The sequence below is a fragment of the Eschscholzia californica genome, unplaced genomic scaffold (genome assembly GCF_041429995.1).
Source record: "Eschscholzia californica isolate CP2 unplaced genomic scaffold, dmEscCali1.0.p SCAF_3, whole genome shotgun sequence".
Classification (NCBI taxonomy): domain Eukaryota; kingdom Viridiplantae; phylum Streptophyta; class Magnoliopsida; order Ranunculales; family Papaveraceae; genus Eschscholzia; species Eschscholzia californica.
This window is the reverse complement of record NW_028238420.1, coordinates 8,726,382-8,848,277: the sequence shown is the minus strand read 5'-3', so window position 1 is coordinate 8,848,277 and position 121,896 is coordinate 8,726,382. Positions and strand designations below refer to the sequence as shown.

The window sequence follows — 121,896 nt, the reverse complement described above, 5'->3', positions numbered from 1 at the left end:
GAAAATTGTAACCAATAGACCTAGTAGAAAGTTTTTACTCCATCACAAAAGTGGCAACAATAGATTGTAGTGCCTAATAAGAAAAATAGAGTTGTAAGAGATATATTAGTTGTGTATCTCTTTAGTGTTATTGTTGGTTACTTCATGTTTGTTATGAAACGAAACTGAAATGTTTTCTTGCTCTTTCACTTTAATATCTCAGATATTCTTAACTAATTCTTAACCTGTAGTTGATAAACATATTGTATGATCTTCCACAAGTTTCATGAAAGTATTTATAGTTTATTTCCACATGCTGCATTATGTATGATTGTCCACAAGTTTCACTGAATAAGCATTTGAACTTAGAGCTCGAATGATAACTAAGACATATGTTTTTTTCTTTCTAATGTTGTACTTTTTTCCTTATTCACCAACACCTCTTACTATTTTGTATGGATTTATCAATTATAGTAATTTAAGGTTCATAACGTTTGTTTTCTTATACATCGAATGCTCATTAGGGAGTTAGCCCACATTCTTCCCTATAACGTATCGATTTCTTGTTTAGCTAGACCTGATAACTAGTACTTCATCGATTTCGATTATTGTTGTTTGAATTGTTTGTAGTATATACTTGTGTTGGTTAAGTTAACGTTTGTTATCTAACACATCGAATGCTCATTAGGTAGTTAATGCACACTCTTCTCCAGAACGTATTCATTTCTTGTTTGACTTGACCTGATAACTAGTGCTTTATCAACTTCAATTATTGTTGTTTGGATTCTTTGTAGTATATACTGGTGTTGGTTAGGTTCTTGCATGTTAGGTCATATTATACTCTTTGAAACTCTAAACCCTTTGGTCGACTTTGATGTTGAATGTATTAATATGTAAAGCAAATATTCATGTACAATCTTTCATTTATTTTTATTTCTTATGTTTTTTTGTTTTAGTGCGGGAATCAAGCTGCTATATGAAGAGAATGTCAGAGACTGTCATTTGGCTCTGAAGATTTTAAGCGAAAACAACTACGAATCTAGTTTTGGTATATAGTATATGTTTTGTTAAGTAATATTATGGTTATGCATATGAAAACTTGAAGTATTTAGAATACTTTTCTATTTAGTATATTAGAAAGTTAGGTTTTAGTTCAAACATTGTTTGATTGATTCATTTTAGTAAAATACAAGTTTTTTTTTATTGTTGTCAGAGTTTATGTGGAATGGGTGAACTTATTTGTCTCTATCTAGCAGGGAATAATAATAGGCAGAACTGCCAGGACCAATAACAAATGTGAAGCAGATTTTCAAAATTTTAAAATGTATTAGTGACGGTATATAAGCTTAAAAATTTCTATGAACGGTTTCTCGAAGTGTCCCAATACAGATTTCGTCCCAAACAAGTAGCAGGGGATCCGCCCCCAATAACTTTTAATGACAGCTACATATGTCCCTACTAGCTGTAGTCGTCCCGAAAATTAATAGGGACAGATAAAAACCGTAGCATGATTCGTCCTTACAGAAGTCTGTGACGCCAATAGTAACCACCCAGGCAGGATCGTCCCTGATACTTATAGAGACGATTTGACGACATTTAGGGGCAGTTTTAGGCCGTCCCAAATAGGCCTTTTTTTGTAGTGAACTTTGTGATCCTATATAAGTGTCAAATGTCTTAAGGAAAGAAAAATACCTCGCCTCGATTAAAATATATTTTTTTTTAATCCTCCGATGTTTATCTTATTTCTAAATCAAAGACATTCTGGTTTTTCGAGCCAAGAAGTATATTGATTTTAAAGGAATAAATCAAAAAACACAGAAGGAAAACAATTCATCTTTTCAATCTTAAACCGATAGTGAGATTTGACTACGAATCATTTGTCTTGGACAAAGGATATTATTGGTTAAAAGTACGAAAAAATATTGTTCTCTTCCTTAGTCTTTCTCAATTAATTTTGAACAAAAATGTTTTCGATTGATTTACCTACAAAATTAAATAAAGAACCAATTTCACCAATGACTCGGTTAAGAGACTTGCTAAGTAATCTTGTTGATTTGGTACACTGAAATCAACAACTTGTGTGGGGGAGAGAGAGAGATAGAGAAGCTTCAACAAAAAGTTTTGATGGATTTGTTTCTTGTTAAAGCTTTTGAAAAGATCGAGAGATGGGGATGGTGGGCGATAATGGTGGTTAGACTAAGGTGGCGGAAGAATAAGAGGGGATGAAGAAGAAAGAAACCTGTTCTTTTTTTAGTGAAACTATAGTTGCAGACTGAACGTCTCCAGTGTCTTATTTTTAATCAGTAGAGAAAAAAAAGAAAATGATGATAAAGTCAAAGAAAAATAAGAAACAAATTATTGACGATTAACATGACCATAGTTTTGTGGGGTCAAATTAGAACTTTGAAAATTTATGTAGAACAAAATTTTCGATTGATCACACACATTGGAGGTCAAATTGGATAAGTAATGACTAGTTAAGCTCAATTAACCGGCTCCCTGTGCATTATCTATAGAGAGGATAAATCTAAGACCCAAAAAATGAGCCCAAATATGAAATCCAACCCAATAGGGAATAATATCTAAAAAAAAAAACCAAAAGGTGATGTTACCTTACTATCCCCCCAAAAGAAATACTTACCTCTTATGTCCCTCACACATTTCCCTCCCAAACGTACCTTTGTCTGTCATTGCGTCAGTCACCACATGCCACAACATCTCTCTCTTTCTCTCTCTAGTCTGAGTTGATTAGACTACTTTCCCTAAAAACGATCTCTCTCTATCTCTCTCTCTCTGTTTCTACAATTGATTAAACACTAAAACCCTAAATATCTCTCTTCATTCCAAACGTTTTTGGGCGTCTCTGTCTCTATCTCTCTCTCTCTCTCTCTCTATCTCGCTCACCGGCTATTAGATCTCTCAACCGAAGCGTTTCCGGCTACTGTCTCTCTCTATTAAACCTTCAAAAGCAACTTCATCTTCTCATCTCTCTCTCTCTATTTCGCTCTCTTTCAAGAAATCGGCTTCTTCTCTCTCTTCTTCGAGCACCATCAAACCCTATTTCTGTTCGTCAGCGTTTAACAAAGGTACGACTCTGTTCTTAGTCAAAATCTTCTTCCTATCTCTGTTCTTGGTCAAGTTTTAGGGTTTTTGGTGGTGAAATGATGAGTTTGTTTTAACATTTTGGGTTATTTTCAAAAAATTAGGGTTTCATTTCACACATTTAATACTTTGATCTTGATTTTTGGGGTTTAACTTGCTCTTAAGTTGTTGTTCTTCGTAATCGTTGTCGACATTTTGGTTTGTGATAAACCATTTATGGATTTTGTTTTTGATTTCGGAAGCATGCATCTTCACAGAAGGTAATTTTGGGGTTTGTGGTTCTTTATCAAGTTTTTAGGTTAGGTTTGCTGATGAAATTATGGGTTTGTTGTAACATTTTGTGTTATTTTCAAAAAATTAGGGTTTCGTTTCACACATTTAGTACTTTGATCTTGATTTTTGGGGTTTAACTTGCTATTAAGTTGTTGTTCTTCGTGATTGTTGTCGACATTTTGGTTTGTGATAAAACATTTATAGATTTTGTTTTTAATTTCGGAAGCATGCATCTTCACAGAAGGTAATTTTGGAGTTTATGGTTCTTCATCAAGTTTTTAGGTTAGGTTTGCTGATGAAATTATGGGTTTGTTGTAACATTTTGTGTTATTTTCAAAAAATTAGGGTTTCGTTTCACACATTTAGTACTTTGAGCTAGCCCTAGAAAGAGGGCTAGTGAAGAGCCAACCACAGCTGGGCCTAGCAAAAAAGACAAGAAAATGATGAATGTGACTTGATCACAGACAAAGGTATGATATTCTATACACATCTGTGAGAATGTCCTTTCATTATTGTTTGTGGTCTCGCATTTCGTATAATGTATTGGCATCATTTCTAGTGTGTTGCCATTCTGTAAAATGTTGCTTAACTTGTTCCTACCCTTATTCCTAGGGTTATGTGAAAAGTTATGAAAACCATTAGCATCAGCTTATTGTCTGTACATATTGCAAGATGATCCGCCATTTTTGGCATTGTTTTAGCATTTAGAGTAGTGTTCGAACATTTTGATGAATGCTTTAACACACAGATACGACTATGTTCTTCCTCAAAATCTTCTTCCCATCTCTGATCTTGGTCAAGTTTTAGGATTTTTGGTGGTGAAATTATGAGTTTGTTTTGACATTTTGGGTTGTTTTAAAAAAAATTAGGGTTTCGTTTCAGACCTTTAGTACTTTGATTCTGATTTTTGGGGTTTAACTTGCTCTTAAGTTGTTGTTCTTCGTGATTATTGAAAACATTTTAGTTTGTGATAAAACATTTATGGATTTTGTTTTTGATTTCGGAATCATGCATCTTCACAGAAGGTAATTTTGGGGTTTATGGTTCTTCATCAAGTTTTTAGGTTAGGTTTGTTGATGAAATTATGAGTTTGTTGTTACAGGTTGGGTTGTGATTAGCAAATTAGGTTTCTGTGGAGACATTTAGTACTTTGTTTTCGATTTTTGGTTGTTTGTCTTTGTTGATGAAATGAATGGTTTGTTTTAGAATTCTAGGTTCTGTTAAAGAAATTAGGGTTATGTTGAGACATTTTGGGTTCTGTTCTTGGTAAATATTGGAGACATTTTATTTTTTTATAAAAAATTTGGTTGGGTGTTGATGCATTTGGTGGTTTTTACCCATGAAACTTGATATGATGTAACATTTTGGGTTGTGTAGAAATATTTTTGGTTTGTTTCAAACATGTGAGGGTATCTTACAAACATTTCAATTTGTGCAGAAAACATATAAAAGGTAGTGAAGAGCCAACCACCGCTGGACCTAGTAAAAAAGGCAAGAAAATGATGAATGTGACATTATCACAGACAAAGGTAATATATTCTTTAAATATTTCAAACCATTTTTAAGCATTTTACATAATTTCGAGACATTTTGGAGTTTGTCCTCTCAGTATTGTTTGTGGTCTCGCATTTCGTATAATGTTTTGGCATAATTGCTAGTGTGTTGTCATTCTGTAAAATATTGCTTCACTTATTCCTACTCTTATTCCTAGGGTTTTGTGAAAAGTTCTGAAAACCATTGGCATCAGCTTACAATGTTGTAGCATTTGTAGTCGTGTTGGAACATTTTTCTGAATGATCTAGCATATCTATTACTGTGTGTTTGAAGCATCGATCTGCGACATCCAAATCGAAAGAGCAGATGGTGGAGGCTCAACGTACAGAGTCAAGGGAGAAAAAGAAGAAAAATTATTTAAATTACAAATGTAATTTGAAAGCAGTTCACAAGGTAGCAAGGGACAATTTGGAAGCATTTGTAGTCCAGTTTTTGTTCTCTGGAATGTTGATGAAATGAATGGGTTGTTTTAATAATTTGGGTTGTGTTCCAGAAATTGGGGTTATGTTATGTTGAGACATTTAGTACTTTGTTTATGATTTTTGAGAGTTTTACTTGATTATTACAGTGATGTTATTGGTCAATGAGGCAGACAATTTGGTTTATGTTTTAACATTTAGTGGGGTGTTGATGGATTTTGTGGTTATTAATGAGTAAAAATTGATATGTTTTTGATATTTTGAGTTGTGTAGAAATATTTTGTGCAAAACATTTAAAAAAGATAAGCAGCGGCAGCAAGATAATAGGTTGTACAAAGAGCTAGCTCTAGAAAGAGGGCTAGTGAAGAGACAACAACTGCAGGGCCTAGTAAAAAAAGGCAAAAAATATTAAAGGTGACTGAATCACAGACCAAGGCAAGATGCATTCCTAAACATTTTGCATAATGTTTAAGAATGCATACGAAATGACATAAGGTTCTGTGAAAAAAGATAAAATTTGGGGAAAACAGTGGCATCAGATTTTTGAAATGTCCTCTCATTATTGATTGTGATCTCGCATTGTTGACAGTGTTCTAGCATTGTAAATAATGTGAAAACAATGATCTCGACAATTGCAGAAATTGTTCCTCGAGCATTATGTATAATGTAGCATGCAAGTTACCTAATCTTCATCCATTTCAGAATATATTCGGAAATGTTACACAACGACGGAGTATGTCCATTTCAAAATCAAAAGTTCTCTCATCAGCGAAGAAGTGTAGGTATTTTAAATTGAATTCTGCTTTGCAATTTAACAAATGTTTGGACACTGCTTAAAATGCTTAGAAAACGTTACACTGATCTGAACATCTTTAATACAAAATTGTGGTGAACATTTTTCAAAATGTTCACACATCCTTTAAAATGTTAATACAAATTGTAAAGTGTTTTTAATAAAACGAGAACCAGTTGCTACTGTTAACATAACTGTACGGAATAGTGTTAACACATCCCGTAAAATGTTTAGACAAACTGTAAAGTGTTGCTTACAAAACGAGAAGTGGTTGCTAATATTAACAAATCTGTACGGAACAACGATGAAAACACCATGAAAATACCCTAAAACTAAGAACAACCTCACCAATGGAGCTTCAAATAAGTAGATCTACAAATCTATATATTTAACTCTCTACAAAACTATGAAAACACCATGAAAACATCTCTCTAAAACCAGATTTGAAGTTTTTTTTAACCTCCATTAAAGAAGATGATGATTGAAGATAAAAGATGATGAAGGTTGCTCAAACGAAGAAGATGATGAAGGTCGCTCAAACGAAAAAGATGATGATTGAACATGATTGAAAATAAAGGAAGATAATGAATGTTCTTGAAGAGGGTTTAGGTTATTGTAGAGAGAGAAATCTGGAAAAAAAATTTAGAGAGAGAAAGAGGTAATGAAGAGGGTTGAAGAATGATAACTGTAGAGAGATGAAGATGATGATTGAAGAAGATGATGACTGTAGAGAGATGAAGATGATGATTGAAGAAGATGATGGTCGGTGAGGTTCGGTTTTAATATGGTAGAGAGAGAAAGTGAAAACAAATTATGGAGAGAGAAAGATATTTGATTTCTGGAAGAGAGATATTTTGGAGAGAGAAAGATATGATTTCTTATAAAGGGGGAGAGTTGTTGGATATATATAGGAGGGCAAATGAGGGATTAGAAGAAAATATTAGGTCTTAGAGATACGAGTTGGGTCCGGATTGAGCATAGGGATGTGTATTTGGATTTGATTTGAGATATTAGTTGATTTTTGGGTGGGTTAATAATCCCTATTGGGTTTTTTTTTGTATTTGGGCCCAAAATTTGGGCCTTTCATCAAAAAATTCTTATCTATATACATCAAAAGTGGCGTTTCAAGAGTGTACCAAGGAAATATTACTTGGTGGATTACATATATTTTCTTTTTTTTCTCCCGGAAAACACGGTAGTTTGGAATTGAAGTTGGGAACTTTTATAGGCGCCTCATTCCTTCACAAACTTCCCATCAAATTTAGTACGAGGGAAGTGTCTTTTAACTCTTGAGAGTATTTAAAACTACCCATTAGTTTTATTAGTACTACTATAGCTTCTCTTTCCCTAAAAAAAAATCTTTGTATTATGTGCCTTCAATATTCCCCATATTACTGCATGTGGAATAAACAGTTTTTATTTATTTATTGTAATACGTGAATAATAGATCAAGAAGATGAAGAGGAAGAAAAGGGTGAAATCACATCTAAAAGGTTGCACCTCACTGGAATCGGCTAGATTGAACAAAAACAACTCACAAATCGGCTGTCGATTAATACAAGAGTTGGAATTAAGCATGGCTTGGTTGACGAAGAAAAAACTTGAATTATAAAATAAAGCGTGGCTTGAGCTGATATTTTGCATCTCTAATACTATTTTATGTAGTACAAGAAGAAGATGGTAGCTGTGATAAATCCTTGAGGAGTGATCGAAGAATACTGTAAGAAAAGAGAAATTGTATTGATTTCCTAGCTATTACATAAGTTCTTTATAAAGAGTTACAGAAGAGAGAAGTTTTATCAATTTGACAATGTGGGACTAACTATTCTAACATTCCCCCTCAAACGAATGATTTTTGCTAGTGAAAAATTCATGAGTTTGCTAAAAGTTTGTAGATGTTGACTTGGTATTGATATGGAGACATCATTGTGAGGTTACTATGTTGTTGTTGTTTGTTGATGTTGTTGTTGTTGTTTGTTGTTGATGTTGTTGTTTGTTGTTGTTGTTGTTGTTGTTGTTGTTGTTGTTGTTGTTGTTGTTGTTGTTGTTGTTGTTGTTGTTGTTGTTCTTGTTTGTCGTTGTTGTCGTTTTCTTTTCTCCATTTGAAGAAAAGTTGGTACCATTACCAGGTGTTGTTTATCTATTCTCTATTGGAAGACCATCTGAAGAAAAGTTGACGCCATTGCCAGATATTTTCTCTATTTAAAGATAATTGTGTTCTCTATTTAAAGAGAAAGCGGACAATTATAACCCATTGTCCGGTTGTGGGCGGAGATATACTCCTTGCTTTCAAAAGCTCGAACATGATTATTACTCCATATAAAATGCAAACCCTTGATCTTATGAGTTTATCCTTTTTCCAACCACTAGCAATCATCATTCCTGATCTTTCCCACTTTAATTCTTTTCTATATTCTTTTCTCTTATCTCCTCTGATGGGCCTAGAAAGGTTACCCTAAATAGGTCTACACCTGCAAGTGCACGGGTGTCAAGTTGTAATAAATTCCGGTAAGACCGGTTCGTTCCTCAGAGACTTAGTCAAACTTTAATTCTAACTTGGTTTTGATGGGTAATATGATTCAAATAATAATAAAAAAAATAGCAATTCAAATTTAAATAACACTTAAGTTGATATTCAGAAAAGGAGAACCTAGGGTTTTCGAATCCATCCTTATAATCAATTCTAAGTATGAGGTATTTGCATTAGTTAATCAATTTTCCATTTAACTCGGGTTTTATAACATTAATGGTATAAAATCCGGAATATATCATCGTTTAAAAGCAATTAAGAATTTAAAATATAGGAAATTTATTCTAAAAACTGATTAACTTACATATAAATCATGTTGATAAAACTAATTTAGACTTCATCTAAACCCTAGATAGACAAGATTTAGCTAATCATGTTGGAAGAGATAAACATTTAAATTTATATAAGTAAAAGAGTAAGAAAACCTAACTTTTTCGCTATTTCCAAACCAAACAGGGCCTTAGGGAAATGATTTCCTTCTGTTTTTCCCAGAATTCCGCCAAACGCACCCTCAGGGAAAGCGATTTTCTCGTCTTCCCGGAAATGGATTCCCTGTGGAAAATTATTTTGTCACCTTCTCCAATTCTCTTTCTCTCTCTAACTTTCTGATTTTCTCTCTCTTTCTTCTATAACTCTCTGTAATTTCTTTCTCTTTATGTATTCTATCTCTCTCTCACCAAGAGAACAGAAACAAAAAAAGAAAATAGAAAAACAAAGTGAAATGAATTTTTATAAAACCGAGCTCTGTAATCTCTCTCTCTCTACAATCTCTCTGTTTCCTTTATCACTCTTTCTGTAATCCCTCTCTTTCTCACTAAGAGAATTAATACAAATCAAAGTAAAATAAAAGATCACTCAACACTGATAATCTTCTCTGTTTTTCTCTAAGTCTGTTTTTTTCTTTCTTAGCCGTGGACAGATACCTCCTTCCTACTCTAAACCTTCTGTTATAAAGAGAAGAAAATCAATCCCAAATCCTTCTTTTCTTTCTTTCCTTTTCAAATTCTCGGTTTAAATTTCTTTCCTTCTCCCTTTATTCTTTCCTTCTCGGTTTGCTTTCTTTCTTAACTTCCCATATCTTTCCTTCTCGGTTTGCTTTCTTTCTCTCTTTATGAATTAGAGATATTAGGAGATAGAGACGAGAGGGAGAGAGAAAAGATTGAATTTACTTCATGTAGCTGGTGATGTCTCACGGTTTCATGGTGGGAGCTTCAATGGCCGTCGGATTTTCTAAAGTACGGATCTGGATATTATACAGACTCGGGAGTACGCGATAAAGTAACGTTGCGATGCATCGAATCTAAAGCCAAAGTACATCCCGATTTCTGTACCGCGCGACCCCGATAAGATCCCGCGTCATTCTCTTCTGCCTCACGGCTATCCGCCACATGTCTCTGATGCTCCTGGTTGACTTCTAGTCAACTTGTTTTGACCATGACTTGACCTGCCCTAGTTTGCTCACCCGGACTCCGATTTGACTTCCGTTTTCGCCGATAGATTCGTATTGGACTCTTCTTTCACACGAGCACTAATATTGACCAGAATACCTTTGTCATTAAAATGACCAAAATGCCCCTCAAGTATGTCTTCATCACGATGTTTTCGCATCGAACTCCGTAAATGAGACCTGAGAAAGAAAATCAAACAAATAATCAGAGTAACCGCTCGAACTGGACTAACTAACCCGAGTTAAGAGATTCAAATGAGACATTTTCATGTCTCATCATCCTCTTCATTTGATCTTATGAAAACTAATGGAACCAAGTAGATTACTAAAGGAACAAACATTTGAGAGTTCTCATCTTGGATATAATAAGTATGAGCAAATCAACTAAGAGGATGAATTTGCTTGCCATTAACGAACTCACCGTAGTCAAACTTTGAAAAAACCTTGTCTTTTAGTGAATTCCACGTCATATGGACATTTTACTGGTCACGGAACTGGGCACTCTACCATTTCCCCAAATATGTTGACAAAAACATCAAAGAAACCCCTCTATGAGAATAAGCTTCATTTCTTTCACACATTCTATCAAATATGTGGTGTGCATCATTTAGTAGATCAAAATTTTGGACAACTATAAGTATAGTTTCAAGATAAACATGGGATAAATAACTAGGTTAAGAAAAGCCCATGATATTTTTCCACCTCTCTAATAGCTTTCTAATTTCTCACATCTCAAATAGACCTTCATTTAAATGACCATTGATCCACATAGATTTCATGTTGTGGAGAACTTGAGGCATTTGAAATGCTTGAGATCTTTTGATTTCTTCAACAAATCACTCTTGTTTTGATTTTTTGTTCTTATTAATCTTCATCATTTTCAAATACTATTGAGAAAAGTATTGAATAATGACTAGATTTGAACAATAGAAGAGAACTACTCTTATTGAAAAAAAACTAAACTTGAAGCAAAAAAACTAAAAATCGGTGAAAGTCCGGCGGACGGTAGCCATTAATGGGAATACCGCCGCCGGCAAAGCGGAAGACTATAAACGATTAACTATTACCCAAGAAAGAAATCTAGAAGCTCTTATACCATGTAAGAAAAGAGCAATTGTATTGATTTCCTAGTTATTATATAAGTTCTTTATAAAGAGTTACATAAGGGAGAAGTTTTATCAATTTGACAATGTGGGACTAACTAATCTAACAAATATAATTTGCACCGAGGTGTTTTGAAATCACTTTCAGGCAATGGAGTGGACTTCATGCTATGACAGTTGACACAACAAACTTGTTTACTATTTTTTTTCTCCTAATTTGTAGTTTTTCATTGATATAACTACTATACTTCTATCAGAGTTCGTTGTTTAAACCAACTTAAAAGAAGTACTGTGTTTTTAACAGTCGAACTATATAAATTAAACTCAGAACATTCAGAGACAAATAAGTCAGCCCTAGACGAATCTGATTCGGACAACCAAAACAAAAATAAATAAACAATACCATAATTTAGAAACAAAATAAAATCCCATTTTCCCAATATTTTACTATCCACTTGTTATTTATTTACCTTTTTGCACTAATTCATGCATATAAATGAGAGAGTTTCTAAGACAAAAAATCTTGTCCTTTGCACGCTTTGAGTTTTATAAAAGAAAGTGGTTAGAAATTTTGATTAGGAAATCATTTTCAGGAAAAGAGGAACAGTAAAAAGAAGATTACATTCTAACTTTTATATTAGAAACTTCTACCAAAAGTCTCAATTTTAAACCAAAGTTGGTGCCTAAACCATTCTTTAATTATTGTCTTTATGGTGGGTAAAAAGTAATTTGATTGATAATTTTTCCACCAACAAGAAAAATAAAAGAACAAAAATAAGATTGTTGCCCACTTTTTAGGGCATAAAATATGAAATGTTTTATTCCTGCTAAGGTTACATGTCCATTCTCGAGAAAAGCACCCATAATTATGGTAAATTTTGTTCTAATTTGTCCTTCAATCTAACCTTATATTAAATTATATTCTGTAAATCAAATGTCATTGTTTTTTTTGTTTTCTCTATATTTCTTTTGTTGTTTAGCTACTGATTTCTTTGTAGCTTGGTCTGATATAAATCTTAATAACATATTTTTTTTTTTTTTTTGTTGAACTACAATAGAATTAATGAAGCAAAGAGTTCTTACAGTACATAAAAACTAAAAAGTAAGGGATCATATGCCACACTTTACTCTGACTATGCTTCCTAGACCATTTCGCCAGTTTATCAGCATGGGAGTTAGCTGCTCTCTTAACGTGGTGAAACTGGATTGCATTGAACGAACTACATCTTTCTTTGATTTTCTTGATGTGGATCTTTGATTGCCAGTGGATAGAGTGACGACTGTTACGGATATGCTGTATCAGGTTAGCGTTGTCACTTTCAATTATAATTGATCTATAGTTCTTGGCTGCTGCCCATTCCATACCAAGGAGGATAGCCTTAGCTTCACCTTCTTCACTATTCCTGGCTCTAGTTGATTGAATCTGAGCTTCAATGAATTTAGCCTCACTGTCATGAGCTATCATACTGATACCGACCGTGGAAGTAATGTTGATAAAGGATGCATCGACATTAATTTTGATGAAGTTATTCACCGGAGGCTGCCATTTATCACATCTTTTTTCTTTATTCGGTTCATGAGTTTTGCCTGTATTCGGGTAATGTTGAATCATGTTAATAATTTTCGTGAGGTCGTTAATTTCATGCTGAAAGCAGTGGTCACATCGCATTTTCCATAAGATCCACAGGATAGTAGCAAAGTGAATGTTGTTGCTCGTGTAACAAAGATCAGGCTGTTTTTCCCACGAGAATATCCAATCTTCGATGGAGAGAATGTTCTCAGTTTTAATGTTATAGTGGAACCATATATTTCTCGCTATAGCACAGTGTAAAAGAGCATGTTCAATGGATTCAACAGTGCTACAGTTCGGACAGGTCTCGATCAGACCAATATATTTCCCTATTCTAGCTCTGACCGGAAGAGCCCTATGACAAGTTTTCCAAATGAAGAACTGTATACGGGGTACCACCGGTAGAGACCATATGAATGTCCAGTTTTTGGAATTGGAGCTATGCAAACTATTCCTGGAGCTTAAATACTGATACATCGAAGATACTGTAAATTTACCTGATTTGGAGAGTTGCCACTTAAGTTGATCTTGGCCTTCTGAGTCGACTGGAATAGCCTTGATGAGGTTCTGGGTGTTAGCATCAAAGTTATCGTTAAGGACATCTAAGTCCCACTGATTGTTGCTAATGAGCTGCGAAACTTTGGTCAAATTAGAGTTATTGTTATTCATCACATTAGTTTCTATATCTGGAATCCATTTATCTGTCCAGATGTTTATATCCTGACCTGAGTGAACTTCCCAAACTGCAAGATCGTCAACGACGCCGCAGTGTTTTCTTATGTTTTTCCATGTCCAGGAGTTATGAGCTTTGGCAGGGCTCGGGGTGTCTTTGTTTGGATAATATTTGCTTTTGAGAAGTTTAGCCCAAATGGCTTCTGGATTATTCTTTAGTCTCCAAGCCATTTTCGTGAGGAGCGCTGTGTTGTCGAGTTCTGGCAAGTGGATGCCCAGACCCCCCACCTTCTTAGAAGTGCAAATATCGGACCAAGCCTTAGTACGAATACCTTTAGACTTACCCCACCAGAAGTCCCGCTGAACGGTCTGGATGCTTTTGCAAATCCCCTTGGGGATGGCAAAGCATTGCATCTGATATCGGGGTACAGCCGCCGCAATGGTTGAGATAACAACCGTGCGACCAGCTAGAGATAAGAAACTGTGATTCCATTTATTGAGCTTCTTTTTAATTTTATCCAGAATATCTTTAAATACCGTGGTTTTTTTAGCTCCAATGAAAAGCTGCAAACCCAGATATTTTTCTGACGCTGAGGCATATTTCACCCTAACAAGATAATATTTTTTAGGGGAGTTTTATAAGGGCCTCCCATAAGTGTTATAGGCGCCCCATTCCTTCACAAACTCCCTATCAAATTTGCCTTGAGGGAGGCGCCTATAACACTTATAGGACGGTGCCTTTACAACTGCCCTTTGTATCATAGGTACATAATACTAACACCGAGAAATGGGCGTTTGACACTCAATTTAGTGTGAAAGCTTAGGTAAGAGAAATTGCAATTATGAAGGTTTAGTCGACGGCAAGTTCAATAGATCCGCTCCAACTTATTGCAAGAGATGCCCCTTTACAGGCAAACTTTGTGGGTGATTCATGTGTAGAAGAGACGGCTATGGTCGAGCGACTTTGAAGTTAACCAATTGTATATCTAAATTGTATACATAATTAGTTTACAAGGACTTAATTCTAGTTGGTTCATAATGCACCAAAATCTTACAATAAAGAGTAGGTTAATGATATAAAACTTCTACATAAATAAAAACTAGCGCACATTTTCATAAAATTAAATACAACCAACTAATTTCTGATATAACTAGTACAAACTTTCTTGACAAATAAAACATGCACGCGACACTCGACAGTACTGGTTGTGCAGATTATGCCTAGTAAGTTATAAGTAAAAAAGAAGAGTTTACATGATGGAACATGCATTAGGGTTATCATCACTAAAAAGAGTAGTCAATTTCTCATCAGAGTTGTTAGAAGAAGGGAGTGCTTGAATCACATTTTTGACATAACCAGCCGGTGCTCTCTTGTCATAGGCTTGAGCTGCATAAGGATATGTTACTAAATTATATGGAACATAAGGCCAAAATTCTGCATTCTTCCCTGTGCTCTTCACTTTCTTTAAAACCTTGTTCGGCTCCACGTATCCACTAACCGTCACCTTGCTTTGCTTTCTGTTTACTTCGACCGATTTCACTCCTGAAATCAAATCGACAAATAAAATTACTTTGTGTGCAAAGTTCCAATTATTAAGACTTCCCTTGGTATATTAATATAGTACAAGCCTACTATGAAGTTTGAAGGCATTAATTCTTCTATCACTTTCTTTTTTGCTTTTCACTTATTTGGAGTCAAATAGGACAAAACATGCTTGTGACTTGTGAGTGATCAAGAAGGCAAAAAACCTAACCTGCACTCTGTTGGATAAAAGGACAAAAAGGAAAGAGAACCCATTTTCAGAAATTATTGGTTTTAACAATTCTTTTTTATCATCTCCTCTCTTTTATTTTTCTTTTTTTATTGATCCATCATGAGAAAGAAAAAAAATGAGTAGAATGCTAAAAAGTAAATTTCTAATAATTATTCCTAACATTTGATGATAACTATATGATGTGAACCATTGTTACTCTTTGTAGCCATAAACTTGGCTTGTATTTCTTTTTCTCAGAAGAAGCAAAATAGTTCATTAAGAAACAGAGTAATGGTAGTCGAGAATTGAGACCTTTAATCGTTAGGAATCCAATTCTAATTACTGATACAAATTGAATTTTGACTTGTTGAAGGTGAACAAAAGTTATGTTCTTTCACACGTTACCTAAAAAGACCCTTTTACTATACTCAAAGATGCTAAACGGCACGAAAAAATGGGTCAACTATAGGCCGAAAGTCCACGTGGCTGGCTCTCATTAGACCGGTCAGTTTCTCTCTCTCGCCTGGGGCTGTGCAATGGGAGCCAGCCACTATGGCTTCCAGCTTGTGGTTAGCCTATTTTTTCGGGCCGTCTAGCATTTTTCTTCACTAATCTTTCATGGAGAATATTAATAGGGTCTTACTGATCACTGTACTAATGTACTTAAAGAGAAAAAGAGAGAACCTCTCATATTGGAAACAGAATTTTTAACTCTCCTTTCACAGCCATCACAGTCCATTTTCACTTTAATCTCAACTGTCTGCACATAAAACATTAAAAGAAAACAAGCTTTAAATTGTATAAGATGCCCTGCTAAGTTATATAAACAAGAACAAATGAAGAGAAAGAAATAAAGATGTGATGATCTATTTTCACTACAAAGAAAAAGCAAAAGAAGAAGAAGAAGATTAGAGATGTGGGTGGTTTAGGAATGAGGAAGTAGTATGTAGTTATTAGTACCTGCATTGGTTTTCTTTTGCTCTTGGTAGTGCTAACTGTCCAAAAGTCTGAGAGAAAGTCAAGAGCACCCATTTTTTTGTTTCTGATTTGATCCTCACTAATAATAATATACTGCAAAAGAGTTAAAAGGAGAAGAACAAGAGAAACAATAAGAGAGAAACAAGTTCACAAGAGATAGATAGAGAGTGGTAAAAGGGGGGGGGGGGGGGGGGGGGGGGGGGGGGGAGGGGACAGACAGGGAGATGGGTAGATAGACGTGTGTTATATATAAGGGATAAAAGTCTCTTTTTGCAATAATTTGTGCACCCCAATTTTCCAATAGTTTAATACTAGTAGTTTCAAGATGTATATTTGGGTCCAAATATCTACTAAAAATACTATTTGGTCCAAAATTAGGAGCTGATCACATGCCGAAGACTGATGTGGGCGGTTCTCGTTGATCAGAACATTTCTTTCTCAAAGTGATCCTACCAGTGTGAACCAGCCACAAAGCTTTCAACCAGTGGTCAACTCCCAATTTTAGATTTAATAACGTTTTTGAACTTTAATTTATTTAACCTGGAGCCAACTCTCACAAACTTTAGCCTAAAAAAGTTTTTGAAGAAATGCTGGGAATTTGTTTTGAAAAAACAAATAAAACCTCTGTACTACAAATAATTCAAAGGTCTCATCTAAAAGTGGTGTCTTATTGCAATGTGATGAGTAGTGGGAAAATGGGAAGTGGAGAAACTAAACTTTTGGGCTTCTAATTGTTTATTTGTTGGCTTGATGGGGAACTATTGTTAAAGTGCTTTACTTTTATTTAATCAGGGTTGATGCTACGGCCAATATCCCGACGGAATTCTGGCAGGAGTACTTGGCCGGTTCAGATCTAGTGAGAAAGTTTTTCACTTTCTCTCACTAGATCATGCCCGTCCAAGTACCTCGACCAGGATATTGGTTGGGCATTGCACCATTTTTGTTATTTAATTTCCTATAACTATATCATGTGCAGTTCATCTTCGGATTATAGCATAAGTATGAAATTTGCCGGTATCTCCAATTCAAAACTAATGCAACAAATATACTAATTCCATCTACTATCTTTCGCTCTCGCACTCTAACTCTCTCTCCCTCTCACTTTTGATGTCCACAAATTAGATTGGATATGTCTTGAAATTATATATGTTGTCCAGATCATATAAACTAAAGGAAAAGTGATAATAGAAAAAAGAAATAGTAGAGGAGAATGCAAGAAAATAGAATATGGGAAAGAGAGACAGAATAGCATAAAGAAGATACAAGAAAGGGAGAGGAGGATAGTGGGGAAGGGAGAATGAGAGCGAGAGAAAATCGTTCTCAGAGAGCCAGATTCCGCAATGTCGACGAGTTTAAATTGTCTGATAAAAGAAATCGGTCTGAGGGGGACAAAAGGTCTTCAATTAGTGCAACTCTAGGCGTGCTCTCTCTCTCTCTCTCTCTGTCTTTCTTCTTTAAAAATCTAAACCCTCCAAATCGAAGAAAAGCCTTAAAGGGCAAAAAGAAAAACTTATTGACATAAAATTAACTCAGGGGCTGTTAGTATGGGGGGTTAAAACGACATTGGTCAAAAAAATGAGAGCCAAAAATTGATTAGATGATAGTATATGAATCAAATAAGAATTAACCCAAACATTTATAGAAAGTTTACAAACAATAACTCATGGTATGAAGGTTGACGTCCTGAAGCAGGACTGAAGTCACACTTAAAAGATCTTTACACCAAAACTGGTTTAAAATGATGCACGCAAAGTCATACATAAATATCTCTTTACATCATAGAGGTCTAGATGATGATGATATATGCAGCAACTCTTGTCTTAAAAGTGTTCTCTAGGAATCTCAATAAATTGTCCAAACATATATTAGTGCACCAATCACCTCCATATCTAGATATTCCTTTCCTTTTGTTATGTCAAAACCATTTAATTTTAAAAAAAGAGACCAGTGTTCTGATCTTACTGTATCTAGAGAGAGAAGTAATTGAAAAAATAAAATTATGAGAAAAAGAGAAAGAAAATTCATTTCTAATCACAGTGCCAAGGTGATAGAATTTTAGAAACCGGGAAACAAATGATTTAGAAGGTAGTGTGAGGACGGACGGGCACTCGGGCAAGGATGATCCTCTTGTCGCGAAGATCATAACTTGTATAAATAAGCTTATTCGGAAAAATTTCACCTTCAGGGGTTTTGTTCTATTGAACGTTTAAGTAGCGGAATAAACCCTAAACACCGCTACTTCCTACATTGATGACAGAATATGAACATTTTACTTGAGTACAAATTATTGAGATCTTCACGAAAAATGTAATGAAAATATTTAGTCAGAAAGATGTTTTTTTTCGAGAAAGGTCACAAAGATGTTGCAAGTCAAACTCTGAAAAGACACGAAGGAAAATAAGTATTTCTCAAGAAACTTATCTAGATTGCACAAAATCTAGCTCTAATGTTAGATATTATAATAATTAATCAAAAGAAAAGAAACAAAACCTTCATGAACAAATGCCATGGAGCCCATTTTTCTTGCATTATTGAAAAAAAAAGAATAAGTAAAAGGGGAGATTGAAGGTTGGGAGCCATATAGCTTGAACCCACATTCTTTCTCTTAATAAAAAATTCAAAAATCTTTATTTCTCTTTTGGTTTTTAACTCATTTATTAAATAAAGTTCAACAAAGAAAAAAACTCATTTATTAAAGAGACAGGGTCTTATCATTTAGATGAAGCTTTACCCACAAGCTCCAACTCCATCATTTCACATAAATTGGTTCTCCAGCCTCATTCCTACTCGAGGTAAGACAACATATAACATATGAAACTATAAGGATAATTACAATGACAATTTATCGTTGGGGTACCTCAATAGGCGCCCCACGATAATTTCTCGTTAGGGTACCTCAATAGGCGCCCCACTTTTTAGCTGTTGGCGTCTCTTTACTGTCGAAATTTTAGGGTGTTTGATGTGTAAAAAGAGCGCCGACAACAATAATGTGAGCGACTTTAGATGTTTCCTTCTTTTTACAAGGGGTTTGAAAGGAGGTATTCGGCCCAATTTCCTGTTACTATAATAACCATCTTTCTACTAGAGTTGCGGTCGTTTTAGTTTCTCTTTGTAACTGTGTTTCCTTTTAACGCTTTAAACGAAAAACTCTATCTTTACCTAATCGCGACATCTACGAATCTTTGACTTTGGGGGGCAGGAGATCCCCAATAATCTATGAGTTTCCTGGATTACTGTGAGTGGCACAATAACCATAAAGTTGGAGCTCCTATAGATGAGGAAATAATAATAATAATAATAATAAACTTCAATAAACACAAAGGGTGGGCAGTGAATTTAACCAAGACTCTTCTCAGCACCACAATATCTCTAACTACAAACTTACCTATGCACAAATTACTATCAACAATAGCAGAGTCAACAATATCTTTGCACAATTTATTCGCCCAAACATGATCTTGTTAAGAGTCAATTTCTGTTTTTTCGAGGAATTTTTTAGCTAATGATTTCAGTTTTATACAATAACATCATGTAAGTAGTTGGGGTCAATGTTACTTTGTACGCTCCAGTACGCGGTATGGTTATCAGTAACACGATACGATATCATGTAAGTATGTTACACTAAGGAGTATACTTTTTCGGCACACTATGTTCTAGTGATATACATTTTTAGATTTGATGTGTACCTAATAGATACACCTACTCTCTGGCATTATATGTATATAAAACTTGTAACCTTACCTAGTTAACTAAAAAAAGATTATAACTAATCGAGTTTATAAGTTTTTGCAAAGAAATTGGGGTGATCTAGACTGAAGATTATGGTACTCAAATTTGGAATACTGGATGCAAACTCACCCATAGATGGTATGGGCAATCGTATACGCAAAGGGTAGTAAAGTATCTGGTAAAGTTGGTTGGGCTCGGACTACCCCAGAAGAAAATAATTGGCGAGTAACTCGATGATCCCAAGTTCCCAACTACAAATTTAAGCGTTATTAAAATTTTATGTAAACAATTATAAGATTAGTGGACTTTTGCTAGGTCAAGTAACATTAAAATGGTCAAAATCTATAACATATTTAAGATTCTTACCCAACTAACTACCATAGACTATGATGATCATTTAGATTTAATATTCTGATTCATCAATAATCGAAAGACTAGATATAAATTGTCAGACATAAATAAAAGTCAGTGGTTCAATCCACGTACCTGGAGGATACCATGTTACAAGTAGAACCAAGCAGGATTGGTGCCCTCATTCGGAATTCTTAGCATATCACTATTCGAGAAATCTCATGAAGAACCAAAAAGAAAAGTTAAACTCAAATGTTAACAAAGAAGAGATGCGAGTCTTCCGAACTTATGTTCCTCGACAAAGGGCCTTCAATCAAAGTATGTGAATCCTAGAATTAAGAAAGTAATCAAGATATATCATCTCATTTGAAATGAAAGAATACAGTTAGGTAGTTTTTTTTTTCAAAGTTAGATCTGAAATCTGACTCGAAGTCTAAATTGACTTTAGTCAGATTTCATAACCTTCGTTTTTGTTTGACTCTGTGATGGTTGACTCGTTGAAAGGCGGAATCAGGCTGATTTTGAGGTATATGTCAGTCAGACAATTCATATTAAGACAATGAGGAAAAAGCACCACCTTAGTATCTGCCAAGAGTATGTTTGTGGTCCACTTGGAGAGCTGCAGGAAGAAATCAACCGGCTAAGATACTCCTGCAACAATGTTTAACAATATAATGGAGATGTTAGATAAATAAGATAGATCTAAGAGAGCTAAAACAACTCATTGTGGTTGAAGAATAAAACCACCATTTTGCTACAAATAGGCAACCATGACCTGCAAAAGCGGTGCTTTACATGGAAATCCAGTCAGATCTGACCCAGCACAGAGCTAACTCTGTTTATGCGACATTGGGTTAAGAGATGGAGCTCTGAATATGCCAGACGCCTCTGCAACTTTTTAACAGTTAAAGTTTTCAGACCATCATCAAATATCTACTTCGTAGCAATAAAGAACATAGGTTAACGGAATCTCACAAAAGCTGGTAAAACTTTAACCAACTATTTCAAGAAACACAAGAAGTTGCAACAAGTTATTATACAAGCGGCTAGCACGCTTTATACAATATATTACAAGAACTTTTCAGAGACGGGGCCAAGTTGAGACACATATTACAATTTACAACAACATTTTGATTATGGATCATGTATTGGTTCATCCCAGTTCTCTAGAACTCCAAATACAAACTTCCATCTTAAGTTGCCCAAAACCACGATAAAAATCACAAGGAACGAGAAGAAAATCCTCCGAACGCGACGGGTCCTTCTCTCTTTTGACATTCTTTGTGAAAGACTGTAATCTCAAAGAGCTCCCTCCTCTTCTTGAGATAAGATCATACGAGAACCCTCCCATCATAGAACTCGGCCCAATGCAAGTTACTGATAGTGCATTTCCAATAGGTTCAATATGATTATTCAGAAGAAATAGACGACCATCATCTTCCCCTTGGAAGACAAGAACAGACTCATCCTTGCCAAAGGAAATTGAGAAAGGGCAATTATACCGGAAACGAATAGCAGAAGCCCAGTGTTTGTTGCTGAAGTGAATATACAATTGCTCAGATGATCCAACAAACATACAATCAGAAACTGGGCATGAGCAAGGTGCATACACGCATGTTTCTTCATGGGTAATTTTCTGTTTGTAGCCGAGTGTTTCTTTGCAGCCATATAAGGCATATCGGCAAGATACTTTGATTGACTCAATAACCTTTTCGATGGCCCGGCAACGGTTGTACCCAATGGGCCACGAGCAAGACGGGCATTTATTCCCGAGCTTAGTGCAGCACGATGAACACGCTATGTGTCCATTCTCACACTGAAATCAAAACAATATGTAAGAGAACGCAAAAAGAACTGATTTTAAATTTCAATCTAGAATAGTTCAAAGATTGATTTCAAATTTCAACCTCCATTCTTTTTGCTTAAATGAGTTCGGTCGAACGGACCATCCGAACTCAGTCGAGTCAAACCAAACTGGACCGAATGAAGTCGTTTGACGGTTTGATCGGTTCGGCTCCGGCCGATGATTTAGCCTAATCGTTATTGATTGGTTTGGCTTTGGCCTTACCCTAAATGGTCGGCAACCGACCATTTCTCACCCCCTACATAAACTGGCAAGCTCGGCTAAGTCAAAATCCATCTTAACTCTAACTACAACCGAAACAAGATCCTAGTCTCAGATACCACAAAGCTATGTAATTTCCTTTGTGCAGACTAGACTCCCTTTCTTTAGCCTTTCAACTACAAATCAGTTCTTATTTTGTGCGTCTCGGAGTGGGCAATTTGTGGCTCTGCTACTTTACCGACCTATCTGGGACTATTTCTACTTGTAATATACTTCTCTAAGAAAAGGGAATTGAGGATAGTAAAACATTTCTCAGAATTCCCAAGTTAGTAGTTTCAAAGATTTTCTTTTCATAGAAAATTTTGTGAGGATAAATCAAGTAAAACAACTAAGAGGAAACCATTTACTTTAAAGCCTCAAAAGACCCAGTCCCTAATTGTCAAAACCTAATCCAATTATCCAAACCCAAATCAATGGCAAACAATTAAGAGGGCATTGAAAATTAACTCTGTTCCTAAAATTTCAAAAAATTAATACAAACCTAATTTGAAATGGAACAAAATAGGAAACAACTATGAACTAAGTAAAGAGGAGAAATTGGTAAGTACCTGAAAGATGGGTGGAGTCAAGGGTTCCATGCAAATAGAGCAGTCAAGAACTTCTGGGTCGATTAGGGTTACAGAAATGCTATTACAATTACCCCCATCTTTCTCTGATCTCACCGAATTCTGATTACCATCATCTATGGGTACATGCTCTTCTTGATCTCTATTGGTTGATGATGACTTCCGTTTTTTGTTGGTTGGGCAGTTGATGTTGCTTGGCCCTGCTTCATTATCTTCTTCTTCTTCTTCATCTTTCTCAACTGAAAATTTCACCATCTTCTTCAATCAATTGTTCATCAATTATTAACTCCAACTTCCTTTTTTTCCAGTTATGATGGGTATATTGTATTGATTGATGTCCCTGTTTGTTTGTTCAAAGAGTCGTAACGGGCTCTCCCTCCGATTTACCATAGTACCCTTTCGGAAAATTTACGGAAACCTTGATGCATTAGATGCTTGGGAAGTTTTACAGGCAATGCCGAAATTTGAGGGTGTTTGCACCCATTTCCTTGTTCTTCTTCGAATATATATATTTCTCCGTGAATATATATTTTTTTCCGTATTTCTTTAAGTAGAACCAACATTTTTTCTATATCTTATATATTTCTTTTCTTTGTTTTAAGAAAAATATGTTATGTGACAGGAAATCACAAGTTGAATATTAAATCGAGCGCACTAAAGTTACAATATTTATACAGTGGTTACATAACTGCAACAAGAAGCAAGTGGCCGACACTGATAATTTAAGAAATCATAATATGTTATGTGACAGGAAACCACAAGTTAGATATTAAATCGAGTGCACTAAAGCTACAATAGATATACAGTGGCTACATAACTGCAACAAGGAGCAAGTGGCCGACACTCATAATTTAAGAAATCATAATATGTTATATGACAGTAAATCACAAGTTGGATATTAAATCGAGCGCATTACAACTATAACATATACATCGTGGCTACATAACTGCGACAAGGTTGCAAGTGGGCAGACAATCGTAATTTAAAAAATCATAATATGTTATGTGACAGGAAACTACAAGTTGGATATTAAATTGAGTCAACTAAAACTATAACATATACATGGTGGCTACATAACTGCAACAAAGTGCAAGTGGGTCGACACTTGTAATTTAAGAAATCGTAATATGTTATGTGGGAGGAAACCACTTGGATATTAAATCTAGCGCACTAAATCTATAATATATACATGGTGACTACATAACTGCTACAAGCTGCCAGTGGGCCGACACTCTTAATTTAAGAAATTATCTAGAAGGAAACCATAAGTTGGATATTAAATCGAGCGCACTAAAGTTGTAACATATACACGGTGGCTACATAACTGCAACAAGGAGGAAGTGAGTTTACCCCTTCACTACTTATTTGTTATTGATTTTACTTCCTCCATAATTAGTAATTGAGTTTACCCCCTAGATATATTACTTTTGTTATGAACACTAAGACAATATTTGGTTTTAGGAAAAAGAATATCACTACTAAACTTAATGATCGCGTAATGTGATTTTGATAATTGTAATACCTTACATTGGCGTCAGATTTAGTAAAAAATGTGATTCTTCAAGATTTATTTTGTCCGTAAATTATTTAATTTAAATTTTAAATTTTTTTACATTAAATATGAATCCAATATTTTACTTAAAATAATAACGAGGTAAACCCAATTACCAATCATTCAGGAGTAAACTTAATAATTGCCCGTTGGTGTTAGAGGGGTTAAAGTCATTTCAGACTCTGACAAGTCACATCACAAAAACAAGATGGTCTTGATCTTACATCTTACTATTGTCAAAGCAATTTCATCATATAATTCTCTAACTCCCAATAATATTACTTTTAGGATAATTTATGTTTTGAACACTTTCTACTAATCTTTTTATATATCAAATAATTATATCTGAATTCAACTTCAGCATTATAGTACATGAAAGTTTTCAGACAATTCCCATAAGACTTGCTAGGTGAATGGGTGATACAGTTCATTGACCTTTTTCATAAACCACCTCTCTAAAATTCCACTGTGTAACTAGCTATCAGAAGCACAGAGCACCAAAATGATGAAAATAGCCACGAACACTTCCAACCATAAAGTTGAAAAATGGAACTGAAGTTGAATCACCCACCCGCTATCAAAGCCCTTGGAGAACTTATGTAAATCACCCATTGATATGTGCCTTATAAGCCGTTGAAATGACATAATTTTGATCCTAGAGGTCTGTCATGCCCTGGAGAAACACAAAGCTGATTCAAATTTAAACTCAGACTTGTTTTCTTCGTACTAGTGGTGTCAGTCTGCATCACCGAGACCATCACTTCCATCTCCTCTCTTGGAAATGGGTGCATATTGAGAGCCTGGTCTCTTGGTCTGAGCAGCAACTTCAGCATTCTTCCTCAGAACAGCACCAGGAGATGGATACGGACGTTGCTGAAAAAGAGGTCCCTGAAATTTTGCATATAACAGTACGAAAATTACTTCAACAATTCAACCTGGAATATATGGTTTCTATTTACATCTTCTTGGATCACTGGGTTTTGTCAATACCGTGCAAAACGCTTCTTTTCTTACTATTTTTTTTTTCCGATGACCTTAATTTCCGTCCTCAGTCTATCTGGGGAGAATAACTGTACCAACAAACCCCAGATAGAGCTAAGCAATGAAGGGGACAATAACCTCCCTAATGGAGGACAAGTTCCTAACTAGGGAATTCTTACTCCCATTCGGTTTGGAAGACAAAGTTAGAGAGTAGCATTTTCTTCTAACTTACTTCAACTGTTTGTTACCAGTAATCTCATGAACTCTAATATAGAAATTCAGTTTGGGAGGATAAAGCTTCATCTTGATACTCTTTTCTGTGATTATTTCAATATTTTCGTCGAGATGGGTAATTGAGTTTATAAACTCGGTAAGATAATAATACTAGAAATTAGGAAGACAATTAGCACAAATACAGGAACATGTATTACATACCGTAGCGGTTGTATCTGCTGCTCGTGGCTGTACTCCCTTCAGCCCAACTACCCTGCAAAATCAACAAAAATGATTGGTGATTTTGACGTAAAATAAGTTTGACCACTCTCACATTCATCGCCAACCACACGACTATGACCCTATGACAGTGAAGGAATTAGCGTGCTCCAAAACAATTGAATACTTGAGGAGTTCACAATATATGGGTAATTGGTGTACAAAACCAACAGGAAGCTCTATGCAAAAAAATACCAACAAGAAGCATTAGGTATAAGTTCTAGAAAGCAGGAAGTATGAGATATACATGAAATCCAGGATGCAAGTTGTACATTTCATAGGCTATTAACGTTTCAACTCGGACCAAAACACAGACGAACTAATTTTGGAATGATGTTTAACAATGAAAGAGACATAAATGACATACCAGCCACCACGTGGAGCATCAGAATAAGAGCTTGGATCCATAGGATCCAATTCTTCATCTTCACTGTTGCTTCGCTTCTTGTTGAAACTTTTACCTCCTCTCCCAATAGGAGGCTTTGAGCAGGACCTAAACATTCCAAATTAAACTCAATCAAATTAATTGATTTAGGTTTTGTTGTAATTTATTTTCTACTGCCAAAAGAAAAGGAGTACATGTCAATAGAACCCATTTCACACATTCCAGATGGACCCAAGTAAGTTTTGGCAGGGAAAATATATTCAGACAATTGTAATTTGGACATTTGTCTACTTTTGGCTGTAAGGGTTTAAAAGGCAGGAGATCTAATAAAAGCTGGTCTAAAAGTTGGTTCTTTTCCAAATGACAACGTCAGGCGAGAGATCCTCCTTTTGTGCTAATTTGAGATATCTGATTAGAGCACGAGAAATGATTTTAACATGGATGACTCTTAGAAGCACTACAAAGGCCAAATCTTAAACCACTTGGCAGAAATCTGATATAAGCTCAATCAGTCTTAAATGGACACCAAATCCCCAAACAGACTTAGAACATCTATGTGATGGTGTTCAGGAAATATAGTGAGTGCCCTGTTAAGGAGTACAGTCAACAATGTGAAAAATATCCGAGAAAAGAAATCTTAGTTCAAGATTTTAGAGTCATAATAGGCAACTTGTTTGTGCTTCAAGTTGAACATCGGAGAGTAAGAGTGTACAGCCGACTTGCTAACTTCCATTTAAATCAAGTTACTGGATAAGGTAAATATTTTTTATTGATCTCATACTGTCTTCAACATGGTAGAAAGACGTGTTTTTAATGTCCTGGTTGTACAACCATATAACCCTCGTGCAGGTTTATGCTTTTAATAAGAGTTACCTATTATTATTGGGCAGCACCCTGCTTGAATCTTCTCTGCTGTGTGGAGCACTGCTGATCTCGTGCCTGTTATTTAAATTTGGGAACTGCTGCTGATAAGGAAGGTTGAGAACCCTGTAATTACAAAACTAAAAAATTGAGATTTTGCACCATTAGAATACATGTTACCAGGAAAAACACGATACAAAGTTCCAATCTATGCGAGAAAAGGTGGATCTACTCCATCACACATAGTTTTAGAAAAAAGAACGCAGTATACAAATTTTCCATCTGTGTAAGAATGAGGGGCTAATAACAAAATTGCTAATATTTAAGTTCGTATTCTATAATCTTCATCTGCTACTCTTAAAGTATTGAATCCTCGACCACCATAATAAATATTTCTCCATAGTAATTGATAACAAAATTGCCAAGAAAAAATAAAGTGAAGTTTTTTTTATAATAAGAGAATTACGTGTAAATCAACTTTATATGCATCTTTTGCAAATCAATTTCAGATGTCTTTAGGCCTTGAACTGTCTAAAATGCATGGAGAAATTTCACAAAACATAGTTAATTGTACCGTGTGCAATGATTGCAGTAACCCCATTGTTGGACGAGGTCCAGCCCCCATCCGCCACATCCCATGCACTTTTTTCGCATGAGTGGTTGATTGTCCCCATTTATGTTAGCATTGTTTTTGTGACGCATTATGTCAATGTGTTGAGAAGAACCCTTCTTTAAGGACTCTGGGCACTCCCATTGAGACACATGTGTCCTCGTATTGAAGTAATACTTATGACCTGCACAGAAATATGTATACTTTAGCAAGATAGATGAATTTCCTTTAAGTTGAAACTTTTATTTAGCCAAACAAGTTACATTAGTTACAAAATTCCTTGTTTATTTGTGTTATAGGATTCTTTTTGCAAGTTCAAGAGTTTACAGGGTGCTTGATCATAATCAATTATGAGACTTCTAAAACAACATAAAGAACAGATTTAGTAGTTCATTTAGTTCCATACCAATCTCAGGTACCTGTTTTCTACAGTTTTAGCACGTCTGAAATATATTTCATTGAAGTTTTTCTTTTGCCGCGGCACTATGAATTACTAGTTTGCCATATCAATGCTGTTGAAATAAATGGAACCAACCTGTTGTTTCATCTAATGTCTCAATCCACTCTTGTTGTAGAGGTAAAGATGGTGGAGGGTGCAAAGCAATAGCATTCTCACAAGGAATCTCCCATTGGCTTCTCCCCGTATTTTCATTATAGTAATACGAAGAACCGGTTGAAGGATCCTTTGCTTCAACCTGCACGATCAAGGAAAAGAAAAGTTTATTTAAAATCAGGAAAATATACCACCATATAAAAATGAAGGAAGAAAAAAAATACATAGAGGAAAAAGTTAACAATGAAAAACAAAATATAGAAAACAAGAAAATAAAATTAACTCTTCTAACGAATAAAAGCCGCATCTAGATCACCATAACAAAAATAGTATGAGATAAAACATCGACAATGAACTAAAACATCCAGAAAACTGAAAACATACTACTTTCTTGAAGCAAAATAACATTTTTGAAGCATTGAAGAGTAAGTATGAGGCTGGAACAAAAAACTGACCCATCCAGAAGGCAACCTTGAAGTAATAGTAATCTGCGCTTGAGCCTCCAACTTCTGAAGTCAAAATTTTAGATTAATTACTAATGAGGTAGTCACACAACAGAAGAAACAAGAAACTTGAACTAAATGGCAGTACGTTTGCTTCAAAAAATGTTCAGATATAGTATACATTAACAACACGAGTAATAAGAGAATTTAGTTTATGAATTCGTACAGGCAAGTTATCGTGGGCATGCGAATATAAGTTATATACTGAATTATATACTCGAGCTATGACTAGTTGTAATACTAGTCATTTCGTTGGAATCCAATATGGATGCAAACAGTATATTTCTGAATTCTGAACCTTTCTTAGAAATGTTTCTATCAACTGTAGGTCAAACCGTCAAAGAAATAGCTACAGTTTCATAGTATCAAAGTTAATTTGTTACGGTTGTTATTTTTGGGGGGGCGAAGAGAGAACATTGGTCAAAGAGATATTATTTTGAAATGGGACTCTACATTTATATCGATGTATATATTTAGTCTAACAGATTGGGAAGGACATACACTACTTGTATGTTCATACTTCAACTACTTTCTTTGTTAAGCTGCAGGACGTCGCAGAACTAGCAGCCCCAGCTAGTTCTTGTTTTGTTATAAGGTGCATATTTCATCATTCAATGAGAATCCAGTGGAACTGAAGTACTGAACCATGAATATGTTTGATGATTAGCAACTATAAACCACCAAAGGCAGTTTCCAAGAAAATTAAAATAAACCAACATAGGGGTGAGCTAACGATAGGTTTTGATCTCTCTAGGCAAACTTATGTTAAGAATGTTGAGAAAAGAACAAACTAAGCAAAATGGGCATAACTTACTCTTGGATATGTTTCAGAACCCCCATTTGACGTATCTGCTTTAAGTATACCCCTGGCTTTTAACTTCTGTTTCAAATATTCAGGCAACTCTCTAGTTGAAACCTTCGACTCCATTTCCTTCTTATCCTCACTAATTTCCTTGCCTATTACACGACTTTCATCTCCAGATTTTTCTGAAACATTGAAAGATTGGAAGTACATATACGGACCTAATATGAAGGAAGTCATGGAAGTAAGGAAACAGAGTATTGAAGCATACCAGCTGCTGTAGTAGAAGGCCTCGAAGAACCATACTCAGCACTTCCACCTGGTGTACCATAGCCATTTCCAATCTCGATGTTGCCTAACAGAATAGAAGAGATGAATAAAATTAAAGCGTTCATAAACAGACCAAATAAAACATTGCAGGAATGTCGGGTTTAAAATTGTAAAACGAAACAATGTGCTTCTAAGTGATACCATTTTTCCCATCCCATTTATTCATTTCCACAAAGTTCTCTATCCATACTTGGCTATTTGAAGCTTTTTATGTTGAAAAGGTAATTTAAGATCGTCAATGGAAAAACATTATATTTCAATTCTAGGCTAGTCGAAAACGTGATGTAATGCTGAATTATAACAAAATGACAACAAACCTTTTTCGGGTAAAGTGGACTTCCCACGTTTTGAAGCCATTTCTGCACGATGATCGGTGGTCATTTTCAACAAAACCCCCTAAAAGAAAGTTGAAACAAAACATGTAAATACACCAAAGAAATGGAAGTGAAGTAGAATCACCAAAATGTCAATCATCTAAAGAGAAAACCTTTAAAGCAGTTGGGTCACATCGTCCTGCGAGAATATCCCTATCCGCCTCTACAGGTTCAACTGCACCTCTCACTTCTCTATATTCAAACAGTAAATACTTAACATTATCATGCATTTTGGAGTTCAAACTTCAGGTTTCAAGTAGAAAGTTATTGAAATGAAACCCTAAACTCTAATAAACTCACCTTTGATTATGTATGATTTGTTGAGTTGCCAGCTCCTGGTGATTAAACCAAACGAGTAATCTTATCACACCAAACCCAGAAATCAAAATAGAAAAGTAAACCAGAAATTCAATATCAAAACACATACTTGTTCACGCAGTACAGCATCCTGAGCAGCAGTTTCAATTGCATAGTCATGTTGACCATGAAACCCTAAATAACTCGAAGGAGTAGTGAAAACATCTGCTGAATTGTGACCATTATTAGGTTTTAGGGCTTCCGGAATTGAATTCCTTTCGTCAATTGAAGTGGCTTCAATTCTCTGCCTCTTCTTCTGTTGATCGGTTTCTTCGTCTAATAGGGTTTTTGTGTTTTCTGATTCTGGACCCATGATAATACCAGAGAATTTCTTTATTGCCTTTGATATCTTATATCGGCATTAAATTAATATGAAGGTTGAATGAATAGTCAGTTAGTAGAAGGGATTACAATGGTTATAGACTTATTGCCCTAATTTGCGTTTGGTGCTTCCAATATGAATCTGGTTCTAGTCACAGTTTAATTGGAAGAGCTGGATTAAACTTCGTCCGGTGAAGACAAGATTTGGTTAACTGAAGTGGAGAAAAGGGACCATGGATTTTACTAGGGGGTAAAGCCGTAGTAGGTCTGGTGACACTTATGATAAGGTAGATGTTTTTGGATTCTGAGTACAAACTTTTGGATGGAAACAAATAATTTTGTAATTTTTTGTACCCTCCAAACACTAACGAGCGTTAATATTTTATTCACTTTCTTCTTCCTCCATCTCGGGCACTAATTCCGACCACCACCGCCCGCCCTCATTTCCAACCACCACAATCATCATTTTTTCGTTTCTCTCTGATCTCTCTCCGATCTATCTCCTTCTCTCGGATTAATCTCTTTCTCTCTTTGAAATTTCTCTCGAATCTCTCTCATCTTTTTCTCAGATATTTCTCCCCCTCTCTTCTCTCTTTTTCTTCTGATCTCTCTTTCCCTTGAATTTTTCTCAGATCTTTCCCCCCACAAGTTCTTATTACACTTCAAATTCTTGATTCTTTTAGGGGTCTAAAATCTAAGTAGAAAGTGGCAAGAATCAAAATTGGGTTATTTTGTCAATTGGATTTTGTGGGTTCATCTGTTAAAAGGGTGAAAGTCGGATTGAGCCAAAAAAAAATATTTACTTTGAAGAGGAAGAAAATGAAGAACACTGTGAAGAAATCCAAGTTGGAGATTGTTGAGGCTAGGGTTGGGAATCGGTCTGGTCGGGGCTACCCGCGTTTTTATTTCATCGGGCTCGGGCGGTTCGGGCCTAAAAACATCATGGTCGATCGGAATTCTGGTTCGGTTTGGGTCGGGCAAAATCTAAAAGTCACTTGCCCAAAGCCCGCGCGAAGCCCGTTTTTTTCTTCGGGTAACCCGGGTATCGATCTGGGCCGGTTCGGGTAGAACATAAATTACTGGTTCATGATCTCTCTTTGGATTAAGGGTATCTGGATCTGGTTCATATTTTCTCTTTAGGAATTTAGGGTTTAGGGGTTCATCTTAAGAAGAATAACAAATCTAAAAATATAGATTTAGGGTTTAGGGGTCCGATTTAGGGAATCTGGTACAACTGAAACCCTAGTTGGAGAATAACAAGTGTCCATCTTAAAAAGAATAACAAATTAAAAAAAACAGATCTTAAAAAGAATAACAAGAGTTCCCTCTTTAGGAGTTTATCTTAAGAAGAATATCAAATCTTAAAAAAAACAGATCTTACAAAAATAAAAAGTCTCCATTTATTTTTTCCTCTTGTTCTTATTCGTTCTTCTTCAACTTCGTTGTTTCATTTTGGTATACCTAGGGATAAAACCCTAGTTGAATTTGTCTGTTTCGTCTTGATTTCCTATGGAAAACACCTAGATAATAAAGTTGAGAGAGTCTAGAAGATGAGATACATAGACGAGAGACAGAGAAACAGAAGAGGCTGACGTCCATTCCAAGAGATGAGAGGGAGTCAAAGATCTCCCATTATTCTCTTCATATGTCGGAGAAAATAGGAGTTTAGGAGATGAATGATGAGAGGGAGAGCATGTAGGTTAAATGAACTTGTCCTCGTAAGAAAAACTATTTATACATAAGGGTACAACCCTTAATCTAACGGTTCTTACAGAAATCGGTCTGGGCACGGCCGGACAGCCGACCAGAGTTTCAAAACGAAACCGGCCCGACAACTCTAGTCGGGCGGCCCGGTCTTGGCCCATTAGGATTTCGGGCAGCCTCCTGTGTCTCCGAACTCGGGTGGAGACCTGGCGCTTCTCGGTCAACCGGTTTTTTTCCCAGCCCTAGTTGAGGCAGTGGAGGATAATAATGGAGAAGATGATGATGATGATGAACGGGAAGATGCTTTGGTTGCCCTCATTGAACACATAACTAAAGAAGTTGAAAACCTCATGAACACGTTCAGTTATTATAAATCGGAGGTTTCCTTTTTCATGATTTCATTACTCTCTCTCCCTCGAATCCCTCTTTCCATGTATCTCGGCGGAAACACTCGAGTGTGAGAAAGAAAAATTTGATCATGATAGAGAAAGAATGTGTGTGTGACAGAGAAAGGGCAGAGAATCAGGAGAACGTGCCAGAGATGAAAACGAAAGAGGGTGTGTTTGGAAAGAAAATTAAGTTTCCCACCCTTAAGCTCGGAAACTTCTTGTTTCCCCAAAACATCAGTAGGACGATGTTTGTCGTTCACCAAAGAAATGTGAACCCACATAATCACATTTCTCGTAACGTGATTTTTGAGAATAAGATTATTTTAGTTTGATGATCGGATTAACCAGGAATATGAACTTGATTTCTGACAGATTCTTGACTTGGTGTTTGGTTCGTATAGGAATAAAAATGTAAACTTTTGTAATATTATTGTTATATCCTTACTAAAATTATATAAATTACACATCAACTTTGTCTATATTTTAATGAGTATTTTATGTTCAATTTTGTAAATATGAAATAGTAACACGATAGACAAATTTAAGTAGTATCTAATATTTATCTAAAATAAATAACGGTCTTAATAATTTTCTTATCTTAATTAGATAAATTTCTAACTCGAAACGGGAAAAGTACTTATTAATAGCAAATCTCTTAAGAATACTAGACCAAATAACTTTTTATATCTCAGACTTAATTTTGTAAGTAGCTAACACCCAATAAAACTGACATTCGTGTGGCATCGCAAAGAAAATAGCTGCTATCGAATAGTCACTATTGAGAATATCAGTTTCTTCTAGCATTTGTTGGTAATCGAATCCTATTGATAGCTTGGATAGATCTGTTACCACAGTGGTTGCAATTTCATTTTTTGGTTATGTGTAAGAGCTATAACCATCATCTCTATATATTTTGTCGTTCCTTTAGCAACGTTATAGATCGAACTAACAATATTATCCAAAGTCATTACAAACTCATTTGATATTCGGGAGTGTTTCCTCTTGTTAGAGTTCAATGCACTTGTTGTTCGAGTTAGAGTAGGGGGTTTCTTCCTCATTAGCAAATGATGTTTCTTAATCACATTCCCTATTAATACCACCATCAACACCATCGATGAAAGAATTATTCGCATTTGCATTAATTTGTTCCTCCTCGTTACTTGTTGCTCCTGTATCCTTTCCGTTTGCACTTTCTTTCAAAAAATATATCTACCATAGCATCATAATGTGGGAATAACTTAATTTTAAGCCCTTTGGCTAATGAATGAGTCTGAAAAAAGACATCTAAGTAATAAATTTAAAATTAAACTTGCACAATAAATTCAATAATAATAATAACAATAATAAATAATAAAAATAAACAATAATGAAGTTACCTTAACCCATTCATTAAACGCACTCACTCCATGTAAATCTGTTTGCGTCTGTAATAATATTTGAAATAGTTGATGTCAGTTTTTTTAATATTTTGACTTATGATTCGATGTGGGGCACCCAGTTGATACCGCATCCTAGTAATTTCTCTTCCATCGTTTTTCCGAAATGAATTGTGTATCTTAATGGGAAACCATTTTTCACTATTTAGTGTCCACCAATAGAAAGTTTTATCAGACATGTGACCAGTTTGTCATCTTCTCTAGGTAGTCATATATGTTTTGTAGGTCTGGGGCAACATTGTGAATCATTACGATGTGTCATTTGGATGTATAAGAATAAACTTGTCAATAAGAATACGATTATTATAAATATTAATATTCGACGTAATTCGAAAAAGAAAACTTGTTTTTTTTATCTAATACGCAACATTCTCAAGATGGTAATACAGTACAATGCATGAGATTAAGCATTCCTAGATGTCTTCCAACCCTCCACGTCAACCATTATTCACCATGTGGTTGTGTACGTTTTAGCATATGTCGGTCTAATGCTTCTTCAATTAGATTTACTGACATCTTTTGGCATATGAGATTGTGCAGGAGACAACAAGTCATTAGTATTCGCTAATGCGTCTTAACAAGAAAAAATGAAAGACTTCTCAAGATGACCCATCTAAGCTTTAGTAACATAAAACATCTTTTTAACACTTCAAAGCACTTGAACGTTTCATGTTGAAAAACTCTACAGCAGTGGTAAGTGTATGTCCTTCCCACTAATCATTTAGATGATTAAGTTGATCTCTATATCGGGCAAGAAGTACTTCATTATCAAGACATCCAACATCAACGGGGTAGCAATTATACGGTTTCGTAGTCACCTAGTGTTCTAAGTGAAATCTCAGACGTCTAGTACGTCTAACACTTGCTACCAGGATCAAATACAAGAACTAAAGATGAACTAAAACGAGATAGAGATTACACCTGAATCGCTTTCCCTCGAATTAAATACGATGCTTTATCTTGAAGATTAGAGCTCCAAACTGCAGCTCCTCTACTAGAGACACTTAATCAAGCGACTTGATCTCCCGCCATTAGAGTTAGCTAGGACCTTATTAAGAGTAGGGGTGTACTCGAGTCGAGCCGAGCCGAGTAGTAAGATGTTCAAGCTCGGTTCGTGTATTTGACTGTCGAGCTCGAGCTCGTTCAAGTAATTGTCCACTTGTTCAAGCTCGGTTCGTATAAGTTTGAAAGAGCTCGAGCTCGCATTGTTTTAAGCTCGTTTATCAAAATACTTCACACTTCAATAATCATTTGTCACATCAATAATAATGATTAATGATTCATATTCCAATAATTTTTTAATGGTTGATATTTCAAGTACAAGTTTCAATACTAATACGTAATTATGTACTATACTATTATAAGAGTATGTTAAACGAGCTGTTCACGAGTAGCTCGTGATACACTAAAGAAAGTTCAAGCTCGGCTCGTTTATGTAAACGAGCTTGATTTTGAGCTTGTGTTAAGCTCTGGCTCGTTAATATTCGAGTCGAGCACGAGCAATAGTCGAGCCGAGCTCGAGCAGCTCGTTAAGAGCTCGGCTCGTGTACACCCCTAATTAAGAGGTTTAGATGAAAAACTCTTCTTTTGACTAGTGCTGATGTCAAAAAATGAGAATCTGGTTATCAGTCTGAAATAAGAGAATCGATGCTGAACCAAGTCTGAGTGAATGATACTGCTCCTTCAATTCCCGCTCCTGCTCCTGGAATCATGGGGGAAAATCTGCAAGGAGTTCAGAAACCTCTTTGACGCTCAAGACAGTCAGATTGCTCTTTCCAGTTTAAAGATTGAGTATTGATTAATCATTTACGAATGTATTCAACTTTTTTTTTGAAGGTGATGCGATGCCCTCTTATAGGTTGCTTTGGACCGACTGTGATAGACCGTGAGATTGAGGTGGTTGAGATCCACCGTGTTGTATTAAAACTACTGTTTCGTAGTTAGAGTTTCATCCATGAGTTTATCTCGTATATATCTTGGATATGTAAAAGTTCCTTTGTTCAAGGATCTTTCGTAGATATTCTGCCGAGTTGATATGTCTTCTAGGAGATGTTTCCTCCTTTGAGACTCTTAAAGCCCAAGTTAATCAAACACTTAAGATCGTAGCTGACTGAGATCTTTAGGAAGATTCGGGATTAAGTCGGTAAGTTTGCGACGCGCTTTTGCCTTCTCAGGTTTAGGGTATAAGACATCCGCCTGGCCTACGTGGACCCCCCTATACTTCTCGTGAATCTCAGGGCAGACCTGGTTCTGTTTGAGGCAGGATAAGGTAGGAGTTCCTTAGATGATCTTCATGACCTTCCAATTCTGGGCTTAGGTGGCAGAACTCTTCGGGATACGTTCATGTTGCATTCAGACAAGTTGATCCATTGGGCTTTTGTCTTTTCTTATTGACGATAGTCAACGGTTGACCATTTTATGTATCATCAACTCGATAGATAGGTTTAGAGTTTTTTCTCTAAAATTTCTCTATCCACTAAATGGTTGTAGAAATAGATTTTCTCTAGAGAAATTCACACCTTTTTCTTTTAATAAGACCCTTATATAAAGATCATAGAGTCAGAATTGTAGGATTTTGTGTGTATCTACTACAACTACTAGTGTTCTAAGCGGAATCTCAAACATCATATGTTAACACTAGATTACCCAGAATCATATAACATGAACTAATCAATGAACTAGAAGGGAATAAATACCTCTATCGCGTTTTTCCCACGAACCTTTCCAATCGCGTGTGAAGATCGAGAGCTCCAAGTGTCGCTCCTCTACTTGCGACACCGAGTAGTTTAACTTGATATCCCTTCCTTTCAGTCTGCTAGGTTTTAATAGAAGGTTGAGAAGAACCCTTCTTCTTGATTAGATTGATAGAACGAAAGTTTTTTTCTCTACAATTCTCTCTCTTCACTAGCTGTATATTGAGAGAGAGCTGTATAAATTTTTCCTCCTGAGAAAAATACACAAGAAAAATCCACACCTTTTCTGTTCTCTAATGACCCTTATATAGAGAAATCTTAATTAGAATCATATTCAGATTAGGTCTTTCTATTTTTCGGGTCACAGAAAAGATAATTACCAAAATACCCTTTTAGGGTATTTTGGCTTTCCCTTTTAGTGTGGCCGGCCATGGCAGCCCACTATGGGCTTTATCTGGTCGGCCCACTTACCTTTGTCGGCCATCTCATGGCTGCCCCTTAGAGCCTTGCCCGGGCACCCCTTTTAAGCCCAGTACAATCAATCTTGTTCCGAATCTCCATTCGAACCCTTTCGGCCTATTTAGTTGGATCTAATCCATCTTTAGCCTGTTCCCGTCTAGTCAAATCTCTCCGATCAAGTTACCACTCTTATGTGTAACCCGTTGTAGGATCCGGTCTATGTTAGCCGCGAATCACCGAAGTGATCCAGTGATCGTAGTTGGCTTCTAGCAAAACGCTACGACCCTTAATTAGACCGGACTGGATGATCTTTAAACTATGGTCATCGTTATCCTAGCTGACAAATTGATCGCATTGCCATCTTGGTCGAAGGACACTCCTTCGGAAGGGCATCTCCTTTAGACCGAACGGATATATCCTTCAGTTTCCCACTTGTACTTAGAACAAGTGCGATGCTCGATTCCCATGTCTCTTCGTATCTCATCTGATACGTCATACCTTTCAGACTTTCTTGATCTGGAAAACAACTGTCAAAGTAAATGATTAACCATTAATCCATTTGAGTATGGCCACACATTTTCCAGTTGATTCTCCTCAAGTGGCCCGGAGATACTAATCCTAACTTAAGAGGAGGACATCATCTAGTCTTGTACTCCCACTTAATTTCATGTCTATCCTGTCTCCCCCAGTAATCCGCCTTTATAACCTCCTTTTACGGCACTGCGTTTGACGGTACTAAAGTTTGACATTCCTTACACAAGATGAGTGGAGTACTCATGTTTAAGGAATCTCTCCAATCTTGCCTATGAGTGTTCATGACATTTTTCAACTTTTGAAGAACTCTCATGTTTGGGTTATCCAGTGTATATTCTCAATCATACACTCATGTAATTGACTTGAATATTATATTCCTATAGCCCATGAAACAGCGCTATCAGTCAATCTCACATGCTAGTCTTCATGAGTCATTGTTGTCCATGCAATGACCTGAACTAGGTACTTAATAATGAATTTATTCCAAGTTCACTTAGTAGGGTTTCATTTACCAGATCACGCATCTGATAAACCTACTTGGAATGCTTCACTATTTTTGGATTGTCGATTAAACACTAAACCATGATTTAACGAAGAAATAATTAACTTGTTTCTGATATTAAGAGTTTGTAATATTGAGCCTTCACGTGTAACTCTTACACCCTCAATCTTACTTGTCTAAGCTTAAAACTTAATGCCTATGACCCTAGTATTATTTCCATACTTGGTCTAAGGTGACAGTTTAGTTAATTAATTAAATCTATTTGGATTTTGCTTATTATCATCCCTATATAATCTTTACTATTTCCATACTGAATTAAAACTTCTCAAGCTTTAACTACTTTCTTTTATTTGTAAAGTTTGCAACAGCCTCTGCTTGGAACCTTTCCATCTTACTGTTCTTCCAAGTCAAGATTGTCATCTTATTCTGGAAGTTTGCAACATATGACTTTTCAATCTTTTATTTTCCTACGAGAATTCACAAGTTCTTCTTAAGTACTTTGTGTGATCCAGATCAGCTTATCTGGATTTGATTGGTGATGACCATATATACTCTAAGTTTTTGCGACGTCAAGGTGAATGTTAATCATGTCCCACATGACCGATCTTTATGCCTTTAGCATAACCATCTTTCTCATGCGTGCTTGCTCACCAGAATCCTTTAGATTCTGAATCTTGCTAAGCTATGTGCCATGAGACTTGGATAGAAATACTCCTTTTGAGTCTTTCATATTGGACTTTTCAAGACTTTCTCTTGAACAAGTCTTATCACCTACTTAATCTATCTATGTAGATCTTTGGTGCCCAAAAGCATTTCACCTTTAAGTGGTCTTTTTATTGAGTCAGTTCTAAACTGTTTTCAACATTAGAATGTTGTTCTCAATCTCTAGTATGTCATCTACATACCGGACCAAAGAAAACTGGGTCACTCCCACTAACCTTTTTGAACTTCCTGAATTCAAGATTTCCCTTCATTCCCAAAGAAAACAACTCTTTTATACTTTGCTGAATCGAAGATTCCAACTCCTACTTGCCTGCTTTAATCCCTCGATGGATTTTGAAGCTTGCGTTTTACACCAGCTTTTGAAGAGTTAACTTCCTCCAGAATGTGTCAAGTACACATTCTTTTGCTAGTGATTTGATCATTATGGTCTTGAGCATTGTGACACGAGGGTTGGTCTTTCCTGGTCCATACCATGAATTTTGACCTTCTTTCTTAGTCGTGCTCTGGGAAACACCAATGTTTCCATCCTTGTCTGTTTTTCACTTTGAAAAACCTGTTTGGACTTAACAGGATCCCTTCCTTTAAGTAAAATAGACCAAGTTTCAAACTTGATTTCAGACATGGATTCCATTCTGATCATATGGCTCCAAGCCATGTTTCGGAGTGATTTCGTCACAGTTTTTGTGTAGCTAGCTCATTTTCTTCTTCAGCCGGATCTCCATCCTCTAAGACAGATTTATGAGCTTTTAAGGTCTATAAGGGGTGTGAACAACTTTGAGACGCTCTCAACTCTTTGAGAGTTCTCCTGCAAATCTAATTCGCTTTATGCGGGAGGATCTTCGAGATCTTCCATATCTACCTCTCTTTCAATGTTTATTGGCTCTGAATAGATAGGAACCGCAATTTCTGACATTTGTACATCACTGTCAGTTTTTTTGCTCAGATCGAATTTCTTCGATATTTAATATTTTCTCCCACTTGTCTTCTTGAAATAACTCTTATTTCAAGGAAGACACCACCACGAGCAACAACCACCTTGTTCTCTGATTGCTTGTGGAAGAATCCCCTAATATTTCTTTATCTCATAAAGGAATATTCTGTTTGATATGTAATATTGGTTCTCGGAAACCATTTACGTTAATTTCATATCGTTAGACCTTAAGAAAAGACTACTTTGGAACCATTCCAAACTCATACTCTTATGGTGTCTTTTCAACTTTTGACGAAATTTGGTTAGTTAGGATGAACGACCGTGTTTGAGAATATATCCCATAAAGTGTTCGGAAGATTGGCTAAACCCATCATTAATTGACTCATGTCTGACATGTTCGATTACTCCCACTGGACTAATCACCTGTTTGATGGAGCAAGGTGAGAAACTATTTCTCAACCTCTTTGATGGGCATCAAATTCTTGATTCAAATATTCATCATCTCGATCTAATCGAATGACTTATATTTTCGTCAAGTGGATTCAGGTTAACTCTAGTTAGTGTATTAATAGTTTTATGTACATCTTTATGTACGAAGACTATTAGTTTACTAGCCATTTCCCCCTTTCTGAAAGGTGACTTTGTCAAATGGCCATGTTGAACAAAATTCACATATGTCTTATGATTCCAAAATCATTCACTCAGAAGTCCATACTATTGGATCTTCTTTCATGTGTCTTATGTCAATTTGACCAATGACAAAACATGAGTTGACCTCTTTGAATCCTTTGATTATAGCCTATAGTATCATTGTTAATGTTCTTGGTTCTCTAAGAACCTTTTGTTAATTTAACACTATTTTAAAACATTCAATTTTTCTAGAAGACCATAACAACGCTTATTAAGTTCTACCTAGATAAGTGTCTAAAAGAAGACTTTGATCCCTTTCAGCATCCTTAGCAACTCTTTGCTTCTGCTCCCTCTTGGATACTTTCTTCTTTTAGACAAGTATGTAATTCCCTTGGGCTCCCACTGAGCCGCTCATCCGGTTTTAAACAGTTGATGAATGGAGTCTACAATACTTGCTAGATTAACTAAGTTAACAAAGCTACAAGAATCGGAATTCATAATTCCGTTTCTTTTGTCTTCCAGGTACTTAGGGTAGTTTCCTTTAATGGCATAGCCATTGCTTTAGAAACCTTTATGTCGACCCTTCAGCCTTTTGAATCATAAGAACTCTTCTTATATTCTTTTGGTAATAGAATCTTAAGACCGTTTCTTAGATTCACTTTTCCTCGATGTTCTCTTCAAGACGACTTTCTTAGAGGTCCCAACCTCTCCATTCATGACATCTAGTGGAACTTTTCCTCGAGTTGTCGAATGGTTGTGTAAGCATCCATATCATTAATCTCTACATGAGAGAAGAATTTTATGGATGTTCACAAAAGACTTTAGATAGTCACACCCTCAGTCGTTTGAAGAAACAATGAACATTAGCAATGAGATATTCTCGGACGTTTTCTTTATTTCGAATTCGAGAACATTTCTCGGATTTCTTTCCAATCAAGAAAATAACTTTCGTTTAATTCCTTCTAGAGGAATGAACGAAGGTTGGAAAACTATTTTTCTAATAGTCATATTCACAATACTTTAAAAGAAAATTAAAACAAACTCCTAAAACTTATTATCATTGCAAAAAAAAATTTTGCCACATGATTCAAAATCGTCCCCGGTTGAATAATGCGATTCCAAGACCCCATTCCTACGAAGTTAAGCGTACTTTGGCACTGCCCTTAATTCCGCCCTCCTGGGTGAGTAACTCTTTACTGATCATACTCCTATGACTCTTGGTTGATGATTAACACTTATGTGTTAAAATCATCCTTTTATCTCGAAATCCAAAACTCTTTTGCTGACTCGTTGAGAATAACTATTTAGACGCGTAGACCTCTTCATAGATCTACCCGTATTGTGCCGAGGTAAAAGATGGCACCCTGCTTTGGCATGACCCACCATCGATGAACAAGGACGCAACAGGTGTCTTAATCTGGGTAGGCATTACTCAAAATTCTTTTGGAGACTTTTACGTTTTTATCATGCATGCATTACTGTGAACTCTAACATAATCATCCATGACAGAAAACGTAAATAAATAAGTAAATGCGCGCGAGAAAATAAATCAAATAGACATGATCCTAGTATAGCCCGTAACCTAAAAGATCTAATCTTCTTAGGTTCTTGCTTGTTTCGCCTTTGTTCGCCTGGATCTCCATCCCCTAACTTCCATTGAATTCCCCCACTCGAACCACGATCTCATCCTTTAGCTCTTCAATGGATTCTATTGGACCCTTAACTCTAATTACAAGACTTAACGATACGCAGATCGTATAAACTTGAAATTAAATTAATTAATACATCGGGCACACGTTTGTGCTTAAAAACAAGAATAGAACACTTCTACGGCCATACTAGAACCCACATTCACAATCATACATACATAATAATATGACATTCATAAAACACCCAAGTATGTATGAGATTCGCTTCCTAAGGTCGAATCTAGGTTTGCTATGTTCTAAGTAGGAATTCGGGATATACTACCGACATCTCTATGTCAAACGTGCCTGAAGTCTAGTTTTCGTAAACTTCGGACTGATGGCTCGTTTTGGTTTTGTCCTGAAAGATTTTGAAATCGTTTTGGGCTTTCGGATGGCCCGGGTCACTTTCGGAAAAAATATGGTTGAAGTCGGAGGAAGAAAATTCAAAACCTCCCACTCAAGTCAAGGCCCAAAAGACCCGAGTCAAACTCTAAAGACTAAAGTCAAACATGGTCTAGGGACCCTTTGACTTGTCTCGGGAAGACCTAGACAGGTCACGGTCAAGGTCCGGGCTATGGTCGGACCCGGGCGGCACGTTCCAGAACGTGCCAAGTCCCTCGGGTGGACGCGTCCTGGCCCTAAGCCAGATGCGTCCCTTCCCCACAGACGCGTCCTGGACGCGTTTGTCCAAGCTTGTACATCTCGGGCAGGAAGTGTAAAGATGACCATGGCCGACCATAACATATCTGACCCCTTCTTTGTATCCGGGTTTCCCTTTTTGGACTCGGTTTTTCCTATCCTTACCCCGATCCTATACGAACCTTTTGAGCTTATCAAATTGGATCTAATCTAACCATTTGCTTTGTTCCCTCCAGTCATCTCTCTCTGACCAAGTCACCATTCTTTGGTGTAACCCATTGTAGAATCCAGTCGATATTAGTTGCGAATCACCGAAGTGACTCGACGATCGTAGTTGGCTTCTAGCTAAGTATTACAATCCCTAATTCGACTGGACTTGATGATCTTCTGGATAAAGGCATCATCATCCTATCTGACAAATTGAGCGCATTGTCATCTTGGTCGAAGGACATCTCCTTAGTCTTCCACTTATACTTAGACCAAGTACAATGTTCGATTCCCATGTAACTTTGGATTTCATCTAATGCGTCATACCTTTCAAACTTTCTTGATATGGAGAACAACTGTCAAATAAATTAACTCTTAATCCATTTGGAGCACGGTCATGCATTTTTTAGTTGATACTACTCAAGTGGTCCGAAGATACTAATCTTAATTTACTTCGGTAGACATAATATATTCTTGTACTTCCACTCAGCTTCATGACTATCATGCCTCACCCAGCCTCCTTTTACGGCATGACGTTTAACGTGACCAAATTTCGGCATTCCTTACATAAGATGAGCAGAGTACTCATGTTATAATGAATCTTTCCATTTTTGTCGATGAGAATTTTGACGTTGAAATTTTGAAGTACTCTCATTTTTGAGTTTTTCAGTGTACCATACGACTCGAATACTCTTATTCCTATAGTTTGGGCAACAACGCTGTCAGTCAACCCGACGTGCTAGTCTTCATATGTCATTATTGATACCCTCTGATATGCAAAAGATAATTTGTAAAACTCTCAAATTTTGTGAAGATGTAACCAAAACAACTATATGCACCACCTACGTCATATATGATTTTGGATAATAAGGACTATATGTCTTTAATGTACAATAGTAGAGAGAAAGATTCCCAAAGGTCCTCTAACCACCTGTATCATATATAACCTTAAAAACATGTACCCCCTATGGTGTAGAAATTTTTAGTCTTATATAAATGAACCTTTATCGTACCATTAGTCTATTATGAACAAAAGATCTACAAAAGAACCAGAACTTTACGAATTTTAAGAGTCACCAAATAAATTATTTTGTACAATACTATTATCTTACTACATTAAACAAACATAAATAATCCTATGTCTATCACTGTTTAATTTCACGTAACTTGATAGAAGTTGCGTAAAAATAAACATATTCTTATACATATTTACAACTTTACTAAATAATTGGTGGTGGCTAACGAACTGTGTCGTCGCGGCACGACACGCTTGGCAGTCGTGGCGTGTATAACACGCCACGAACACGACATGGACGGCTTTGAGTCGATGACAACAGCCCTACCGTTGTCCGGCTGTTACATTCGCATTTTCGGATGTTGTCGTGTCATTGTGAAGTGTTCAGTTGTTGCCAGTCCATTCACTAACACTTAAACTTTTTATTTTATTTGTAAACAAAAGATAGCACTTACGTTTTATTCAAGTTAAACATTGTGGTCTTTTGTTTAAAGACTAACATGTTTTTTCCTTTCTTTGTTTATTTGATGGAAAAGAAATTGTTACCTTTTATAACTTTTTACTTATCCTTTATCTTTTAGTCTTTTAAAAGTGAGACTATATTGCCACCTTAAGGTGTTCTGTTTATAGCAACTAATAGTTACTTTTAACAAGGTGGTAGTAATAATTTATAAATTAAATAACCTGACTATAACAAGTTAGCGTGGTTATGGCGGGTCGGGAACGGTAAGGGTCGTAGCGGGTCGTATTGTTGTTTTTAACGTGTGTGGTTGACAGGTTCGGAAGCTTAACATTTTAGACCCGCCACGACCTGTTTAACGCATGGCAGGTCGACGCGACACGAGTCGTTCTGTACTGCACAGTATCGTGTTGCCTTGGTAATAGGTAATGCTGGTCTGTTTCCGCACTAACACGGTCCGTTGGCCACCACTACAAATAATTAACATATTAGTGATAAATTTTTTAGTAAATTATCTGTTTTCACCCTATATTAGTATCAAGTTATTTATGGTATTCAATATAAAACTTATGTTGTCAAAGGCGCGCTTAAGCGACGCTTAGGCGATCAAGGCGCCATGTTAGCAAGGAAGTCGGCTCTTTTAGATGTGATTTCCCTGGTTCCTCAGGTGGCAACTCAAGACACTTAGGTGCCTTTAATCGCCTCGGAGAAGCGTGCCCAGGTCTAAGGCAAGTTGGTGTGTGCCATCAGAAATTTTAAAAAAATTCAACCAAACTCAACAGATTAGGATTGTTTTCAACTTTAATTTAAATCAATTTATCTCTAACGAATTTCCTCAAACGACTGGTTCGCTTTGTGCCCTAACCCTAGTGTTCTTTATTTTTCCTTCCAACGGCTCTTTTCTTCTTCTCCAAAGGTAATTTTTCAGCTTTTATTTTCTTCTTTACTTTATTGTTCTTCTACTTCACTTTTTCTTTCTAGCCTTCACGATTTGACTCTATCTCTCTCTCTAACAAAATCTGTTTTGTTAGTTTACTTACTTCTTCTTTAAATCTTCATTATTAGTTTATTACTTTATTAATACTTGTTTAATACTAGTAATGAAACATAGTTTAATACTAGTAATGAAACATAGCTTAATACTAGTAATGAAACATAGTTTAATACTAGCTTAAAAATCTTCATTATTACTTCATTAATAGTTTAATATTATTTTTTTTTACAAAATCAACACTCAATCTTTTTTTATGAAATATGTTTTTTATTAAGTCTTTACTCTTTAACAGACAGTAGTAATGTAGTATAAACTTAATTTCTTAGTGAATTTTATACTACTCTTTGCCTCTTTGTTTGCTTATGGAATATGAAATATAAATGATGTTTACTTGTTTATGATCTATAATTTAGTGATATTTCTTCGGCTTCAACGGATCGTGTGAAACCGTCGAATGATCCGGGTTGAGATTATGGACAACTCATGGGTGGTGACAAGAATAAGGTGAAGTGTGACTTGTGTGGATTGATCACAAATAGAGGAATTTATAGGCCTAAGCAAATCTTGTCGGTGGTTATAGAGATGTAAGAGTATGTTCTAAGGTGACTAAAGATGTGCAAAAATTGATACAAAGGTATATGGCCGAAGGAAAGAAAAAAAGAAAAAGGAAAAAAGAGAAGACTCGATTGAGGATTGGTCAGATCGATGTCGTCAATATTTATAAATCACCTAGTACACCTTATGAGGTTTATGTGGAGTTAGAAGATAATTACATAGATTTAGAGGGTACCCAAGGTACAAGTAGTGGTGGAAGTGGGTCGGGGACACCAACTAGTAGGATGTCTCCAAAACCCACCTAAGACACATGGTCAAATGGATAGTTATTTCAAACCAAACCTCAAAAACTTAGTACAATATCCTATTGATTATGTGCATACGAGGAGAAAAAGTGACAATGTGGTTGAGTATATAGTTGTTTTTTTTATGATGACGAGATAGCTTTCAATGTAATCAAGAGTCTTAGTTTTGCCTTGATGATTTAAGCGGTTGGACAGTTTGGTCCGAGTTTAAAAATCCCTAATATCATGAGTTCAGAGTTCCTCTTTTGGTCAAAACTGCCAATGCCGCCAAGACATAGATATATACATTTAAACCCCTCTGAGTTTTTTATGGGTGTACTGTTATGACTGATTGGTGGACAGATGGAAAAGGTAGATGCCTCATCAATTTTCTAGTGAATTGTCCAAAAGGAACTGTCCTTCTGAGATCACTTGCTGGTTCTGAACATGTGAAGGATGCAAAACTCATCTTCAAACTATTGACTGAAGTCATTGAGAAAGTGGATCCCGAGAGTGTGGTTTAAGTAATAGTTTAACCCTTCGTTTACTTTACACACCTTAATGTTTGCAAGTCTTTATCATGTATATCTTAGTCCTTGTTTTGACATATTTTACTTGATTGTAGGTTATAATAGATAATGCATTAAATTACAAGCTTGCAGAAAACTGGTTAATGTATCACATTGTGTAGCACATTGTGGGAATCTCATGTGTCAAGGTGTATCAAACATAGCTAGGGTTCACAAAATTGTACGACATTGTAGGTATATTGTTGTATTCATGTACAACCACAATCAAGTGTTGCATATGACGAGAAAGTTCACTAGGAGAAGAGAGTTGGTGAGTCCTGCAGTAACTAGATTTGCTAGTAGTTACTTATCAATAGATAGTATTTTCAATCAAAGAATGGGGTTGAGGACAATGATGCTTTCCGAGGAAGGGATTACGAGCAAATGGGTGAAAATACAAGAAGGAAAGAGAGTATCAAAGATAATAGGGAGGTCTGATTTCTGGACTCAGTTACATTTACGGACTAAGCTACATTAATCTTGCAATGACTGAGTGTAGGAAGAGGTTAGACTAGGGGTGGGAATCAGGAGGGGCTGGTTGGGCTCGGGCACAACAATACTCGGGCACGGGCAGGTTCAGGCAACTATGGTAAATGACCACTTTATTTTTCGTGTGGGACGGGCGGGCAAAATCTCTTCCATCGTCCGCATGTGCCTGCTTAATTGAGCGGGCACATCGGGCAACGGGCGGACATAACTCGGGCAGCCCGTTGTCCCCTTAAAAAAATAAAATTCATTCATGCTTCTAATTAAGGAACTCTTAACCTAATCCCAACTTTGAAGTCCAATGCCCCAATCCTAAAATTGAAGCTAGCACTAGGCTTAAGCCCATTACAAGGCACAATTTACAAGGCACGATATATGACTTAGATAGATTATATTATAAGTGTTGAACATACTTATAGAAGCTCAAGCTTCTTTAATTCCTCACAAATGGGCAATGTGGTACTATATATTTTGTCAACAATACGAGTTTTCATTCTTTTTGTTTAATCCCACATAGAAAAGCAACAAAGTTGAGGAGAGTTTTGAGTTTTATATATAGGTTTTTTGGTAATGCATTTTGCTTTGGCTATGTTTTGCTCAAATTCCTTTGTGGTAATAAAGGAATTCTAAATTTACGCCAATAATAACAAGTAATATCTTTATGTCCAATGTGTACATGAAAACAAGCATTTCTACATCTTAATTAAATAGTCAGATACATCTAATCTTGTGTACATGAAAAATCATCGCTTTCTTATGATTTATTTTTACATTTGCAATACGTTTCTTCAAGGATGCTTAATAACGATCTACCAGATGTTTAACCGTCCTACATGTTCTTTGTCAATGCCCTGTGATACCACATTTAAAACAAAGTTGATTCTTCATTTCAGAAGGTTCATTTACCCCCTTCATCTTTTTTTTCACCGATTATATGACTTGTATCTGTTTCTCGAGTTATTTGCCTGTAGGCCTCGGTTGTAACCATAACTGCGCCTCTCAGAACAGTAATCACCGCTTACGTTATCTTTATTTTAATTGTCACCACGACCATGTTCTTGTGAATTTTTAGTGTAATAGTTACCACGACCACAATCTTTTTGGTTTTGTTCACGTCTTTCAATAGAGACAAATGTGGAATAAGTTTAAGAAAAATTTGTAAATCCGGTTGGACGGACTTCTTGGGTTCTCATTAAAATTTCATTATTTTGTTCCGCCACGAGCATATAAGTAATTAGTTTAGAGTCACACTTAAAACCTCTATTCATGTACTTCCTTGCAAATTCATGTTAAATATATGAAAAGTGGAATACGTTTTCTCCAACATTTGTTCTTCAGAAACTATATAGCTACCATGTCCCAATTTTGTGTTTATCTTAACTAAGACAGAATTATATTCAGAAACTGTTTTGAAATTTTGGTGTCGTAGTTTTATCTAGTCACTCTAGGCTTTTGGTAAAATAACCCTTTTTAAACGACCATGTATGTTCGTTAAGCATTTCCATGATCCAAGTGGGTCTGTTTTATTTAAACATTCTAAGTTAAGTTCTTCACACAAATGATGTCGGATCACGTTCACGACCCCTAAGCGTTTGTAAAAAGATTCATTATTTCCCTCATAAATTGTTTTCTCTAGTTATTTGGCTTTAAGATGGGCTTCGATTTCGAGCTTCAAGTGATATAGATTTTACCCGACAAGTCTAGAGCTGTAAAATCAACACCCGTTAGATTTGACATATTAAAACTAAAATTACAAATTACCTGTAAAATTTGATAGTCTGCTTGAGCTGAAAGATTCTCTTCTATAACTAGAGACAATCGTGGTGATAACGTGTTGTAAGTTATCTGCTTTCACCTATATTAATATCAAGTTATCTATGGTATTAAGTATGAAACAGAGAAAGAGGTAAATTAATTGTTTTCGTTTTAATCTCAACTTAATTTCTCATTACTATTCTTATATCTTCAAGAGTTACATGAGTAAGGTCAACACTTGCTTGCCTAAGTGGTTGAAAGTGTTGACATAAACTCCAAAACCCTCGAGGTCTTAGGATCGATTCCCGCGAAGGATGGAATACATAGTTTACCGAACTTGGATTATTAAAGGTGTAAATAATGTACTCCCTTTGTTCCAAATTAACAGTCTCATTCCTTTTTATCACATAAAGTCCCTTACTATTTCCATAAATACCCTTTCTTATATGTTTCTAATATATGGTGCATTAATTAAGTTAATTAAGACATTTGATTATTTCCAATACAAGAACTTGTTCTCCAATACAAGAACTTGTTCTCCAATGAACAAATCCATTCTTTTTGGATTAATCAAGTGAGAAATTTCTTTAACAAAATAAATCAAGTGAGTAATTAATATAGTTACATGTATTTCTAGAATGAAAAAAAACTGTAATCTTTGAATTACTTCAAGAAAAATAATCAAATAAATAAGGGCAAACATGGAACAAGAGAAAATACGAAAATAAGTTGGATTCCTAATGTGGGACTCTCAATTTGGGACGGAGGTAGTAATAAATTTGTCTAATTTTAGGCTTCTTTCATGTTGTCGAGCTTTAGAGCATCTCCAATGCAACACTCAAACTCTAAATCTTAGAGTGCCACATAGGATTTTTTTTGAGTTTTTCTCTAAAATCTATCTCCAATGCAAAACCCAACATGAATCTCTAAAGTGACGTGTCAAGATTCATTTTAGAGATCCTTAAGAGGACACTCTAAACTTAGAGTCTCCTCTTGAGTTTCTCTAAGTGCCATATAAGCAAATCAATTAGTTTTAAACTAAAATATAGGTTTTTAGAGTTTCTCTTGAGTGTTGCATTGGAGATGGTTTTGAAATAGAGTGTCTCTAAATGGCCAAATAGGAAAGAGACCATTTAGAGATCCATTTTTCACACTTGACATATAGGATTTTTAGAGTTTTTCTTGAGTCTTGCATTGGAGATGCTCTTAGGTCTCTTTCATTATTGTTGAACTTAAGCAGTTGTCGTGCTTATCACATCTTCCTAATGCATCGATGCCTTGTAACAACGTAGATCGTGGTCGATTTCTCATAAAAAAACATGAATAGGGTAAATCTATATAATAAAGGAGGAGGGTATATTTGTCCCTCCAACCAATAGTTAAGATTTGCTCTCTCATGTTTGTCTCTAATGGTTAAGATTTATTGAGGGTTCAGATTTAATTAAAAAACAACGGTTGAGATTATAAGAAAGAGCATCTTTTCAAAGATACTGTTTTTTTTTCTTTAGGGAGACTTAAAGGCACCCATATTATTATCGTAGGCGTCCCATTACAAAAAAAATTAGCCTTTGAGGGGCACCTATAACTACAATGTGGGGCGCGTGTAGATACCTCACGTGACGCATTTGATAGAACTGGCACAGACAGTTATCGTGACTTAAAGGCACTCACGTGACGCATTTGATAGAACTGTTCGTGACTTTACCTTCGTATAGCAAATTGTAAAGACCCGTTTAGTCACGTCATGCGTATGCCTAAACTATTAAACAATAAATAGTAATCAACCCCTTTGGTTTTTTTTTTTTTTTTTTGTTGAACTACCTCCAGGACAGTAGATGAAGGAGAAGCAAAGGCTGCACTCCAGGGTATCAAGTGGGCAAAGAATCATGGCGTTAAAAACTTACTCTTGGAAGGAGACTCAATCAATGTCCACAACTTCTTGAATGGGAAACAGAGCTCAGTCCACTAGACCGCGATCCACATCCTAAAGGAAATCAAGCAACTAATCTCTTCTTTTGTCTCTATTTCTTTTTTGTTTGTAAATAGAAAACTTAATAGCAAGGCTAACAACCTTGCTATTAGTAATAGGAGAACTGGACTGAACATCTCTACTTGTATGTCTAACTGCACTCTATCTCAGCATAACTCTCATGTAATTCACCTTCACTATAATTAATAGATGTTATGTTGCCTTAAAAAAAAAAAAAAAAAAAACTATCAACCCATTTGGTTGATTCATAAAGGACAGCTCGTCCTTAGTCAGATCAATAGTGGTCATACCCTATTCTCGCAACAAATTTATATATTTGCATGAGAAAAAGATCAAGAATTTAACAAAATAGGTAATCCTTAAACCCATGCCCAATTGCCCACTAACCCTTCATATATGACTTCTCATAATTTTCAAATTCCATTGCTGCACTATTCATTCAGTCCAGCATCCTTCTACACCCTCCAGCAGGCTCCCAGTACAACAGTGGACATAAAGAGATAAAGAGAAAGATAGTTTTGAGAGCAAAATGATCTTTGATTATTAGAAACATGTACTGTATCAAACTCTACCATAACAGAAAGAAGGATCAAGTGCTAAGTAGATATATAAATCAGATGAAACAAAACTGAGCAATATTCCCAAACTAAAGTGTAGACAGAAATATAGTAGTTGATAAATTGAGTTCGAACGAATTCCAAAAAGATAAGCTAAGCTGATAAACTTTGCATGTCAAAGACTACTAGTCTGTCGAAAAAGATATTACTCAAGATGAGAACAACTCAATTATCTAAAAACGAACACTCCAAACCCTGATAGCACCGTCAGTGTACCCAGTAAATAGGGTGCTTCCGTCCGAGCTCCAACTCAAGCTTGTGCAGTAGAACAACTGCAAATAACAATATCAAAACACAAGTTAAGTGAAACTTCAAATAATTCAATATGAATGATATTTGGTATTAACTTTCTCTATAGTCTAAATTTGAACCATTCAACACATGCAAGTGAATCTCTATGATCGAGCGTCATCGATGAAGTATGGATATGACAAACAAGACTTGAAATATATATTATATATATATAGACACATGATACAATTGCTAGAGAATCGGCAACTACATTTAGTTACAAAGCCTCAAAATTATCTATAACCATCATGCTTGAGTGAAGAATGTCACATATTATGTGCTTTTTTTACCAAATACAATATCCATTTTTATAAATTATGACTAGCAATACAAGTTTTTGACTAGTAACCTATACACATTGAGTACATGTCTAGAATATATTCGTACCACTACGACTCAAGGTACATCTTAATATAGTCATCACATTTCTATAGCATATAATTATGTTAGCAAAGATAACAAAATGACTCATTTTAATAAAACCAATGCAAGAACTAGGAATGATGAAAACATGAAGTAATCAGAATCACAAGCCAAAAAAAAAAAACACTACATTAAGCAAAAAACACTAACTCAAAATAAATTGAAACACAACCCACTCAATTCAAGAATTTACTACAAACATAACTCCACAAGCAATGTGTGTAAAATATTAGAATAATCACAATAAAAATCATAGTATACAAGAAAATTAATATAAATGTGGAAATAAAAACCATAAATGGTGAAAAAAAAAAAAAAACTTACCTTGTTCTTGCCAGAAAGTGGTTCAGGCTTCAATTCCTGAACAGGAAGCTTACTTTCCAGATCCCAAATCCTAACACCGGTTTGGGTTGCAGCACAAAGCCAGTACCTATTTGGACTGAAACACAAGGCATGAATAATACCACCAGCATCAAGTGAATACAATTTCTTACCCTCAGCCAAATCCCATAGCAAAGTAATCCCATCTTTACCACCACTAGCACAAAGTGAACCATCTGGTGATACAGCAACTGTATTCACATACCCACCATGACCAGCTAATGTTGACTTCAACTTACAGTTTGTCAAGTTCCAAACTTTCACTGTCTTATCCCAAGAACCAGAAACAATAGTTGGTTGAAATGTATTAGGGCTAAACCTAACAGAACTTACCCAGTTAGTATGAGAATCGGCATCTTGGATTGTGTACTTGCATTCACCAAGAGTGTTCCATAGCTTGATTGAACGATCACGGGAAGCAGAAACGATCTGACGATTGTCAACGGAGAAAGCAACACTGAGTACATCTTTAGTGTGACCGACGAATCGACGAGTGGTGGCGCCGGTGTTCAAATCCCATAGACGGAGTTCACCGTCCCATGAACCAGAGAGAGCGAACTGTCCGTCGGAGGAGAGAACGACGTCTTGGACGAAATGAGAATGTCCAGTGAGACGACGGCGAGGAGTTCCGTAGTTGTCATCTTCCTTAGTAAGATGCCAAACGAGGATTGATTTGTCACGGGAAGATGAAACGATCATGTCGGAGTTATCGATCGGAGTGGCGATAGCAGTGACCATGTCAGAGTGACCTAGCATGGTACCTCGTTGGACTAGGGATTCTGCCATGGTTGAAAACTCTCTGAAACCTGAGCTGTTGGGGGAAATTAGGGTTTTGACAGTAGAAATGAGAGGCTCAGAGAAGCTTAAGAAACCCTAAATGAACCGGCTGAAGATTTTATAGTAGGAAGAGGAAGGAGGAAGTTCAATTTTTAGGGTTTGGGGGGTGTTTACGACTGTAGACCGTAATTGGAGTACCTAAACTCCCAAGGGTCCGTTTGGTATTGAATTTGTGGAAAAATAAAACTTAGATCAATTCCCACTTTTGACCTCTTGTGCATTGTTTGTGTTCCAAGAGGGTCGTGTAAATGTCTTTTTTTTTGTTAAAAGGGTCGTGTAAATGTCTAACTCAAACTCTAAAGTCTAAATTCACTCTGGCCAATTTTTAGAATATTTATTGTAGTGAAAATATATCGTGAACTTTTACTTTTATTAAAATCGAATATGGCACATCGGAATTATGGAATGAGTGTCCAAGCGACTACACTAGAAAGTGGTGGACTCTGACCATCCAATTATTGGTAGAAGTTGACTACGCCAATAAGTCAAGGAAAGACTTAGACCAAGCAGGTCAATCCGTTACTGAGTCTTCAGGGAGGTGAAGTCGAAGAGGATTCTGTCACCTAAACTCGAAATTGGTTGATTGATACGTGTCTGTAAGGCGCCCTAAGTCCTGTTCTGGTTCTAAACCAATCAAGTCTATCCTGATATTAGCTATGCTTCGCTTCGGGTCTTCAAACAATAAGGGAGGCCTGTGAATATCGGTACGACCCTTACGCCCGTTCGCCACAAGGCGGGAAAAGGTAATCTGGCTCTATGTTTAACTTATCTAAGCCTTATCTTCACCTAAGGTTCGGAATGGAGAAGTTCCTAAAATCTAAGATTCTAAGTAACATGGACGACAAAAACCCGTCGCAGGCAATTTCCCACAACACAACTTATAGAATCGGCAAGGAGATCTATCAAATACAAAGTATACGCAAAGAAGAAAATGTTTTTTCACTAGAGAATTTATTTTTTTACTGTTTGCTAAGTGCTAGAAAGTCGGAGAGAGCTGTTGGAACAGTTCTACACACCTAAAGGGGGTGCCAATGGCATAAAATCCGGGTGCCCTTGGAATTAAGTGTCCAGCCATTTGTCCAATTTGACCCTTGTAATTAGAGTTTCATGAAAGCATAGCAAAATCCTGCCATTTAGGGGTTTTGAGAAGCAAATCGAAGAAAACGAGAATCAAATAGCGAAGGGAAATTTTCTATTCGTAGCACGAACATAAACTGCATGCCCTTTTGGATTATAAATCAAGGCATTTGAATGTTAAACCCAACGTCTGCAAAATGTAACGGAGTTGGATAAAAAGGAAAAAGCTCTTCCCCAACTTCATTTTCACAGTTCCAAGACCCATACATGTCTTGATTTTATGACGATAATCACAAATTTTCAAACCAATGGCCTCCACAGTTGAATTAAAGATAAATCCGAATTTGTGGTTCATCAATGTTCCCAAAATCTCACTACATCCTTTTATCATGTTTACGATACCTTTCCTCCTCCTTTAGCTTTAGAAGTTGTTTCACGTGTTTTTTGGGTTTCAGATTAGTAAAGTTTTCAAATATTAACAAAATCCTGCCATCTTAGGTTATTGGGAAGCAAGTAGAAGGAAAAAGAGAACTCTTGATTTTAAAATCAATTTGTGTGGGAAATTTAAAATATGGTTTTTGTAGAAAAAGAGAATAGTAGAGAGGAGAAACACGTCTCAGAGAGTAAGGGACATAAGAGGAAAAGATGAAAAGTGATATAGGTGAGGAGAGAGCACAATATTTATCCAACCATTGACAAAATATTTATCCAACAAAATAGCAGAAAATCAATTTTCATAAGAAAATCAATTTTCTACACTGTTTTTACCGTCATCAAACAGACACTAAAAGGAGATTACCAAAGCCCACAAAGAGAGGTAGAATTGTAGTTTTTTTTTTGTTGAACGGTAGAATTGTAGTTTCCTTGCCTTTATATCACCAATCCGATAAACTATTGACAAATGGGCATTCTTACTCTTGAACAAGTATTCCAATTACTAGGAATCATACTACAAAACAAAACTGTAATCCTTAGTAATAGTATCCACATCACCTAAAATTTGCTTCATTAGTGAAAATTTCCAACCTAAGGTTGATGGGTATTCCTTTAGGTTTTTTTGGTGAAAGAGTATTCCTTTAGTTTTTTTTGTTAAAAGAGTATTCCTTTATGGTGTGATTGGATGGCGGAATTATGAATCCGCGGATTCATGAGTCATTGAGATTCATGATTCCACGGATTCATGAATCCTAGTAATGTTTTTTGGCTTGTTTGGCAACTAAGAATCCTATGATTTATTATTATTTGAGTATTTTTAAAAGTCTTTAGAAAAAATATGATTTTTGAAAAAAATAATGATTTTGAAAATAAATAATGATTTTGTAGAAGGAAATATTTTTTTGTTGATTTTAAGTTTGAAATTTAGGTTCATTAATCCAAAATCCTAGCAAATCCTAGGGGGTAAGGTGGGATTTTGGTCCAATACAATTTTTGGAATTAGGAATCCTTAGGATTCAAGAGTCCTAGGATTCTTGGTAGCCAAACAGACCAAGGATTCATGATTCCTACCAAATCTCACTTTTGATAGGAATCCTACTTAGGAATCCTGCAACCAAACACACCATTAGTTTTTTTTTTTTTGTTGAAAGGAGTATTCCTTTAGTTAACTAAGAAAAAAATTCAATATCCATCAACAAAAACTATGTCAAATCCAAAGTAACCATTGAGAGGCGTGTGGATAAATGACTTCAGAATTTCATCTGCAAAAAGAAAGACAACTTGGATATTTTGTTTTCTTCCTCGTGCCCAAAACCAGATTTCTTCCACAAACAAGAAAAATAAGTTTACGTGCCAACCTGTACAACATTTTAAAATTTATAACTAAAAATTTGAGTAAAACTAGAAGAGAAAGAGTGAAGGGGAGCACGGAAAAATCATCTCGATCTATCTTCTTCATGTAAAGTGGCTTAACCAAAGTTCTGCACCTTTAATAACAGTAGAGACGCCGATTTTGTACTCCAGTTAATTCAGCTTCTACTCCTCCTTTGCCTGAAATATTCAGAGAAAAAATTAAAGCAAATAAGAGAAAGATTCGAATAAAGCGACGAAATGAGAGTTATGTACAATATTTTATTTTTCTTCTCTGTTTTCTGATTTTTAAAAGCGGGTAAAAATGATAAGTACCCTCGTAATAATCATATGTTTTTTAAAGAGTGTCCATGGAAGTACTTTCGGTTCTTCTGTCGCCATCTCCAGAAGTAAGCTAGTGCTCCGAAAGCGATACTGACAAGAGCAATCCCTAAAGCAGCTCCCAAATGAACTGAATTTGTTGAAGTAGTCACTTCATCTACTGGGGAAGATTTGTGTTTTTCATCTTCAAGAAAACTGTCTTTGTTTGAAGATACAAGCTTTTTCCCGTAATATCCAACCAAAAACTTGAAGACATTGTCCCTATTCCAATCGATTGACATTGTTCCATCTTTTTTCCTGCTTGGTGGGGAATTATAACAAGACTCACATAGCTGTTTTGGTGGCCATATCATCTTCGGGAATTTCGGGTCACCAGTTTTTAGAGATGCCTCATCTTTCATCAGTCTCTCGTTCACTTGGTTATGTGCACTCCATAACCATAAGGCAAAGTCCGATGCATTCTTGAAAGGTGTAGAAACGCTGTTTGTGAACATAAAAGGAGATCGAGGAAGGTGAAGATTAATATCATGGTGATGTTAGATCTTAACTTAAGGAGGGTCAACAATGCAGAATTTTTATAAGATGACTAGTTTGAAATTCTATTACCTTGAACACATCTCATAGAAGTGTTGACGACACTCTTCGCAAATGAAGAAGTTGTGAATGAAATCACACGTAGTTCTGAACACGAATTCACTCTCCTTATCTTCAATTCTTACAGAGAGTGAATGCAATAGAACCCATAAACCACAGCTGCAAAGAAACAAAACAACACAATTAAGCGTAAAAATTGTAACAAATTGAGTATTCAGGTGGAACTATAGGTGCGCTCCTGGTTAAAAAGAAAAAAACTGTGTAGTTTTTATCCTGAAGTAACCAAAGAAAGCGGTATTTAGAAAATGACGTAATTTCTATTTGATGTATGAGCTTCAATATTTCTGGATATCTTTTATTCGAAGAGAGACTAATACACTTATCTCACTGTACGTTGTTAACTTAGGTTTTTGCGAACTGATCCAAACTCGAAAATAATTATTATAGCATATACTCTTATGTTTGTCATCAGTGAGATTATGTCAACATATTTTGTGGGTGTGAACTACTATAAGCATGAGCAGTCAACGGACAGTTACAAGGAGTACGAGCGGTAAATTAGGAAGGTGGAAGAGAACTAGAAGTAGCAGAACTTATTTGAATTATGTTCATAAAAATCAGAACTACATTTAGTCCATAACTTATTTGAACTGTATTGGTGAAGGATTTTGTACATACAGTTTGAAAAAACAAAGATTGTATAGAAAGAATGTAATTTAACAGGAAGAATATACTAACAGTGCCTAATTGAAAGATCGTACAAGGAACTTGTTTATATAAGCACACAGACGAAAGATCATTTTTGGGATCCAGAATCATCTGTAATAGATCAACTTTTTAAAAGCAAAAAAAAGAAAAAACATTATAATCGCCAGATGCATGTGTAACCGAAGATGTGATAAGCACGATAACCGCCTAAGTTAAACCATGAAAGAGGCCTCAAGCCCAACAAGATGAAAGAGGCCTAAAGCCCGACAAATTACATAATTTATACTAATAATAACCCAAATTCAATATTTCCACGGATTTGCACTTTCGGCGGATCGAACCTAGGACCTCTGCATTGCAGAGTAATGCACTAACCAACTGGGCTACCAGTTGTTGGCAGATTGCATGGATTTTTATACGCACTAGAGTACATGTGATATCACACATAAAACAGTTGATGACAGATCCAATATACCAAACAGTATAAATAATTTAGAAGAGATTCATTGTTACCTGAAGCCCCTAGTTTCATTCTTGCTGCCACGACAAAATATCTGCACCAGAGCAGCCAGTACATATGCACACTCAGGGATTAATCTCACTACAAATTAGAGATAATAGCTTAACGGAAAATAATAAGAAGGGCACAAATGGAGAGAATTAACTAATGACAGATGAAAATGGAAAAAGATTAACTTTTACTGTTAAGAAGATAGAATATGTACGAGTATATGCATAAGTTCATCGGTTACATATGCATCATAAAGAGCATATCTTGTCTTGGAAAATAGTCCAAACTCCAACGCACAACCAAAAGTAGCGAAAGATATACTCCTACCATACCATATACGTAGTGTATCACGTGCCAATACCCGTACCACGTAATGGAGTGATCCGCATTCCAGGTAACATTGGTCAATGACTCGATGTAATTCTCCTCTTTCAAAAAGAATTTACCTTTTTATGACTCAAGGTTCTTTAGCAACTTTTAGGAAACAACCCTATCTACACCTCATTTTGTCAAAGAATACAACATTGAGGCAGATAATTTTTTCGTAGCGTTGAGTAAGGGCAAGAGTGAGGAGTAGACACGGGAAGGTTAAAGGGCATTTCTATCATGTAGAGATTCCATTAAGAGGGAAAGTGCTGTTCATGTAATATTTAGTCGGGATGAAATTCTAAACTTGGTAAACAGTGAGAAGAAGGAAGATAACAATGTCAGCTGTCCATAATCAGTACAGTGGAAACACACATAAAACTCAGGTTAATAACACTTTGTTCTCACCCAATATCCACGAGGAACTACTTTTCCACAAATCTGATAACTCTGAATTGCATCCTTACCACGAGCGACAATAGCCCCTTCTTTATTGCTAGACAACATCTCAGAAGGCCATAATTCATCGAAGTTCACAAGTACTTCAGCACTTCCCTTTCGACACCTGATACAAAACAAAAATGTGATGAAGTGAAGGAAGCAGCTTGATTAACAGATTAAGAATGAACACAAGCCTTTCTATTCGACCTCCTAGAAGGGTGATGAGCCACAAGTAGTTGAAGAAATCCTATCAGTGACGCCCGATTTACTGAGTTAATCATCTGTAAAATGATAAAACAGAAATATAGTAAGGGTAATTTCCATATTTTGTATGACAAAGAATTACCAAGAAATGATATGGTATATACCTTGTGCTCTAAAATCATGTCAAAGAGATTTGAGGTCGCTTCCTCAACATCGTATATGGCACGTACTATCTTTTTCACAACATTAAGGACAAAACATCATATACCTGAACAAAAGAGAGCAACTTAACTGCAAACTGGACCAATGTTCTATCTAACCTGTCCGTGGTCTGATACATTTACTGTAAGATGCTCATTCTCATACTTCTCGTCGTCCAGGTTGTATGTGCTGTAAAGTAAGAAAAAAATATGAAAAGATATTCATCATAACAGATCCTAGAAAACCAACTTTGTGTCCTCCATACTACCTATTTTAGTATCAAACTTCGTAACATAACAATGACACTTAATAATCAGTCAATTTCAAATAATTATACAACAAAAAAAATACATCATATCCAGTATAAGAATCTTGGTTTGTAAATTCCGATATTAAACGTCCAACTTAAGAATCAGGAAATCACAGTAACTGAGTAAAGTATGCACTAACGCACCTGCCAATTTTCTTGTTTATCCAATTAAGCAAGCGCTCAGCTGTTCGTCCATCATCAATGGCAATAATTTCACCATTCTGTTTTGGTTCCCATCCAGAACCAAATTTAGAAGGAGGCCCCCACAGAAGCATAGGATAATGGGTGACAGAAAACTTATCACAAAGATTTGTATTTATCTGCACTGGCACATTAAGGGAGTAGCAGGATTATCAAAACCTGGAATAATAGAAACTAAAAAGAAAATAATGAAAAGAACAAAACTTAAAGAAAAGAGAGGAGGCTATTTTTTCTTTCCCTAACCAGTAAGAATGAGAAGGAAAAAGATCCAACCAAATTCGTAGAGGCAAGAACAAGTTGATGTCAGTGCCCAACAAGTTATAAAGGTAATAGAAGAAGAAAAAGATATTTGTGTAAGTTATGAACAAGAAATTTCCATGTAACCCATATATAAACAGCTGGTAGCTATGATGCCTATGAAATATTCAGGCCTTAGAGGTGACTACAGCTCCTATCCTGTTCAAAGAAGAATAGTATTTTTTCTGCAGAAACATATTTCCAGAAAAGGGTTTCTGTTTCCAATTACATGGGACCAGCCCAAGTAACTGAAGTACATATTGCACCGTAGAGACACAAATTCAAATTCACTGTTACTAGATTTACTTCTTTTAATTTGCCGAGCTAGGTTTACAGTTTACTTATTATCTGGTCAATATAACTACTATTTTTAGTAAAAGGGCTTGTTGATATTAATTAAAGGCGAACCCACGTCTTTTGACCCCCATATAATGGGATCCCAGCCTCATGACTAAACACACATAATTGGCTAATTGGCTCCATATAGGGAGTCGTAGAAGCAAGAGGCTCCTACAGATTGATAACAGTCCAGAAAAGACTTCAGAAAATAACTTAGGAAAGAACAGAAAAAAGAAAAAAACTGCACCTTTGAAGCACAATCTACTCTTGCCATCAATATAAGCCCAGGATGCACTGCTTCACGGCCATTGAAAAGTCTCGCAACTTTTTCATAGTGAGGCTGCATGATTATCAGTCAAGCAAGAAAAATGTCAAGAGAACTCTGGGCATCAAAAATATAATAATATGTCGTAAAATAGTATCTATACAATCATACCTTATAATTTCTGCAAGCAGGGCACCTACACAAGCAATGCCAGATATCAATATTTCAAATCGAACACATAATGATGTACGAGACGCAATTACATCCATACAAGAGCAATACGAAGTAAAATTTGGCAATCAGTAAGAGACCAGTTGGCAACACAAGTGAATAAAGAACTTAAGGATCAGCGTATTCACTTCCTGTCAGCATAAGCACAAAAGTCCTATATCACAAATCTATGACACCCAGATACCCAATCATGCAAAAATGGATCATCTAATCCACCAAAGCGACTTCAATGTTTACACGTTTAAACTCCTAACCCTTCTTCAGTTTTCTCTACCAAATTACGATGAACTATTTTAATCCTCACTACGGACAAAGACCAAATCTTTCATTTACCCAACATCAATAATTTTCAAGATTTTAACAGAACTATAGGATGCACATACTCAACCTAATTCGAAGTCCAACTAATGAACATAATGTGTTACTTATTGAGCAATACATCAAAGTTAATCCGATTTTTTCAAAAAGCACAGTTCTTTTTTTAAGAGATTCATATCTACTTCCACCACATAAATTTCCCTAAAAAGCAAAATTTTCATTTCAAGAGAGTTCAAACTCGAAATATAGGTTTAATTTAAATCTCATTATCTTAGCAATATATCAAAGATCATTATTTTTCTAATGTAAAATATTAAGATCTTAGCTAACAAAGGACAAATCTCAATTAAACCATTCAAATAACTAACCAATGAGCAAAGAATTCAACAATGGCAAAAGAAGCTGGAGAATCCTTGAGAACTGAATCAAAATTCGTAGTATTCAAATCAACAGCAACATCAGGAAGATCGGAATCACCAATAGATCGAAGGATTGAACGAGATCCAACAGAAAATGAAGATGCCTCAAAACTAAAAAGAATTAATATCAAAAGAGGAAGAATCGAAGCCATTGATGGATCTCGGAAGAAGAAAAAAAAAAGAAAAAGAAAAGTGAGATTCAGAAATGAATTTCTGATACTCCTACTTTTTTCTTCTCATAAAGTGATTGATTGTCTTAATATCAAATTAGGGTTTAAAGAAGCAAGATTTCCTCGGAGGAAATCTAAGGTGTGATGAAAGATGGGAAGAAATGGTATTGGTATGAATTCTCTGTCGTAGTCAAAATCTTTTACGGTTTCGGAATTTCAATTTTGAGGACTTGTTTCTTCACTTTCATAAGTATGAAAGTTGAAAAAAGAGATTTGCTATTTGGAAAACCTTTTCGTATAATTGACTTGCTGTTTGGACACTCTTTTTTCTAGCATTTTGGACTTCCTTCTTTGCAAAAGGAAAATGATGTTCTTCCCGGTACAGAATCCGACCGAAACCCGACCTGATGACGTGTCGGGAAGAGATTTAGACTAATTTATCACGTCACGTCATCCGGCCGGGTTTCAGCCGGATTCCGTGTCGAAAAGTCTATCACAGTTGTTTGCAAAAAGAATCAAATGTAATATCTTCAAAAGACTTTAGACTAATTTATCCTTCATTTTTTCTCTATTACCACATGACATCATCATTTAACATGACCTATTCATTTTAAGTTACCTTGTTACTGTTCATTTAACATGACCTCTTTACAACTTTATCATCTTCATCCATGCCAATCTAATTAGACCATCAGTGACCATAAGTGTCGCTCTTCAGCAAGTTGATCTTGCTGAGCTAGGTTCCTCACCTCCCCATTTATCATCAAGTATTTAAAGTTCCACACAAGAAAAAGTCCCTGGCTGAGTCCTCTTTGGACAACAATAGCAGGGGTAACTAGTGTTAAGATTATCATGAGGATAAAAGTATTGAAGATAAGCATGGTGTGAACGAATTTGATCCTCCGACAATGGAAGTCTAGTTGAAGAACAAATATTCCTCTGTAAAATCGAAAGATAAACATCCAAATTCCTACTATACAAAATTCCAATTGAGAATATGAGGCAATTGTTGTTGTTAAAGCTTGGCTTCAACATAAAGAACTTATCCATTTCTCCCCTTCAATCAACTGGAGAGAGAAAGAGTTTTAGATAGAGAAAGAGCTTTAGAGAGAGAGAAAGCTAAGAGCTGATTAATATGTCTAATAAAATAACATTAGTGTATGAGATATCGTAAGTATAACTTTAGAAATTAGTGTATGAGTGTCTAATAAGGGCAAAGTGGAATTTTTTCTAAATATAACTTTAGAGGCAGAATATTCCCGCGAGATTCCATCAAAAGGGAGTAGTCCAAAATGCAATCTGGAAAAATGGAGTCCAAACAACAAGTCAATTATATGAAAGGGGGTCCAAACAACAAATCTCCCAAGTTGAAACGAGGTAGACAATATTTGATGCTAATTTTGACTTGTTTCCTTGACTTTTTACGTTTGTTTTTTTTTAACGGGAGATTCTATTAAATTAAAGTACTTTGTCTGTTACACCAAGGAGTAAAAAGACAACAAGTGAAATTAACAACACACAAAGACCACACTCCGTTAAGTAGGAGGGGCTAAAGCTTCAGCCGAAGGGAATGAGGAGCTGAATTTGCATTTCTCGGACAGTGAGATAGGGCCATGTTCCTTGCTTTGATGATGCCATGCACATAAGTGATTTCTGCAAGAAGGCGCCACGGAGGAGTCGCTGAGTCGTCCGATAGTAGGGCGAACAAAACCTCTGAATCCACTTCAAGATCAAAGTCGTATAAATTGTGATGTATGGCCATCTCTAACCCTAGCTGAATCCCTTTCATTTCGCTATGAAGAACCGAAATGGGATTAAACCTAATAGCATTCGAATCTACCACCTCTCCTTCTGCGTTCCTGATTATCGCCGCACTGTTCCGTTGAGACAGTAAGAGCCATCAACGTTTATCTTCAGTCGTCCTTGGGTTGGTGGTTTCCAAGTTTGATCATGTAAATCAGCTAATGAGGAAAATGAGTTAGTCAAGAGAGGGTTTCGGTTTATCTCTACCTTTGTCAAAGACCATATCCGAGCGAGATCCAGTGGTGTGTTTCGGAAATGAAGTTCGTTACGCCCTTTTCACCAGCTCCACAACAGATAAGTATACTTGTACCAAGTAGCATCAACTCCTTCTCCTTTGTTTAAAAACTCCTGTATATTCTGTACTGGATCTTGCCCTAGCTGCATTATATCTTGTTCATTTGTGGTTTGAACTATATTTCTGAAAGTTTGACATTCCCCAAATAGATGTCGATGGGTTTCTATTTCCTGTGATGGACATTGCTTGCATGTTTGATCTATCTGTGATATTCTATGTCCAATATTTGATAGGGTAGCTAGTCCTTTATGCACTAATCTCCATATGAACAGTAAAATTTTTGGATCCATTTGGGTTTTCCTCCACAGTTTAGTCCAGGGAAAGTTTGATAAATGATCTAAGATAACTGGCCTCTGTTTTATGGTAACATAGTACGACTTGGTCGAGAAATTACCTTTCTCTGTTTGACACCATATTTGCTTGTCATTGTAGTTGTTCATGGGAATGTATAAGTTGTTAATTGCTACCACTGTCTCTTGATCAAAGTATGTGGTAAGCAAGTCTTGGTTCCATGTGGTAGTGTCCTGAACAAACAAATCCGAGACCTTATTGATATAAGTTGGTACGTAGTTGTCTAATGAGATTAGGTTTGTAATTAATCATCTCTAGTAGCCAAGGATCTTTAAGAATCGACACCTCATTACCATTACCTATAATCCAAATGATATATTTTTCGTAGTATCTCTGACTTTAAGCATTGATGTCCAAAAAACTGAACTTTTAGGTTTTTTTTCCACAGTCCAGAAGTCCTCACTGTTGAGATACTTGGCATGTAACACTTTGACCCACATATCATTTTGATTTGTAATAAATCTGCATACCATTATTGCAATAGGGGATTCATTGACTTCTTGTCTATGCTTTAAAAAGCGGCGCCTAGTCGGCGGCTAGGCGCCGATCACACGGTAGTCGGGAGTTAGTCGGTCGACTAGGGGATGAAACCCTAGTCGATTTCTAGACCCGACTTAGTCTGCGCCTGGAGCCGACTAGAGCCGAAATGGCTAGTCGGCTAGGCGCTGAGTAACTCGGTTGGGTGAAAAAAATCAAACCTCATTTTCTTAGGTTTTTTTTGTAAAAACATTTTCTTAGGGTTTCTCACCTGTTAGTACAATCTTCAATCTAGCTGATTAGTTAGATAGAGAAACATGAAGAAGTCTTCAATAACTTTAGAGGAAGAACTAGAACAACAATTTCAGAGGGAGAAGAGGAAGAAGAGGAAGAAGAAGAGAGCAAGAAGAACAAAAGTCCAACAACAACAAGTCTGTCCAGCGATCTCTCTCTCTCTCTCTAGCGATCTCTCTATCTCTCTCCAGCGATCTCTTGCTCTCTCTAGCAATCTATTTCTCTCTCTATTTACTTATTATAGAGACGCCCTCCTCTCTTTTTTCTTTTTCTTTTTGTTGAAGGGACCTTCTCTCTTTAATGTTCCTGTCCTCAGTGTTGTGACCCCACCAAAAACTTTGTTCCTCCCTTTCTAGTTGGTTGATTATACTTTTTGGCACCAGTTGGCAACTAAAAGGGTAAGTATAGTATGAACCCAATACGAATTTGATGAGGGCTGTTCTACTAGCTTGGGAGACTAAACTTTGTTTCCAACCATTTAATGATTTTTTGAACTTATCTATAAGCCATCTATAAGTCTCTATTATGTTTCCTGATTTTAATAAGAGATAGCCCAATACTTAGCTTGATCAGACATAACAGGTGCCTACAGCTGAGTGGTATAAAGAAGTTGCATATCTTGGGGGACTCCTGAGCCAAAGTATATTGAAGATTTATTGAAGTTGACTGCCTGACCCGAGAATCCTACATACTCCATCATTAGTTGTAAGATTGCATTTAAATTTACTTGGTTAGCCTCTCCAAATAGGATCAGATCATCTGCAAAAAGTAAGTGAGAGATAAGAGGGCTATTTTTGTTTAATTTGTAACCTGTATAAATACTCCTACTCTCATAGTGATAGATAAGCAGTGAAAGTGACTAGGAAGTGAGGATAAAGAGGTAGGGTGAGAGGGGCCACCCTTGCCTTAAACCTCTCGAGGCTTTAAAAGCCCCAAACAGATCCCCGCTAATTTGGATATTGAACTGGGTCGTGGTCATAACACAAGACAAAACTAGGTCTAAGATGGTCTCTTTTAAACCTATTGATTTAAGCACTTGACTCAGGAATTGCCAATTGACCCTGTCGTACGCCTTCACCATATCCATTTTAAGAGAGAATCCTCCTCTTTTGGCTTTAGACCCTTGCATGGAGTGAATGAGTTCATGGCTAACGACAATATTGTCTAAAATTTGTCTTTCTGGCACAAAAGCGTTTTGGGTCCACATAATTAATGTTATCTTCTAATAGAGGTCGGATTCTATTAGCTATTAGTTTTGTGATGAATTTATAAATGGAGTCACATAAGGAAATTGGTCGAAAGTTTGAGGCCGTGCTCGGACTCCTGACCTTAGGGATTAAAGCGATAGTCGTAAAATTAATGGAGGGTTGATAAAACCTAATCTGAATGTAGCCTGAATATATCGAGTAAGTTCTGTCCCTATCACGTCCCAATTACGTTGAAAGAATATGCATGGGAGTCCATCTGGTCGGGATTTTAAGTGCTCCCGTCTCCATTACGACAACTTTAACCTCCTCTGATCTTGGGATCCTTGAGACGTGGCCCAAGTCTTCGTCCGATTACACCTTGTATGCTTGTAAAATCTCCATAGGAGGTTGACTTATTGTCTCCTGTGTAAATAAATTCTGAAAATAATTTGTGACATCATCAGCAATATCTTTTAAATCATTAGTAATAATACCTGATTGGAGTTTAAGTTGATGAATTCTATTTGTTGTCTCCTATGGGACATTGCCATGTGAAAGGCTTTTGAGTTTCGATCCCCGTTTAACACCCATTTTGATTTTGCTCTTTGCTCAAGTTGTGTGCTCTCTATTTCCTCTAAGTGCAAACTTCTTCTTAAATTCCACTTTCGATGTGTAAAATCTCCTCGGTTCGGCCTAGACTTTGGATTTGAAGTAATCTGGTTTTCAACATTTCTGTTCTATTCTTGATAAGGTTAAATGCCCTTTTACTCCATCTTCTTGTTTGAGTTTTGACCTCCTGGATTTGATCGTAGAAAGAACAACTGCTGTTTTCCCAATTTTGTTGAAATGTGTCTTTGTAATCTTGGTTTTTAGTCCAGTGTGCTTCAAATCGATTGATTTTGTTTTCTATTTGGGGTTCTACCTTCGTTTTCAATAAGATCGGTGTATGGTCGCTTGAGTATCTGGGGAGATGGAATAGGCCCGAGTCTGGGTAGTGTAATAACCATTCCGCGTTACAAGGAGCTCTGTCTAACCGTTCCCTCGTGAAATGGTTTCTGAATTTGTTATTGGTCCACGTGTAAGCAGGTCCGTTGAAGCCCAAGTCCATTATGCCCCTTGATGTATAAACTCTTGAAACTGTTCGAGAAAGGGAATTCTGTTTGATCCTCCCCATTTGTCGGTTGGGGACCCCATAGCGTTCATATCCCATATATAGCAAAACGGTCTATTGACTCCCAAAATTCGAATTCATAAATCGTTCGAAAAGGTAGCTCTATCTTTGAGTCTAGGAGGACCATAAACACAAAAGAGGTCCCAAGAAGATTGAGAATCAGTACCTAAAACTGTGACATGGGTTAAATTAATAGACGAGAAATTGATCGTAACATTAATTGAATCTGACGCTAAAAGAAACAAATCTCCTCCTCTACCTTGGGAAGGGATATGAAATCTATGGTGCGGATCTACTTTATTATACATAGGTACATTAGACATATTAATAATTTTAGTTTCCGAATAAAAGCTAATATCAGCCTAGTGGCTTGCAGGATCTGAAGAGAGCGTTCTTTGTCGTGTCGTTCCCAAGTCCACGATAGTTCCACGCGAAGACACTCATTCCTCCATCGGCTTTACGGTAGCCGCGACTGATGAACTTGAATTGTTGGATGAAATCTGTCTGACGTTACGCTTTAGTTGTCTCCTTAGTCGCTCCTCTCCAGTCACTAGAACCTCTGTCAAGGGGGATTCTGATAGGATATGTTGAGCAGTGACTGGATTCTGTGTTGTGTATGTTATCATCCCTGACGCCTGAACCTGCTGTGCCTGGGTAGTTGGATGCTCATGTGTTTGAGAGAGTTTAGATCTCTTCACCTGGATCTAGTCATTACCAGAGGTTGGGACGTAGTCAAGGCCAGAAAAGGATCCAAGTTCCCTGCTCAAATTTCGGTTAATGAAAGGGATCTTGTACAAGTCAGGGCATTTTGGTTCCATTGCTATAAGACACAAAGTTTTTTGCTCCTCCGTTATAGTTAGTTTAAGGAGATCTCCAAACTGTACTACGATAGGGCAAAAGTTTAACGAATGACCGATACGACCACACGGAAGACAAAACCGAGGGAGTCGTTCAACCCGTATCTCTATGGAAACTAATTGAGTGTTAGATAATTTTAGGTTTACCCTTTTAGGGAAAGGGTTAGAAATATAGAACTCAATTTTGACTCTCCCAAAGAGAGACCATTTGGTAGCATCCTCCTGTGTTGTGGGTTTGTAATTTCCCAGAGAACTAGCAACTCGATTAACAATCGTGAATGTTAAATAATTGATTGGAATTCCATGTAATTGCACCCAAAATCATGCCATGTCAAACACGTGTTCCCTAGGAGCTTTGCGACCGTCACATTCTTGGAGAATTATTAGTTCTTCGAGCACTACCCATGGAGATCTTTCCACCGCCATCCCCAACTTAGTGGCTTTCACGAACTTAATCAGGAAGCTGTTTTCCTTAATTTCGCTCAAAGTGAGTTTGTTTGGGCCTTGAATCGCCCTTGATAGACGATTCATAGCCACCCCAATCTCTATGCGTCTCACACTGAGGAACTTGATTACACCTGTCTTGCTAATGCCTCCGTCCACGTTTTGTTCATCGTCTCCTTCTACCGTTTGAATAGGAAGTTCTTCCGTAGTTAGAGCCGCGAAACGTTGGATGAACTATTCGTTGGGAGTATCCATGGGAAGAGATTCTTAATGAAACCTTGATGGCAACTACTTCCACCGAGACTCGATCCCACGACCTCATGACCTTAAGAGGGGTGTCCAACCGTTACACCAAAGGATGGTGGACGAGGCTTGGCTTCTCTAACTACCCATAAATGACTATTTGAGTATAATAACTTTTCTAATAAAACTAAATAGACTAGAGAGAGATGGAGAGGGATAGTGAAATTTTATTGTTACTAAACTCAAACACTTAATCAATATAGGAAGGGAGAGGGAAGTTACAAAACTACAAGTACTTAAAACTAAAGGATAGCAAGTTTGTATATAGTAGAAAAAAGGAGGTGATTGCATGGCGGTAAAGCCTAGTGCATGGCGGTAAATACTAAACCTCACATAACTTAATCTCCAATTATCATAGCTGTAAAACTTTATCATTCCAAAGACTTTATCCCCAAGTAGATTATGGCATGCCTCACATGTAATTGGTTGTTGGTTGGTCCAATCTTACTGGTTATTAAATTGGCAACTAAAGATACCCATATAGAACTACATTGAGTAATATATAGCCACACTTATTTTATGGCCAACAACCTGATAATATATAACACCCCTCTTTGGATGACCATTGCTCGAAATAATTGTCTCATTAAAAGCCTCATCAGAAAAACTTAGTGGGACAAAAATCTGATGAAGTAAAAAAGAGTACAATAGCATAGACGCTAAGTGACATTGGATACGCGGAATGCTGGCTCGTTAAAACCTTGCCAGAAAAACCCAATAAGACAAAACCTGGACGAAGGAAAAAAGAGTACAGAGCGTAGATTTCCAGTACTAGCGACGCACAAATATCCATATGATAATAGGCTCCCCATGATGAATATCAGATAGACTGATGTAGTCTTACATTGTCAAATTATTCACACGTCGCATTCTAGTGCCTTCTACTAGTTTTTTGAACGTTGTAGTAGGCAAGGACTTAGTGAACAAGTTAGTATAATTCTCACATGATTGAATCTTCTAGATATCAATCTCATTATTCTTATGGAGATGATTTGAGTAAAATAACTTCGGGGAGACGTGCTTAATTCTATCGCCTTTGATGTATCCTTCTTTGATTTGAGGGATGCATGCTAAATTATCTTCGTGAATGATTGTGGGAGAATTTGTGATCGAAACAAGACCACTTGAGCTTCTAATGTGCTCAATAATGGATCCGAGCCATACACACTCTCTTGTGGCTTCATAGAGAGCAATAATTTCTACATGGTTAGATGAGATTGTCGGCATAGTTTGTTTACTAGATCGCCTTGAGAAAGTTGTACTTCTGCTTGTGATTACATAGCATGTCCATGAAATTCATTTCTGTGGATCAAATATATAATTGGCGTCTGTATACCCCTTTACTTGGGAATCACTAGATAAATTCTTTAGTAAAATAATCTCATGTCAGTTATTCTTCTAAGATATCAAAGAATTTGCTTTACGCTAGCCCAATGTCGCTTAGTTAGTGCAGAGCTATATCTGGCTAATAGATTTACTGCAAAAGCGATGGCTGGTCTAGTGCATTGAGCTAAATATGATAATGCACCAATAGTACTCATGTACGGTACTTCTGGACCAATGAGTGTTTCGTCTTCTTCTTATTCTTCAGGACGAAATGGATCTTTCAGAGCATCGAGAGACCTAAAAACCATGGGAGTACTAAGTGGATAAGTATTTTCCATGTTAAAGCACTTCAAGACCTTTTCAGTGTATAATGTTTGATGTACAAGTATGTCGTTTGCACTTCTTTTCAATTTGTAAGCCAATACAGAATTTTGTTCTTTAGAGATCTTTCATATCGAATTTTTTCTTTAAATATTCTACTGCTTTAGAGAGATCTTTTGGAGTTCCTATAAGGTTGATATCATCAACATAGACTGCGAAAATAGCAAATCCAGTGTCTCATTTCTTAATAAATATATATGGGCAAATGAGATCATTTACATAACCTTCTTTAATCAGGTATTCACTAAGACAGTTGTACCACTGATGTGACACAAAAATGTCACATTCGGAGAGCCTAACTTAAACTACTTAGTCCTTTTCGAGTGTTATCATAATATTTTATGAGTTTTTCATGTTAGGTACTTATTTTGGAGTTAAGCGTGTGATTCGGAACAAAAGGAGCGAATTATCACTATCATTTCATGTGCCCAAAACGAGAGAAAATGACTTCAAGCAAATCAAATTACAAGTGGAGGCAATGACGAGTCCGACGGTGAAAACGGAAGTTAATTCCGAGTTCGGACGGGGAAGTTATGAAAGAAAGAAGACCGAGGGTATCTTAATCCTTTGTGACTATTTGAAGATGTAGAGACAAGGATAGGGGCACCTCTTGGTTTCTAAACCAAGCCCAAAGCCCACACAAACCCAAAGAAGAATGAAAAGGAAGAATTATATGAGCACCCTCTCTTTATGGATTAGAGTCAACAAAGTCTAAATGATTTGACTAAGTCAAAGGACTCTAAGGTTTTAGTAGTTTAGGCTACTATTCATCATCTTCTATCTTGGAAAGGAGGTGAGAGAGAGAGAGAGAGAGAGAGAGAGAGAGAGAGAGAGAAAGAGGCTAGGGTTGTGCTAGGGTTTGTTCTTGAAGATTCAAAAGGGTTGAGAGCTAGAAAGAGAGAAGGAAGAAGGAGGAGGGCCGGCCGAGCAGCAGCCCGAGCTGCAATACGAGCAGCAGCTCGGGACTGCTGCAACACGGGACGGACAACATGGCATGCTACAACAACGACCGACTCCTCAGCACCAGCTCGAGATGCGCACGGTACCACAACAACACGACCGGAACATCCGTTGTCCCGGTAGTAGCAGCTGTTCGGTTTCACGGATGACAACTACACGGACAACTCGGGAATGCATTTGCTGTGCACGGGAGACGCGACCTGTAACTCAGACATGTATGGGACGCGCGCACGGGGCTCGGAGCAAGCTTCCTTTGGCCGGAGCTAGGGTTTTGGCCGGATTTCACCATTTCTTTAGTCGGATTTTCATGGTGTTTCAGCCACTTTCTTGGCCGGAAACCTTAGGGCTTTTACTCCCCATCATCTTGGCTAGCTTCCCATATGGTTTGATTTGATTTTGGGTTAGAAATTTCTAAAGGGAGAAAGCTAGGGTTAGCTTTAATGGAGGTTGTGTTCTAAATGGAGAAGATGATGGTGGTCGCTATGGGGAACTCAGAAAATTGCTAAGGGGAGATCAGCTGCAACTAAAAACTCATATTTTCCGACGATCTTAGCCTCAAACCACATCGAAAAAGGGGGATTCTCTCATCATTTTTCTTTCCATTTCTTATTCAATCACCATATTTAGCTAACTTTAGTGTGTCGATTATATGAGATGAAATGTGATGAATTTGTGATTATGTTTAATATGATTTGATGTTTTGATTATAAATTGATGTTCATTTATTTCGATTATCATTTTGATCGTATTTTCATGTGTCTTGTCAAGCACTTCACATAGTTAATAGGCGAAACGAAGTATTCGATTTCGATCGTAGTCTAAGTCATATTTTCATGTGTCTTATCATGCACTTCACATAGTTAGGCGACTAGACAACACTTTCGTTGACTCGGGATCAACCGATTTAGACGTTTGTTTGACTAAGTATGATCTCCGGATATACGTAGTACTTAGAGACATCTACTTTAGGAGTCGAACATTATACCTTGAAACATTAGATCGGACTACACCTAGTCGTAGGTTTATCATTATCGGATTCTCGGTTCGACACCTCTCTCACTTATTTGTCTCCCGACTCTTGTTGCCTCCCGACTTTTGTTTCCTCCGAACTGTTCTCTCGAATCTCTCTCGCCCGTTTACTTTGATTGTTTAGTTTAGTTTTACTTGCTTTCTTCTTTTGTTGCTTTATCGATTAAAACCCCCATTTATCCTTCTTTTTTTCGACTTTTGTTTCCTCCGAACAAACGATATCCTACCTTCCTATCCTTGGATCGATCCCGGCTTTGCCCGGCTTCGTCGGATTACTACTTGATACCTCCGCTTGGGTGTGCAACCTTTTCCGGTGCATCAAGTTTTTTGGCGCTGCTGCCGGGGATAGGTTTAGTAGTTAGGATATCGTTTGTTCTTTTGTTCATTAGTTTAGTGTTATTTGCTTCTTAGACGTCTTTATTTTATTTTTTTACTTTCTTAATTTCATTTTTTTAGGTACCATTTTATAGAAAAGAGCCAAAAGAGACATAAAGGCGAAGGAAAAGGAAGGAATCAAGAAGCTAAAGAGGAAAAACAAACGAAATGAAAGGAGCATTTGCTAGTATCGCATTCTAACTCTTCCTTTTTTACTTGTGCGTGATTGTTTAGTTCTATTAGTGTTAGTCTCCATTTTGTGATTGTGTGTTAGCATCCTTGAGATTGTGAAATCATGGCAAGTTTGTCGTTTGATGATGATGATGATGACATTATTCTAACGATTTCCCACACTAGTGGACCACCTAGAAGTCGTCAAGACTACTCAAACTTATATAGAAATGGTTCGATTAGTGATAGGAATAGGCGAGTTGAGTCTAACCGACCTAGGATGACCATGGGTGAATATCGACAAATGTATGGAGTCGGTCAGACTCGTGATAGATATGGTGTTAGGGATTACGAGCATGAGGGTAATCAACCCCGTAGGAGTCTTCGAGACTATCGACAAGAATTTGGGATGACCACACCTTCATGTATGGATTTGTCATTTGATGATAACCGTAGTTACATTAGTATTGATCAACCACGTCGAAGTCTTCGTGACTATCGACAAACATATATGGACGGTTCACTTAGTGATGACAATTCCCGACTCAATGATTCCACTCCAAGAGTCGAGTCTATGTATTTACATGAAGGTAGTGAAGAAAGGACCATGGAGACCATTAACCCGGTTTGTGCTATTTGTGCGAGCCTAAACCATTTGACTGAGTATTGTCCCATGAGTTGTGTTCCACAAGAGTCTTTATCTAGTTATACTCATGTGCCTCATTACCAGGAGAAATCTAAAGATAGTCTCCAAGCATTTTTGGAGTATCAGACTAGGTTCAATCGAGATGTAGCAGAGATCACGGAATGGATTCTCAAAATTGTTGATAGACTTGAGTCGGAGCCTATCGTCGACGAGGAAGGGGTTTGCACACCCCAAACTCAAGAAGAGATTATGAATGATGGTGAGGGTAATACACCTAACTCTAGTCTTAAGTTAAATGTCGAAGAAGCTCCTGATAGACCCGTTGAGTATGAACTGACCGGTGACCCTTATTGCTCCCTCTCCCGACCTTCGTCATCTCACCATGATAGGACTACAGTAGACATTGATGTTCAGGATGAGGGCTTTATGAGCAAGTTTGGGGATGAAACTATTATGAACTTTCCAATTTTTGACACTTGTGAGGAGGCAGTCTTAGATGCCATATTAGGAAGGAATGGTGGTGTAACCAACTTTGAGGCTCCCGATGCTTTTAAGGGCGTCAATAACATAGAAGTTAGAGAGATAGCGGATAGCTTGTTGGATTATTTACCTAAGGAAATTATGGACCTTGACTTAGTCCCCGAGTCTATTGCCTTATCCTTAGAATCTAGTTCGACCTTCCACATGATCTCAGACTCGATTATTGACCCCTTCTGGGACACTTCGGACGTTTTCCCTAGCATGTATAGGGACTTAGTGGATGTTTTATCCACTAAGCTTGAGTTTGACTTTTTACCTTCGACTGACTTCCTGACCCTTCATTTGTATGTCGATCCTTTTGACGACTTCTTAGTCGTTGCCCCTAGCATTCATGCTAACTTAGTGGACCGTGCATCCACTAAGTTTAGGGATAGCCTCTTTTTGGTTTTCGTCTCACCTGCACTTCTTTGGTTAAATATGCTTGTGAGACTTTTACCATTTGTATATAGCTTTCTTTGGTTTGACCCCCAGATCTTCCGTCATTTACTTTATGATCGTTAGTCTGACTAAGTTGGGCCTTGATGTTTGTTAGTATCATCTTTGAAAACCCTCTGCGAGACATAACTCGTGCTCTTGTGTGAAAACAAGAGAATCAAAGGCTAATTGCATAGCTCAATGCAATCGTGTATACCCGCGTTAGTGGTAGACTTTATATGGTCATGCCTTTTATGTGCTTTATTCTCATTATGTTTGGATATTTTAGGAGCATTTCTTATATGTTTTACTTCTAAGCATGGTTTGCTCCAAGTTTGGGGATGCCGTGAGCTTTGCATCAACTTGGAACCTCTTTATACACGAGTCTTGGTAGTATCATCTTTTATCTCCTTCGGTTATGGTAATATCTCTCCACTCTTCTCTTTAAATTGATATGCCTCTTTATCTTTTGGTGAGTGTATGCTTAGAACATTGAGGCTAATGTTAGTTTTAAGTTTGGGGATGCGGGGATTTGACCATAACCAATGCATGACCATGGGTTTCAAAGACAAAAGGGTTCAAATTAGCCAAAATTTGAATTTTTTTGAAGATTTTGAGTAGATTTGCATGTGACTATAGTGATAGTTTTAAGAATGTTGATGCATATGTATCGAGTTGATGAGTTTTGTGATTGCTAATAGTCTTTGCATGAAAGTCGAGTCTTTGTGTTATACTATGAGAGTAACATCTTAGTGAAGAAGAAACATCTCTAAGAAACCTTGAGTAGTCATTAGTGGAGACTTAACCCAAGTGAGAGCTCAAAGCCTAAATTGCCCTTCGAGTGTACTCTTCCGCGCTAACTCCGAGTAGAATGAAGCTACTCAACCTCGTAACTATTAAAAGGGCTCATTTGATCTCGTGTGCTCAACTTTCTTAGCCACTAGGAGTTACATTAGGATAGCGAATTAACCTTGCGCTTGTAGTCTATGAAACCCGATAAGGATGCCAACTAGAGGGAGGCGGAAACTCCGTCACCATCCATCATCTTATATCCCGAGAATGAAGACGCGAGAAGAAAGAATGAAGAATGTCAAAAGCTAGTATGAAATGAAAAGTTGATTGTAAGAATAGAGTTATGTGTGTTGTATTTTGTTTTGGTTGATTTTATTTGTGTTATGTTAAAAAAAAAAAGAAAAAAAAAAGTAAAGGAATAAAGTGATTTATGTGTATGTTTGAGCATGTGTTAGATCTTTTGTGTGAGTGGTGTGATTGTATATATGTGTTGGTGTTTTTGTTCATGAATAAGTATTCGAAGCAAGAAACAAATGTGGAAGTGCTTGAGAAGTTCTATAATGAAGAAGTCGACATTCTCGGGAATCCACCATCATTATTCCATCTTTTGTATCCGCTAACCTTTAGAAGACATTCTTATAGGATAGAATGGGTGAGAAGGGTGGGTGAGCTTCCCCACTCTATTTAGTGGCTAATTCCTTTTCTAAGATCATTCGTTCCAAAATGCTGTCCTCACCCCTTTTTATGTGTTGAGTCCATGTTAGTGATCACACTCACACATACGAGCGAACCATTCTTGAGTGATTTTATATTTGGAGTGTATGTCCGTGAGGCCGAAGTCGAGGCGAAATGTACTAAACTAGGAATCAAGGCGTTGTGACTTCGAAACATAGATGTTGCTCATTATGGTATGACACTTGCATTTTAGGGTAAGATCATTACTGAAGAGGTCCTTAACTTTTATATGAACTTATTTACTTTATTCATTATGTGTTGACATGCTTAAACCCTTTACTATACGAACCATGCTTATCTATGATTTGGATGTTGGACCCTTGTGTATTTGAAACCATGATGTTTGTGGGTGTCATCTATGGAAACCCTCACGAGATAATACTCGTCCTCTAGGGGTAACCTAGAGGTTTAAAGGCTTGTTGCATACACTAAATGCAACCGGGATGCCTCCGAAAGTGAGTTAGGCTTTTATTTTGTTTTATTTGCTCGAGGACTATCAAAGTTTAAGTTTGGGGATCTTGATGTGACACGAAAATGTCATATTTGGAGGGCCTAACTTAGACTAATTACTCCTTTTCGAGTTATCAATAATATTTTATGTGTTTTTCATGTTAGGTACTTATTTTGGAGTTAAGCGTATGATTCAGAATAAAAGGAGCGAATTATCACTATCATTTCATGTGCCCAAAACGAGAGAAAATGACTTCAAACAAATCAAATTACAAGTGGAGGTAATGACGAGTCCGACGGTGAAAACAGAAGTCAATTCCGAGTTCGGACGGGGAAGTTATGAAAGAAAGAAGTCCGAGGGTATTTTAATCCTTTGTGACAATTTGAAGATGTAAAGACAAGGATGGAGGCACCTCTTGGTTTCTAAACCAAGCCCAAAGCCCACACACAAGCCCAAAGAAGAATGACAAGGAAGAATTATATGAACACCCTCTCTTTATGGATTAGAGTTGTAAGAAACTCTCTAACTCGATTTTATTTTCAATAGTTCTTTTTAGTTTACAAGTATCCTTATATAGGAGAAGTGATAAGAGAGTTGTAGTTAGTTATAACAGAAAAAACAGAAAAACAGAAAAACAGAAAATAACAAGTCTAACTAACTTTCATTCTTGATTTCACACAGGTGCCTTTAGACACAATGGAAGTCAGTCTAATCCTGTTGACTTGGTCTTGGAGCTTGGTCTCGGTCCATTATTGACTTGACTGGGAAGACTAGAAGAAGGGTTTTGGTTGACCATATAAAAACCCTTCCTAAACCTGTTTGCCCTAATCTCATCCCTTCTCTTCTTCAGTCGAAACCCTAGCTTCCACAGCCCCCTCAAACCGATGGTGATGAGAGATGAAACACCATCAGTTTGTCTCGAAACTTCTTAAACAAGTCTTCTGGTAACCCTTTGGTGAATATATCCGCGATTTGTTCTGTAGTGGAGACATGATTCACCATAACCGAACCATTCGAAACCAGATCTCTTACATAATGGAACTCTACTTCAATATGCTTGGTCCTCGCATGAAAAATAGGGTTCGAAACAAGGTATTTGGCAGAGATATTGTCACAGAAGAGATGAAAGGGACGAGTTAGTGGTAATCGAAGCTCTTCCATGAGGTAAGACAACCAAACTAACTCTGTAGCAGTATTTGAAAGTGATTTATATTCTGCTTCTGTTGATGACTTGGCTACTGTTGCTTATTTCTTCGAACTCCATGAGATTAGATTTGAACCAAGAAATATACAATAACCCCCTGTTGATTTCCTTGAGTCAGGGCAACCAGCTCAATCTGAGTCGGAGTAGGCAGTAAACCTAGTTAACTCACCTGCAGAGAGGGTTATTCCTGACCCCATTGAGCCCTTGAGATACCTTAGAATCTTTTTGACAACAATTAATTGTATTGTTGTTGGTTTATGCATGAATTGGGCTGCATAATTAACTGCAAATGATATATCTGGTCGAGTGAGTGTTAGGTAATGTAGTGCCCCAACTAGACTCCTATACTCAGTGGGATTTGAGAGTTCTTCTCCATTTGTGATTGAAACCCTTTTACCACTACATACTGGTAATTTAGATGGTTTAGAATCCAAAAGCTTTGCTTTTTGTATTATCTGCAATGTGTACTTGTTCTGTGTAAGAAATAGTTGCCTCTGATCAGTGATGACTTCAATGCCTAAGAAATATGATAAAGGACCCAAGTCTTTCATCTTAAAGCTACTGCTTAAGTCCTTGATAAGGGATGAAATTTGAGACATTGAATTCCCTGTGAGAATTATATCATCCACATATAAAAGAAGAATCATGGTTGATGAAAGACAAACATTGAGTGGTCTGATTTGCTCTTTTGAAAACCATATGACAATAGAAATGTTGTAAATTTGTTGAACCAGGCCCTAGGTGCCTGTTTAAGACCATATAGAGCTTTGTGTAAATGACAAACAAGGTTGTCTGTTCCTGGTTTGATAAACCCTGGTGGCTGAATCATATACACATCTTCTTCTAAAACCCCATGTAAAAAAGCATTTGATACATCAAGTTGTTTGATATGCCATGCTTTTGAAATTGCTATAGTGAGTACCAATCTTATAGTATTTGCCTTCACAACTGGATTGAAAGTCTCATCATAATCAACACCCTCTTGTTGATGAAATCCTTTTGCTACAAGTCTTGCTTTATACCTTTCAATTGTACCATCACTCTTTTGTTTCAACTTAAAGACCCACTTGCACCCAAGTACATTCATGTTGCTGTGATAAGGTACCAAAGACCATGTTTGATTGTCAAGTAAAGCTTGGTACTCCTCATTCATGGCCTGAACCCAGGCAGTATGCTTAGCTGCCTCCTTATAAGATGTTGGCTCAGTTGGTAGTTGTAATATGGATAAATAAGCAACATCTAATATGTGAGGTGATGAATAATGAGCTACAAAATCATTGGGTAGATCTTTCCTTTTGATAATCCCATTTCTACCTCTTGTTGTGATTGTTCTAGATGGTGGAGGATGAGATGTTCCTAGTGATGTTGCTGGTGTACTAGTGGAAACATTAGCAATGCCCTCATCACTAGCCAAAAGCCTTGATACTGAATTAGCTGGTGTACTAGTATTTATACTAGGTGTCCCTAATTCAGTTGGTATGTCTAGAACATGATTAATAGAAGGTAGGGGTAATGAGATATGTGGCTGTGTTTTCTGATCACCACTAGACTTTCTATCAATGAGGTTGACATAGGGAAAGTTGTCTTCCTCAAATGTGACATGTCTAGACATATAAAGCCTCTTTGTTAAGGGATCATAGCACCTATATCCCTTATGTTCATTACTATAGCCCAAGAAAACACATTGTACACTCTTGGGGCTGAGTTTATCTTTTCTGAGTTCTCCAAGGTGTGGGTAACAAGCACATCCAAAAACTTTGAGGATTGAATAATCAGAAGAATGATGAAAGAATGTGTCATATGGAGTGTTGCCTTGTAAAGTTTTGGTGGGTATTCTATTGATTATATAGACTGCAGTACTAAAAGCATCAAACCATAGATGTTTTGGTAAAGAACAGTGAAAAGATAGTGTATTACCAAGTTCTGTAATGTGCCTATGCTTCCTTTCAGCTTTCCCATTCTGTTGAGGAGTATATGTGCAGGAACATCTGAAAAGAATACCACTTTTGTCTAAGAATTCCCTAAATTCTCCCTTTTTGAGTTCTGGTGCACCATCTGACTTAAAATAGACAATCTTTTCCTTGAGAAGATTTTCATTAGTTGCTTTGAAATGACTGAAACACTTCATACTGTCAGACCTTAGTTTCATTGCATATATCCAGCTATACCTGCTGAAATCATCTAGAAACAGTATATAGTATCTTGCACCATTAGGAGTGGTGACAGGGGCTGGTCCCCAAATGTCACAATGAATCAAATATAGAGGAGTATTGGTAGTAGAAGAAGAAGATTCAAAAGGTAGACACTTGCTTTTACCTAACTCACAAGACTTACAAAAAGTCTTGTCAATCTTAATACTTAGAATAATTTTATGTTCCTCATGAAGTTGCTTGATAACTGCACTATTAGAATGTCCCAATCTTGCATGCCAAATATCATAGTTTGAAGATGTCTGAGATAGATAAGCAACCTTATGTCTATGATTTAACATAGCATTATGTACCTCTATAGGATACAAATTGTTTTTGACAGGCCCTTATGCTAGGATTTGTTTTGGATGAATATCCTTTATATTATAACCCCATGGTAGAAACTCTACTGAGCATGAATTATCTTTTGTGAATTTTGAAATTGATAGCAAGTTCCTTTTAAGATTAGGTACAAATAGAACTTTACTTAACTCAAAATTATGGGTTGAAGTTGAAAGTGTTGATGTACCTGTGCTAGAAATGGGTAAAAACTTGCCACTGCCTACCATAACAGCATCAGAACCATTATATGGTTGAATTAGTGTAAGATTGTCTTCACTATGAGTCATATGACTACTAGCTCCTGTATCAGCCAGCCAAGAACTATCCTTTTTTGATATAGAAGTAGAGTCTGTAGTGACAAAACACTGTTCCTGTTCTGGGTTGCAATCATAATAGACTTCATCCTCTAATTCTGTAATCACTACAGCAGTATGACACTCATGAAATTCATCATATTCATCACTGTTTTCATATGGTAATAGTACAGCATTATTGCATTCTAGCATGCCTTCTTCCATATAAGAATATGATTTCATGTTTGTAGTATCTTCTTCATGATGGACTTCTTCAATATCATCTTGAGGACATTGAGATTCAGTATGATAAGTTGGGTAATTTCTATTTGGTTTGTATCTAAAATAACAAACACTAGGAGTATGTCCCCATCTCTTACACAAACCACATGGGACTGAAGAGAAATCAAAGTCCTCAGCCTTTTGACCTTTTAGTTGATTATTTACTGAAGATTGACCCTTTGTAGGAGACCCATCTCTCTTTGCATAAGCTTGATTTTTATAGTAAGATGGTGATGGTTTATTAGATTGTCTTTGATGTGGTTTTGGATACTGTCTCCTAACATAATATGCCTCCTGATCAGTTTCTTTTTGTAATAGCCACTGTTCATGTTGGATTAATCTTGATTTTAGGTGAGCTAAAGTCAATTGTTCATTGTTTGCTCTTATAGCAATGACAAATTGATCATAGTCAGAGTTTAAGCCATGAATGGCTAGTCTGACAAGCTCAGATTCACTGATTTTATCATTTACTGAAGTTAAAGAATTAGCAATTAGCTTTAATTCTCTGAGATATTCAGCAATAGATGCACTTCCTTTCTTGATTGTTTGTAATTTTCTTCTAAGTTGGTCTTTTTTTGATTCTAGACACTAATTATTGGTAAGATCAAGGTATTCCCATATTTCCTTTGCTGTTTTTAGCCCATATGTATCATAGTAAACAGACTTTGAGAGAGTACTCTTAAGATATGACCTAACAAAACTCTCTTTTGATCTCCATACTTGGAGATCAGAGTTTACTTGTTCTATACCATTGACATATCTAAGTTGAGGTGGTTCTTCTATAGTACCATTAACGAACCCTAATAGATCATAGGTTCCAAGCATAGTTTCAACTTGGTCTTTCCATATTAGATAATTGCTATCATCTAGTTTCTCTGTTATAAAGTTAGTAACAGAAGAGATTGGTGGAAGATTACCTTGATTTGAGGTTGCCATGATTAGTAAATTGAATAGATGATTAAAGAACCAGGAGATGCTGGAGAAGAGTCTGAAAAAACAGTAAGTGATTCTTTATCACTTATCACTTTTGATCTTGAAACTTGATATTGATCTTTGTTATCTAATTTTGATCCTTGTTATCTTTAGTAATGACCCATTTTATCTGAATTTTGATCATGTCTTGTTTTGATTTTGCGAGATTTGGAATGATTGTTCTTGAGTTGAAGAGAAAGAAAACCCTAGCTAAGGATCACAACCTAACTGATACCATGTAAGAAACTCTCTAACTCGATTTTATTTTCAATAGTTCTTTTTAGTTTACAAGTATCCTTATATAGGAGAAGTGATAAGAGAGTTGTAGTTAGTTATAACAGAAAAACAGAAAATAACAAGTCTAACTAACTTTCATTCTTGATTTCACACAGGTGCCTTTAGACACAATGGAAGTCAGTCTAATCCTGTTGAGAGCTAGAAAGAAAGAAGAAAGAAGGAGGAGGGCCGGCCAGCACACTAGGCCGACCTAACTTGGCCAGCCGAGCAGCAGCCCGAGCTGCAATACGAGCAGCAGCTCGGGACTGCTGCAACACGGGACGGGCAGCATGAGAGGCTACAACAACGACCGACTCCTCAGCACCAGCTCGAGATGCGCACCGTACCACAACAGCACGACCGGAACAGCTACTGTCTGGGTAGCAATAGCTATTCGGTTTCACGGATGGCAGCTACACGGACAGCTTGAGAATGCATTTGCTATGCACGAGAGACGCGACCTGCAGCTCGGACATGTATGGGATGAGCGCACGGGGATCGGAGCAAGCTTGCTTTGGCTGGAGCTAGGGTTTTGGCCGGATTTCACCATTTCTTTAGTCGGATTTTCATGGTGTTCCGACCACTTTCTTGGCCGAAAACCTTAGGGCTTTTACTCCCCATCATCTTGGCTAGCTTCCCATATGGTTTGATTTGATTTTGGGTTAGAAATTTCTAGAGGGAGAAAGCTAGGGTTAGCTTTAATGGAGGTTGTGTTCTAAATGGAGAAGATGATGGTGGTCGCTATGGGGAACCCAGAAAATTGCTAAGGGGAGATCGACTGCAACTAAAAACTCATATTTTCCGACGATCTTAGCCTCGAACCTCATCGAAAAAGGGGGATTCTCTCATCATTTTCTTTCCATTTCTTATTCAATCACCATATTTAGCTAACTTTAGTGTGTCGATTATATGAGATGAAATGTGATGAATTTGTGATTATGTTTAACATGATTTGATGTTTTGATTATAAATTGATGTTCATTTATTTCGATTATCGTTTTGATCGTATTTTCATGTGTCTTGTCAAGCACTTCACATAGTTAATAGGCGAAACGAAGTATTCGATTTCGATCATAGTCTAAGTCATATTTTCATGTGTCTTGTCACGCACTTCACATAGTTAGGCGACTAGACAACACTTTCGTTGACTCGGGATCAACCGATTTAGACGTTTGTTTGACTAAGTATGATCTCCGGATATACGTAGTACTTGGAGACATCTACTTTAAGAGTCGAACATCGATTATACCTTGAAACATTAGATCGGACTACACGTAGTCGTAGGTTTATCATTATCGGATTCTCGGTTCGACACCTCTCTCACTTATTTGTCTCCCGACTCTTGTTTCCTCCGAACTCTTCTCTCGAATCTCTCTCGCCCGTTTACATTGATTGTTTAGTTTAGTTTTGCTTGCTTTCTTCTTTTGTTGCTTTATCGATTAAAACCCCCATTTATCCTTCTTCCTTTTCGTCTTAGTCTAAGTTAGCTTTTAATATCTAGACCGAGGGATAAGACCCTTCGTTATCCAAACTACGTTCCTATCCTCGGATCGATCCCGGCTTTGCCGGATTACTACTTGATACTTCCGCTTGGGTGTGCAACCTTTTCGGTGCATCAACCACATTCGTCTAGATTGTTTCAATCCGTATAAGACTCGATTAAGCTTTAGTGAATACGTGGTACTTGGGTTGTCTTTAGGTAATTTAAATCTTCCAAGGACTTTCATATATATATATGCGAGTATCTAATTTTTCATATAGATACGCAGTGACCACATCCATTAAATTCATCTCGAGTTTTTTTAGAACTACTAAACTGATCAAATATCGAAAGGTTATTCCATTCATAACTGGAGAATATGTTTCTTCATAATCGATCCCTGCTCTCTGCAGGAAACCTTGTGCCACAAGTCTCGCCTTATAGCGAACAACTTCATTGTTCTCACTTCGTTTTCTAACGAACACCCATTTGAAACCTATATGGTTTATATCTTTGGGTGTCAGGGCTACAAGTACAAAAACATTACGTTTTGACACTGAATTCAGTTTAGTCAGTATTGCTTCTTTCTATTTTGCCCAATCAGTCATTTTCCTGCATGTGGTTCATAATTATCATTTTTAGTGATAATATCAATAGCTACCGAAAGAGAAAATATATCATTGATGATTATGTTATCTCGACCAAACTTTACCACTTCTAGGGGTGTATTAGCTAAGGGTGTAGCTTGTTGATTTGTCGTCTCTTCTTGAACATTACTTGCTTATGGTTGGTTTTGAAGGAGATGTCCTTCTACCAAAGATGCAATGCGAGCAATTTTTCGGATAAGACAATTGATGAAGAAGATCACCAAGTCCGGATGATTTAGGGGTCGTAGTGTTTAGCTAGAAACCAACTACGATCGTCGCATTACGAAGTAATTCGCGGCTAACTTGGACCGGATCCTACATCGGGTTACACATAAGAATGTCTATTTGATCGGATGATATGACTAGTGGGAAGAGACATATAACTATGGGAGAGTCCCATAAACATGTCTCATAGGCCTAAAAGAAGTTTAAGCAAAGATAACACAAAATGCCCAAAAGAAGGGATTTTGGGTTGGGCACCAAAAGGGTGTTTTGGGCCCAAGAGGAGGGTCGACCAGGCACAATAGGTTGGACATAAGGTGCCGGCCAGATTTGGACGATTTCGTGTGCATGGGGCGGCCATAACTAAAGGAAATCAAGAAATAGAAACTAGTTTCTATTTTTGACTATTTCCATAATCTTATTCAAAGGGACTCTTTAGGAATCTAATTAGGGTTAGACTCTAACTTATAACTCTATATAAGGTCTCTTAGGGACTTGAATAAGGTGTGGAATTTTTCAAGAAGCTTTCTTACTCTACAACATCAAGTAGAGAAGAGAAAGTAAGCTAATTCTCAAGTTATCTAACTAGTCAATAAAGAAGAAGGTGTTCTTCATAACAAACCACCATTTGAGTTCTAGCTAGCTACAAGGTGGGAGATCAAGTAGATTATTCGGTGTCTTGAGTAGAGGAGCAACATGTGGGGATCTTGGTTTTCGTATTCGGTTGGAAAGGTTCGAGGGAAAACTAGCGATTAAGGTAATCCTAAACTCTTTTTATTAAATATTAGCTTACGCATGATGATCCGGGTAGTACTAGTGTTAGACATGAGATATCTGAGAATCCGCTTAGAACACTAGTAGATACCATAACCCAATAAGTTTTTCCTCTTCCAGGGAACTATATCTTTAGAACCGATTGGTCGTCCACATTTCAGACGTGTTTTAGATAATTCATTTGCTGTAATATTTTTATCCTGTCCTTCTGGGACATCAATCCTCGCTGGAACATTTGCAGCTGGTACATATGATTTTGTCACTCTCCCTGCGTTAGGCATTTTATTAGAAATCTCTTGTAGATGTATTATCCTTTGTACTTCAAGTTCAGATTGATTAGTACGAGGATTAAAGTGAGACAAATTTGGAGTAAACCAAGATAGTTCCTCTTTATAATATTTGCTTCAGGCAAATTTACCCCCCCTAATGGCGGAAAAACTGTTTCATCAAAATGAAAATCGGCGAAGCGTGCAGTGAAAGTCTCACCCATCAGGGGTTCGAGATATCGAATAATATATGGTGCATCAAAACCAAAATATATTCCTAGTCGGCGCTGAGGCCCAAACTTTGTGCACTGTGAAGCTGTAATAGGAACATATACATCACTTACAAAAATATGCAAATGAGATATGCTTGGTTCCTAATCTTGAACATACTGCAAAGGTGAGTATTAGTTATTCAAAGTAGGACGTAACCTTATCAAGGCCGCAACATAAAGGACTGCAAGTCCCCATGAAGTAACAGTTATTTTCGTCCTCATCAACATAGGTCTCGCAATCAGTTGAATGTGCTTAATGAATGATTCAGCTAGACCATTTTGAGTATGAACATGAGCTACACGATCTTCAATATTAATTCCAATTGAGAGACAATAAGATTCAAAAGTACTCGATGTAAATTCCGCTGTTCCATCTAGACGAATCGTTTAATCGGATAATAAGGAAAGTGAGTTCGTAAATGAATTATCAGAGCCAATAACTTTGCAAACGTCTAATTCCGAGTCAAGAGCAGTTTTACATAAGACCATCTAGTTGATGCATCGATTAATACCATAAAATGTTTAAATGGTCCACATTGCTGGTGTATAGGGACACATATATCACCTTGAATCCTTTCCAAAAATTTGGCAGATTCGATATGTACTTTTGTCAGGGATGACCGAGTAATAAACTTTCCCAATGAACAACCAGTGCAAGTAAAATCCTTATCTATCAGAAACTCCTGGTTCTGAAGAGGGTGTCCCTATAAGTTTTGTATTATTCTACTCATTATGGTAGAACCTGGGTGTTCTAGTCGATAATGCCAAATATTATAAGTATTTGGATCGTGCAACTTCGGATTGACAACGACATAGGTTTCAACTGTTTTAATTTCTTAAGATATAACCCAGAAGAAAGGGCTTCAAGTCTTTCTAGAATATGCTTCTGGCATGATATACTTGAGGATATATAAATATTCTTTATTATCCTTAGACCCAGTTTTGACGTGATACCCATTTCGGCGTATATCTTTGAAGCTCAAGAGATTCTCCAGGGATCTGGTCGAGTACAGAGCATCGTCTATAAATAGTTTAGTACCACGAGGCAATATTATAGTAGCTCTTCCGGATCCTTCTATAAGGCTTGATGAGCCAGTGATAATAATCACATTTGCCTCAAATAATTTAAGGTCGAAATATTTTGTATTTCGAAGTATCGAATTTGTGGTCCCACTGTCTGCTAGACAGGTATCTTCACCACTTTCAGATATATTTCTTCCAGAATCCATACCTTTCATAAAATTATAGAATATGATATAAGATTCAAGCCACACTATTTATATTGATAATATAAACAAAACTATTACAAGTATAGATAAGTAAATATCTAATATCTTACAACCAAAAGATATCTTACATAACATCTATTATATAAAATAGGATGTTGAGTGTTGACTAGGGCAAAGTGTTTAACAAACCAAGAGACAACCCCAGAGATAAACATGACCATCTTCTGTCTTTCGTAACATTAAATCTCGCCGTTAAAATTCTCACCATTAAAAATAACCCAACGTGTTTTGTTGAATCACACCGTTAAGATGTTGGCCGTCCATATCTGGCCGTTAAAACATCTTATCTTCCAATTAAGAAAAGTGTATGGCCTTGAAAACATCTTATCTTCCAATCCAGAAAATCTTGCGTGAAGACATTAAATCTCAAAATCTTCGGTTTAAGAAAATCACTCGTCAAAACATCTCTCTTCCAATTCCTAACGGAAGTCTCTTTCAATGATCCCTAACGCCCTAATCCCCTTGATTCCATCCTAGAGAAACTATAAAACTATGCTTGAGAAATTCAGTAATCACCATCCTTCAAAATTTCTCTATAGATTGGTAAGTTTCTTATTCTTATTTAGTTTCTATAGAGAAATTTTGTTTCTGTTGAGAAATTTGTAGTTGGTTTCTATAGGGTTTACATTTGGAGTTCTGTGGAGTTTGTAGAGTTTCTATTTGGTTCTGATTTTTATACATCTGTAGTTCTGGTATTATAGAGTTTCTATTGAGGTTTTATAGCGTTGAGTTTCTATTTGGTTATTTTTATACATCTGTAGTTCTGGTATTGTACAGTTTCTATTGAGTTCCTATAGTGTTTACATGTTCAGAAATTTGTATTTGGTTTCCATAGGAATTCTATTTGGATTTCTGTGGAGTTTGTAGAGTTTCTATTGAGAGTCTATTTGGTTCTGATTTTTATACATCTGTAGTTTCTATTGAGTTTCTATTTGGACTAGTCTTTATAGAGTTTCTAGTTTTATTGATAATTTATAGAGTTTCTATTGAATTTCAAACAGTTGCACATAACATGTTTGAGAAAACTCCCCAAATAGCTTACGCCCTAGGCTAAATCATAGTTTATTGTTTAGCTTACTTTAAGGTATAATCATGAAAACTTTAGTTTGACTCTTTTACATTTTGAATCCCGAGTTTACATATTGCGTCCAACAGTGTTCTCGACATCTCCAACTTCCATAATTACACCAAAGTTAGTACTATTGTCAACTTCCAAATAATGTTTAGAGAAAGTTGGATAAAGTAGTGCAACGACTTCAAATGCTTAGAATCTCATTCTGATGAGTATGTGGTTATTGTTATTATGAAGTTGTTTTCCAAATGTTAGGTCTTGAATTAGTACAGTTATCCCCCTAGATAATGTGACCGAGACACATAATGTGAACTATTAAGTTCAAATTAGTGGATCCAATCAATTTGTTACTACTATAAGATAATTGGGACTTGCTATTTGACTATTTCATGTTCTCTGAAGAGATAAAATTTCATATATATGAACTGCCATGATATGATAATTAAGTTTATACTACACAAACATCAAATGTATAAATGAAATTTCTTGCTTTAACACACATGTCACCTTGTGACATTCCAACTGTAAGGTAATGAAGTTTATACTAAATAAGAAATGAGTGTGTGGTTATTGTTACTATGGAGTTGTTTTCCAAATGTTAGCTCTTGAATTAGTACAGTTATCCCGCTAGATAATGTGACCGAGACACAGAATGTGAACTATTAAGTTCATATAGTGGTTCCAATCAAATTAGTACAGAATGAACGTGACCCCTTCGATTTTCCATCAAATTTACGGAAGCTGCCATACAGAAATTTACGGAATTGCCACTCTGAAAAATCACGGGATTCTCCACTCCGCATTTTACTTTCTCTCTCTACTGTTTTACTTTCTCTCTCTAATTCTCTTTCCAGATTTATTTCTCTTTATTTATTTAACCAAATCCTAATTTCTCTCCTAATTTAACCAATTTCTAACTAATTTAGATTTTCTCTCTCTCTAATTCCTATTCTCTCTCCAATCTCAACAAATTCCTCTCTTTTCAAAATTTTCTCTTCAATCTAAACAAATATTTCCAGATTGGTTCAAAATTCTTTCTTTCTTTTCTAGATTTGTTTCTTATCTCAAATTTCGATTTTTTCGAGATTGGTTCAAATTTCGAATTTTTCTCTCTAACTTTCCAGACTTATTAATTTTACCAATTCCTAATTTCTCTCAAATTTTAACCAATTTCTAACTAATTTCGAATTTCTTTCTAACTAATTTCTCTCAATTTTTTTCTAGATTGGTTCTTGTTTACGGAAATTGTTTAATTTACTGGGGATTTCTTGTGTACTAGACACTTTTGTGTAGGGAAATTTTCTGGTTTACCAGAAACTGTTTAATTTACTAGGGATTTCTTGTGTACTAGACACTTTAGTGTTGGGAAATTTTCTGGTTTACCGGAAACTGTTTAATTTACTGGGGATTTTCTTGTGTACTAGACACTTTTGTGTTGGGAAATTTTTTGGTTTACCGGAAACTGTTTTGTTTCCCGGAAATTGTTCTGTTTACTAGCCATTTTTGTACTGGAAATTTTCTTGTTTACCGGAAATTTTTTTGTGTACTAGCCATTTGGTTATATACTACACACTTTTCGAATTTATCTCTAGATTTTTCCTATTTTCCTCTAAATTTTATTCCTTTTTCATATTTTCTCTCCAGATTTTTCTCTCTCCATATTTCCTATTTTTATTTCTGTTTAAACATATTTTCTCTCTCCAATCTTACTACTTTCCTTTTCTCAAAAAGATAGAGATGGCAAGAATATAATCGATTTCGAAATATTTATATAGAGAGAGAAAATTTCCAGAAACTTTACATATATTCTTCCTCTGTTTCTCTCCAAAATTTACAGAATATTTTTAGAGAGAGATATTAGAAGTTTAGAGAGAGAGGGGAAGATTACTTCAGAGAGATAGAGAGGAAAAAGATAATCAACGTCCATGGTATTCTGAAAGTTTTAGAGAGAGAAAAAAATTCCAGATTTCGAAATATTTATATGGAGAGAGGGGAAGAAGATAATCAACATCCATGGTCTTCTGAAAGTTTTAGAGAGAGAAAGAAAACGAGAAGAGAGAGTTTGCTCGCGGGATTCCAGAATTTCGTTTGAAAATTTTGTATTTTCGAACCAGGGGCAAGAGGAGGAGAAAATGAAATGAAAACCAGCCAAAAATGAGCTGTCCTGACATTTTGGACTGGAAGCTCATTTCTGGCCGAAAATGGTGTTCCCGCTCATTTTCCCCCCAAATTTTGGATCCCTCACTCATTTTTTGTTTGACTATTTCATGTTCTCTGAAAAGTTAGAATTTCATATATATGAACTGCCGATGTTATGATAGTTAAGTTTATACTATAGAAACACCATATGTATAAATGAAATTTACTTGCTTTAACACACATGTTGAAGGATATATCCTTGCGGTCGGAAGGAAATGTCTTTCGATCAAGATGGCAATGCGCTTAATTTCTCAGTTAGGATTACGATGACTTTTCTGGAAGATCTACTAGTCAAGTCCAATTAGGGGCCGTAATGCTTAGCTAGAAGCCGCTTATGATCGTCGGGTCACTTTGGCGATTCGCAGCTAACATAGACCAGATCCTACAATGGGTCACACCAAAGAGTGATGGCTTGATCGGAGAGAGATGACTGATAGGAGCTTGCCTATAGATGGATATGATCTAACTAAATAGGCTAAAGCAGTTCGAATGGAGATTCAGAACAAAGATAGAAAGAACCAGACTCAAAAGGGGTGCCAGGAGAAAGACTAAAGGGCCCGGCCTTGTGGTGGCCGAACAAGGTAAGTGGCCCAGCTAGGACAAGTTCATAGTGGGCTAATATGGCCGACCACACCTAAGGGAAACCTAATTTCCCTTACAAGGGAAACTAAGGGATTATCTTTTCTGAGGGTCTTAAGGAATCCTAGTTTGAGTGTCAACAAAGAAGGGAGATCAAGTCACTTACTCGGGTGTCACAAGTAGAGGAACAACAATTGGGGCTCTCATCTTCGGGATAAAGTCATTGAAATCTAGTTCGTGGGAAAGCGAAACTAGGTATTCTTCTTTCAATTTCTAGTTCATTATTAGTTCATGCATATGATCCTGGTTAGCTAGCATTAAACATATGATGTTTGAGATTCCCCTTACAACGTTAGTTAGATGATTAAGTAGTCTTACAGATGTACGAAACCCTACAGTGGCATCCCGAGCCGTTTGACTGTGACTTGTTTTGACTAGAAAGAATTAGATTCAGACTTGATTTTTTAGATAGATTAGTTTGAATAGAGATTCGAACACGTTTTGGTTAGTATGAATTAGATTTATTCGTAATCAAAATATAGTTTTGAAAGGGTTTCAAAGCATATAAACCTTGTATATTGAGTTTTTTTGCAAAGTGTTTTTCGAAAACTATGATTTAGGGTTTTGATTTTTAAAAGGGAAGCTTTAAAAATGAGTGTTTTTGATGATTGAATCATCAAAAATAGCAACCTACAACAGCAACTACGTGAGGAGGAAGAAGTCGCGTCCTATGCTTCTTGAGTCAGAAACCTAGTCCAACACGGACTAGGTGTTCCAACCTTCCTGGAAAAGGAATCCTAGTCCGTCTAGGACTAGTATAGAGTCCGTGAAAATGCAACCTTGACTAGGTCGCCTCTTAGAGGCGAGACCACAAGTTAAGATGCGTCTCAAGCTTGAGATGCGTCCTCGAGTTGCTGGCCAAATGCGTCTAGGACGCGTCTGGGTGTGTCTAATGCATCTCGGACTTCACGTCCGAGATGACCAAAGATACGGTCTTGGTCAAGACACGTCCAGGTCACGTCTAGGACATAAGGACGCGTCCTGCCTAGGGCTAGGATGCGTCTAGACCGAGGGGCTCAGCACGTTTGGAACATGCCGTCCCTAGTCCGGGCTATGTCCGACAGAGGCGATGCTAGTAAGGGGCATGTGGGGTCACATGCCCCCCACACCCCTTTAATATTTTATATATAAAGATATATATATATATATATCTAATTTAATATTTTATATACCTAGTGCCTATGGATTAAATCTTTAGGTTGAACCCAAATATAATAGTAATTTGCATTGAAGTCTATTTACTGAAGTGGTTCCTCCCGCACAAGGAAAATTAGATTCGCAGGAGAGCCCTCAAGGAATTGAGAGCGTCTCAAAGTTGTTCAATCCCCTAATAGGCCTAGAAGACTCATAGATCTGTCTCAAAGGATTGGAAACCTGTTGAAGAAGAAAATGAGCTACCTACACAAAAGCTATGACGAAATCGCTCCGAAATATGACTTAGAGCCATAAGATCAGAATGGAATCCCCGTCTGAAATCAAGTTTGTAACTTGATCTATTTTCTTAAAGGAATAGTTCCTGTTAAGTACAAATAGGTTTTTCAAAGTGAAAAACATACAAGGATGGAAAGATTAGTGTTTCCCAGAGCAATACTAGGAAAGAAGGTCACAAAATTCTTGGTATAGACCATGAAAAGACCATATCTCATGTCAGGAGGCTTAAAGACCACACTGATTAATCACTAGCAGAAGAATGTGTATGTGACACATTTTGGAGGAAGTTAACACTTCTGAAAAGCTGCTGAAAATCGCAAGCTTCAGAAATCCATTTGTGGATTGAAGCGGGCAAGTAGGAGTAGGAATCTTCGATTCAACAAAGTAATCAAGAGTTGGTTTCTTTGGGAATGAAGAAAAATCTTGAATTCAGGAATTTTAATAAGGTTAGTGGGAGTGACCCAGTTTTCTTTGATCCAATATGTAGACGACATAAATAAAAAGGACCACACACAAAGGTGAAATTCTTTTAGGCATCAGAGATCTATGGAGATAGATCGAGAGGATGATAAGACTTGTTCAAGAAAAGGTCTTGAAAAGTCTAAATGTGAAAAACTCAAGTAGAGTATTTCTACCTAAGTCTCATGCCACAAAGCTTAGCTAGATTCAACATCCGAGAGAGTTTGATGAGCAAGCTCTTATTATCAGTATAAGTTAATTATTTCGTCGTTAAATCGTGGTTTAGTATTGAACCGGCAGTCTAAAAATAATGAAGCATTCCAAGTAGGATTATCAGATACGTGATCTGGTAAATGAAACCCTACTAAGTGAACTTGGAATAGATTCTTTACTAAGTCCCTAGTCCAGGTCATTGCATGGACAACAATGACTTACGAAGACTAGCATGTGAGATTGACTGATAGCGCAGTTTCATAGGCTATAAGAATTGGGATTTCTAGTCAATTACATTGGTGTATGATTGGGAATATACATTGGATAACCCAACATGAGAGTTCTCCAAGTTCTAAAAAACGTCATGAACTCTCATATGCAAGATTTGAGAGTTTCCTTAAACATAAGTGCTCCGCTCATCTTATGTAAGGAGTGTCAAACTTTGGTACCGCCAAACCCCGTGCCCTAAAAAGAGGTTATAAAAGCGGATTACCGGGAATGACACGATAGACATGAAGTTAAGTGGGAGTACAAGACTGGATTATGTCTTCATAACTATATTAGGATTAGTATCTCTGGGCCACTTGAGGAACAACAACTGGAAAATGTGCGGCCGCACTCAAATGGATTAATAGTTAATCATTTGTTTTGATAGTTGTTCTCCAGATCAAGAAAGTCTGAAAGGTATGACGTATCAGATGAGATACGAAGTGACATGGGAATCGAGCATTGCACTTGTTCTAAGTACAAGTGGGAGACTAAAGGATATATCCTTGCGGTCTGAAGGAGATGTCCTTCCAAAGGAGTGTCCTTCGACCAAGATGGCGATGCGCTCAATTTGTCAGTTAGGATTACGATGAGTTTATCTGGAAGATCATCTAGCCCGATCTAATTTGTCAGTTAGGATTAGGGGTCATAATGCTTAGTTAGAAGCTGCTTACGATCGTCAGGTCACTTCGGTGATTCACAGCTAACATAAACCGGATCTTACAACGGGTTACACCAAAGAGTGGTGGCTCGAAAGGGGTGCCCGGAGAAAGGCTAAAGGGGCCGTCCATGTGATGGCCGACCAAGGTAAGTGGGCCGGCCAAGACAAGCCCATAGTGGGTTGATATGGCCGACCACACCTAAGGGAAACCCTAATTTCCCTTAAAAGGGTATTAAGGGAAATTAAGGGAATTATCTTTTCTGAGGGTCTTAAGGAATCCTAGTTTGAGTCAAACTCTTATTAGTGATCCCCATATAAGGACTAGTCAGGGTTCAGAAAAGGTGTGGATTTTTCTCAAGAGAAAACAACTTCTCTCTCACAATATACAGCTAAGTGGAAAGAGAGGGTTTTAGAGAAAAAACTCCCAATCTATCTAATTAGTTAAAAAAAGAATGGTTCTTCTTCTAAACCTTCAATGGAGTTCTAGGAGACAACAAAGATAGGGAGATCAAGTCACTTACTCGGGTGTCTGAAGTAGATGAGCAACAATTAGGGCTCTCATCTTCGTGATAAAATCATTGGAATCTAGTTCGTGGGAAAGCGAATCTAGGTATTCTTCTTTCAGTTTCTAGTGCATTATTAGTTCATGCACATGATCCTGGTTAGCCAGCGTTAAACATATGATGTTTGAGGTTCTGCTTACAATGTTAGTTAGATGATTAAGTAGTCTTAGAGACGTACAAAACCCTACATATGTCACCATGTGACATTCCAACTGTTATGATAATGAAGTTTATATTACATAAGAAATGAATGTAAATAAGAAATAAATAAGAAATGAATTTCAAACCTAATACTTTTGATTTCAAGAACTCTACATATGTCACGTTGTGACATTCCAGCTGTTATGATAATGAAGTTTTTCGGGCAGTCTGACATCATCAGGTCAAACCTAATACTTTTCAATACCCAAAATACCCTTCTGACCAAATCTTCCTTCCCCAAGCCAAATCTCGAGCCGTCACATCCCCTGTCACATCCCTTCAGCTATTTAATGCCTCAATCATTACCTTCCCAACGTATCTTAACCTCAACTTCATCAGTCAATACTCAGAAACCTTCTTTCTTCTTCTTTCTTCATCTTAATTCGCTCAGTCAATACCCAACTTCATTGACTGATTTTCTTCTTTCTTCATCTTAATTTAACCCCTTTTTATTCATCTTTCTTTATCTTCTTGACCAACACACTACATACACTAGCAAAAATCAGTCAATAAAGTTTCATCTTTCTTTAACTTCTTCTTCACCAACCTTGGGGCCGAAAGAGATGGGCGGCAGTTCTTCATCCCACCAATAAGTTTCACAGTTTCCTGTCAAATGTGTGATGAACCATTTCATTCAGAAATTGAATGTCCTTGGGTTTACAGTCAGTGCAAAAGCCCCAAGTGCATTGGCATCAAACTTCTTGAGGTTGCTAAGACTAGAGAAGGTAGGGTTAGGAAATACCTTACTTGCCAATTTCGTACTTGTCTTGCTTTCCAGTGACTTGATGAAGCCAAGGATGAAGAGAGAGTCGGATATAAAAAGGTAGAGATAAATGAACAGAAATCCCCTCCACAACAAATATTGAAAGGTCTTGGTTCTTACTACAAAGGTGAATCATGCTTTTGTTGTGGTCTTCATGATCATTTGGCGAAAGATTGTCCATGGGTAGACACCCCTGTCCAAGATCAAACTGTCGAGGTAGGAGGAAAATCCGAACATCGTTAACAGATCTGAATTTTGAACAGAATTTTTTTTACTGTGTCGTTTGTAACAAGTCCGATTGGGTTCATAAGACTAAAGCAAGCAAAGGAAAGATGGTTACTATCCAAGTTCCATATGATCAAAAGTGTAAGAAGCTTAAGGATTTACTTTGAGATTGGGGAAAATGGGAAATAGGGGCCAAAGTGTACTTGTTGTCCAAGTTATTATGTATCTCTTTCATTGTTATCAAAATTACTATGTATTTCTTTCATTTTGCTACATAATGCTAATTTAGTTAACTTGTGCGTTTTTTCACCATATATATTTGCTTGATTAAGCAGTCATTGTGACATATAAAAGATTTCATTTTGGTGATCGTAAAAGATTTGCTAATAATTGTTACGAAGAAGGTGAACCATCTAGCCGCTCTCGAACGTCTAATAATACGATTAACACATCTTTATCCCCTTCTACGAACCTAAACTTTCTTACATAAATTTCATTTAAGAACAAATAATTATTATCGAGATTTCAATTGGTTTATTTAATATCAATATACAATTGAAGTACATCTCAACGCATACGTTAGGGGTGTACACGAGCCGAGCTCTTAACGAGTTGCTCGAGCTCGGCTCGACTATTGCTCGTGCTCGACTCGAATATTAACGAGCACGAGCTTAACACGAGCTCAAAATCATGCTCGTTTATGTAAACGAGCCAAGCTTGATCATTCTTTAGTGTATCACGAGCTACTCGGGAACAGCTCGTTTAACATATTCTTATAATATTGTATTACATAATTACGTATTAGTATTGAAACTTGTACATGAAATATCAACCAATAAAAAATTATCGGAATATGAATCAATAATCATTATTATTGTATGTGACAAATGATCATTGAAGTATTTTGATAATTTAGGAAGTTTTAATTTGAAGTATTTTAATAAACGAGTTTAAAAGAATGCGAGCTCGAGCTCTTTCAAACTTAAAGGAACCGAGCTTGAACAAGTGGACAATTACTCGAACGAGCTCGAGCTCGAGCTCGACAGTCAATAGACGAACCGAGCTTGAACATCTTACTACTCGCCTCAGCTCGACTCGAGTACACTCCTAACATACATCGTCGGAATGATATGTTACCACGCCAACGGACAGAAAAAATAGGGCCAAATCAACCCCAGGTATGCCATTTTTTTAAATTCATCATTCTTTGAACTCTAAATTTAAAATGCCTCCAACAGTATCATAAACATAAGTCAACATTCCAATAATTGTGACCAAATTTCTTACTAATTTATTTAGTATCAATATAGAGTCGAAATATATCTCAAGGCATGCGTCGCTAGAGTGAAAGGGTAACATGCCATCGAAAGGGAAAACGATAACAACTCAACCCGAGGTATGTCCTGTTAACTTAAATAAAAAAAATCTAGTGTACAGTCTCTAAATTACTCATGTTATCTTAAATAAAAATATGTAAAATAAACTTGAGTAGGCGCTCATCACGGCAGATTACCATACACATTTGACTAAGCGTGTAAGGTTTAATTCTAACTGTTATGAAGAGGGTGAACCATCCATCCGCTCTCGAACTACATCTGATAATACGGTTGATGAATTCAACCCGCTTACATCTTTATTCGTTGAATGCATACCAACTGTGACTTTGGAACGTCATTCCCTTGGATTAATGGAAGTTGTTTGCCCACATTGCAAAAGACCCTACTGGCTTGATGAAAAGTTAAGTAGTTCTCGTACAAATGGTCCATTACTTCGGACATGTTGTTTATAAGAAAAAAATTCAACTATCACAACTGCGTGAACCCCCTTTGTCGTTAAAAGAATTTCATGATGGTGCTGATGTTAAATGTAAAGCATTTCGATTTAATATTCGACGATACAACAGATCAAATGCTTTCACAAGTCTAGGATGCAACTTGGATCGTAGAATTTCAATGGTCAGGGTCTTATCTCATTCACTATACATGGAGAACTGCGTCACAGAACCGGATCACTCATACCAGAGTCAGGAGTTACTCTCTCCTATGCTCACCTTTATGTTTATAATCTATCATCTACTTTAAACATCCGTAGTCGTAGAAATGACGATTTAGATGTTTCAATCCTCCAAATTATCCATGACACTTTGATAGATCATAATGCATTTTTCCCCATCTATAAGTAGGCTCACGAAATTTTACTCTAATTTAATTCGTCAGACAAAGACATACCCGTTAGTCTTCGATATAATGCATGAACCGACAGAGGACGATATAATCTACCTACAAGCGATGAAATTGCTATTGTAATCCCTAGAGATGACACTAAAGTATCTTCATCCTGTGAGATAGTCTTGCACTTGAAAGTGAAGGAAATGTCTTTCAAACAAGATGCACTGCGACCAATTTTTTGGATAGGACAACTGATGAAGAAGATCATCAAGTCCGGACGATTTAGGGGTCGTAGTGTTTAGCTAGAAACCAACTAGGATCGTCGAATTACGAAGTAATTCCTAACTTCGACCAGATCCTACATTGGGTTACACAAATTAATGTCTATTTGATCAAATGATATGACTAGTGGGATGAGACATATAATCATGGGGGAGTCCCAAACACATGTCTCATAGGCCTAAAAGAAGTTTAGGCAAAGATAACACAAAACGCCCAAAAGAAGGGTATTTGGCCCGGGCACCAAAAGGGGTGTTTTAAGGCCCAAAAGGGTACGACACAGCTTGGCCGTGTGGCCATATATGGGTTGGCCAGATCTGCCCAAGATGGGCTTGCTTTGGCCGACCAATATAGAGGAATTGAAAAAATAGAAACTAGTTTCTATTTTTCACTATTTCCTTAATCTTATTCAAAAGTGACTTTTTAAGAAACCTAATTAGGGTTGGACTCTAACTTAGGACTCTATATAACGCCTCTTAAGGACTTGAATAAGGTGTGGAATTTCTCAAGAAGCTTTCAACCTCTACACTATCAAGTAGAAAAAGAAAGAGAGATAATTCTCAAACTATCTAACTAGTCATAAAGAAGAAGGTGTTCTTCATATCAAACCACCATTGGAGTTGTAGCTAAAAGGTGGGAGATCAAATTTATGATTCGTGTGTCTTGAGTAGAGGAGCAACATTTGGAGCTTTTGGTCTTTGCATTCGATTGGAAAGGTTCGAGGGAAAATTTAGCGATTAAGGTAATCCTATAACTCTTAGTTAATTATTAGCTTACGCATGATGATTTTTTGACCTACTAATGTTAGACATGAAATGTCTGAGATTCCGCTTAGAACAGTTGAAGACACCACAACCCAACAGAAAGGGGGTACTGAATTAATGAGAATATCTGACTGTCACCCTACTCATTTGCCCTTATATTATGTTTTGGTTTTTCTGTACGGAGAGTAGGGATAGTATCCGGAACTTAAACAGTGGTGCTGATGTCGAAAATTGGCCTTCCGTTAAATCAACATAAAAAAAGAAGTTGATGCATGACAGCCTTCGTTATGTATGAATCCTCCGTTATGTTGGAGGTTGATTAACTCGACGTTCCTGCTTCCAGCTCTGCTTCTTGCTCCGCTTCTTGCTCCGCTTCCTGCTATGCTTCTCTTATTCTAGCTCCTGGCTCCTGCTTATTGCTCCTGTTCGTCTGTTCCCGAGGGAGGAAAACCTGCAAAGGGTTCGAAAACCGCTCCGACGCTTAAGCCAGTCAAGGTGCTCTTTGCAGTAAAAGAATGAATATTGATTGATCCTTTTGGGAGGCGAGTTATGGGAACTCTGAGTTTCTTGTGATCTTTTTAGGGTGAATCGATCGTGTCTTGTGATGGACGATGTGGGGGGCCTTTTATAGGCGATGTTAGGCCGACTGTGATTAGTGGCGCTGGTGAGGCGGTTGCCATCAAACCGAAGGGAAAGTTTCCTCTCTCGAGTATCTAGGGTTTCTCTCAGAGTCTATCCCGGATCATTGATAAGTGGAAGTTCCCAAGTTCAAGGATTCTCCGTAGATATCTTGCCGGTGTGATAGACTCTAAAAGAGAAGTTTCCTCCTTTAGATACGTGGAGTCCAAAGTGGCTTAAACACTTCGAGATGTGTAGCCGTCTGAGATCTTTCTAGAAGTTTCGGGATTAAGTCGGTAGGTCTCTTGGCTCTGCTGCCTCCCCAGTTCTGGGCGTAAGACACTGGCCGAACCTGTGTGAACCCCCCTCACTCCTTTGAAGACCCCATGGCTGATCTGCCCATGCCAATGGCGTCTTGCAGGGTTGGTTTCTTCTGGTCGACCTCCCAATTAGGGGAACATTCGGTGGACCATCAGGAGCTCAGCGGTGCTATTGCCTTAAGCCGTCTTGACCCTGTAGACTTCATGTCTAATCTTGACTCTTCAGACGTTAATCAACGTCTGGACATTTTATGCATCATCAAGTGGGATACAAAATTGAACCGGATAAGTAGAAAATGCTTCACTCAAATGCAGTTCTTCAGTATTCGCCTCTTCCAGCGTCTTGATGAATTTTCAACCATATGAAGGGCGTGTAATTTCTTCCAAGTGTTTTTGGTAGATGCATGGACCTAAACAGAACAAAACTGCTTAAATTATATTAGACTTAATCAGAGCAAGTTATGTTCTGAACTGTATAACGGTCTCACAGATATAGCAAGTGCTGGGTTACGTCCTGATCAAGTAGGTCGTCGATTTATCTTACCCGCATCCTTTACAAGTAGTTATAGACATTTGTTTGAAATATATCAAGACTCCATGACAATCACACGTTATCATCATCCAGATATTTTTTGTTATGCCAATTGGGGTTTAATGTGATCAATACGAGTAATCAAGCAGAAGCAATAGGAATAGTAAAGAACAATCAAGAACAAAACACAAAGATTTACGTGGTTCGGTTGGTGAGACCTACTCCACGACGACAACGGCGCGATGATTTCCACTATGATAAGCAAACAAGTTACACAAGAGATTTTGTGAGATTGTGGTACTGATATCTCCTTAGGGTTTAGTTTATATAGCCACTAAATCCTAATCCCACCGCCTCACCGGCTATCTCTACAACCGAAATTACATGGATACGCTAACACTAATAACCGACATAAGCCTAGTTCGCATTCCAGCTCTGTCTCGGAGTCCAGCTCTGCCTCGGAGCCCTGCTTCGCATACCAGGTCTGTCTCAGTAATCAGCTCTGCTAATGGGTCCAAAATTTGGCGCCGAAACCTAGTAAGCGGGTTGGCGGGTCGTAAACCGGGTTCGATACCAATCCATATCCAAGAAATACACATTTCTTAGCTCTCGGATCAAGTTTACCTTCCTTAACATGTGCATAAGCCAGGCAGCCGAAAATCCTTAAGTTCTCATACTTCGCAGGATAACCAGACCACACCTCATTAGGAGTTTTACAGTCAATAGATGTATAGGAAGAAATATTTAGCAGATACGCTGTCGTGTTTACTGCTTCAGCCCAGACACCTCCGGCAGCCCTGCATTTGAAAGCATACAACGAGATCGTTTCAATAGAATTATGTTCATACGCTCCGCCACACCATATACTGTGGTGTCTTTCTGACCGTATGGTGTCTCACAATCCCTTCGTCTACACAGAACCTATTAAACTCATTTCCGCAAAATTCCATGCCATTGTTAGTCCTCAAGCGTTTGATCGATTTTCCAGTCTGCTTCTCGATCAAGGTCTTTGACTGCTTGAACTTGACGAATGCTTCATCTTTGCGTTTCAGTATGTAGACCCATACTTTCCTGGAAAAATCATCTTTCAAGGTTAACATGTATCTTACCCCACCATGTGACCTAACTCGAGAGGGGCCCAAGAGATCTGAATGGATGTAATCCAGAGTTCCTTTGGTATTATGAACCGCTGTACTGAATTTTATGCGCCATTACTTCCCGAAGACACAATGTTCACAAAATTTCAATTTTCCAACCTTCTGCCCACAGAGTAAACCCTGCTTGTTTTTCAGTATAGCCATCCCCCTTTCAGTACTCATATGCCCTAACCGCATATGCCATAGCTTGGTAGTCTCAACTTCCTTGTCTGATGGTGATACCGCTACAGATTTGGTACCAGTGTTACCATGTAGCTCATATAAGCCATTCTTTTTCAACCCCTTCATAACTGTAAGACTCCCCTTAGAAATCCGAAGAACACCACCTTCACCAGTATATTTGCAACCATTATCATCCAGAGTTGTCAAAGAGATTAGAAACCTGTTCAAATCTGGAACATGTCTGATGTCTGTTATAGTCCTCACAACACCATCGTGCATCTTGGTCTGAATAGTACCAATTCTAACCATCTTACAAGGAGCGCCGTTTCCCATTAACACCTTACTGCCATTAATGACTATGTAAGTGGAAAACCATTCCTTATGAGGACATACATGGAATGTACAACCAGTATCCAAAATCCACCTATCTTCAGCGAAGCAGGCATTGATCGCCAGAACCATAGCTTCATCACATTCTTCAATGACTGCCAAGACACTACCATCATCTTCTTCGATGACTGCTGCCTCACCTGGCTTCTTCCTAAGCTCATTACAATTCTTCTTGAAGTGTCCCTCTAACTTACAATTATAGCATCTGTACTTCTTAGGTTTCGATTTAGACCGTGAACGACCCTTCCCATCGACCACATGCTGCGACCTTCCCCTCACAACCAAACCATCTCCTGAGCTGCTTTCTTCCATTGACCTCCGTCTCAACTCCTTCGAGTTCAATGCTGCTTTAACATCCTCAAAGGTTGTAGTTGTTTTACCAGACATAAAAGAATCAACAAAGCTTTCATATGATGGTGACAGGGATGCAAGCAATAATACTGCCTTATTTTCTTCTTCGAACTTGACATCTATATTTGCCAAATCTAAGAATACTCAATTGAGTTCATCCATATGGTCTTTCAACGATTCCCCTTCTAACATCTGTAAAATAAATAATTTCTTCTTTAGATACAAACGATTAGTTAGAGATTTCGTTATATACCTTGTCTTCAGCTTACTCCATAGCCCATCGGCTGTAGTTTCCCTCGCTATTTCTCGCAAGACCTCATTGCTCAAACAGAGTAGAATCTGACCATGAGCTCTCTCCGTGATATCTTCCTTCTCTGCTTCTAAAAATGATTCAGCGAGTGCAACCTTTCCATTCAACGTCTTCAGCAGACCCTGTTGAACTAATACTGCTCGCATCTTAATCTTCCAAAGATTAAAATCGTTACTTCAATCGAACATCTCTATCTCGTATTTCGCCATCACAAAAACCTCAAAATCAAAGCTCTGATACCAGTTTGTTATGCCAACCGGGTTTAATGTGATCAATACGAGTAATCAAGTAGAAGCAATAGGAATAGTAAAGAACAATACAAAACAGAACACAAAGATTTACGTGGTTCGGTTGGTGAGACCTACTCCACGGCGACAACAACGCGATGATTTCCACTATGATAAGCAAACAAGTTACACAAGAGATTTCGTGAGATTGTGCTACTGATATCTTCTTAGGGTTTAGTTTATATAGCCACTAAACCCTAATCCCACCGCCTCACCGACTCTCTATCTACAACCGACATTACATGGATACGCTAACACTAATAACCGATATAAGCCTAGCTTCGCATTCCAGTTCTGTCTCGGAGTGCAGCTCTGCCTCGGAGCCCTGCTTCGCATACCAGCTCTGTCTCAGTAATCAGCTCTGCTAACGGGTCCAAAATTCGGCGCCGAAACTGAGCGGGTTGGCGGGTCGTAAATCGGATTTAATACCAATACATATTCGAGTCACTTCTAACATTCTCTTAGCAATGAGTGCAAACCCCAAATGGCTAGAGATAATGACTGCACTATTACCCAATCAAAGCGCTATTGATCGACCAGATTTAGTTGCACGTGTGTTCGAGTTAAAGCGCAGAAAACTAATGAGTGTAATTAATAAGGATGGGTTGTTCGGAAAAGTTGTGGCCCATGTTTACACAATAGAGTTTCAGAAACTAGGATTGCCTCATATGCATGCTCTCATCTTCCTTAAAAAATTACACAAAATTCACACACCTGCTCAGGTTGATAAATTTATTTGTGCTGAATTTCCAGATCAAGATGCCGATCCCTTACTTCTTGAGACTGTTAAAAGTTGTATGGTACACGGTCCATGTGGTCTATGACGTACGACGCCTCCGTGTATGATAAACGAAAAATGCTCAAAAGGTTACCCTCGTAAGTTTGTGGATAAAACAATAATGGGGGAAGATGGACACCCCATGTATCGTCGTCGTAATGATGGTCATGCTTTCTTTGTTAGGGGTCATTTGGTTGATAATAGGGACATCATTCCTTATGATCCTCACCTTCTTAAATTGTTTGATTGGCACATTAATGTAGAAGTTTGCGTGAGTGTGCATTGTGTCAAATATATAAATAAATACATCTACAAGGGGGATGATCGTACTACAATAGTTGTGGGTGCAACTGATGAGATTCAACAATATATTGACTCACGATATATTACACCACCAGAGGCAGCATGGAGATTATTCGATTATTTACTACATGAAGAATATCCATTCGTTGTGAGGTTGGCTGTGTATTTACCTGGTATGCATTATGTCGTTTTCCATCCTATGGACAATCCTGATGTCTTTAGTTTAAAGCTGATAACGAAATATCCACTTTAATGGCTTTCTTCTTCCGTTGTGGCATAGATCTAGCAACAAAAAATTACAATTATTAGGAATTGGGTTATTTCCCAATAACCCCCAACTTTGTGACCAGTTTCCTGCCTAGCCCTTTACTTTGTCAAAAATACCCAGATAGCCCTCTTTTTGAGTTACTGTTATAACACTGTTAACTAGTCATCACCTTCTCTCCTCCATTTCATCAACTCTCTCTGCCACCTCACCTTCTCGCCACCTCATCGTCTTCATCGGCGAAGGTCGTTTGGTCGGCGACCTTCAAACATAAAAAAAAATTCCATTTTTTTTTCTCTTTCTCTCTCTAATTTTTTATTTATTTCTCTTTCGCCTCTCCCTTCGCCGGAGAAACCAGACGTTGAAGGTCTGGTTTGAAAGTGAAGCTGGTCACAAAGTAGGGGGCCATCTGGGTATTTTTAACAAAGTATGGGGCTAGGCAGGAACTTGGTCACAAAGTTGGGGGCTATTTGGGAAATAGCCCTTAGGAATTCCCTCAACACTATGTGTGGGACAAACGATCTAAATTATGGTTGAAATGGAAAAAAGAGTTTGCAATAGGGAAAATGTATTTTGTTATTCCTAACGAAGGGGAAATGTTGTAGTTACGGTTATTATTAATTGTTGTGAAGGGTCCAGTATCACTCGAATCGTTGCTTACAGTAAATGGTGAAGTGTGTGACACTTTCAAATTAACATGTGTTGCCCGTGGACTTTTAGAAGATGATGGTGAATGGATATTATGTTTAGAAGAAGATGCAAAAATGATTACAGGTTATCAATGACGAAGGTTGTTTTGTATCATACTATTAAAATGCGTACCACTAAATCATCTTCTTTATGGGATATGTTTGCCCTAAACATTTGTGATGATCTTGGACATCAACTTCATACTACACGAGGTATGACAGAACCAACAAATTCTCAAATACGGGATTTGGGTTTGCACCTCCTCAATGAAATCCTCTTAGAGTATGGTAAATCTTTGAAAGATGATTTCCCATTCATGCCTCAACCTAATCAACAATGGAATGAAATTTCAGGCAACTGGTTTATCAGGGAAAATATGCTATTATTAGTGCACTACCAGCATGAATAAATGATACAAAATTAACTTCAAAAGTTAACCTTCTGAATAGTGCACAACGCCACGCTTTAGGCTATTATTAGTTCTGTAAATAACAATGAAGGATTAGTATTTTTCCTCAACGATGGGGCAGGAACAGGTTTTTATACAATACAATTGCAGCAACATGTCGGGAAAATGACAATATAGTTACTACTGTTGCTTCATCCGGTAGTGCCTCATTACTACTGGTCAGAGAGAGAACAAGTCATTCAAACTTTCGGATTCCTCTTGATGTGCACGAAGATTCCATTTGTAACATTAGTAAACAAACCGGACTTGAAAATTTTTTTTGATCATCAAAATTGATTATATAAGACGAGGTTCCAATGCAACACATGTATTGCGTCGAGGGTAATTGAGTAGGTCAACTCTTTAGTTGGTGAGTCCTCATACTAGGTGGCTTTAGCCTTTTTTAAGGTGGGGCCAGTGGGATTGGGTAAGGGGGTTTTGGGTTAATCTCGTCTTTAAGTCAATACAAAAATAACATAATCTAACAAAAAAAATGATCAGAAAAGTTTGATGTAGTGTAATGGAGATCTACCCTTATAGGTCTGATTATATTTAGTGACAAATGAAAACCAAAAGACGAACAAATCTGACTAACAAAGTCTGATTCCGAAGCGGAAAGAAAAAATTAGCCGATAATATTGGACGAGATATACCGACCTTCAAGTGGCGCTAAATAGATAAAAAAAGAAAACAAGAAAGATCCCAAATAACGTCGAAAAAAATCCCTATACTCGTGATACCATGTGAAATTAATAGTCTCGACACAATAAAATTAAAGATAAACTTAATTGATCATTGGACCTGTATTTATAGACTTTGCAAAGGAAAAAATCAACACATTCACACAAACAAAAAATAGAAATTACAATTACAAATATAGAGAGGATGTGATATTTCTATTTACACATTCACTTTACAAAATTAGATAAACACTTCCACTAATGGAGGTTAAAGATTTTGATACCCTGGCTTTGATGTTATCGATAACTTTCACCTCATATTCCTTCTTGGCTTTTTCTTCTTTTCTTAGCAAAGAATACATCTCACTTTCACCTCATATTCCTTCTTGGCTTTTTCTTCTTTTCTTAGCAAAGAATACATCTCGTTTGCTAACAAGTCCAATATCATATGAGCACTGATTGTTGTTAAGTCGATACCTCCATCTGAAAGATATGTTTTTTTTTTGAATTGTTCAACATGTGTCTCGAACCCTTGACCTCTAGGTAGAAGATAATACCTATTACTGATCCAACTAAGGGTTGTTGGCATCTGAAAGATATGTTTTCAGTGGTACTGACCCAGTTTCAAAGCACCAAGTGTTCTTAAATCAATATCTCCATCTGAAATTTATCACAATACAGTGGGAGCAGAACTCTTAATCTTCCGAAAAAAAAATAATGACCTTTTACAATAAATTGAAAGTAAATGGCACCTATATATATATATATATATATATATATATATATTTATACATATATCTATAAATCTTTCTATCTATATATAAATTATTAGCTTCCCCAGATTCAAAAGAAACCCTAGTGACCTAAGATCTTTAGGTATTAAGACTTTATGAGCATTCTGTCATCTCCTTACAAAATCTATTATGTGTTAAGCCACACAAAGCCGCATTGGCTTAGTTTATCTTTTTTTTTTCTCTGTTGAAAGGCTTAGCTTGCTTAAAATCAGTAAAAGAATTAGTTTTTTGGTAATTTAAAAAGGCCAACGCTTTGGGGAAACTTAAATAGTTTTCGGGTGTGAAATTTTAAATAGAATATGTAAAATTTTAGAAATTTTTCAGGGAAATAAAGAAAACACTCCACCTCACTTCACTCTCTTTCCACCTCACCTCACCTCTTTGTCTTCTCCGATTAGGTCTCCGGCCGGAAAATTTTCCGACCGACGACCATGAAAAAATAAAATAAATTTTTTTTTTCCACTCTCTCTCTCTCTAGAAATTCCGGCGAAGGGGTTTCCCTTCGCCGGAGTTCCGGTCTGTTGAAGAACAGACCAGAGCAGGGTTGTTCTTCAACAGACCAGAGCGGGTTTGTTGAAGAACAAACCAGAACGGGTCTGTTGAAGAACATACCAGAGCGGGTGTGTTGAAGAACAGACCAGATCGGTCTGTTCTTCAACAGACCAGAACTCCGGCGAAAGGAACCCCCTTCTCCGGAGTTTCTAGAGAGAGTGAAATTTTTATTTTTATTTTTTTTTGGTCGCCGGTCGGAAATTTTCCGGCCGACGATCTAATCGGAGAAGATAATGAGGTGGAGTGAGGTGAGGTGGAGTGAGGTGAGGTGGAGAGAGAGAGAGCTGAGGTGGAGAAGTATTTTGCTTTCCCCCTAAATAAAATTTTCAAACAAAATTGACCAATTTTTGACCAAGTCTCACACCCCGAAAACTATTTAACTTTCTCCAAAGTGCTGGCCTTTAAAAAACTACTTGTAGACATTGTCATTTGTCGGGTAAAAAGAGGCTTTCTTTTTTTTTTAAAGAGAAAAAAAAAAAAGAAAAGAAGAAGCCAACGTAGTTCTTACCGGCACTACACATGTACGTTATTCATGATCTAATTATCTCACAACTCATAATTCCTTCTTATCAATGTATCTTTAATTTAAATGTGTGTATGGTTAGTCGTGAAAACATACACCATAAATTCAAGTTAGCCATAAAAATAATATTCATATTCACTAAAATATAATTAAATTCACATTTGTGTTATATTAACTGGTCAACGGAATGTATGAGATGCATATACCATTTTTATATATAATTATAAAATAAAGACCAGATAGATGTGTTATCGAAATGTTACGGTTATTCCGAAAATATATATAGATTAATAGTGACTTATAACCAATAAAACCAATACCATACACCCGGAAAGTTAAATCAATTTAATATTAGTAACAATATTTTGACCATTAAATCTGAAATACTAAAATATTGTCAAAGATATTAAGGGAAGAGAATAAAATTTGTGGGAACGCGAACGAAATCTTAAAGGCACCTTCCAATAGTGTTACTGACGACTCCATATCTTAGAAAATGGTTAAGAGTGTCGCTCTCCAAACAAACACTTCCCTTTTATTGGACTTAAAATCAGTGGGCACGAGTCAATTTAGTAACCAAATCAGCTTAAGTTCACTTATTCCGAATTTAAAAACAAATTTTGTGATTGTGTGTCACCACTACTACATACAACTCAAAATGGTGGACATAGATCGAGTTTTGTGACAAATTTCACCAATTTGAACTCCAAAATCAATGGATTTTGAGACAAATTCGGTGAATTTTGAGTCGAATTTTTCTAACAAAATTTGGCCCGAGTCTGTTGATTTTGGGGCGACTCTAAGAAAGAGGGTCAAACCAGATTTACCAAGTCAAAAGAGCGCGAGGGACATTTTTAACAAAATTGAAACACGCTTTTAAAATTTCACGAAAAGTATACCATGTGTGGAGAAAAGTCTGGAGAAAACTCCCGTTCCGCCATCAATAAAGAAGTAATATGGTAAATCGTTGATCCGATAATCGAACTTTCACAAACTAGACCTTCTCCTTAACCTGAAAATTTTGAGAATACGAGAAAGTAGATCAGCCTTTACCTCTATTACATGATAAGTTTGTAGACATAAAACAGATCACAAAGTACTTCTTAGTTTGATAAAAAGGGAATTGTGAAACTTAAATTTACCAACTTAAATTCATTTTCTCAAGATCCTACACGGTACTATGCGATTAGCCATCTTTTGTTGATTCATGACGGTAAAATTTTGTGAAAAGATAATTATGGTAAAGGAAAACTGTATCTAACAAAACAAAGGTTGTTGCATATACAATATATCAAATACAAAAAGTTAGAAATCAACTATTTTACCTTTGCATGGTATCTATTACCATGTCTGCAACAGGATAAGTCTGGATAGAGAAATTATAGAGAGAGAGGTACTGACTGCCGCTCCACGAGAACTTCTTAGACTAGTATTTATAATGCAGATTTAGGGCATCCCAAATAAACAAGACTACGTGGAACGCGTAAAGCCACACGTTCATATCTACTTAATTAAGGAAACTAAATCATAGTGAATTTTGTTTCAAAAAAAAAAATCACAGTGATTTTTTTTTTTTAATTTTAGTTTCTAACCAAATGGGTCACTACTAATGATACGATACTTTTAAGGGGAACTCATAAAGAGTCCATCATATGGGACTGTGACAATGTGCAACCAGGGTTTGACTTGGCCCAAACTAGCAAAGTAATGTTTTAAATTTTGACCACCGCGTTACAGTGGCCACACAGAAGTGGTTTTCTATCGAACCCAGTCAAAGCCCAAACTTTTAATAAAATAGTTTAGGACCACCACCAAATCCTCCCAAAATAAGTGGGCCACCAATTTAGTCAAAGTCATGCCCATGGTAGTTATTTGGGACATTATGGTTGCTGGGACATTATGGTTGCTGGAACCGTTTTGAACCGTCCTTAGTGGCTACATTTGTTGTAATGAAGGAGAAAAATTGGTCCAACTCTGACTTATGTTTGGGATAATGATAGCTAGTGATAGGTGCGGGTCGGGCCTAACCAACCAACGTTGATAGTACCAGACCAAGCCCTAATCCAGATGTCCAATCTGAGACTGGGAATCGACCCGGGCCATACCAATCCGTAACTTATTTCTATGTTTTTTTAACTTTATACTAGAATCAAAAGATAGATATCTATATAACAATTCAGCTAGGTTTTTTGCCATGTCATAACTATGGCGTTGATAAATCTCAACCATCTAATACTTTTTGTAAATTGTGACCCTCCATGTAAAACTAATTCTTCAAGGATGCTACTATATGCAACTTCAATTTTACTAAAGACAACTATTGGATAAAAATAACTAAACAAAACTAATTAAAATAGTGTCTTAAATTGCTAACCAACACCAACAGTAAAAATCAAGTATAACCGAATTTCTCTTCCATTCTATACACAACTCTAGAAAAATTATTAGACAAAATAACTAAATAAAATTAATCGAATATTGTCTTAAATTGCTAAACCAACACTACAAGAAAATCAAATATAATCCTAACTACTATGACTTAGTCAAGCTTGGTTTAAACCTTAATAGTGTATATTCCATTAAATCAAATGGGTTTTTAAAGATTAGAAGTTTGGTTTACCAAGTCCAATGGATATACATAAAATCACAAGTATCTTTTATAATCCTAACTATTATGACTTAGTCAAGCTTGGTTTAAAAGTTAATAGTGTATATTTCATTAAATTAAATCAAACGGGTATTTATAGATTAGAAGTCTGGTTTATCAAGTCCAAGGGCAATATATAAAATCATACATAAAATCACAAAGTATCTTCTATAATCCTAGTAGTTTTTGTTTATCGGGTCTAAATTGTAGCAATGTTTTTTTTAGAACCTCAATATAATATTTGCTAGATAACACTAATACAACTAATTTTATTTTTATTTAATAATTTAATTAAAAAAAAGGTTGTGTCTAGTAAATAATTTTGGGAAGTTAAAACATAGTTGTATTTAGCAATTTAAGGTGCAAAAAATTATTTGCTAGATAAAACCAATAAATCAATTTTTAGTGTTGTTTAGCAATTTAATAAAAAATAAATGGTTGTGTCTAGCAAATAGCTTTTTGAAGCAATTATGCAGCTTCATTTAGCATTTGTCTTCTTCAATGGTCGGTTCACCTCCATGATCTTCCCATTTCCCTCCCTCCACAACTTCCAATTATCCATGATATTTACTCTTACTTAAAAAGAAAATACTACCCTTATAAAGTTGAAAACTAACTGATAATCGGTACTTCTCTCCAATTTTTCAATTATTCACCAACAAACAGCAATCCAGTACCTCTCTCTCATTTTTCTTAAAAACCAAAAAAATGTAAAGAATCTAAATTAGTTCGGTCTCTATACTCATTTTGTCTACCCCTCATTCTAAAACATAAAACTATTTTGAATCTAAATCTATATCTAACAAAATCTTGGTCATCGATTTTATTTAGTTTATCTAGAGGTTTGCTATAAATCTAAGAAAATTATATTATAAGTTTTTTTGAGTTTTTTCTACAAGATTTTTTGTATCTGTCTGTTGAGTAGATTTGGTTAGTAAGTGGTAATATTGTTTATTTTTCTCTGAAGTTATTCAGTGCACTATTTCGGTTAAATAATTGTTTTTAGTTTCAAGCTCTTGGTGCACAATGTTTTTTTGCATAATTGTTAGTATAATAAGTCTTAAACTTGATTAAGGTTTAGCAATATATCTCTTCCATTAGTAGTATATTAGTTTTAGCCATACGTTTTATGTCTTATTATATGTGAGTTCTTTTCATTGTGGGTGAATATTTTTGCAGATCGAAATTCATATAGCTTCGAAACTTAATTCAGACGATATTCACTCTAATTGTTTCAACATTACGTTCGGAAAAGAAGAGACCTAATATATAAGGTAAGGTGAAAAATCAGGTTATCGATTTAATTTTTCTCCAAGTTCTTTAATTTTGTAAATTTTGTAAGACCCTCTGAACTCATTTGTATTTTTGTCATTTACAGTGGTAGGGCACATCTTTGATTTCATTGCATCCCCAGTCATTTTGTCCTCCCTCTCAATGAAATTAATGTTTTTTAGTTGGTAATTGATTTGTTTGTAATGAAGTTTTACTTAGTTTTGTGTTAACTTATTTCTTTATGCACTGTATTCAATTTTTTTAATATATTAGAAATTTCAAAAACAATCAAAAAATATATTTGACATATATCCAAGAGCCACCTGCAAAACTCTTAGACTTTTTGATAACTATTACATATTAGTTGTGAATTTAAGCAAATAACTACCCAGTCACAAACCACCTCCTAACTTCCCCCACTCTCTCCCTCTATTTTCTTTACCTTGAGTTTAATTTAAGAAAATAACTACCCAGTTAATTTTCTCTAAAGTCTAAACCGAATAGCTTCTCTTAATTCTCTTCATCAAAACCCAATAACTATTAATTACTCACTTGGAAAACTGATAAATCCGATCCCCTAATTTTCTCAACATAATCTGTTTAAAATATTTATGTTCTACATAATTAATTACTTTGCAAATTAATGGATTCTAAAGATGTATCCTCAATTTTTCTTTTTGTAGGTTGTTTGATTTCGAAGTCCTCAACTTATGTATTTCGAGAAAGATTTGAGTCATCTATACTTCTTTACTTTGTATATTTTATTTTTGTTTGATCTATTGCTAAAGATACATCCCATATTTCTAAATAAGTAGTGAACCCACTAAGTAAATTCTCTTTCCTTTACTCATTTTCAACATATCCAGGATTTTAGAGGAGTAGTAGTTATATGTAAAAGACTTATTCCTCCCTCTCCACCCATTAACTTAGATGAAATTAAACACTTAAACAACCTCTTAAATTCCAAGTTATTTGAGTTTTTTAATTTCCGATTTCTTATTTGTTTTGATAAATAATTATGATTTTTATTTCAGGTTTAGAGTGGTGGCACATTTGAGCCTGATAAAGTTTGGACCTTTCGAATTTTATTTTCTATTTATTTTGTTTCTCTTTGTCGTTGACAAAATTATATTTAGGTAATTGTAATTAATTGTCTCTTTTTGTTTTTGGTATTTTATTGTTCATCTTTGGCATTTTATTGTTCATTTTCTGCTCATGATTGTAAGTTCTGATTTTTATATTTGTTTCAGTATTATTCGTCTTTCTACGTTGTTTGAGTTTTTTAGGTTCCGATTTTCATATTTGTTTTCATAAATGGTTATGACTTTCACTTTCTAAGGTTAGAGTGGTGGCTCACCGTTCCAAACCACATCCGAGAGTGGTAAATTATAGACCTTCCAAAATTTTTTTTTCTATTTATTTTGTTTCTTCGTGTTGTGGTTGACTTAATTATATTTAGGTAATTGTAATTAATTGTCTCCTTTTCTTTGGTTTTTATTGTTCATCTTTCTGGCTCTGAATTTTAAGTTGTTTTTAAAAAAAATCGTTTTTCTCGACATTTTATGTATAGCCTAATCTTCAAGATCTGATGATAGTTTGGATATGTAATTAATTAAAAAGAAATTATTTATATTTCAGGATAACGTTACAACCAATTGAATACCAAGTTAGGAAATTTTATTCATTCCTCCATTTTGGTTCCTCCCCCAGCCCTCCGCTGATGTGTCGACATATCACTGGAGTATATTTTCTCACCATTCTCTCTCCAATTGCTCCACACTCCAGTGATATGTCGCCACATCAGCGGAAGGCTGGGGAGAAACCAAAATGGAGGGATGATCAGGATCTCTCAAGTTAGGAAATTTTATTGTCTTGCTTAGCTTTATCATGTAAAATCTTAATTTAGTTTAATGATTATGCATATTTTTCTTGGATTTGTAATTAATTAAAAAGACTAGGTATCGCCCGCGCCCTGCGGGCGCGATCAATCCCGTCGGGCTTACGCCAGCCATGATTAAATACCTCCATAGCACAAGCACAACGAGTTTAAACATTCTCTCGGGTGCATGTAACACGATGTCTACGTAAATCGCCGTCTGACGTCACCCAGACCGAGTCCAAACCTAGACGTGCTAGCACTATGGTGCATGTGTTTCTTCGTATAGTGCTTGTGCTATGGAGGTATTTAATCATGGCTGGCGTAAGCCCGACGGAATTGACCGTGCCCGCAGGGCGCAGGAGATACATAGTCTATATAACAAATGACATAGATTTTGTTGCCATGTCATAACTTTCATTTATAAATCTCGATCGTCCAATTTTTTTTGTAAATCATGACCCTTTTTTTTAACAAGTCTTTAAAAGATAAAGGTGTAAAAGTGAGAATAACTACCCATTCCCTATATTCTATAACTACTTTACTCTCTCTCATCTTAGAATTATTAATTCACACGATCTTTTCTCTCCATCTTCTCTCTGTTCAAACAATCAAATTATAGCTCCGAACTTAATGTAATGAAAATTATCATTTTTACTGTATATTTATTACTCCTCATAACATAATTACAAAAAATCCGCATACCTTAGTCATTAATTAACTAACATAGTTAATGTCTTTTTATATTTTTAAACTTTCGGGATCATATTAGTTGAAGGTTTTATTTCTCTAAAGATTTGGTAGAATTTTCCAAAAATAATTACGAAATTAAATAAATATGAATTACTATAAATCAAACCTTTAAACACCCATGTTTGGAATTAGTTTCCGTTAGAAACCTCGATTGAATTTAAACCTCTGAACACCAAAGACCTACACCTCTCTCTCTTTTTCTCTCTGTCTCTGTTTCTTTCTTTGAACTTATCTTTCTCTCTCTAACTACTACTAGTAATCAAATTTTTTGAAAACATTTTTTTTACTTGACCTACACTCTACCGTTGTACTTCTCCAACCATAGCTATAAGGCAGAAGAATAAAATCCTTCCGACCCACAGTTAGCTTTTAGGCTGTGGTGAACCACATTTTGGAAGCCCTCAATGTTTCTTATAGTGTTTCTTCTTCTTATTTTCGTTAGACCAAGTAAGATGAAAGCTCTTAATGAATAACTGGATAATCTTATAAAATCATTCTCAATGAATGTTAGAGCTTATGAGAATTTGTATGATAAAAATATTGGATTATAAAATGAGATGAAGAAAGCAAAGAAGAATGGTGAAATCAACAATTCAATTGAGAAAGTAAAAGGAGAAATGAAAAAAAAGATGAAAAATGTATTAGGTGATGAAGAGAAAGAGAGTTCGAAGAGGGAGCAAGAAATTAATGAGGAAACAGATGACCTCCAAAAGAAACTAGATAATTGATTCTTCCTCTATGGGTAGGCAGCAACACCAAATCCTCATGAAGAAGAAGACGATGATGACAACACCCGATGACGACGGCAAAGGGCAACGAGGACGACAACACGCGACGACGACGGCGACGACAACGCGCGACAACGATGATAACAGTGACGACGCGAACGATAACAACGAAGACGGTGACGACAACGATGATGACGATGACGGCGGCGAGGATGATGATGAAGAAGAAAAAGAAAAATGAAGAATATAAGTAATTTTACTTATGTTTATTAAATTAAACCTCTAAACACCAAAGACACTTTTTTAAAACTTTTTTTAAAAAGTAATATTAAATTTTAAATTTTTTTAAAATATTAAAAAAGAAAAAAAGTTTTTTAAATTAAATTTTACTTATGTTTATTAAATTTCTCTCTTTCTCTCTATTAAGTTTTTTAAACTTTTATTTCTCTCTCTAACTACTATTAGTAATCAAATTTTTTAAACACACTTTTTTTATTTGTCCTACATTCGACCGTTATACTTCTCCAGCTACAGCTAGAAGGCAGAAGAATAAAATCCTTCCTGCCATAGTCAGCTTTCAGATTGTGGTGGAAACCATTTTAGAAGCTCTCAATGTTTCTTATAGTGTTTCTTCTTCTTATTTCTGTAAGACTAAGTAAGTTGAAAGCTCTCAATGAAGAACTAGATAATCTCAGAAAATCATTCTCAATGAATGTTAGAGATTATAAGAATTTGTACGATAAAAAAAGATTGGGTTAAAAAATGAGATGAGGAAAGCAAAGAAGAATGGTAAAATCAACAATTCAATTAAGAAAGTAAAGAGAGAAATGAAAAAAATGATGAAGAATATACTGAGTGATGAAGAGAAAGATAGTTCGAGGAGGGAGCAAGAAATTAATAAATAAACAGATGACCTCCAAAAGAAACTAGATAGTCGATTCTTCCTCTATGGGTAGGCAACAACACCGAATCCTCATGAAGAAGAAGAAGACGACGACGACACGCGATGATGACGGTAACGCGCGACGACGACGACAACAAGCGATGACTACGGCAACGCGCGACGACGACGACAACGACAACAGTGACGACGTTAACGACAATGACAACGTTGATGACGACGACGATGATGATGATGAAGAAGAAGACGAAGAAGAAGAAAAATGAAGAATATAAGTAGTTTTACTTATGTTTATTAAATTAGGGTTATTTCCTAAATGACCCCCAACTTTGTGATCAGCTTCCTGCCTGGCCCCCTACTTTAGTAAAAATACCCATATTGCCCCCTTTTTCGTTATCTTTAACATTCCGTTAACTAGTCATATTTTCTCTCCTCCATCTCATCTTTTCTCTCTGCCACCTCATCTTCTCCGGCGAAGGTTGTCGGCCGGCGACCTTGAAACATTAAAAAAAATTATTTTCTCTCTCTCTAATTTTTTTTTCTTTTCTCTCTCTCTAGATCTGTTCTAGAGAGAGAGAAAAAAAAGAAAAAAAGAACAAAAATTTTTAGAGATAGAGAGGAGAGAGAAAAAAATGTTTGAAGGTCGCCGGCCGAAAAATTGGCCGGCGACCTTCGCCGCAGAAGATGATGAGATGGCAGAGAGAAGAGATAAGATGGAGGAGAGAGAATATGACTAGTTAACGGAATGTTAAAGATAACGGAAAAAGGGGGCCATATGGGTATTTTTGCTAAAGTAAGGGGCCAGGCAGGAAGCTGGTCACAAACTTGGGGGGCCATACTTATTTTGCAAATTACAGTATGCATTCAACATTTGCAAATAACGTATGCAAATTACAGTATGCAACCCCTGTACTCAATGCTTTGCAAAATAAACTTGCATATTTTATTGCAAATTAAAAGATGTAAGAATTGAACATACCTGCTTATCTGTTACATATTCTAATGCTTGAAGAAAATCCAACTTTATATGATCCAGACTCCATCTTACAATTCGAGGACATTTGTCCTTCTTGTGGTGGATTTTTCGATAGAGAGTTGAATGTTGACGAAACCAAAACTGCATAAAGTGAACACAACAAGCATTATTAAAGGGTGCAAACTAAGTATGCAAACTACACAAAGTTAAGGGTCGTTTCAGCTGTTGTTGCAAACAAGAATGATGAAACGATGTCCATAATGATCAACTTCACAAAATCATCTGTTTCCTGATTTCTTCTTCAATAAAACTTTCAACAATAATTTCTATTAATGATGTAGAAACTTTATGGGTATTTTCTCCAAAATGCGTACTGCCAAATTCTTCATCTTTTTTTTTCCCTCCAAATGAAGAAACAACCACCCTTCTTTTTGGCAATCCTAACAGGATAACCACATCATCGATCTTAAATTCCATCTCCATCACACAAAATTCAAGTTTACCTTTCACTTTTTGTAGCTACGGAGTAACTCATAGATAATCGAGATTGGTCAGTCAAAATTTGAAGGTTTGATTTCTTCATCATAAAAAGCTTGCCCCAAATGGTCTATCAGAGAATGCAGTAATTTGATCAAGACTCATTTTTTCAACTATTTCTTCATAAACAATGATGTGCTTTCATAGTACATCTGTAGTTGTATATATCATACTCTTTCTTTACAACTCTTTTGGCATATGCTTTGACAACTTGCAACTTTCTTTCTTTGATTTTTACTATTTTCTGCATAAATATTCTAGAAAAATTGTGAACACACACAATAATTGTAGAATGAAAATGTGTAGATCTACTACTACAAATAATTTTAGAAACCCTCCTCAGAACCACACAAAAAAGGTTTACAAACCATATTTGCTGATCCACTACTGCAAATAGGGTTTGCAACTCCATTTTCAGAAGATTAACAACAAAATAGTATATTGAAACCCTATTTGCAGATCTACTACTGCAAATATGATTTGCAAACCCCATTCCCAAAACCATGAACAAAAGAAGGGTTTACAAACCATATTTGTTGATCTACTACTGAAAATAAGAAACCACATTAAAAAAAACAATGAACAGCAAAATAACGTTTACAAACCCTATTTATAGAGATACTACTGCAAATAGAGTTTGAAAACTCGTTCCAAAAAAAACGAACAAAAAAATAGGGTTTACAAATCACATTTGTAGATCTACTCTTGAAAATGTGGTTCGTAATCCCCATGCATAAACCCAAGAACGACATAGGGTTTACAAAACCTATATTGATGATAAACAGAAAGAACGAAAAAAATTGAAGTATTTAAGTGATGAACGACGCACTTTAAAGTTGAAGAAGTAGAATCTAGAGAAATTAAACGTAAATGAAGATTCAAATCCTAAAACTCGAAGAAGATGCAGATGAAGATCAACAATTGTCTCCATGAATCGCTTTATGGTTTTTTTTCGCTAGGGAGAGAAGAGATTTGATTTTTTATTTCTAAAATTACTTTATATAGGTTGGGACACGCGGGTCATTTCTGCATTTGTTAAGGATAAGGAAGCCAAGACACTATTTCAGGATCCTTTCAGGATCTCTTTGACCTGTTTGATAATTTCCAAATGTTTGTGTCTTTTCAACTATTTTCTATATTTTTTAACCTATATAATTACAAAACCTTGCCCTAATTCACATTTTACTCTAGGGTCATGTCCCATGGCAATGAAATATGATATACCAATCTTATAATATAGAAACATTTGGTAAAAACTAATTTGTCTCTAATTTTTCTGATCGATGATTGTAAGAAAATGATACATATTCTTCAACTTGAGTTTAAGATTCCTTTTTTTAGGATGAATTGCATTCTGAGTGCATTCTTCTTCGTAATGTATTTAATGATTAATGATATATTTTTAGTGAACCAAATACTATAATCTTATTCAGACTAGTCATATTGTATTTTGTGCATTGAACATGATCTAATTGTTGATTTTGAAAGTATGATGACTTTGATCTACTATTCCAAGGATGATGCTAGACCAATATTCACATCACGATTTAAACGATGTGATGGTTAAAAGATTTACGATGGATAGGAGGATTGCTTCAAGAATTTGATAGTGGCCCTTTTGTCTCTTAAGATTTGATAGTGGGGGCCTTTATAGTTTCTTTTAATAACTAGGCTTCTTACGGATTCCTTCAAGATTTTATACTTTGGTGGCCCTTATAGACGATGTCCCGAAGTAACGCGTTGTTCGCTTTTGCGAGATCACTGGTTATATATAATTAGGTAAAATTCGTGCCTGCGGCACGACGAAACTCATTAGCCACACGATTTAGTTAGCAAAAAGGTGTGCGTATTTGTATACTTTATTTATTAATTTTTAAACAGTTTCGATTACTTCAAATGAAATCATTAATCACATCATTATTTGAGTCAAACATAATTTGAATACCTTCATTAAACCGATCCAAAAAAACCTCTATACTAATTTAACAAATGAAAAGAGATAAAAAATAAAAATATAACTGTGAAATTATCAAAAAAGATTATTTGGAATACAAAATTTCCATTTTACATATAAAAGTAATTGCCTATATTAATTATCACCTACACATAAACATATACAAGAAGGGTACTAGTGACCAAAGTGAGAACAGTAAACATAAAAGAATGAACACAATAGTCTGCTCGAATATTAGTCCCGACCGTAGCTAGTTTGTGGAGTAATTGTTGATAAAAATCACATAATATAAAAAAATCAATACTTTATATTACCATATAGATAAAAATTTGAAGACAATTACTTCATAGAAACAACACCACAACCATGACGCATGCAAAGAGCAAGTTGATATTGAGCACGCACATGACCAACATTTGAAGCTTTCAACAACTATTTTACTGCCTCTTCCGAGTTAGGAGGTTCAGCTGAAAACTCCAGGACCAGATGGATTCCCAAGTTTATTTTATAAGAAATGTTGGCATGTGGTAGGCGACGAGGTAACCAATCAAATCCAAGAAAATTTTCAAACAGGAAGCCTTCCAGGTACTCTAAACCACACACACATTGCTTTAATACCAAAGATAAAGTCTCCTGAGAAT

General features: G+C 36.5%; 5 protein-coding genes and 2 long non-coding RNA genes across 14 annotated transcripts; 1 reads left to right on the top strand and 6 right to left on the bottom strand.

Annotated features, from left to right (window-relative positions):
• Positions 1 to 14,479: 14,479 nt before the first annotated feature.
• LOC147548204 (heavy metal-associated isoprenylated plant protein 21-like) lies at positions 14,480 to 16,414 on the bottom strand. The gene is made up of 3 exons (XM_086670423.1): positions 16,157 to 16,414; positions 15,881 to 15,956; positions 14,480 to 14,985 (listed from the first exon to the last, which is right to left on the bottom strand). Exons 1-3 carry the CDS (start codon positions 16,226 to 16,228, stop codon positions 14,693 to 14,695), a joined length of 441 nt encoding a protein of 146 aa, XP_086526549.1. The 5' UTR covers positions 16,229 to 16,414; the 3' UTR covers positions 14,480 to 14,692.
• Positions 16,415 to 21,225: 4,811 nt separating this feature from the next.
• On the bottom strand, positions 21,226 to 23,493 carry LOC147548203 (E3 ubiquitin-protein ligase SINA-like 10). The gene is made up of 2 exons (XM_086670422.1): positions 22,928 to 23,493; positions 21,226 to 22,070 (listed from the first exon to the last, which is right to left on the bottom strand). Exons 1-2 carry the CDS (start codon positions 23,198 to 23,200, stop codon positions 21,408 to 21,410), a joined length of 936 nt encoding a protein of 311 aa, XP_086526548.1. The 5' UTR covers positions 23,201 to 23,493; the 3' UTR covers positions 21,226 to 21,407.
• A 1,297-nt stretch (positions 23,494 to 24,790) lies between these two features.
• On the bottom strand, positions 24,791 to 31,889 carry LOC147548202 (WW domain-containing protein). Its single transcript, XM_086667931.1, has 13 exons — positions 30,816 to 31,889; positions 30,689 to 30,723; positions 30,502 to 30,580; positions 30,332 to 30,410; positions 29,956 to 30,039; positions 29,697 to 29,869; positions 28,835 to 28,888; positions 28,362 to 28,521; positions 27,791 to 28,010; positions 27,229 to 27,342; positions 26,338 to 26,463; positions 25,914 to 25,965; positions 24,791 to 25,385 (listed from the first exon to the last, which is right to left on the bottom strand). Exons 1-13 carry the CDS (start codon positions 31,056 to 31,058, stop codon positions 25,233 to 25,235), a joined length of 1,572 nt encoding a protein of 523 aa, XP_086524057.1. The 5' UTR covers positions 31,059 to 31,889; the 3' UTR covers positions 24,791 to 25,232.
• Positions 31,890 to 51,512: 19,623 nt separating this feature from the next.
• Positions 51,513 to 52,451, top strand: LOC147548201 (uncharacterized). The gene is made up of 2 exons (XR_015237610.1): positions 51,513 to 51,905; positions 51,968 to 52,451. It is a non-coding gene; the product is annotated as an uncharacterized LOC147548201 (long non-coding RNA).
• LOC147548200 (small ribosomal subunit protein RACK1-like) lies at positions 52,226 to 54,479 on the bottom strand. Its single transcript, XM_086669167.1, has 2 exons — positions 53,365 to 54,479; positions 52,226 to 52,598 (listed from the first exon to the last, which is right to left on the bottom strand). Exons 1-2 carry the CDS (start codon positions 54,205 to 54,207, stop codon positions 52,500 to 52,502), a joined length of 942 nt encoding a protein of 313 aa, XP_086525293.1. The 5' UTR covers positions 54,208 to 54,479; the 3' UTR covers positions 52,226 to 52,499.
• Positions 54,480 to 57,007: 2,528 nt separating this feature from the next.
• LOC147548199 (sulfhydryl oxidase 2-like) lies at positions 57,008 to 63,563 on the bottom strand. Of its 8 annotated transcripts, none has more exons than XR_015237256.1 (13): positions 62,817 to 63,544; positions 62,071 to 62,095; positions 61,882 to 61,974; positions 60,942 to 61,117; positions 60,607 to 60,676; positions 60,451 to 60,519; positions 60,290 to 60,363; positions 60,050 to 60,206; positions 59,278 to 59,318; positions 58,069 to 58,215; positions 57,457 to 57,942; positions 57,258 to 57,321; positions 57,008 to 57,128 (listed from the first exon to the last, which is right to left on the bottom strand). XR_015237256.1 is itself a non-coding variant. In XM_086667708.1 (13 exons), exons 1-12 carry the CDS (start codon positions 63,017 to 63,019, stop codon positions 57,300 to 57,302), a joined length of 1,518 nt encoding a protein of 505 aa, XP_086523834.1. In that variant the 5' UTR covers positions 63,020 to 63,544; the 3' UTR covers positions 57,008 to 57,128; positions 57,258 to 57,299. The 8 variants fall into 8 exon arrangements, 6 of the variants coding, with proteins under 6 accessions (XP_086523834.1, XP_086523831.1, XP_086523830.1 ...); XM_086667708.1 differs by having other exon boundaries at positions 57,502 to 57,942; XR_015237255.1 differs by having other exon boundaries at positions 60,290 to 60,519.
• Positions 63,564 to 107,829: 44,266 nt separating this feature from the next.
• Positions 107,830 to 111,069, bottom strand: LOC147548198 (uncharacterized). The gene is made up of 4 exons (XR_015238794.1): positions 110,937 to 111,069; positions 110,511 to 110,623; positions 108,162 to 108,402; positions 107,830 to 108,104 (listed from the first exon to the last, which is right to left on the bottom strand). It is a non-coding gene; the product is annotated as an uncharacterized LOC147548198 (long non-coding RNA).
• Positions 111,070 to 121,896: the final 10,827 nt, after the last annotated feature.

Excerpts from the sequence above, each read along its gene's own strand:
- LOC147548204 (XM_086670423.1), bottom strand. The coding sequence starts at position 16,228 with ATGGGTGCTCTTGACTTTCTCTCAGACTTTTGGACAGTTAGCACTACC. Across the intron at positions 15,957-16,156 it reads GCAAAAGAAAACCAATGCAG|ACAGTTGAGATTAAAGTGAA; the intron begins GTACTAATAACT and ends TTTTATGTGCAG. Across the intron at positions 14,986-15,880 it reads TTCTGTTTCCAATATGAGAG|GAGTGAAATCGGTCGAAGTA; the intron begins GTTCTCTCTTTT and ends ATTTGATTTCAG.
- LOC147548203 (XM_086670422.1), bottom strand. The coding sequence starts at position 23,200 with ATGGTGAAATTTTCAGTTGAGAAAGATGAAGAAGAAGAAGAAGATAAT. Across the intron at positions 22,071-22,927 it reads TGACTCCACCCATCTTTCAG|TGTGAGAATGGACACATAGC; the intron begins GTACTTACCAAT and ends TTTTGATTTCAG.
- LOC147548202 (XM_086667931.1), bottom strand. The coding sequence starts at position 31,058 with ATGGGTCCAGAATCAGAAAACACAAAAACCCTATTAGACGAAGAAACC. Across the intron at positions 30,411-30,501 it reads GTGACCCAACTGCTTTAAAG|GGGGTTTTGTTGAAAATGAC; the intron begins GTTTTCTCTTTA and ends ACTTTCTTTTAG. Across the intron at positions 25,386-25,913 it reads CAGCAGATACAACCGCTACG|GGACCTCTTTTTCAGCAACG; the intron begins GTATGTAATACA and ends GCAAAATTTCAG.
- LOC147548200 (XM_086669167.1), bottom strand. The coding sequence starts at position 54,207 with ATGGCAGAATCCCTAGTCCAACGAGGTACCATGCTAGGTCACTCTGAC. Across the intron at positions 52,599-53,364 it reads CACTTTCTGGCAAGAACAAG|TTGTTCTACTGCACAAGCTT; the intron begins GTAAGTTTTTTT and ends TGTTATTTGCAG.
- LOC147548199 (XM_086667702.1), bottom strand. The coding sequence starts at position 63,019 with ATGGCTTCGATTCTTCCTCTTTTGATATTAATTCTTTTTAGTTTTGAG. Across the intron at positions 61,975-62,070 it reads CTGCTTGCAGAAATTATAAG|CCTCACTATGAAAAAGTTGC; the intron begins GTATGATTGTAT and ends ATAATCATGCAG. Across the intron at positions 57,943-58,068 it reads TTCTATGAGATGTGTTCAAG|CGTTTCTACACCTTTCAAGA; the intron begins GTAATAGAATTT and ends GTTCACAAACAG.